The sequence below is a fragment of the Mus caroli genome, unplaced genomic scaffold (assembly GCF_978045245.1).
Source record: "Mus caroli unplaced genomic scaffold, Mus_caroli_1 scaffold_5, whole genome shotgun sequence".
Lineage (NCBI taxonomy): Eukaryota > Metazoa > Chordata > Mammalia > Rodentia > Muridae > Mus > Mus caroli.
The window spans coordinates 80,202,049-80,346,227 of NW_028227260.1; the positions used below are offsets into that span (position 1 = coordinate 80,202,049).

The 144,179-nt window shown below is 37.8% G+C and overlaps 1 protein-coding gene and 1 pseudogene across 1 annotated transcript; one reads left to right on the forward strand and one right to left on the reverse strand.

The window, feature by feature from the left end:
* The first annotated feature begins 22,532 nt into the window (after positions 1–22,532).
* On the forward strand, positions 22,533–73,531 carry LOC110286271 (SRSF protein kinase 1 pseudogene; annotated as a pseudogene).
* Positions 73,532–89,865: 16,334 nt separating this feature from the next.
* LOC110286270 (protein PPP4R3C1-like) lies at positions 89,866–92,358 on the reverse strand. Its single transcript, XM_021152715.2, has one exon. The coding sequence runs from the start codon at positions 92,281–92,283 to the stop codon at positions 89,866–89,868; it is 2,418 nt and encodes an 805-aa protein (XP_021008374.1). The 5' UTR covers positions 92,284–92,358.
* Between the last annotated feature and the right edge of the window lie 51,821 nt (positions 92,359–144,179).

Genomic DNA, 144,179 nt, shown 5'->3' on the forward strand with positions numbered 1-144,179 from the left:
TAGTTGATACAGACTCTAGTGGATGACCACACTCAACAGTATGCAGCCATCACCAATTGGACTGGATGGGTTTTAAAAGTAAAATGAAGACACAAATGTGAGACGCCTGACTCGCCAGCAAAAAAGACACCACAATAGGATCCTTCTGCACACGTTTATTGGGCTGCACATTGATTGTGTAGGCGAAAGACCTCGAGCCCTGAGCCTCTCACTCTTATATACTATCAGTTCCCATCCACTCACAGCAGGCCACATCACCTCACCAGGTACGCAGCTTCAGCTAATCAGGGCAGCAGGGGCATATCTCCACCAAAATGGCTTTGCCAGTAACCTGGTACACCTGCGCAGCTCTCACGATGTTTGTGGTTAATATGAGGAAGTCAGGTGCAAGTCATACGACTTAGCTGCAGTCCCTGGCGCCTTTGGGACTGCTGCCACATCTGCTCCCCACATCTCCCCCTTTTTTCTTTTTTGGCAGAGAGAATGTCTGTAGATAGCCCCCCACAGCCATGCCCCTTACCCGTCCTTGGGAGATAAACAGCATTGGTTTGATCCCTGTCTTAGGTTGGTGACATGCCCAGTGAGTCTTATCTGTCACTGACTACTTCTCTGTCATGCCAAGCCACACTTGGGGAGATTGTGTTTTGCTTGCGGCAGGTGCATCAAAAGGCCAGGATGTTGATTAATCTATGGCCAGATCGTAATTGCTTCAAGCAAGCCTCATGGGTGAAGGTAGAAGTCTGATCCCCAGTGTGCAAGCATAGGGGCCCTACACAAAACCATCCCTTGGGCTCATCACCCAGAGAGGTCTTGGCCAGCTCCCGTGTCTATTTCCCTGGGGGAAGGGAACTAGGTCACTGAACCTTCATGCAATCAGACATGCCTTCCACAGGATGCCAACAGCAAGCTATCCTCTGTGCAGTGCTTAGCCTCACAACCCATGGCATAATGCAGCATAATTTCTTTTAGAGTGGTAAACCAAATCTGAGGAGATTGTCCTGCCTCCACTGCAGCAAAAGCTTACGCTACCATGGTGAAAGTGCAGGCCTGCACACACTGCACCTAACACATGCGCCAAACACACAACACACACACTATTACAAGCATACATCCCAGGGCTCTCATCCCCACTTATCAGCCCTGAAGCAAGGGATAGAAGTTTGTAAACAAAGTAACTTGAAAAGGCAAAGGTACAAAGCAAGGCATCCTAGTCACAACAGCCAAATGATATAACGAATATCACTACTACAATTAACATTCTTATAAACAATAAACACAAAAGGAGATCACATACAAACAGGCATAGCTAGAAAAGAAACATTCCTTCCTCCAGCAAATTGAAATACAGAAGTTTCAAACACATTAGAACCATTCCAATAAAATTTGCATTATCCCTGGCCCCTCCCGCCACCATGCTTAGGGGGGAAAGATCAGTGCAACTACAATTCACCCCACATAACAACCATACATATAAGGGGCACTGCCCAAGGTGGAAGGGAATCAGGAACACTCCTACAAAAAGGAAAGAGGGGCCCATCTAGGTTCGGAGGGTATAGTGCCATTGCCCTTGGATATACTGGCAGGCCACACCCCTCGAATCCAGGTAGCATTAGTTTTAGTAGGTACAGCTGAACACAATCACTCATCTGTGAAATATTTTGAATCATCTGAAAACATAACAATCCCTTTAGCTAAAGCAGCATAGAAAAAAGGCAATTGTAGCGAAGCATTAGATGTAAAGAATTGAGGAAACACTTGAATGCGTCAATGACATGGGTTTCAGGAACACAGCCCCAATGTAGCTCTTCAGTTCTCACTAGCGGGAGCATTCACAGCCACAGGAACATCCACATCCTCACAGCTCTGCTTGCCTTGAATTGCTCTGGTCAGCCACTCTGGGACCTGCAGCTGTTGTCGATGATCCTGAGGAAACACAAACAGACCCTCTCTCCCAAACCAATTGAGAGCGCTCCTCTCTTACCTGATTCAGCGCCTCATTACCTCTCTGGAGTTCTGTGCCACATCTTTCTCTATCTTCTATGCAATTTCTCACTAACTTCCAGACTAGCAAAACCCCTTTTGGTAAAACCCTCTGTTCCTCTGCAAACCTCAATTCCCCATGGTGCTTGGTGCAACTTGTCCCAAAACCGTGAACCTTAACTTGTTCCAAAACCAAGAACCTTATCATTACTTTGTGCCTGCTTCCTGGCAACTTTATATTTGCCTCTAAAACAACAAAACAAAAACAAACACGAATTGACAGACATATGGACAATTTGGTGCACCAAAAAACAGATAATAGACAGGCAGGGAATAGAACTTGGTGTCTCAAAGGGACCCAGGTATCCTAACCAGAGCTAAGAATATCTGCATAGGAGCCAGAGAGGAAACAGGACGTCTCCCGTTTTCCTTCTGTCCCTAGGAGAGCTCTGAAATAGCTTATTTTCATTTTTCTCTTCTTATATTTCTTATTTTATTATATTTCTGCGCATGCCTTCTTTTTCATTTCTCTCTGTTTCTGCTATGCTTCCCTGGTGCTCCTGCAAAAGTTGCTACCCTTATCAAGGCAAGCGACAATTACCGGACCTACTGCGTAAGAAAGCATACCTCTCAGAGACTCACATTAATTTCTTTTTACTTACTGGTACCACTGTTCCCCAGCTGAAGAGTTCTGAATCCACGCAGTTGAATCCTTCTCAACAGTCTGTGTTGTGGGAACACTTCATTAACCGCTCCTTCCCCGTGATGCAGTTCTGAATCCTCCCTGTAACAGGGGGTCTTCGCTCATGTCTGAAGATGTTACTTCCCGGGTTTCGGCACCATTTGTGAGACACCTGACTCGCCAGCAAGAAAGACACCACAATAGGATCCTTCTGCACACGTTTATTGGGCTGCGCATTGACTGTGTAGGCGAAAGACCTCGAGCCCTGGGCCTCTCACTCTTATATACTCTCAGTTCCCATCCACTCACAGCAGGCCACATCACCTCACCAGGTACGCAGCTTCAGCTAATCAGGGCAGCAGGGGCATATCTCCACCAAAATGGCTTCGCCAGTAACCTGGTACACCTGCGCAGCTCTCACGATGTTTGTGGTTAATATGAGGAAGTCAGGTGCAAGTCATACGACTTAGCTGCAGTCCCTGGCGCCTTTGGGACTGCTGCCACACCCGCTCCCCACACACAAAGTTTTGTGAGTATGGAGCAGGGCATGTGGATTTGGGAGTATAAGGTGGGTGAGGGTAAATATGACCAAAGTATACTGTATGAAACTCTCAAAGAAATAATAAAAGTATGAAAAAAGAACTTCTTGGTTTAAGTATCTGCCTCTATCTCAGTCAGATGCTGGTAGAGACTCTCAGAGGACAGCCATGCTAGGCTTCTGTCTGCAAGCACAACTTGGAAATAGTAATAATAATCTTGGGGACCCCTGTGGAAGAGTTAGGGAAAGGATTGAAGCAGCTGAAAGAGATGGCAATCCAACAGGAAGAACAAATGTATAAACTAACATGAACACTCTGGGAGCTTCCAGATATGAAGACACCAACCAACAAGCATACATGGGTTGGTCCATGCATATGAAGCACAGGAATGCCTTGGTTGTCCTCAGTGGGAGATGATATGCTTAATCCTGTGGAAACTTGATGGTCCAAAGAAGGGGGATGCTGGGGTGGGTGAGATGGGAGGTGGTATGTGAGTACCCTCTCAGAAGCAATGTGGAAAGGGATGGGGTAAGGAACTCTGAGAAGGGGAACTGGAAGTGGGCAGCACTTGGATAATGTAATAATAATTTAAAAAATCTCAGATAGAATAAAAACGTTCTTGGTGATATTTGTAAAATGATTACGGTACATTACATCAAATACTTTCTATGTGCTATTTGGTATATTTATTGGATATTTTATTTATTTACATTTCAAATACTATCCTCTTTCCTAGTTTCCCCTCTGCAACCATCCTATCCCATCCCCTGCTGCTGCTTCAGTGAGGGTGCTCCCGTACCCATGCATGCACTCCTGCCTTACTACCCTAGCATTTCCCTAGACTGTGGAATTGAGCCTTCAAAGGACTAAGCGCATCTGTTCCCATTGATGCTAGATAAGTCCATCCCTCTGCTGCATATCTAGTTGGAGCCATGTGTCCCTCCATGAGTATTCATTGGTTGGTGGTTTAGCCCCTGTGAGCACTGGAGGTATTTGTATGGTTGATATTGTTATTCATACTATGGGGTTGCAATGCCCTTCAGGTTCTACAATCCTTCTTCTACTCTATTAGAGTCTTCATGCTCAGTTCGACAGTTGGCTGTAGCATACATATCTGTCTGTATTGGTCAGGCTCTAGCAAAGTCTCTCAGGAGATGGCTATATCAGGCTCCTGTCAGCAAGCACTTCTTGGCATCAGTAATAGTGTCTGGGTTTGGTGTCTGTATATGGGATGGATCCCTAAAAGGAACAATCTATGGATGTTTTTTTTTCTTGAGTCTCTGCTCTATCCAAAGAATCACTAAAACTAGGAGCTGGTTCCTTGAGAAAACCAACAAGATAGATAAACCCATAGCCAGACTAACCAGAGGGCAGTATTCAAATTAACAAAGTCAGGAATGAAAAGGAAGACATAACAACAGAAACTGAAGGAATTAAAAAAAATCATCAAATCCTACTACAAAGGCCTATATTCAACAAAACTTTTAAATCTGGATGAAATGGATAATTTTCTACACAGATACCAGGTAACAAAGTTAAATCAGCATCAGATAAATCATCCAAACAATCCCATGACCCCTATAGAAATAGAAGCAGTCATTAAAATTCTCCCAACCCCAAAAAGCCCAGGACCAGATGGTTTTAGTGCAGAATTCTATCAGACCTTCAAAAAGACCTAATACTAATACACTTCAAACTATTCCACAAAATAGAAAGGGAAGGAACACAACCTAATTGATTCTATGAAGCTACAGTTATGCTCATACGTAAACCACAAAAAGACCCTACAGTGAGAACTTCAGACCAATTTCCCTTATGAGTATCAATGCAAAAATAATCAATAAAATTCCCACAAATCAAATTCAAGAACAAATCAAATGATCATTCACCATCATCAAGTAGGCTTCATTCCAGTGATGAAAGGAATGTGGAAATCCATCAACATTATATATATATATATATATGTGTGTGTGTGTGTGTGTATGTGTGTATGTATTACATACATATTTTCATATACATGAATTTTATATATAATTGTATATATTATTTATATATGAATTATAGATTATATATTATTTATATATGAATTATACACACATGTATATATACATATTTATACATATCTTAATAATTACATTGTGTGGACTCTTCAATTATATAGAAAATGTTGATTGGACCACTTAGAGCTTAAAGAATTTATATAATCAGTGCCAAATATCTTTTGGTACAAGCCTTGCAGATGTTAGACTGAAATATTAAGATAGATTTCAACTTTCCAAATATGCTTCCCAAGTAGTAATAGTAGTATAAAATGAGATAAAAATAAAAATAAATAAATTTTAGTAGTATTTAACAAAATAAATGAAGAGGAAAAAGATTTTGTAACATGCCTGGGGAACATTAGAAAATATTTATTAATCAAGATTAAAAAAAATAGAAGCAGCCTTCCGGTCAGTGCCAGCACCTGGCCACCTTGGGCGCAAACTCAACATATGGTCCCACAGTCCCCAGAGGACTCTCCATGTCCGAGATGCTCTAGCACACCCAGGATATTAGGATCACTGGAGAGTGGAACTCAAAATCTGTTCCAAAATAATCATGAGGGCCATGTGCCAGCAGGAGAAAGGAAACAGAAAACCAGTGCAACCAGCAGCTCTGGTTCCTGCTGTTCAGCACTGGTCTACATTTGTTTCTAACACAGTGGACAGCCACACTATCCCCAGAGGAAGTATCACTTCCAGGTGCTGTAACAATCCCAGCATATTAGGATTCCAGGATCCCAGGATCCCAGAAGCTTGGTCACAACAGGATCTTAGGGTCTCAGAGGAAACTTGACTGCCAAGAACACTGACACACACAGAATCGATCCCAGAAGCTTGGTCACAACAGGATCTCAGGGTCTCAGAGGAAGCTTGACTGCCAAGAACACTGACACACACAGAATCTCAGGTTCACAGGACCCAGGAATCACAGGATCACAGAGAAAGCTGGAATCTGAGGAGTTCTGAATCAACCAGGATTAAAGGAATGACAGGATCCAATAAGATATATTGAGGACAGCAATCAATTGAGATAATCAGATGGCAGGACGCAAGTCTAAGAACAGAAGCAACAGAATCCAAGTTACTTGGCATTATCAAAACCAACACTCCCACCATAGCAATTCCTGGATACACCATCACACCAGAAAAGCAAGATATGGATCAAAAGTCACTTCTCATGATGATGATGGAGGACTATGAGAAGGATATAAATAACACCCTTAAAGAAATACAGGAGAACACAACCAATCAGGTGAAAGAATCGAACAAAACCATGCAGGATCTAAAAATTGAAGAAGAAACAATGAAGAAATCACAAAGGAAGATGACTCTGGAAATAGAAAACCTAGGAAAGAAGTCAGGAGCCATTGATGCAAGCATCAGCAAAAGAATGCAAAAGATGGAAAGAGAATCTCAGGTGCAGAAGGTTCCATAGCAAACATGGATACTGTAAGACCCCCTTTCAGAGAGAGCACACCCGAGAAAACACGAGAATCCTTCTTGTTGCAAACACACGAGGCAGTTTAATGGTGGAGCTCCGAGTCTAAATGTATCTCAGGCAGGAGACAGTGGATTCGACTCTGAGGTTCGAAAGCTAGCGGTTTTTATGGGTTAAAGGGCTTAGGGGTGGGGAATTAAGCATAGTGACACACTATTGGCTTATTCAAACACCAGCCAAAGAATATGTGCAGGTCAGAGTGTCAGAGTTCTCTGAGTTGTTGACTCAGTTCAGATAGCCCTATTATATCCTCACATTCCTCTTTATCTTTACGATCAAGCTGTTCCCAGGAATGTTTTAAAGACAGAGCATGCCTGGGTTTGTTTTTCTTTGTTCTCAGCCCCAGGCAGCCTCTCGGCTCACAAAAAACCAGCAATTTCTAAGTACTTTATATGACTTACAGGTCTTGAAATTTCATCTTTCTTTCATTCCCCTCTTCTTTTACTGAATAATTCTAATCTTAGAATTTCAGAAGTCTATATCTTTATGTGAGAACAGAAATAATGTTCTTTTTCTATCTTAACTAAAGTTTGGTATTGATGATGGAGTACCATAAGCTATAATGCATTTACTCTATCTTTAACATGGGCCGAAGGTTAAGAACAAAAACAGAATAAGAAGGGATAGTAAACAGGACTAGGCAGCGACCATTTTAGTGAGGCTTGAGGGTCTGGGCATGATGCAGAGTCACGTAGATCAGATCTCTGTCTGGAACTGGTGAGATGTCATTGGGGTACCCTGCTCGTTCACTGTAGCCAGTTGTGACCAGACTTCTTTCTGCACTACCTGCAAGCCTTTTAACTTAGCATAAAGATTATTGTTACAAGAACATGTAGGTTTAAACACATCACTTTAGACAGTTATGGGCATGGGAGCCCCATAAAGGATCTCAAAAAGAGTAAGACTGAATCAAGAGGGAGTATTTTCAGTCCTAAATAGGGAAAGGGGAAGGAGCACCAAGTCTGAACCAGATTCCATGGTTAATATTGTCAAGGTCACTTTTAGGTTTCTTGTCATCCTTTTTATCTGTTCTGAGCTCTGAGGTCTTTACACACAATATAATTTTTATTTGACCTTTAAATACTTGGCCACACCCTGACTTATCTGGGCAACAAAGGCAGGGCCATTATCTGACACTATTGCTTTTGGCACTCCGAACCTTGAAAAAATTTCTTCAGTAATCTTCTTGATGACTATCTGAGCAGTCTCATTTTTACAGGGAAAAGCTTCTATCCACCTTGAGAGTGCTCACAAAAACCAGAAGGTATTCACATACATATTTTTCTCAGTAAAGTCTATTTTCCAGTAGACACCAGGTCTGTCTTCCCAGTGTCTTTTCTCTGGATCTACTATAGTGTGGCAGACATTGACTCTTTGGCAGGGCACATACTTTTGCAGCACCTGTTCCACAAGGTGTTTTAAACCTGGTACATGGTACTTAGGCTTGGAAAATGTCTGAATGAGCTTGCTTACCTCTAAGTGAGTCCACTGATGCATCTGTTTGATCACAGCTTCTGCTTGTCTTTGTGGCAAGATTTTTCTTTCCCTGGAGGTATATCACAGTCTCTTTTTTTTGTTGAACTGGTGACTGGAATCTTTGGAAATAAAGGATAAGTACTCTGTTGTGTAGGCAAACTCGGGCTTCATTGCCAGGAGCACCAACAGGGCGATGGCTGTTTCTGCTCATCCTTTTCAATCTGTCATGTTGTTGTTACTTGCTATCACAGTATCTTCTGGTAACTAGGACAGTGGATGATGTTTACCTTGGCCAGGTCGTGGAGGGTCTCAGTAGAGCCAGCATTTCTTCTTTGTTCTTATTTTCTTTTTCTTCCCAGTATCAGTAGACTCCTCTGCTGATATATGGTCCCATAGATATGGGCTGTGCCAAAAGTGTACCTACTATCTGTGTAGATGTTGAGTCTTTTGAGCCGATGTGTCACTCTGGCAGGGCCTGTCTAGCTAACTAACACAGCTGCTCCAGTATGTTTTTGTTTTTTTTTTTTTCTCTTCTTCTAGATAGCTGTTCCAGTCTATGAACCAGGTAACATCTGCACCCTCTAGTAACTGGTCTATCAGATCTCTATGCCACCTATGTGTCTCAGTAAGAACCTGCTGAAAGTCTGGGTCTGGAAACAGGGTAGCTGAGTTCAGAGTTGTAGGGACAAAAGTGACTCTATCAGAGTTGAACTCAGGGTCTGATAATGAGTCATGTGAACACTAGTCAGCCCTGATCAGGGGCTGAACCACACTTTGTAGGGCATGTGGCACTGAGATCACCAGGTTCTGTCTCAAAGCCAATTTATCTGCATCCTGGACTGGTACAATTATAGCAGCCACAATATGCAGACAAGCAGGCCATCCTACAGCCACAAAGTCTAATATTTTACAAGTATGCCACAGGTCTTTTCCAGGGTCCCAATCTCTTAGTAAGGACCTCTGTCAATACCTTTGTTCTCAGTCACATCTAGGAGTCCCAAAGCTGGAGACAATATTAAGACATTCTTAATGGCATCCAAGGCCTGTTGTTCTTTATTTTTTCATACGAAAGACTGTTTGTCTCTTTAATTCAGCAAACCCTGGAATCTGAAAAAGCCTGCAGTGCCAAGAAACTTTTCTAACTTGTTTTTAACTGGTTGGTGAGGGAATATGAAACACAGTCTCTTTTCTAGCTGCTTTGACAGGTAGACCACCAGCCTCTTCCAAGGACTCGGCTTCTGCGTTAGCACCCCTTTTGCTATCCCTTCACTTTTAGCCATGAACAGGTGGAAGGGTTTGGTCATGAGGGGGGATCCTCTTCTTTTTGTTGGGGCAGTCTCTCACCCAATCCCCTTTTTCTTTACAGTAAACACATTGATCTTTAACTAAAAGCTTTCTGTAGGTGCCAGGTACTATCTAAGCTCTCTAGTTTTCTTGACTCTTGTGGTCAGTATTTCATATAAATTTTTATCTTATCTCTTATCTCTTTTTAATTCCCTGGCTTCCTGTTTCTTAGTGATAGCATTATCAGCATGTGCCATCTTCCCAGGTTCTAGTCTTTGTTATTTACCTCTCTTTGCTCATGTTTCCTAATTGTAATGGAGATCTCATGCAATGTTCTCTCTCTCTCTCTCTCTCTCTCTCTCTCTCTCTCTGTATATATATATATATATATATATATATATATATATATATATATATATATATATATATACATCTTTTTGTTCCTCCTCCTTGTCTTAGCTTTCTTTGGATATTATCAAATTATCATGCCCCCATCTTGTCACTCATCTTCTCTCATAGTTTACCTCTGCCCTGGTTTATCCTTCTGTCTCACAGCATATCTCTGATTCTGACTCTGGTCTCTGTCTTTGTATACCAACCCTTTCTTTTTGCTTGTCTCTTACTTAGTGGTTCCTACTCTAAATATTTCTCATTCAGAGTATATCTCTCATCTCAGACCTCTCTAATCTCTTTCATCTCTATTTTTACTTCTCCTCACTGTTAACCTCTCTATTTGCCACTGTCATCCATCTCTTCTGAGTCTGCTGAAGCTTTGCTCTCCTTTACAGTCTTAGCTTACTTCTTTCCAGACCTCTATACACATCTGTCTTCCTCATGCTCTCTTTCTTCCTTCGTTTCTCCTCCTTTGCACTTTCTTAAGGACTTACCCTCTCTTTCTTTTTTTTTCCATTTTTTATTAGGAATTTAGCTCATTTACATTTCCAATGCTATACCAAAAGTCCCCCCTACCCACCCCCACTCCCCTACCCACCCACTCCCCCTTTTTGGCCCTGGCGTTCCCCTGTACTGGGGCATATAAAGTTTGCAAGTTCAATGGGCCTCTCTTTCAAGTGATGGCCTATTAGGCCATCTTTTGATACATATGCAGCTAGAGACAAGAGCTCTGGGGTACTGGTTAGTTCATATTGTTGTTCCACCTATAGGGTTGCAGTTCCCTTTAGTTCCTTGGGTGCTTTCTCTAGCTCCTCCACTGGGGGCCCTGTGATCCATTCAATAGCTGACTGTGAGCATCCACTTCTGTGTTTGCTAGGCCCCGGCATAGTCTCACAAGAGACAGCTATATCTGGGTCCTTTCAGCAAAATCTTGCTAGTGTATGCAATGGTGTCAGCGTTTGGAAGCTGATCATGGGATGGATCTCTGGATATGGCAATCACTAGATGGTCCATCCTTTCGTCACACTTCCAAATTTTGTCTCTGTAACTCCTTCCATGGGTGTTTTGTTCCCTATTCTAAGAAGGGGCAAAATGTCCACACTTTGGTCTTTGTTCTCTTGAGTTTAATGCCTTTATCAAATTGGATCTTATATTTTGGGTATCCTAAGTTTCTGGGCTAATATCCACTTATCAGTGAGTACATATTGTGAGAGTTCCTTTGTGATTGTTACCCTGTCTTTCTTTTAACTTCTGTAACTTCCTCGTACCTTCGTCAGATTGTTGGGGCACTTTCTAACCCCACAAAGACAAGACCCCCATCAGAGCCTGGTGGTTAGACACGCAGGTGCTTCTTACCTTGGATAGGAGAAGCCCCAAGTGGGCAGATTCCTCACACGCTGGAGCTTTGAACAGACTCACTGCCAGCAGCTCAGGGTGGGGTCGCCTGAGAAGAGAAGACACATGGGGCAGGGAAGGGAGTGCAGCTCTCATAGCTGGCTGCACTGGGCCACTGATATCTCAAAGTGAAAGCACTATTTCTGTTAACAAGAGGCACTCTGGTCAAAGCCTGAAGACGGGCAAGTGGGATGTAGGGGAAAGGGGAACAAGAAGCAGCCAGGGAACTTGTGATGCTCCAGGCCAGCTACTCTCACAGTGTCCTCTTCTTCTGATCCATCTGTTCTGCAGAGGCAGGGCTTGGGGTCAGGGGTGGGGAAGGTCTGCTTACAGCATGGGCTCCTGGGAACGGGAGAAACTAGCAGGCCCCAAGGGGGGGGCAGACACTCGGGGAAGGGGGAAAGGCTGCAGAGGCAGCGACTGTAGTTGGACCCTCCCCAGCTGCAGCAGGCATCTTGGCACCGCAGGGGCCCCCATGGGCCTCGCCACTCTTTGTTTCTTTTCTTTTCACGCCAAGGGTTTTCGAGCCTTCGAGCCTTGGCTGGCACCTGCACTCGCCATCTTTTTTAGGCTGTGACTTCAGCGTCTCGCCAACCATTGGACACGAATCACTCATGGGGCACAGCTGGCCTCTGCCGCCATGGCGCCTGCAGAACCCAGAAGTTAACAGTAGGCGACCAGAAGGTTTGTGTGCAGTTTTGCACTGAGCCCCAGCCACACGCCACTGTGCCACTGCAGCTGCCACTGCCGCTGAAGTTGGAAGTCCCCAGTCTGGCCCTGTGGCTGAGTATTGGAGCTTCACCAGCACCACCAGGTCTGAGCGGTCCAGCAGCGCTGAGTTGTTTTTCTTAACAATCACTGACAAATTCTGTCCTAACATCAGTCCAAGTCCATAGTCAGAGTCAAAAGGTTGACACAGTCTGTCCCATGACCAAAAATACAAACAGAGCAAGACAGCAACAGAGAAAAACACACCAGTATATCTAAGCACACTTATTCACTCCCTTTCTGGCAGAAAAAAAAAAGCACCTTATTTTCCTCACTCTGCCAGATAACAGTCAGACATTTCTGAAAGGCCCTCACCCTGTGTACTTCCTCTAGGGTCACCCTTGAAACGTCTTCCAGGGTCACAGCCTGAGAGGCCTTAGGACATCACTCTCCTGCAGCCAGTAGGTCCTCACAGTCCACAATGTCAGCTGCCAGAATACAGAATACCAGAACTGGAAACCCAGGCGGGACTCGAACCCACCAGGATGGACTCAAACCCACAATCCCAGAACTGAAAAACCATGACACAAGGTAGGACTCGAACCCACAATCTCAGAACTGAAAAACTAAGACACAAATTCAGTGGCGCCACATTTAGACACTTAGACATCAGACAACATATAAGACTCACATAACGTACCTCCAAGGGGTATTCTTGGGTTTCTGGGTGCCTCCAAATACCGGAAGAGCCCCCAAGATGTAAGACCCTCTTTTGAGGACCCCCACTCTAGTCTCTGGAGTGAGACTGCACCCAAAGAAACACGAGAATCCTTCTTGCTGCAAACACACGAGGCAGTTTAATGGTGGAGCACCGAGTCTAAATGTATCTCATGCAAGAGACAATGGATTCGACTCCGAGGCTCAAAAGCTAGGGGTTTTTATGGGGTAAAGGGCTTAGGGGTGGGGAATTCAGCACAGTGACACACTATTGGCTTATTCATATATCAGCAAAAGAATATGTGCAGGTCAGGTGTCAGAGTTCTGTGAGTTGTTGACTCAGTTCAGATAGCCCTGTTATGTCCTCACATTCTTTTTTTATCTTTATGGTCAAGCTGTTTCCAGGAATGTTTTAATGACGGGGCATGCCTGGATTTGTTTTTCTTTGTTCTCAGCCCCAGGCAGCCTCTAGGCTCTCAAACAACCAGCAATTTCTGAGTACTTTATATGACTTACAGGTCTTGAAGTTTCATCTTTCTTTCAATACAACAATCAAAGAAAATGTGAAATGCAAAAGGATCCTAACCCAAAACATCCAGGAAATCCAGGACACAATGAGAAGACCAAATGTAAGGATAATAGGTATAAACAAGAAGGAAGATTCCCAACTTAAGGGGCCAGTAAATATCTTCAACAAAATTATAGAAGAAAACTTCCCCAACCTAAAGAAAGAGATGCCCATGAACATACAAGAAGCCTACAGAATTCCAAGTAGTTTGGACCAGAAAAGAAATTCCTCCCATCTCATAATAATCAAAAAAAAAAAAACAAATGCAGAAAACAAAGAATATTAAAAGCAGTAAGGGAAAAAGGTCAAGTAACTTATAAAAGCAGACCTATCATAATTACACCTGACTTACCCCCCCCCCCCAGAGACTATGAAAGCAAGAAGATCCTAGGCAGATATCATACAGACTCTAAGAGAGCACAAATGCCAGCCAAGGCTACTATACTCAGCAAAACTCTCAATTACCATAGAAGGAGAAACCAAGGTATTCCATGACAAATCCAAATTTAGACAATATCTTTCCACAAATCCATCCCTTCAAAGGATAATAAAGGAATAACTCCAGTGCAAAGAAGGAAACTAAGTGCGAGAAAAATCAAGAAAGTAATATTTCAACAAACCTAAAAATGATAGCCACATGTACAGAATTCCAACTATAACAACAACAACAACAACAACAACAAGAAAACAGGAAGCAACAACAACTTTTACTTAATATCTCATAATATCAATGAACTCAATTGCCCAATAAAAAGACATAGACTAATAGACTGGTTAAGTAAACAGGACCCAACTTTTTGCTGCATACAGGAAACCAACCTCAGGGGCAAAGACAGACATTACCTTAGAGTAAAAAAGATGTAAAAAAAAAAAAAAAATTCCAAGCAAGTGGTCCCAAGAAAAAACCTGGAGTAGCCATTTTAATACCAAATAAAATTGACTTTCAAACCAAAGTTCTCAAAAAAGATAAGAAGGGACACTTTTTACTTACCAAAGGTAAAATTTACCAAGATGAACTCTCAATTCAGCACATCTATGCTCCAAATGCATGGACATCCACATACATTAAAGAAATTTTGCTAAAACTCAAAGCACACTTTACACCTCACACAATAATAGTGAGAGACTTCAACACCCCATTCTCATCAGTGCACAGATCCTGGAAACAGAAACTAAACAGAGACACAGTGAAACTAACAGAAGTTATGAAACAAATAGATTTATCAGATACCTACAGAACATTTCATCTTAAAAGAAGAGGATATACCTTTTTCTCAGCACCTCATGGTACCTTCTCCAAAATTGACCATATAATTGGTCAGCAAACAAGCCTCAGCAAATATAAAAATATTAAAATAATCCCATTCCCGCTATCAGATCCCCATGTACTAAGATTAGTCTTCAATAACAGCATAAATCATAGAAAGACCACCTACACATGGAAGCTGAACAACACTTTACTCAATGATAACTTGATCAAGGAAGATATAAAAAAAGAAATGAAAGACTTTTTAAGGTTTACTAAAAATGAAGCCACAGCATACCCAAACTAACTGGACAAAATGAAGCAGTCCTGAGAGGAAAACTCATAGCTCTGAGTGCCTCCAAAAAGAAACTAGAGAGAGCATACACTAACAGCTTGACAGCACACCTAAAAGTTTGAGAATAAATGGAAGGAAATTCACCAAAGATGAGTAGAAACAGGAAATAATCAAACTCAGGACTGAAATCAACCAAGTGGAAACAAAAAGAACTATACAAAGAATCAACCAAACCAGGAGCTGGTTCTTTGAGACACTCAACATAATAGATAAACCCTTAGCCAGACTAACTAGAGGGCACAGGGACAGTATCCTCATTAATAAAATCAAAAATGAAAAGGGAGACATAAGAACAGAACATGAGGAAATGCAAAAAATCATCAGATCCTACTACAAAAGGCTATATTCAACAAAATTTAAAAACCTGCGTGAAATGGACAAATCCCTAGACAGATACCAGGTACTAATATTCAATCAGGATCAGATTAATGATCTAAACAGCCCCATATCCACTAAAGACATAGAAGCAGTCATTAATTGTCTCCCAACCAAAAAAAGCCCAGGACCAGATGGGTTTAATGCAGTTGTATCAGACCTTCAGAGAAGACCTAATTCCAATTCTCCTAAAACTATTCCAAAAATTGAAACAGAAGGTCCTTTGCCCAATTTTTTCTATGAAACCACAATTACTCTGATACCTAAACCACACAGAGATGCAACAAAGAAAAAGAAGTTCAGACCAATTTTCCTTATGAATATCGATGCAAAAATACTCAATAAAATCCTAGAAAACTGAATCCAAGAACACATCAAAACGATCATCCATCATGACCAAGTATGGTTCATCCAAGATATGTGGGGATGGTTTAATATATGGAAATCCATCAACATAATTTACTATATAGACAAACTCAATGACAAAACCCCCATGATCATCTCTTTAGATGCTTAGAAAGCATTTAATAAACTCCAACACCCATTCTTGATAAAAAGTCTTGAAAAGATCAGGAATTTAAGGCCCATACTTAAACATAATAAAAGCAATATGTAGTAAACAAGTAGTCAACATCAAACTCAATGGTGAGAATCTGGGAGCAATCCCACTAAAATCAGGGATTAGACAAGGCTACCCTTTCTCTCCCTACCTATAAAATATAGTACTTGAAGTCCTAGACAGAGCAATTACACAACAAAAGGTGATCAAACGAATACAAATTGGAAAGGAAGAAGTCAAAATATCACTATTGGTAGATGATATGATAGTATATATAAGTGACCCTCTAAATTCCACCAGAGAACTCCTAACACTGACAAACAACTTCAGTGCAGTAGCTGGATGTAAAATAAACTCAAACAAACCAGTGGCCTTTCTTTACAAAAGGGATAAACTGTCTGAGAAAGAAATTAGGGGAACACCCTTCAAAATAGTCACAAATAATATAAAATATGTTGCTATGACTCTAACTATGGAAGTGAAAGATTTGTATGATGAGAATTTCAAGTTTCTGAATAACTAAATCAAAGAAGATCTCAGAAGATGGAAATATCTCCCATGCTCATGGATTGGCAGGATTAATATAGTCAAAATGGCTATCTTGCAGAAAGAAATCTACAGATTCAATGCAATCCCCATCAAAATTCCAACTCAATTATTCTCAGAATTAGAAAAGGCCATTTGCAAAATGGACACAGAAATTGTGGTACATTTACACAATGGAGTACTACCCAGCTCTTAAAGACAATGAATTTATAAAATTCTTAGACAAATGCATGGATTTGGAGGATATCATCCTGAGTGAGGTAACCCAATTAAAAAAGAACACACATGATATGCACTCACTGATAACTGAATATTAGTCCAGAAACTTAGAATACCCATGACAAAATTTGCAAAACACCTGAAATGCAAGAAGAAGGAAGACCAAAGTGTGGATACATTTTTCCTTCTTAAAATGGGGAACAAAATACCCATGGAAGGAGTTAAAGAGAATACTTTCATTGTAGAGACTGAAGGAACAACCATCCAGAGACTGCCCCACTTGGGGATCTATCCTATAATCAACCACCAAACCTAGACACTATGGCAGATGCCAATAAGTGCCTGTTGACAGGAGCCTGATATAGCTGTCTCCTGAGTGCTCTGCCAGTGCCTGGTAAATACAGAAGTGGATACTCACAGTCATCCATTGGATGGAGCACAAGGTCCTCAATGAAGGAGCTAGAGAATATATACAAGGAACTGAAGGGGTCTGAATCCCCATAGGAGGAACATCAATATGAATTAACAAGTACCACCAGAGGTCCTTGGAAATAAACCACTAATCAAAGAACACATGTGGTGGAACTTGTGCTCTAGATGTATATGGGGCAGAGGATTGTCTAGTAGGTCATAAATGGGAGGAGAGGCCCTAGGTTCTGTGAAGGTTCTATGTTCCAGTATAGGGGAATGTCAGAACAGGAATGGGAGTGGGTGGGTGGGGAGTAGGTGGAGCAGGAAGGGGATTGGGTATTTTTGGAGGGGAAACTAGGAAAAGGGATAACATTTGAAATGTGAATAAAGAAAATATCTAATAAATAAATAAGAAAATATTAAAAGCAAATATTAGCATATTTGTTGACATTTCTATATATATATTTATGTATTTATTACTTTGTTTGTGTTTGTGTGTGTGTATGCATATATGTGTGTATGTTTGTGTGTGTGTGTGTGTGTGTGTGTGTGTGATGTAATGTGTGCTATAGCACTTGAGTCAGAGGACATTTTGGATTATGTTCTCTCTTCCCACCATTATATGGCTTTCAAATATTATACTCAGATTGTCAGGATTGTGTAGCAAACACCTTCACTGACTGAGTCATCTTGCCATCCCACTAGATTAAAATACATGAAAAACTGATAGAATCAGTTCTCCCTCCTAGTGTCACATTTATTCAGATTCAATGTTATTAATAGAAGTTTTCAGAGATTAGATTTTTAATAGGAACATATCAGAGATTTCTCAGTATTCACACTACTATAAAACAGCCTTAGCTTTATATAAATACTAGTGAAACTCTAAAAATATGGTTATTTGACTACAATACAATAGCTAATTCTCACATGATTAGCACAACAATAAGTTAAACATGGCCTCAAAATTTTATTACCAAATGAGGTTTTACTTTGTAATATTTGCCTGTAGTTTGTCAAAGTGTAATAGAAAAGCTAAAAACCAATGCTTTAAACAAAGAAAAATAATCCCAGCATCTTTTTGAAGGAAGTGAAATAGGTTTTCTGGGCAATTTATATTCAAAGGAAAAAAAATTCAATTAAGAGCATCCAAGGTAAGTAGGCTTTAACAACTCATGGTTTTAACCATGAACTGAGTCAGGAAGTTCATGACACTTTCTAAGTTTAGAGACAGACGGTAAAATGAGATTTCTATCTTGAAACCCAATGTTTCGGTTCATATATATGCAACAACGGAAGTTTCATTGTAGTTAATTTGATTGAATCATCAGAATTCTTTGATTGGTAAAGAAAGGAAAGAGTGCCTATTTTTATAGTACTGCAGTTTGAACGTAAGGGCTTGGTGCATGATTCAAAATCACTCTGCCATTTTCTTATATCCTTAGCCCAGAATACCTGTTCTTTCTTAGTCCATTTCTACCTGGGTTTGTTTATTATGCTTCTAAAAATAAAAAAATAAAAAAATAAAATAAAACATTGTATTAATGTGTGCAGCCCAGGATCTTCCCAGGAATCATTAAAAATATACATTTGTCTGACAGTTTTTACTTTGTTATTATTATCCATTTGTATAGATTCAATAAGTAAACACCCACTTTTATTAAGATATAACTGAGTATATTGTGGTCATATTCTTTTTTCTTTTTTTTTTCTTTTTTTATTAGATATTTTCTTTATTTATATTTTAAATGCCACCTACTCCCACTTCTTGGCCCTGGCGTTCCCCTGTACTTGGGCATATAAATTTTGCAAGACCAAGGGGTCTTTCTTCCCAATGATGGTCGACTAGGCCATCTTCTGCTACATATGCAGCTAGAGATATGAGCTCCGGGGGTACTGGACAGTTCATATTGTTGTTCCACCTAAAGGGCTGCAGATCCCTTCAGGTCCTTGGGTACTTTCTCTAGCACCTCGATTGAGGACCCTGTGTTCCATCCAATAGATGACTGTGAGCATCCACTTCTGTATTTGCCAGGCACTGGTATAGCTTCACATGAGAGAGCTGTATCAGGGTCCTTTCAGCAAAATCTTGCTGAAATATGCAATAGTGTCTGGGTTTGGTGGCTGATGGATGGATCCCCAGGTAGGGTAGTCTCTGGATGGTCCATGCTTTCATCTTAGCTCCAAACTTTGTCTCTGAAACTCCTTCCATAGGTATTTTGTTCCCTATTCTAAGGAGGAATGAAGGTCATATTCTTACCATATCATATTTTTAAATTATTCTGATTAAATCAGGTAGGCCAGTCTTACAAAGATTAAGCATTGCCTTTAGATGTGAATAAAGAATGTTCATGTCCTCCCAAAACCATTGGCTTAGTTTCCAACTTACAATGCCTGAGCATTACAATGTTTTTGTTTGTAATCTTGTTTTTTAAAGACAAAGAACAAAGCCAAAATAAAGAAACAACAAGAAAATCCACTTTAATATGTTACAGACTTTAAAATTTTTCATGGATCTTTTTCCACATTCAGAACAATTATATCTCTCTCTTTTGGCCCCTAAGTAATTATTTAGCTTATCTGCTTATATTTTCAGCATATGATATGTAAAAAATGATTATGACATTTTTGAGGATTCTTTTTTTTTTTTCAGTGACAGACATATTTACTTCTCTGATTTTGCTTTCCTGCTTGAGAGTTCCTGTACCTGAGTATCCATACTGTTTCTGAGCTCTTAAGATATGATTTGTGTGAGTATCTTTCACTGGAATTTGAGTCCATAAGAGGTCCAGGTATTTGGCTGCAGATATTTGGCCAGATCTTCCTTATTGGTCCATAATTGGCCTTCTTTCCAGCCTGTGTGAAGTTTCTGGTTAACATCAGAGCTTTGAAGAAGACTTTGACGTGAGGTCACTGGTCATTTCTTGGGGTGAATGTTCCATTACCCCATCATACATCACACAGATGACAGTGTCTTTTTTTTTTAACTAATTCATCATTCCTGGTACTCCCCTTCAACCACCATCAGTCTTCCTATTATGACAAAGAAGACCTGCCATAACACTGTCTTCAGTCTCTACTACCTTCAGTTACTGCTGAGCCTCCCGTACTATCTGAAACTTATTAGAATTTTCCAGATCCACCATGGACAGTTCACATTTCCCATCTGAATTACGTTCTAGCCTCAGTCTCAGCTTCTTGGTTTTCTTGGTTTTCTTACCATTTCTACAAAAGGCCAAGTCTATCAGCAGTCTCTCTTTGCAAACAGTATTTATATGTTTGTATGGGGAAGATGTTCATGTAAGGTCTCATTGACATTTTTCATAACCCAATTTCAAGTGTGTCCTTTCAAGACTTTTCACCAAAGAGAATTCTTGGAGTACTCCTGAGAAAAAATCCTGAGCAAGTTAGGCAATCACAGAAGCTTCTGGGCAGTAAGTGGTGTGTGAGGGACAACACCTTGTCATAATTATTTCTTATAGCCAGTGGGAAGTCCTTTTCACTCAGAATACCTCATTGGAACAAAAGCAGATGAATGTGATTTCAAAGACAGTTTCTTCCCCTTGGCTAGCCACTATACTTTTGTCATCCAATCTCACTATTTAGAAGGGGAGAAAATGTGTTGTGTGTAACACAGACTTCCCACAGCTCAACAGCAACTTCTACTTCTTCTTCTTCTTCTTCTTCTTCTTCTTCTTCTTCTTCTTCTTCTTCTTCTTCTTCTTCTTCTTCTTCTTCTTCTTCTTCTTCTTCTTCTACTTCTTCTTCTTCTTCTTCTTCTTCTTCTTCTTCTTCTTCTTCTTCTTCTTCTTCTTCTTCTTCTTCTTCTTCTTCTTCTTCTTCTTCTTCTCCTCCTCCTCCTCCTCCTCCTCCTCCTTCTTCTTCTTGAAGGTCAGATTAGAAACACTGCTGCTAAAGATTTTTTACATAAATATGTTTTAAATTTTATGTATATAAGTATTTGCCTGTATGTATGCATGTGTTTATGTATATATGTATGTACAATACATGCAAGCCTGGTGGTCACAGAGATCAGAAGAGGATAATGGGTTCCCTTGTACTTGGAATTACAGATAGTTCTGAGCTACCATTTGAATGCAGGAACCTAAATCAGCTCTTCTGAATGAACAGAAGTGTTTTTAATTGCTAAGACATCCCGCTAACCTTTGCACTAGACATTTTTGGCTCTGGCCATTTCCTGAGCTTGACACCCATGAGTGCCTAATGATATAAGTTTATTTTCCTTGTATACAGTGTAATTAGATATTATGTTTGTGGCGGTCAAATAAACAACTTTCTGATATAACAACATCTAAGAATACATATTTATTGTCATGTATATTTGTTGACTAATGCTTGAAATTCCTTTACTTTCTTTTTTTTCCCCTGATCACACCAATCACTACAACAATTAATATTCCTTCTTATTTACTTTTTAGGTTTGTTTTTGAGATATGCTTTCCCCTGCTCTCTCTCTTGAACTGGGTGGTCTGGATCTCTCTACCTTGAACATGCTAGCATTTAATTCACAGAGATCCCCTGTGTCTGCCTCCTGAGTGTTTTGAGGATTACTATAGATATTTTCCTTATTTTTAGGTAAACACATAAATTTAGAGAGTGATATCATTCTAAAACCACCATATAATTTCTGTCTTGTGTCACAGCCTATTTTTTTTTAATTACAGAAGAATATATTTTGACAAATGATTTGATCTCCCTATAACTGCTGTACAATTTTTTTAGCCCTGAGAATTAATGGCTGACATTTTACTGACTACTATTAATTTATTTTTCTTTGTTGTTTTATGAAGTAATAAATGTTGAACTTTGACATTGTGTATTTTAAAAATGGTACAGCAAATTTACAAAATTAACCCCCTGTGTAATGTTTATATATAACTAGAAGCATATTTTCTTTTTCAGAAGTATATTTTCTAAGTTATAAAAATGACAATTATATAAATTTGATTTTCAGAGAATATGGAAATTTGTATAGAGAAGAAAATATCCAGAAACAAAATTTTTACTTTTATAATGTTTTTGTATTTACTAATTTAATTATATGATTAAATATATACTATAGGATATTTTATCATCAGAAAATTATAAGTTTAAAAATATCTTACTTTATAAATGACTTATGCATTAATAATTTCATTTTAAGCTAGGATAAATTTGTTTCCATGAAAAACACCTTTCAGTAAGTATTTTTATAAAAAGAGAAGCATAGACAAAAATGTTTGCACCAACAGGAATTCTACAAAAGCATAAAAACAAAATCTATAATGTATGTATGTCTGTATGCATGTATATATGTATATGCAAAAGACCTGTAAGGTTTAAAAGAATGCCCGAATACAATATTTTGAGATGAGGAACCTCTGACGATGCCATTGAATTTGTTACCTGTTGGTGTTCTATGGCTGGGCATAGGACCTACCCTTAAGAGTAATTTCTCTCCAGTGAGACTCCCATGGAGAAAACTTTTTTTTTTTCAGTTGCAAGTGGTTGTCATTTGGATATAGCTTCTGGGTTAGAGATGAAGGTAAGTGTTCACTTCTTTCAGCTGTACGTGAAGGCCCATGCTAAGCCTGTGCATGCTGCTTCATTCCCTGCAAGTGAAGCCACATTGGCTTGAGAGTGCTTTGTTTGGAAGGTCTTCTTTCCTTGGAATTTTCCACCATTCTGGCTCTCACCATTCTTTCTGTCTCCCACACACTTTCTGGATCCACTTCCACAGGGTGGCCTAATGTGTGAGTGGAGGGATTTTATGGAGACACTCCACTTTAGAATGTTCCAAGGATTCCTACTGTCTGTATATCATCTAGCTGTAGGTCTTTGTTTTTGTTTCTGCTATATGAAAAGGCTTCTCTCATGATGGCTGAACAAGACAGTCAATCTGTATTTCTTGTGCCTTATCTTTGTCTCATTTCTTTTTGATTCTTTGTTTTGTTCTATTTTTCTTGGGTTTTGTTTCATTTCATTTCATTTTATTATTAACCTTTAGATGCCTGTTTGCTGTATTTTTCTTCTTTTTTTCCATTAATTTACTTGATTCACTTTATATCCCAGTCAATGACCCCCAACCCTATTCCTCCCTCATACATTTTCTCTCCAATCACCCTTTAGTTTCTCCTCTGACAGGGTAGAGTCTCTTGCCCACACCCCCAGTATCCCCACCCTGTCACATCAAGTCTCTGAAGGACTAGGTACATGCTATCCCACTGATGCAAGAAAAGTCATCCTAGCCAGGGAAATTGATTCTATATACAAACAACAGTTTAGGGACATCCCCACTCCAGTTCTTGGGGACCTACATGAAGATTGAGCTGCACATCTGCTACATATGTGCAGGGGGCCAAGGTCCAATCCATGTATTCTCTTTGGTTGGTGGTCCAGTCTCTGAGAGAACCCAAGGGTGGAGGTTAGTTGACTCTGATAGTCTTCCTGTGGAGTTTCTAGAGACTAAGAGAATGGGTACTGCCAACCAATAAACTACCCAACTTGAGACCCATTCTATCGGCAAGCACCAATATCTGACACTATTAATGTTTACAGGAAAGAAACTGTCTTAGGGTTTTTCAGCTGTGAAAGATACCATGACCAAGGCAACTCTTATAAGGACAGTATTTACTTGGAGCTGGCTTACAGATGCAGAGGTTCAATCCATTAAAATCAAGGCAGGAAAATGGAAACATCCAGGCAACATGGTGCAGAAGTTTCTGAGAATTCTACATCTTCATTTAAAGGCTAATAGCAGAATACTCACTTCCGGACACCTAGGAGTAGAGCCTTAAAGCCCACAACCACAGTGACACAACTACTCCTACTGGGTCACACCTTCTAATTGTGTCACTCCCTGGGCAAAGCATATACAAATCATCATAGGAACCTAACATAATTGTCCTGAGAGGCTCCACCTAACAGCTGACTGAAATAGGTGCGGATAGCTACAGCCAAATATTGGACAGAGCTTGGGGACTCTTATGAAAGGGTTGGGTGCAAGGGTTGGCTTATTTACTTTCTAACAACAAAAAAAAAAAGGTTGTGAATCTTGGTAGGAAGTGAGGTAGAGAGGAAATGAAGAGTCAGGGATGAGAAAACATACTTAGAATATATTTTATGAAAAAAATCTATTCTCAATAAAATACAAATAAAAAACTTGTTTGAATATTAGAGATTTTATTATATCGGGTGTTTTCAATATTCAGATATCCACTTTATAGAATTTGAAAAGAATTGATAATATACTACAAATGTTATACTTTCTTCAATTTAACTACTTTGAATAACTCTTGTGAAATGTTTCAGTAAATTAATTTATTTCAGAATCTAATACATTTTCAAAATTTTTCTTCATTAATCTTTTTATAATACCTGCCTTGTGATTAAAGAGTTTTGAAGACCAGTGTGGATCTTTTATCTAAGAGCAGTCTCGGTAATTCAACTGTAAATGACTTTTTTGCTATCAAGAAATTTAATAACAAATGCCAAAATTTCTTTCATTTTATTACATAATTACAAACAACTAAATAATTTTTTCTCTATTGCCTTGTCTTTGTGAATTAAATCATATTTATATCCCAACATAGCAGTTTGGAAATCTCTAAGGATATGAAAAATTCTGCCTTGTAAAATATAATATAATTTGTACATATAACATTTCTGATGTGGCCATATAATGTAGCAAGATATCTTTCATTCAAATAGCATATATGTTTGACATATCTTTATATTTCAGCCTAAATATGCTTCAGTATTTTGTTGTAAACTATAATTGTTGTTTTCAGATCCACCACAAGTAAGCATAAATGTAAGTACAACTTTCAATAAAACTACATACAGAGAAACTTCCCTTGATAAATTATCATACTTTGCAAAAAGAACTTGCAATATGTGATATAAAATGTACTGATTTCTGTGAACTTGCAGAAATAATAGGAATATTTGGTAATAGGCACATATCTTTAATATGAAGTAATCACAGTACATGGTAATTTATTTTCTTGCACAAGGTAGAAGTCATTTAATAATGGGGACATATTGTGAGAGAACCATACCAATATTTAATAATTCTTCCCTAACTAATGCCAACATCTGTGAGCTAAGTGTTACAGAAATAGAGCCATGATCCACTATATACTTTGAAATATTACACAGTAGATATAAACTTTTTCTAAGGTTTTGAACCAGTATGGTTTTATAAAGTCTTTTTAGAAAGGAGGAATATAGAAAAAAAAAAAAAGAACAAAAAGTGGTTGTAGCTACTTTTATAATTGGTTTTATCTACTTTTATTTTAACGAAACAAAGTATCATAAAAACTTTTGCGTTATTTGTCAAGAGACATTGTAAATTGAAAGACTTACAGAACAAAGTGACATAGATATTATAATCTTGAATTTTTATCATAATCTACTTTAGAACTGTCCCTTGAATTAACTTTAATAGTGTACTTCAAAGGGTATACTCTTGTGAGTCCTAAATGCCAAATGATTATTTTATAATTATACATCTCTTAAGTTATCAAGAAAGAATAAGTTATGGAATTTTTCTCATTATGTTAATTTTGTTCAATTTATTTTCATTAAATTTCTCAACTTTCTAGTGATAGTTAAATACAAGAATGCAATTAATTTAGTATTTTCCAAGATGTATTCTACATTGTTTAGCATAGGTGGTTCTAATTATAATTAAATTGGACATATTAGATTAAGTAAGCTTATCACTGGATCACTGATGTCCTTAACTTTTTATGTATGTAGTTATGATTTCATACAGGGGTAGTTTGTCACAATTTAATGATGAAAATTTTGTACTGTGGAGCACATATGGCCAGTCTGGTGACCATTTTTCTAAATATTGTTTCTTTTTATTATTATATCACAAGTTAATAAGTTGAAAACATTTTGATCATATTAGCACCTTTTCTTTATACACTGCCTACATTTTCCATTCCTATAATAATATTTTTTTTAATCATGAGGATTTTACAATTCTTAAATTTGAAACTGCAAAGTTCAACTAATCTTTTTATTCTGAGGCTTATATACAATTTTACATTGAGTTAAAAATACAATCTTATCCACAATTATCATCATCAAAACAACTGTGTTCTTGATAAATGATCACCCACAGACACTTTTGTGATAACTCTATGTAAAATTTTAGTTAAGGACACCATCAGCAGATATAAAAGACAACACATTCGTTTCCTTGCTGTAAAGTCTGAATCTATGATATAACTGTACATGTTTGTTGTTTAGTGTTTGTAATCCTTGGAAACAGATTCATGTAGCCATGACTGGCCGCAAACTCGCTAAGTAAACAAAGGATACTTTGAACTCCTTGTTCTCTGTTTCTACTGACCAAATGCTAGAATTACTGGTCTTTCAGTTTTAGTACTAGAGAATGAATCGAAGGCCTTAAACATGATGAAATAAACTTTTTTTGATGATATATTTATGCAACCCACAATATCGTCTTCTTAAATTCTGTCATAAACCATCTCAGTGCCACTATATTAACATGAAAAAAAAATACTCTGCTTTGAAATGTATTTTAGTGAGTAATAGAAGCCATACGTACTGAATCAGACTCCTTGCCGACTTCATCTCTGAAATGAGCAGGTACAACACTTAATGGAATATTACATTTGGCCTGGAGTAATTCTGATTGCTCCTAAGCTGGAAAAAGTGAGCCTTGAGCCAGAGAGATCTCTTCTATAGTGCAAGGGTCTCAGCAGGAAGCTGATCAACTCACATACCTGAAAGCCTTTATCATCTCATTAGTTTCCAATTGTCGGCTCATATGAGTTCTCACACATCATTTAACTAAATCCTCAGCTGGTCTTTGTCAGCTCTCATCAGGAGATATGCTTCCCAGTGATATCAAATCAATTTAATATCACAATGTAAGGAAAGTTGTAAGCCTGCTTGCCAGCATCTAGGAACCACTTTGTAATAACTGAAATTCAGCATTTTCAAAACCTATGTTTTAAAACTACTGCCAGGTGAAGGACCATAATGGACTTAGGAAGACCAATTAATTAGGATTCTGTTTCACCTGTCAAAGTTGTTTAGCAATATCCAAGTTAACAGCAGCATGCTGCTTCCAGGGGTGTTGCTCAATTTCTGAACATTTTGTTGGCATTTTAAAAGAGTTTAAAGCACCTGGCAGCAACCATGGCATCCCATTAAATTATCTATGGATGTTAGAAAAATATGGGTGTCCATGTTTTACCTTGAGAGCTGCTGATTTAATTGATCTGGGATAAGCCCTAGTCATGGATATTGTTTGAAGAAATTGCCCTCTGGATTATAGTGTGAATCCAGGGTTGAAAAGCTCTGCTTAGAACAGGACCAGTTCCTTGAGTTTTCTGTTACATAATTTTCTCTTAGTTTAATTAACAAGGTGCTCCATAAAATAAAAAAGAAATTTAATTAAAGGCTTTATTATTAATATGCATTCTGCACAGCCTCTAGAAATATCTACATTTTAATGCTGTCCTTTTTTTCTTAGAAATAATGTGGAATATAGTTGTGATAATGTCACAAGTAACAAGTACATTAAACAACTAGCAATTATTTATTGAACATCTACCAAGATAAATTCTATGGAAAATTGAAGATATCTAAAAGATATCCTTGACTTTGAGGCAAACATTTTTTGTGGAGGCAAATTTATTTGAAATAATAACCCAGATTACAAAATAAAACAATGCATTAGAAATCAAAATATATATCCATATTTATCAATCTTTTTGCCCCCCCAAACTGGTGAAATTCTCTTGTGTCTTGGGAAGAAGAGAGTCATCAAATGTCTGAAATATGAGGGGATCGATTTGAACTATTACAGGGCATGGAAAGGGATATAAAGTTATGAAAACTGGACTTAAGACTCAAAGCAGAATATTTGGGAAATAGTGACAGACCAAAGTTTCTTTGATACATAACTGAACCCCAGTCTTAGTTGTTCTTCTTTCTGGATTCATAGGTTGTAATAGTTCAATCCTTTCATATTATGTTTGCATATGTGACTTATCAGCAGTAGGTATAATGACAATGCTTTTAGGTATTTTACATTTCTGCTTGCCTTTTGTGGTGACTGTGGAAGATGTGCCGGCTAGCCTGTTGAAGAACAGAAAATATAGGATCAAAGCATATTTGGAGTATTAGTACAAGTTTATTAGTACAATTTTCATATGCATGAATAAACTCATCCAAGGTGAATAGAGTTATCTAGCCATACTCTTGTTCAATGTATACACATGAACAATAAATACACTAAACAATAGATAATATTCCCATAAGTGGAGTGGAGTAGTACTACAACTAAAAGTACACATTTATAGATATCTTAATTACTCCAAGTTTGAAAATATGAAAATTAGTCAGAATAAGATTACACTTTTAATTGCTCTCTGCACTATTACCTATATCACAAATTATTTTAGGATTGTGTCTGGATATTCAGGAGTGTTGGTAGACACATTCTCCTTCAGATGCAATCAGCCAGAGAACTACCTAAACCCTAAAAGACACAGCCTTATTTTTAGAAACAATTTAAATTTACCTCATCACATAGGAAATTCAGAGAGGAGAGAAGGAATTTGGCTTTTTTACTTTAGGAGTTGTACTTGGAGGGAAAGAAAGTAATAATCGCTTCTAAATTTAATTTGCTCTTGCCTGATCCAAGCGTTTTCAAACCATGCCCAATTGCTCTTAATAACAGCTGAAATACCAGTTTTATTGGAGTGTTGATACTCTCAAGAATAGAATTACCCACACAACCAGTACATTTTTGCTAAAATTCAAAGGCATTGTGATATTGAGTGAGCCTTTTAGAATTAACAAGGAGCAAAGTATCAACAAAGAATTAAAGAACTGTGAGAAAAACCACAAATATACTTAATTCTCTCCTAGGGTTCTCCCAGAGTTTTCACTAACTTACTTCTACCTAATAGCAGTGTAATCTCAGTGCATGCAGCACAGGCTCTTCATACTGCCACAACCAAGAAGTGAGACTGAAGATTAACTTTAACTGTAACTACACATCAATTGCTGGTCCGAGAATGACCTATTTTTTATTTTATAAATTTTTTATTAGATATTACCTTCATTTGTATTTCAAATACGATACCCTTTCCTAATTTCCTCTCCAAAAGTCCCCTGTACCCTAGCCACACCCTGCTCCCCAACCTACCCACTCCCATTTCCTGGCCCTGGCATTCTCCTGTACTAGAAGCATATAATCTTTGCAAAACCAAGGGCCTCTCCTCCTACTGATGGATGACTAGGCCACCCTCTGCTACATATGCAACTAGAGACACAAACTCTGGGAGATACAGGTGTGTTCATATTGTTGTTGCTCCTATAGGGTTGCAGACCCTTTATTTCCTTGGGTTGTAACTCTAGCTCCTTCATTGGGGGCCCTGTGTTCCAAGAAATAGATAACTGTGAGCATCTACTTCTGTATTTGCCAGTCACTGGAATAGCCTCACAGAAGACTACTCTATCAGGGTACTGTCAGCAAAATCTTCTTGGCATATGCAATAGTGTCTGGGTTTGGTGGTTGTTTATGGGATGGATCCCTGGGTGGGGCATCCTCTGCATGGTCATTCGTTCCATCTCAGCTCAGAACTTTGTCTCTGTAACTCCTTCCATGGGTATTTTGTTCCCCATTCTAAGAAGGACCGAAGTATCCACACTTTGGTCTTCCTTCTTTTTGAGTTTTATGTGTTTTGCAAATTATATCTTCGGTACTCTAAATTTCTAGGCTAATATCCATTATCAGTGAGTACAATTCATGTGTGTTCTTTTGTGATTGGGTTACCTCACTCAGGATGATATTCTCCAGATCCATCCATTTGTCTAAGAATTTCATAAATTCATCATTTCTAATTGCTGAGTACTACTCCATTGTGTAAATGTACCATATTTTCTTTATCCATTACTCTGTTGAGGGGCATCTTGGTTCTTTTCAGGCTCTGGCTATTATAAATAAAGCTGCTATGAACATAGTGGATCATGTGTCCTTATTAAAAGTTGGAAAATCTTCTGTGTATAAGCCCAGGAGAGGTATTGTTGGATCCTCCAGTAGTAATATGTCCAATTTTCTGAGGAACCACAAGACTGACTTCCAGAGTGGGTGTACCATTTTGCAATCCCACCAACAATGGAGGAGTGTTCTTCTTTCTCCACATCCTTGCCAGCATCTGCTGTCACCTGAATTTTTGATATTAGCTATTCTGACTGGTGTGAGGTGGAATCTCAGGGTCGTTTTGATTTGCATGTCCCTGATGATTAAGGATGTTGAACATTTTTCAGGTGCTTCTCAAACATTCGGTATTTCTCAGTTGAGAATTCTTTGTTTAACTCTGTACCCCATTTTTAAATAGAGTTATTTGATTTTCTGGAGTCCAGCTTCTTGAGTTCTTTGTATATATTGGATAATAGTCCCCTATCAGATTTAGGATTGGTAAAGCTCCTTTCCCAATCTGTTGATGGCTCTTTGTCTTATTGACAGTGTCTTTTACCTAACAGAAGCTTTGCAATTTTATGAGGTCCCATTTGTTGATTCTCAATCTTACAGCACAGGCCATTGATGTTCTCTTCAGGAATCTTTTGCCTGTGCCCATATCTTCGAGGCTTTTCCCCACTTTCTTTTCCTCTATAATTTTCAGTGTCTTTTCTTTTATGTGGAGTTCCTTGATCCACTTAAACTTGAGCTTTGTACAAGGAGATAAGAATGGATCAATTAGCATTCTTCTACATGATAACCTCCAGTTGAGCCAGCACCATTTTTTGAAAATGCTGTATTTTTTCCACTGTATGGTCTTAGCTCCTTTTTTACAGAACAAGTGACCTTAGATGTGTGGATTCATTTCTGGGTCTTTTATTCTATTCCATTGATCTACCTGTCTGTAGAAGTACCAATACCATGAAGTTTTTACCACAATTGCTCTGTAGTACAGCTTGAGGTCAAATATGGTGTGTCTGTCAGAGGTTCTTTTGTTGTTGAGAATAGTTTTTGCTATCCTAGGTTCTTTTGTTATTCCAGATGAATTTGCAAATGGCTCTTTCTAATTCAGTGAAGAATAGAGGTGGAATTTTGATGGGGATTGCATTTAATCTGTAGATTGCTTTTGACAAAATAGCCATTTTGACTATATTAATCTTGCAAATCCATGAGCATGAGAGGTCTTTCCATCCTCTGAGATCTTCTTCAATTTCTTTCTTTAGAGACTTGAAGTTCTTGTCATACAGATATTTCACTTCCTTAGTTAGAGTCACATCAAAGTATTTTATATTATTTGTGACTATTGTAAATGGTGTTGCTTTCCTAATTTCTTTCTCAGCCTGTTTATCCCTTGTGTAGAGAAAGGCCAGATTTTTTTGAGTTAATTTTATATCCAGCTACTGCACAGAAGCTCTTTATCAGCTTTAAGAGTTCTCTGGTTGAATTTTTAGTGTCACTTATATGTACTATCATATCATCTGCAAATAGTGATATTTTGACTTCTTCCTTTCCAATGTTAATACCATTGATCTCCTTTTGTTGTCTAATTGCTGTGGCTAGGACTTCAAGTACTATACTGAATAGGTAGGGAGAAACTATGCAGCCTTGTCTAGTCCCTGATTTTAGTGGGATTTTTTCAAGTGTCTCTCCATTACTTTGATATTGGCTACTGGTTTGCACTATATTGCTTTTATTATGTTTAGGTATGGGCCTTGAATTCCTGCTCTTTCTAAGACTTTTTATCATGAATGTATGTTGGATTTTGTCAAATGCTATCTCAGCATCTAACAAGATGGTCAAGTGTTTTTCGTCTTTGAGTTTATTTATATAGTGGATTACGTTGATGGATTTCCATATACTGTATATTCCATCCTTGGGATGAAGCCTACTTGATCATGGTGGACGATCATTTTGATATGTTCTTGGATTCAGGTTGCAAGAATTTTATTCAGTAGTTTTTGCATCAATATTCATAAGGGAAATTGATCTAAAGGTCTCATTCTTTGTTGGGTCTTTCTGTGGTTTATGTATCAGAGTAATTATGGCTTCATAGAATGAATTGGGTAGAGGACCTTCTGTTTCTAATTTGTGGAATAGTTTGAGGTGAATTGAAATTAGGTCTTCTTTGTAGGTCTGATAGAACTCTGCACTAAACCCATCTGGTTCTGGGATCTTTTTGGTTGGGAGATTATTAATGACTGCTTATATTTCTTTAGGGGATATGGGACTGTTTAGATCATCAATTTGATCCTCATTTAACATTGGTACCTGGCATCTGTCTAGGAATTTGTCCATTTCATAAAGGTTATTCAGTTTTGTTGAGTATAGCCTTTTGTAGTAGGATCTGATGATGTTTTAGTTTTCTCAGGTCCTGTTGTTATGTCTCCCTTTTCCTTTTTGATTTTGTTAATTGGGATAATGTCCCTGTGCCCTTTAGATGTTCTTGCTAAGAGTTCATCTATCTTGTTGATTTTCTCAAAAAAACAGCTCCTTGTTTAGTTGATTCTTTGTATAGTTCTTTTTGTTTCTACTTGGTTGAGTTCAGCCCTGAGTTTGATTATTATCCTGTCATCTACACCTCTTTGGTGAATTTCCTGCCTTTTTTTCTCGAACTTTTAGGTGTGCTGTCAAGCTTCTCTCTAGTTTCTTTTTGGAGGCACTTAGATCTATGAGTTTTCCTTTTAGGACTGATTTCATTGTGTCCCATAAGTTTCCATATGCTGTGGCTTCATTTTCATTAAACTCTAAAAAGTCTTTAATTTCTTTCTTTATTTTTTCCTTGACCTAGTTATCATCGAGTAGAGTGACCTATTTTATCACACAGTTTGTTTGGAAACTAGTTTTTATGTACTGTTTTGGAATTTAGTTTCCAGTAATATTTGCCATGATTGTTTCATTAGATTTAAATTTTCAACTTTTAGATCATTGAATTGGAATTTCCTCTTCATGAACACTCTCTTGCTCATTACTCTCTCTCTCTCTCTCTCTCTCTCTCTCTCTCTCTCACACACACACACACACACACACACTTTTTCTTCTTCAAAATTATAAGGTAATTTGTTACAATTAATATTTATTTTAAAATTCTGAAATTTGGTGCTGGAGAGATTGTTTAGCAGGTTAAGAGCACTGATTGATCTGCCAGAGGTACTTACTTCAATTCCCAGCAGCTAACATAGTAGCTTATAATTATCTGTAATGGTATCTGATGCTCTCTTCTGGTGTGTCTGAAAACAGTGGCAGTGTACTCATATAAATAAAAAGTGTAGGGATCCTTTAATTCTACACTGTGTGCCTTCCTTTCATACAGCTTGTTTACATTACAAATAGAAGGTGATGTGAGAACATTAGCTCAAATTATCAGGACAAATATTGAAGGTACAAGAAGATATACCTCTGGAAAAAGAATTCTTTTAGTTGACTATAAAGTGAATAAGTGTTTAAACTTTAATTTACCAATGAAACGTGCAGCATAAATAAAACTTCCAGTTATTAAATGATCAGGTGAAGTGCATAGACATGGAGTCTTAGTAATTACAAAACAATAAGAGAATTAGGTTTATTATTTTACTAGCTTTGTTGTTATTATTGTTATTAGTATTATTATTAACATGTTGCAAGGAAAATTATAAAAATAACAAAATATTGTAAAGGGAACAATGGAATTGAGCAAAGGTTCTAAATGACCCTTATTTTTGTCAAGAAAAATAGTATTAGTGAATGAATGTCCATAGTTTCTGATCAGTTTATTGAAAGTGTTCATTTAAATTCCAGGCCTTATACTATGATATTTTATATTATTCTGATTTTCTAAAAAGGGCAGTGCAGTGCATGGAAGCTGTATATAAGGTATAGGGAAACTAAAATCATTCATTTTGTACAGTAATTATGCCTAACACAAGAGCCCTACCAGGGTATTCCCTTTGCAGCAGAAGGGTCATTTTATCTTAAGGTCATATCTACCTACATTTACCCATTCCCTGATGTTAGTTAGCATCAATAACCCATGCTGGGATTAATACAGAGTACCTTCCTAAAATAACCTTCTATTTCAAGGTTGGATAGTTTTCAAAACCACCTTCAATATCAATCTTATGTAATGATGAAAACACAAGGTTAGAAATTTGGGATTTAATATGAGTCTATGAGATTCTTCTTCGTAATAACATGGGACAGTAATGATTCAAAGTAATGGGAAGATCTATAGCATATTATTGATTACTGCAAACTATAGATGAAAGACAAAACTCACAAATTAAAAAATCTTTATGAACAAATAACACTGAACTAAATTTAACTGCTGGAGCATAAGATCATGTGTGACTATGCACTGATTTACAAGTTTGACACAGTTATAGAAATAATTTACTAGCCTCATATAATTAGTAAATGTTTATCCTGAGAAAGGTATATTTGCAATTATTCTTCATAGAAAAATATTTGCCATATAATGTGTGCTAGGATAGTACATAGCAATGTTAGAGGTAAATATGCTTGGGATCAAATCCTGAAAAGATCTTGGAAAAGATAATTATCCAGGTAATTATAATACACTTGTAATGTATTATAATGTCATGCTTCCTATAGGATTTATGTGAGTTTCAGTGATATTACCTACATGAATCATACAGCAGGCAATTGGTACACATATAGGTTGTTTTCTTTTAATCTCTTCAGAAACACTTTTCGAAGTATTTGAAAGAGTAGCATGTATATAAGTATTTAAGATTTATAAAATTTAGATTTTAAGACCTTTTTGAAACTTTAAAGTAACCTGTGATTTGAATTTTTCATACAATATGAAAGTGAGAAAGTGAGAGAAATGCCATCATCATTTTAAAAATTGCTTATAAATAACATATATAATAAGGGTATGAAAAATGATTAATTCAAAAGTGAAAATGTATAACATATGCTAAATGTTCATATCACATTTTAAGTATAACAAATTCATTACATATTATGTATTATATAATGTGTTATAATTTTATATTATTAAATATACTTAATATATATAGTTATATATAACACCTTACATTATATTATACAGTGTATAAATGTAATTATACTATTTAAAAACATATTATTTAATAGGTTACTACTTGTTTATTGCATATTCTATATGGTTTTAACATAAATTTTACTTGTTAAATATTTATATCTGTATATTTAGAGATTTGTGGATACATATTGAAAATTTTTCACTTGTTATAATAATTTTCTTGTTTTCCCCAACTAATGGAGCATCCTTTATTGAGAAAGAGAGTATGCTAATATATTTCAAAGACTTCTGTTACAGTAGTAGTGTCTATGTTTTAGGAAAAATAAAATAGTTTAAATATTTTAAAGGTAATAAATGAAAAATCAGAGTACAGTTTGAAAATATAGCTTTATTGCAACTGTGAGGAAACATTTAATATTATATTTGTAAGCAAAAAGTTTTCTTTCATATAGTATTTTTTGCTTCTACCATGTTAAATGTGTCTGTTATTCTAATTATTATATATGACAATAAAGAGCAGTGAAATCTATTTTGTCTATTAATCAAAACTTATCTTTGTATTGTGAAGAATTCCTTTGATTATATATTAGAAATTATAATGCAAATTTTTAAATATTTTTATTAGGTGTTTTCCTCATTTACATTTCCAATGCTATCCCAAAAGTCCCCCATACCCTCCCCCCCCCACTCCCGTACCACCCAATCCCACTTTTTGGCCCTGGCCTTCCCCTGTACTGGGGCATATAAAGTTTGCAAGTCCAATGGGCCTCTCTTTCCAGTGATGGCCAATTAGGCCATCTTTTGATACATATGCAGCTAGAGTCAAGAGCTCCGGGGTACTGGTTAGTTCATAATGTTGTTCCACCTATAGGGTTGCAGATCCCTTTAGCTCCTTGGGTACTTTCTCTAGCACCTCCATTGGGGGCCCTGTGATCCATCCAATAGCTGACTGTGAGCATCCACTTCTGTGTTTGCTAGGACCCGGCATAGTCTCATAAGAGACAGCTATATCTGGGTCCTTTCAGCAAAATCTTGCTAGTGTATGCAATGAAAGCTGGTTATGGGATGGATCCCTAGATATGGCAGTCTCTAGATGATCCATTCTTTCATCACAGCTCCAAATAATGCCTCTGTAACTCCTTCCATGGGTGTTTTGGTCCCAATTCTAAGAAGGGGCAGTGTCCACACTATGGTCTTCATTCTTCTTGAGTTTCATGCCTTTAGCAAATTGTATCTTATATCTTGGGTATCCTAACTTTCTGGGCTAATATCCACTTATCAGTGAGTACATATTGTGTGAGTTCCTTTGTGATTGGGATACCTCATTCAGGATGATGCCCTCCAGGTCTATCCATTTGCCTAAGAATTTCATAAATTCACTCTTTTTAATAGCTGAGTAGTACTACATCTTGGTTCTTTCCAGTTTCTGGCTATTATAAATAAGGCTACTATGAACATAGTGGAGCATGTGTCCTTCTTAGTGGTTGGGATATCTTCTGGATATATGCCCAGGAGAGGTAATGCGGGATCCTCTGGTAGTACTATGTCGAATTTTCTGAGGAACTGCCAGACTGGTTTCCAGAGAGGTTGTACAAGCTTGTTCCAACTGGTAAGAAGGATATAGTTCCACTATGTTCATAGCAGCCTTATTTATAATAGCCAGAAGCTGGAAAGGACCCATATGCCCCTCAACCGAGGAATGGACACAAAAAATGTGGCACATTTACAAAATAGAGTACTCCTCATCTATTAAAAAGGAATGAATTTATGAAATTCCTAGGCAAATGGTTGTACCTGGAGGGCATCATCCTGAGTGAGATAACACAATTACAAAAGAACTCAAATGATATATGCTCACTGATAAGTGGATATTTGCCCAGAAACTTAGTATACCCGAGATATAAGATACAATTTTCAAAACATATGAAACTGAAGAAAACTGAAGACCAAAGTGTGGACACTTTGTCCCTTCATAGAATTGGGAACAATCTTCCATGGAAGGAGTTATAGAGACAAAGTTGGAGCTGAGACAAAAGGATGGACCATCTAGAGACTGCCATATCCAGGGATCCATGCAATTATCAGCCTCCAAACGATGACACCATTGCATAAACTAGCAATATTTTGCTGAAAGGACCCTGATATAGCTGTTTCTTGTGAGACTAGGCCAGGGCCTAGCAAACACATAAGTATCCATTCCTGGGTATCCATTCCATATACACATCAGATCCAGACACTATTGTGGATGTCAACAAGTGCTTGATGACAGGATCCTGATATAGCTGTCTCTTAAGAGGCTCTACCAGTGCCTGATAAATACAAAGGTGGATGCTCTCAGTCAACCACTGGACTGAGCACAGGGTCCCCAATGGAGGAACTATAGAAGGGATCCAAGGATCTGAAGGGGTTTGCAGCCCCATAGGAGGAACAACAATATGAACTAACCTGTACCCCCAGAACTCCCAGGGGTTAAACCATCAACCAAAGAGTACACATGGGGGAGACTCATGGCTCCAGATGCATATTTAGCAGAGGATGGCCTTGCCAGTCATCAATGGAAGGAGAGGCCCTTGGTCCTGTGAAGGCTCTATGCCCCAGTGTAGGGGAATTCCAGGGCCAGGAAGCAGGGGTGGTTGGGTTGGTAAGCAGGGGATTTGGAGAGGGGGTTTTTGGAGGGGAAACCAGGAAAGGGGATAACATTTGCAATGTAAATAAAAATATCTAATAAAAAAGAAATATTATTTTCTCATAAATATGCCCTGATTATGTTTTTTCCTTCCCTGTACTACCAGTTCTACTATATGTCCCCTCATATCCTGATACATTCCTTTCTTCATCTCATTAGAAAAGACAGGTTTCTAAAAGATAAAAATAGAACACAAGACAACAAATTACAGTAAAATATAGCAAGATAAATTCAAAACTATTATATTGAAGTTGGACAGGACAAATCAATAGAAGGGAAAGACCCTACCGGAAGGCACAATAACCATAGAATCAGTGGTTTACATACTGAAAACTATATTATTATGTGCAGAGTACCTGGTGAAGATTAAAGCTTGGTGCTTTAATCTCTGTGAGTTTACATATGCCTTGTTTATTTGATTCTGAGGGCTGTGTTCTCTTAGTATCCTCCATCCCCTCTGACTCCTATACTGTTAACTGCCTCCTTTTCTTCAAAGTTCCCTGAGCTCAAAGGGGAGCACTTTCATGGAGACATCCATTTTTTACTTTCTCTCTCTCTCTCTCTCTCTCTCTCTCTCTCTCTCTCTCTCTCTCTCTCTCTCTCTCTCTCTCTCTCTCTCTTCCTCTCTCTCCCTCTTCCTCTCTCTTCCCCTCCCTCTCCCTCCTCCTCCCTCTCTCCCCCCTCTTGCTCTCTTTCTCTACCAAATTTCTGGCTGTCAGTCTCTATATGTGTTCCTATCTACTCCCAGGGGAAGCCTCTGATGATGACTAAATAAGGAGCTGACTTCATAATTTTCATTACTACAAATTTTCTTTGTTTTTAAGAAAAGTAGTATTTGGTTTTATCCTAGATCTTTGGGTGCTAGTTCTTGGTAACCTAAAGCTGTGTCTATTATGGGTTCAATCTTGTGGAGTGGAATGTAAGTCAAACCAGGCATTGGTTGGTTATACTCGCATGCTTCTTGCTACCATTGACATAGCAGAACATAGCGTACATAAAAATATTTGTGGCTGTGTTGGAATTGGTGTTTCTTATTTTACTAGTCTGTAGAGCACCTTCCTGCACATGAACCCCCCCCAAACACACACAAACACACACATATCCCAGTCCAAGTACTTGGTAGACAAGATATGGCAAGTTGATATTCCATTCCTTTCCTTATTCATAAGGAATTGCCTTCACATATTTTAGAAAGTTTTCACTGAACTAGGTTTCCATATCACCCTCCAAGTGCCCATCAATTCTAGCTGTCTGCGCTCATAGTCTGTCCCTCAAATCCATCTCTCCTCCTTGCAACTTGATTCTCCCATTCCACTACCCCAGCCTACTCCAAACAAAAATTCTATTCTATTTTCCTTCTTAGGTTAATCTATATGTCTGCCCTAGTCCTTTCTTCTATACTTTAGCTCTATGGGCCTTTGGGTTAGAGTTTGGCTATCATTTATTTAATGGTTAGTATCTACATATAGTGAATAAATAGCATTTATCTTTCTGGGTCTGCATTCCATCACTCAAAATGATATTTTACTTCCATCCATTTGCCTAAGAATTTTATAATGTTATTTTTTTATACAACTGAGTAATGTTTCATCACATAAATGTGCTACATTTTCTTTATCCATTCTTCTGTTGGGGGACATCTATTTTAGTATGAATAGAGCAGCAACAAACATGTTTGAGCAATTGCCCTTGTGATACAATAAAGTACCACAAGGTACTTCATTCTTGGGTGTATGCCCCAAAATATTATTGCTGGATGTTGAGGTAGATTGGTTCACATCTTCCTAAGGAACCACCATATTGTTTTCCATAAAGGCTGTAAATGTCTGTGCTACTAACAGCAATAGATGAGTATTGTCCTTACTCTGTATCCTTCTCAGCATGTCATTTGTGTTTTTATCTTAACCATTCTGACAGGTATAAGATAGAAACTCAGAGTTGATTTGATTTGCATTTCCCTGATAGCTAAGGAGATTGAACATTTCTGTAAATGGTTCTCCTGGCATTTTTGAAACTTCTATTAAGAATTCTGTGTTTATATCTCTAGCCTCCCTCCCCCATTTCCCATTTGTCTCAATTTCTTTTCTTTTTTTCACTGATCTATTCTGTCATATATTATATCTTGGCCCCAATTTTCCTCCCTCCATCTAAGCCCTACCTACCTCCTCCTTCCATCCACCTCCTCCCTACCCCTGTATTCTTCCTCCTGTTTTCCTTCAGTAAAGCACAAGTCACCCAGGGATATCGAGCAAACATGATATATCAAGTTGTTATACAATTATACCATCCCATCAAATAAAGACTGGGGAAGTCAATCCAGTAGGAGGACAAGGGTCCTAAAAGCAGGCAAAAGCATCAGAAACATCTCTGTTCCCTCTGTTAGGAGTCTCAAAGAACGCCAAGCTACACAACAATAAAGTTTGCAGAAAGCCTAGGTTAGACCCATGTAGGCTTTATGGTTTTTAAATCACTTTCATTTGGCCTCTATAAGTCCAGGTTTCTTGATTATGTGTTTTTTTCTTGTGGTGTCCTTGATCCCTCTGGAAGCTTCAATCACCTCCACTTCCACTCTTCAGTAGGATTTCCCAAATCTGCCAAATATTTGGCTGTGGGGCTCTGTAGCTGCTTCCTTCAGTTGCTGGATGAAACCTCTCTGATGATAAATGCGTTATACTCAAATCTATGAGTATAGCAGAATTATGTAATCATCATACCATTGACATTTTTTGCCAGTTATATTTAATTCTATAGTAGGTCTTTGGACCATCTTGCTCAGTAAGATTACTTATGAGGTTTTTTTTTTTTATGTTTTTGTTTTATTTTGTTTTCTTTGCTTTATTTGATATCTTGTTTCTGGAGTTCTTTATATATTTTGGATATTATTCCTTTATCATATGTTGAGTTGGAAAAAATATCCCATTCTATAGACTGTCAATTTGCCCAAATGAAGGTGTATGTTGCCATATAGAAGCTTCTTAGTTTCATGATTTCCCATTTATGTCTTAGTGTCTGTACTAATTCTGTTCAGTTCAGACAGTCTTCTCCTATGCCAATGAGTTGAAGGTTATATTTAATTTTTATTTCTATTGAGTTTAGTGTATCTGGCTTTATGTTGAGGTCTTTAATCCAACTGTATCTGAGTTTTGTGCACTGATAAAAGTATGGATCTATTTGCAGTTTTCTACATGGAAAATTTTAGTTTATTCAGGATAATTTGTTGAAGATTCTATTCCCTTTCCAGTATATATTTTTGTTTATTTATAAAAAAAATCATGAATCCATAGTCATGTGGATCTGTATATTGGTCTTCAATTGAATTGTAATGATCCGGATGTCTATTACTATGCCAATACTATGATGTTTTCATTACTATAGCTCTGTAGTATGACTTGGAATCAAGGATGGTGTTTGATACCTCCAGCAATTCTTTTATTGTGTAGGATTGCTTAGCTAAACTGATTTTCCTTTTCCTTTTCCTTTTCCTTTTCCTTTTCCTTTTCCTTTTCCTTTTCCTTTTCCTTTTCCTTTTCCTTTTCCTTTTCCTTTTCCTTTTCCTTTTCCTTTTCCTTTTCCTTTTCCTTTTCCTTTTCTTCCTCCCTCCCTCCCTCCCTCCCTCCTCTCTCTCTCTCTCTCTCTCTCTCTCTCTCTCTCTCTCTCTCTTTCTTTCTTTCTTTCTTTCTTTATTTATTTATTTCCATATGAATCTGGGAATAGTCTTTTCAAGATTTATGTCTTAGAATTTTGATGGGGATTTCTCCATAGCTGTAAATCTGTAAATTCCTCTAAATAGTGAGGCCATTTATTATCATCATCATCATTATTATTATTATTATTATTATTATTATGCTATTTTTAACAAATCCTTGAGCATGGGAGATGTTTTTACCTTCTGATATATATATATATATATATATATATATATATATATATATAATTTCTACTTCAATAAAAAAGTTTTTATTCTATAAGTGTTTCACTTGTGTGTCTGGAGTTACCCCAAGATATTTTATATTATTTGAAGCTATTTTGATAAGCATTATTTCCTTGATTTCTTCTCAGTCCATGTGTCACTTGTATATAGGAGAGTAACTGATTTTTCTGAGTTTATCTCCTGCTACTTTGATGAAAGTGTTTATCAGCTGTAGGACTTCCCTGGTGACATTTTTAGTGTCACTTATGTATACTATCATATTGGCATATAAAGATGCTTTCACTTATTCCTTTCCAATTTATACCCTCTTGATCATCTTTGGTTGTCTTATTACTCTACCTAAGACTTCAAGTAATATATTGAACAGATATAGAAAAATTGAACAACTTTGTTTTGTTTTTTACTTTAATTTAAGTCATTAAAGTTGAATATGGGTATGGGCTTATTGAAAACTGCCTTTATTATGTTAAGGTATGTCAACAGCCTCCTTAATGTCTTCAGGTCTATGTTGTTTATTTGTTTTAAGATAGTATTTAACTCCATATTTCCTGGAAGTGACTATGTAGGCCAGGCTGGCCTCAAACTCAGAGATCCACCTATCTTTGTCTCCCGAGTGCTGGCATTAAAGGTATGTGCCACCACTACCTTGCTTTCTCGTGGAATTTTACTATGAATTGGATAGAATTTTTTAAAAGTCCTTTTGTGCATCAAATGAGATTATTATGTGATTGTCTTTCAGTTTGTTTATATGGTGGAATACTTTTATTGGCATTGTATAATGGACCATCCCTGCTTATTTGAGCTGAAGCCTAATTGGTCATAGTGGATGAAATTTTGATGTGTTCTTGTATTCAGTTTGTAATTACTTCACTGATTAGTTTTCCATCTACATTTATAATGAAAATTGGTCTCTAATTCTCCTTTGTTGAGTATTGGTTATAACTTCAATTTTTCAAATCCTATTTTTAATGATGGTTCTTAAACACTTTAAATTTCCTTGTAGCCTACCACCCAACAGAGGTACTGAAAAGGAAAGAATGTGTATGTGTGGGGGGGGTAGGGGTGGGGGAAGTGGCCCTGTTTAGAAAGATTGTTTGGAAAAATTCTCCCTGTCTGAGGTGTCTAGAAATTGGCAATTCAGTTCACAGGTTAGCTGCAAAAGACAGCTAGACCCACACTCAAATCTTCACTGTCCAGTCCGGTATAGTTGGGATAGCACAGGAACACCAAGAAAAGTTCTTGTTTGTGCCTCTCTCAGTGAAGCAAAAATCATTGAAGATGTGAGAGCAACAAGCATTGTAAAGCTAGCTCTATAAGGAAGACAAGCTCAGCCTCTGTCACTGTCCATTGATTCCTTTTTAAACACCCTCCAAACATCATTTGTCCTCCACGAATATAGCCTCAGCACTTGTCTTGTCTCAGTATGTGCATCTGTCTCAGCTGACATCACACTGCCAATCAGCCTGAGTCCAGAAAAGTGACAAAGTGCTTGCTTTAGCAGAACATATTTTCATCTGTATCTGCTTCAGATGATTCATAAGTCTTCCTTAGCCTTTGTTTTGTGTCCACTTCAGGGAAACACTCATTCACGTATTTGCCCCAGCGAGACACCATCTAACACAACTGACTTTCCAAAGAAAGTTTCCACTTTAGTTGGCACTAAATATTCTCTGAAAGTCCAGTAGAATTCTAAAGACATATGTCCCTGGGTTTTTTTTTAGTTGTGAGACATTTAACGACTGCATCTATTTCAATATCATAGATCAGGGCAGTGGTGTTGGAAAATGCTTCATCTGTATAATCAGGGACTCTAGGGTATTTGTGGAAGAACCTTATAATGTCAAGTGAGGAGTGAAGACTGATAATTGTCAGGGTAATAAATTCTTCCTAGGGTTGTTGGTGGGGGAGTTGTCTTTATGGGGCCACATTAGGAATAGTGGAACTAGCCAACTGTAGCTATCTTCATGTTTGAGGTTTCTTGGGGTGAGTCTCCAAAGACTCTTATTTTGTAATCCTAGCCATTTTGGCCCACATTAACTTGCTTGGAATCTGGCCAAGATCTTCATACTAATAGATAGCTGACTGTGGAGCACTTCCATTGTTCATGTTCTTGTCTTGTTGAAGAGTCAAGGTTCCTGGGTTCACATTTTGGTTCTATTATGAATTCCTTTTCTGGAGTGGTTTGTATAGAACCTATAAAATGACACCTGATTGTGAATACAACAGTGTATGACAGATATCATAATGACTATTTTTCTAATGAACAGACTCAGTCTAAGAGCAGTGGCCAGTAAATTCTAAAATTGTATTGTAATCTAGACATATTAGTAAATCCTGTGCATTGTTCTTGGTAGATAAAGTACATATTATAGATGTAATTAAAAATATATAGCTGATGAAGTTACTAATATGGATAGTGATCAATATCAAAAATAAAATTTTCCCACTAACTTAGCATGGTAGATAGTAAATATGTGTTACCATTTCACAATGAACAAGTCCAATAAAACTAATGTAGTCATATAAAATTATAGAAAATGATTACTGCAGCCACTCTATGCATCAATAAACAAGGTTCAGACAGATAAGTTAGTAGTCTGCAGTCTTGTTAGTAGCAAAAAGATGGAGAAGAACTTGAGTAGAGATCTTATGATTTTTACAGTAAAGGCATTTTAGGGAGTTCACATGTCTCTTAGACTACATGCTGACAAATACCTGAATGAATGTATTTAAAATAGGAACATGGATATCCATCAATATTTTAGATTTAAAAGTCTCTTTATGGAAGGTTTTCTTTGTGTCAAGGACCAGGTCTATTTACCACATCCTCAGGACACACTGATCAACTGAGCTCTCACAATGGGTGGATGAGGCTGTATCATCTCATATCCTTCTTGTGAAACACTCAAGAGTCTGACTGAAGCTTTTTTCTGTACTTAGGAGGTGCTAGTCTTGTATGAAGCATAATGGGGAAATGGCCTAAATTGGACACTGTGGAAATATGTTTCTTGTGGACCCACAGGGATCACTTAAATTCTCATGACAAGATATTCACCAGTGCAGATACAATATAAAGAGGGAGACCATTCAAGGGTCGCTAAAGCAGAGTGATTGTACTCAACTTAGTTATAAAGTATAGATTAATTACTTTCCTTAAAAACAGCATTGAAATCTAAGGTGAACACACAGTATTACCTGAGACAGCAGGAGGAAATGGAAGCCCATATTTGGATGCATTTTTGTAGAATAACATCATTTCCCTCTAGGAAAGAAGCGCTTATAACTAACAGGGTTTTGGGTGACAGATAGATAGTGTGACCAACTTAGGCCAGTTTGGCAATTTTCCAGACACAGCACCCAAGTACCACATTCTAGGCAACCTCTCAGAACAACGTAGGCTAAGATAGTTGGTCTGATATTTTACTTCTACTATAAAACTTATCAAATATAGGTATCTTGATTGCTAGGCAAACAATCTATCCACTGTGGTGCATCCCCAACCCATAATTTGGCAATTATCACTCCCATTTTCTTGATGGGGAGACAGGCAGAGAAGGGCTAATTATATAAAGACTAGCAACAACTAGGAAGTGAAGAAATAAATTTGAAATCTAGCTATCACTGATTTGAAGGCCCTTTAACAAAATTACCATCAAACTACTTGAAATGTGAGAACTGCAGATGTAACACAGAGCCAGCTCCTTTTCTTGGGATGCCTATATCTGCTCCACAGAGCCTCCATCATAGTTCTGCTTTTCAGGATTTTTTTATTTTTCTTCTTACCCCTGGGACCCTTTGATTTTCTGATGCTGAGAATGTTGTACATTCTGGATCAGGGACCCAGTGAAGGATACCACAAGGATAACAAAGGAATTGTGATCTCCAACCAGTTCTGCATCAGAATATATGGCCTGGCTCATGATAGTACTGAGAAAAACAAGGAGCGTCATGCATGCTGGGCTTTCTTAAAGAGGGTGGAAACCTGTCAAAGACAAGAGTATTCATTTCAGTTTTATCTGACCCAACAGTCCATGCCAGGAGGCAGGAGATACATACTGAGAGTGTCCCCTGTCCTGAGGATACCATTCCCTCCATCTTCTTTCTTTCACTTTTTCTCTCTTTTTCTATTTCTTATATTCTCTTGGTAAAGCTTGCCTCTGTAACTATTTTCCAATTTTTTTTCCCCAAAGATCTAAAATTTTTAGTTTTCTTTATTGATTATATTTTCCCTTTGGGGGCTTAAACATTTTTATTCATTTCATCCCACTGTTTCTGTTTTCCTGAGTTTCTTTAAGGAATTTATTAATTTGTTCCCAATGTTTTTGTTGTGCATTTTCCAGAATTTCTTAAATGGATTTATTTATTTTCTCCCACTTTCTGTGCTTTCCTAGATTCCTTTAAGTGAATATAATTATTTTTTTTCAATTAGGTATTTTCCTCATTTACATTTCCAATGCTATCCCAAAAGTCCCCAATACCATCCCCCACCCACTAACCAACCAACCCACTCTCACTTCTTGGTCCTGGTATTCCCCTGTACTGAGGCATATAAAGTTTGCAAAACCAATGGGACTCTCTTTCCAATGATGGATGACTAGGCCATCTTCTGATACATATGCAGCTAGAGACAAGAGCTCCTGGGGGTACTGGTTAGTTCATGTTTTGGTTCAACCTATAGGGTTGCAGATCCCTTTAGCTCCTTGGGTAATTTCTAGCTCCTCCATTGGGGGCCCTGTGATCCATCCAATAGCTGACTGTGAGCATCCACTTCTGTGTTTGTGAGGCCCTGATATAGTCTTATAAGATACAACTATATCAGGGTCCTTTCAGCAAAATCTCATTAGTGTATGCAATGGTGTCAGCATTTGGAGGCTGATTATGGGATGGATCGCCTGATATGGCAGTCTATAGATGGTACATACTTTTGTATCAGCTCCAAACTTTGTCTCTGTAACTCCTTCCCAGGGTGTTTTGTTCCCAATTCTAAGAACGGGCAAAGTGTCCACACTATGGTCTTCCTTCTTCTTGAATTTTATGTGTTTAGCAAATTGTATCTTATATCTTGGGTATTCGCGGGTTATGGGTTAATATCCACTTATCAGTGAGTACATATCATTGGAGTTCTTCTGTGACTGGGTTACCTCACTCAGGATGATGCCCTCCAGGTCCATGCATTTACCTAGGAATTTCATAAAATCATTTTATTAATAGCTGAGGAGTACTCCATTGTATAAATGTACCACATTTTTTGTATCCATTCCTCTGTTGAGGGACATCTGGGTTCTTTCCAGCTTCTGGCTATTATAAATAAGGCTGCTATGAACATAGTGGAGCATGTGTCTTTCTTACCGGTTGGAATATCTTCTGGATATATGCCCAGGAGAGGTATTGCTGGATCCTCCTGTAGAACTCTGTCCAATTTTCGGAGGAACTGCAAGACTGATTTCCAGAATGGTTGTACAAGCTTGCAATCCCACCAACAATGGAGGAGGGTACCTCTTTCTCCACATACTCGACAGCATCTGCTGTCACCTGAATTTTTGAACTTAGCATTTCTGACTGGTGTGAGATAGAATTTCAGGGTTGCTTTGATTTGCATTTCCCTGATGATTAAGAATGCGGAACATTTTTTCAGGTGGTTCTCAGCCATTCCATATCCCTCACGTGAGAATTCTTTTTTTTAATTAGGTATTTTCCTTATTTACATTTCCAATGATATCCAAAAAGTCCCCATATACTCCCTCCACCACTCCCCTACCCACCCACTCCCACTTTTTGGCCCTGGTGTTCCCCTGTACTGGGGCATATAAAGTTTGCAAGTCCAATGGGCCTCTCTTTCCAGTAATGGCCAACTAGGCCATCTTTTGATACATATGCAGCTAGAGTCAAGAGCTCTGGGGTACTGGTTAGTTCATAATGTTGTTCCACCGATAGGGTTGCAGATCCCTTTAGCTCCTTGGGTACTTTCTCTAACTCCTCCATTGGGGACACTGTGATCCATCCAATAGCTGACTGTGAGCATCCACTTCTGTGTTTGATAGGCCCCTGCATTGTCTCACAAGAGACAGCTATATCTGGGTCCTTTCAGCAAAATCTTGCTAGTGTATGCAATGGTGTCAGTGTTTGGAGGCTGATTATGGGATGGATCCTCGGATATGGCAGTCTCTAGATGGTCTATCCTTTTGTCACATTTCCAAACTTTATCTCTGTAACTTTTTCCATGGGTGTTTTGTTCCCAATTCTAAGAAGGGGCACAGTGTCCACACTTTGGTCTTCATTCTTCTTGAGTTTCATGTGTTTAACAAATTGTATCTTATATCTTGGGTATCCTAAGTTTTGGGGCTAATATCCACTTATCAGTAAGTACATATTGTGTGAGTTCCTTTGTGATTGTGTTACCTCACTCAGGATGATGCCCTCCAGGTCTATCAATTTGCCTAGTAATTTCATAAATTCATTCCATTTAATAGCTGAGTAGTACTCCATTGTGTAAATGTACCACATTTTCTTTATCCATTCCTCTGTTGAGGGGCATCTGGGTTCTTTCCAGCTTCTGGCTATTATAAATAAGGCTGCTATGAACATGAGAATTCTTTGTTTACCTCTGAGCCCCAGTTTTTTAATGGGGTTATTGGTTTTTCTGGAGTCCACCTTCTTGAGTTTTTATATATATTGGATATTAGTCCCCTTTCTGATTTAGGATAGGCAAAGATTCTTTCCCAATCTGTTTGTGGCCCTTTTGTCTTATTGTCGGTGTCTTTTGCCTTACAGAAGCTTTACAGTTTTATGAGGTCCCATTTGTCTATTCTCAATCTTACAGCACAGGCCATTGTGGATCTATTCAGGAATTTCCCCCTGTACCCATATCTTTGAGGCTTTTCCCCACTTTCTCCTCTATAAGTTTCAGTGTCTCTGGTTTTATGTGGAGTTCCCTGATCAACTTAGATTTGACCTTAGTACAAGGAGATAGGAATTGATCAATTTGCATTCTTCTACATGATAGCCAACAGTTGTGCCAGCACCATTTGTTGAAAATGCTGTCTTGTTTCCACTGGATGGTTTTAGCTCCCTTGTCAAAGATTAAGTGACCATAGGTGTGTGGGTTCATTTCTGGGTCTTCAATTCTATTCCATTGGTCTACTTGTCTGTCGCTATACCAGTACCATGCAGTTTTTATTACAGTTGCTCAGTAGTACACCTTTAGGTCCGGCATGGTGATTCCACCAAAGGTTCTTTTATCCTTGAGAAGATTTTTTCTATGCTAGATTTTTTGTTATTCCAGATGAATTTGCAGATTGCTCTTTCTAATTCGTTGAAGAATTGAGTTGGAATTTAGATGGGGATTGCATTGAATCTGTAGATTACTTTTGGCAAGGTAGCCATTTTTACTATATTGATCCTGCCAATCCATGAGAATGGGAGATCTTTCCGTCTTCTGAATTTTCTTTAATTTCTTTCTTCAGAGACTAGAAGTACTTATCATACAGATCTTTCACTTCCTTAGTTAGCATCACACAAGGTATTTTATATAATTTGTGACTATTGAGAAGGGTGTTGTTTCCCTAATTTCTTTCTCAACCTGTTTATTCTTTGTGTAGAGAAAGGACATTGACTTGTTTGAGTTAATTTTATATCCAGCTACTTCATTGAAGCTGTTTATCAGGGTTAGGAGATCTCTGGGGAAATTTTTAGAGTCACTTATATATACTCTCATATCATCTGAAAAAAGTGATATTTTGACTTCTTCCTTTCCAATTTGTATCCCCTTGATCTCTGTTTGTTGTGGAGTTGTTCTGGCTAGGACATCAAGTATAATGTTCAATATGTAAAGAGAAAGTGGGCAGCCTTGTCTAGTCCCTGATTTAATGGGATTGCTTCTAGCTTCTCGCCATTTACTATGATGTTGTCTACCGTTTTGCTGTAGATTGTTTTTATCATGTTCACGTATCGGCCTTGAATTCCTGATCTTTCCAAGACTTTTTATCATGAATGGATGTTGGATTTTGTCAAATGCTTTCTCCATTTCTAAGGAGATGATCATGTGTTTTTTTGTCTTTGAGTTTGTTTATATAATGGATGACGTTGATGGATTTCTGTATATTAAACCATCCCTGCATCCCTGGGATGAAAAGTACTTGTTCAGGATGGATGATTGTTTTATTGTGTTCTTGGATTCAGAAAGCGAGAATTTTATTGAGTATTTTTGCATCGATATTCATAAGGGAAATGGATCTGAAGTTCTCTATCTCTGTGGTTTACATATCAGAGTACTTGTGGCTTCATAGAATGAGTTGGTTATAGTCCCTTGTACTTCTATTTTGTGGAATAGTTTGTGCAGAACTGGAATTTGATCTTCTTTGAAAGTCTGATCGAACTCTGCACTAAACCCTTTTTTTGGTTGGGAGACTATTAATGACTGCTTCTATTTCTTTAGGTGATATGGAACTGTTTAGATCGTTTACTTGATCCTGATTTAACATTGGTACCTGGTATCTGTCTAGAAATTTGTCCATTTTTGTCCAGGTTTTCCATTTTTGTTGAGTATAGCCTTTTCTAGAAGGATCTGATGGTGTTTAGGATTTCTTTAGGACCTGTTGTTATGTCTCCCTTTTCATTTCTGATTTTGTTAATTAGGATGCCGTCCCTGTGTCCTCTAGTGAGTCTGGCTAAGGGTTTATCTGTCTTGATTGTTTTCTCAAAGAACCAGCTCCTCATTTGGTTGATTCTTTGAATAAATCTTGTTTCCACTTGGTTGATTTTGCCCCTGAGTTTGATTATTTCCTGCTGTCTACTCCTCTTGGGTGAATTTGCTTCCTTTTTTTCTAGAGCTTTTAGGTGTGTTGTCAAGCTGCTAGTGGGTGCTCTCTCTAGTTTCTTTTTGGAGGCACTCATAGCTATGAATTTCCCTCTTAGAAATGCTTTCATTGTATCCCATAAGTTTGGGTATGTTGTGGCTTCATTTTCATTAATCTCTAAAAATTCTTTAATTTCTTTCTTTATTCCTTCCTTGAGCAAGGTATCATTGAGAAGAGTGTTGTTCAGTTTCCATGTGAATGTTTGCTCTCCATTATTTATGTTGTTATTGAAGATCAGCCTTAGTCCATGGTGATCTGATAGGATGCATGGCAATTTCAATATTTTTTATATCTGTTGAGGCCTGTTTTGTGACAAATCATATGGTCAATTTTAGAGAAGGTACCATGTGGTGCTGAGAAGAAGGTATATCCTTTTGTTCTAGAATAAAATGTTCTGTATATATCTGTTAAGTCCATTTGTTTCATAACTTCTGTTAGTTTCACTGTGTCCCTGTTTAGTTTCTATTTCCATTATCTGTCCATTGATGAAAGTGGTGTGTTTAAGTCTCTCACTATTATTGTGTGAGGTGCAATGTGTGCTTTTAGCTTTACTAAAGTTTCTTTAATGAATGTAGCTGCCCTTGCATTTGGAGCATAGATATTCAGAATTGAGTATTCCTCTTGGAGGATTTTACCTTTGATGAGTATGAAGTGTCCCTCCTTGTCTTTTTAGATAACTTAGGGTTGGAAGTCGATTTTAATCAATACTAGAATGGATACTCCAGCTTGTTTCTTCAGACCATTTGCTTTGAAATGTGTTTTCCAGCCTTGCACTCTGCGGTAGTATTTGTCTTTTTCCCTGAGATGGGTTTCCTGTAAGCAGCAAAATGTTGGGTCCTGTTTGTGTAGCCAGTCTCTTAGTCTATGTCTTTTTCTTGGGGAACTGAGTCCATTGATATTGAGAGATAGTAAGGAAAAGTAATTGTTGCTTCCTATTATTTTTGTTGTTAGAGTTGGCATTCTGTTCTTTTGGCTATCTTCTTTTAGGTTTGTTGAAGGATGGCATTCTTGCTTTTTCTAGGGTGTGGTTTCCGTCCTTATATTGTTTTTTTTTTGTTGTTGTTGTTGTTGTTTTGTTTTGTTTTTGTTATTTTTTTTGTTTTCTTTTCTGTTATTATCCTTTCAAGTGCTGGATTCATGGTAAGATAATGCATGAATTTGGTTTTGTCATGGAATACTTTGTTTTTTCCATCTATGGAAATTGGGAGTTTGGCTGGGTATAGTAGCCTGGGATGGCATTTGTGTTCTCTTAGTGTCTGTATATCATCTGTCCAGGCTCTTCTGGCTTTCATAGTCTCTGGTGAAAAGTCTGGTGTAATTCTGATAGGCCTGCCTCTATGTGTTACTTGACCTTTTTTTTCTTACTGCTTTTAATATTCTATCTTTATTTAGTGCATTTTTGTTCAGAATATTATGTCGGGAAAAATTTCTTTTCTGATCCAGTCTATTTGGAGTTCTGTACCTTTTTGTATGCTCATGGGCATCTCTTTCTTTAGGTTTGGGAAGTTTTCTTCTATTATTTTGTTGAAAATGTTTGCTGGCCCTTTAAGTTGAAAATTTTCATTCTCATCTACTCCTATTATCAGTAAGTTTGGTCTTCTCCTTGTGTTCTGGATTTCCTGGATGTTTTGATTTAGGATCTTTTTGCATTTTCCATTTTCTTTGACTGTTGTGCTGATTTTCTCTATGGAATCTTCTGCACCTGAGATTCTCTCTTCCATCTCTTGTATTCTGTTGCTGATGCTTGTATCTATGGTTCCAGATTTCTTTCCTAGGGTTTCTATCTCCATTGTTGCCTCACTTTGGGTTTTCTTTATTGTGTCTACATCCCTTTTTATGTCTTGGATGGTATTATTCAATTCAATCACCTGTTTGGTTGTGTTTTCCTGCAATTCTTTAAGGAATTTTTGTGCTTCCTTTTTAAGTTCTTCTACCTTTTTAGCAGTGTTCTTCTGTATTTCTTTAAGTGAGTTATTAAAGTCCTTCTTGATGTCCTCTACCATCATCATGAGATATGCTTTTAAATCCGGGTCTAGTTTTTAGGGTGTGTTGGGGTGCCCAGGACTGGGCGGGTTGGGAGTGCTGCGTTCTGTTGATGGAGAGTGGTCTTGGTTTCTGTTAGTAAGATTCTCATGTTTGCCTTTCGCCATCTGTTAATCTCTGGAGTTAGTTGTTATAGTTGTCTCCGGTTAGAGCTTGTTCCTCTGGTGATTATGTTAGCCTCTATCAGCAGACCTGGGAGACTAGCTCTCTCCTGACTTTCAGTGGTCAGAGTACTCTCTGCTGGCAAGCTCTCCTCTTGCAGGGAAGGTGCCCAGATATCTGGCGTTCAAGCCTTCCTCCTGGCAGAAGTTATGTTCCACTCACCAGAGGTCCTAAGATCCTGTGAAGAGTCCTCTGGGGACCTTGGGGGGTGTCCGCAGACTCCGTGCCCAAGGTGCCCCATTGCTGGTGCTGACTGGAAGGGACTTGTGACCCTGGTCATGCCGGGTTTTCTGCTTTCCTAATTAATACTGTCTGAGGTCCAGCGCATTTGGATTGGAGCAGAAGTCGTGTTCCACTCACCAGAGGTCCTTAAATCCCTTGGAGAGTCCTCTGGTGATCTTGGGGGTTTCTGCAGACTCCATGCCCAAGGTGCTCCAGTACTGGAGCCGACTGGAAGGGAGTGAATATAATTCTTAAGGACCTCTACAATATTTAAACAGGTTGTTTTTAGGTGTGTGAATGTGTGTACATATATCCTATGTGTACATGTGCACACACATGCATGCACACCTCAACCAGGTTGGAATGTTCAGAGTCTGTTGTGGTAGGGTTGTTGGGCTCAGTGGAGACATATTGTTCTGGCCATTATTGTTTGTGTATTTAAGTTGAAATCTATGCACCAGTGATTGGGAAGATTATAGCTCTAGGTGTTTATATCTGGTTAGGTTTTTGTTGTGAGAGGGTAAATTTTCCCCTTGTTTTCTGTTTCCTCTCTGGGAGTTAAGAGAGTGTGATGGCTGTGTATTGCCTGATAGGGTATTTTCTAGGGAATCATGTGGATCTGATAGTTGTGGCTACTGGGGGCTCAAGGTAAATGTGTTTCTAGGTATTGAGAGCTGACCCTTAGGAATGGGGAAAGTCTAGGATTCTGATGAAGATTAAAAGAGATATAGTGTTCCATCAGGATCTAATTATTTATTCTCCTTGGTATAAGGGTAGGTGGTGAAGGGAGGTCACCCAAAGGGCCTGCTATAGAGTTCTGAAAGAGACTGAAGGACTGTACTTGGAGAAATAAAAGGAGAGGGGCATATCTAATGTCAGCCTACTCTGCTCCCTTCTCAGAAATGTCCTGTAGGTGGAGTTGGGGCTTAGGATAAAGTAACAAGTGGCAGGATGGAGGTTAGGAGGAGCAGGTGTCTTGGTGTTGGTCTGGTGATACATATCCAAAAGCTAAATTCTGAACCCCAAGATTTCGTTGCCCCCAGAGGAGTAAATTTTCATGTTCCCCGGACTTTGTTGTGTAGAATTTTTTCCCAAATTTAAGGCTATTGGTCAAACGCTAGTGGCTGCAGTCAATTACTGGGAAGAATACAGGTAGGTGAAACTTCATTTACTGGACTGGCAATCAGAGAGACACAGAGAGAGAGAGAGAGAGAGAGAGAGAGAGAGAGAGAGAGAGAGAGAGAGAGAGAGAGAGAGAGAGAGAAAGAAGAGGAGAGGAGAGGAGAGGAGAAGAGAGGAGAGGAGAGGAGAGGAGAGGAGAGGAGAGGAGAGGAGAGGAGAGGAGAGGAGAGGAGAGGAGAGGAGAGGAGAGGAGAGAAAATGAGAAAGAAGACAGAAAGATGAGGAGGTCTCCATTACACAGGATTTACCAAGAGGATGCTTAGAGAAGTGTTTCCTGCCCCTGAGGATAGTCTGATGGAGCAGAAATAACCCTGGTGTGACTCAAACAGCAAGTAATTTGGGAAACACAGCTAGGAATTAGCCAGTCTAGTGTAGAAAGGTAGTTTAGAGGTAACTGCCCAGTAGTTGTACTTAGTTGATTAAACTCTGACTCCATTATTAGGGGCCTGGCTGGGTCATAATAAAAAACAATAGAGTTATTAAATATTATACAACAACACAGGGGTCAGAGGAAGCTAGAGTAGATGTTCTATTACAGAGTTAGTGTGGTGGTGGGGTCTGGAGGAACAAAGGAAGAGATAACTCTTATGATGTCTGAATTGAGATCCAAACACTCTCAAAGACAGAAGTGGTGAAAAGCAAACAAGTTCATTACAACCAAGCCAACTTGCTCTTTATGGGTGTAGAAGGAAGTAGCCCTCAGCTGCACTGGGGAAAATCTTTTATAGGTCCTTCATGACCTTTCTGAGCAAGGACAGCTCAATACAAAAGCAAAACTTTTGGCTGTTAGCATTTAGCACAAAAACATTGCCAAAATTTCTTAATGTCATTGTAGTTGGTCAGTTTCAGAAAGCTCTTTTTCTAAAGACAAAAGCACCATGTCTCAGTTGATGTTGACCTAGCTCTAAGAAGATATTTGTGGCCTGTTGATTTGAAAATCAGTTTGAATAATGAGAAGATAAATATCACTTTACCTAAGAAAATCAAATATCAAAATTACAGAAAAAAAGTAAAAGGAAGAATGGAGGCCCTGTTATCTTTAGAAAAAGAAGTAAATTTTTGAACCCATATTAAAGATCAATGATGAAGACAGCCTACCTGCTTTCCTTGCAGGAGTAGCTTGTTTGCTAGGAAATAGTGCTGCATGGAGTTGGTAGCTGAGATAGAACAATGAATGAAGGGAAGAGAATAATGAGGGAAAGATCTGTAGATTCCACAGAAGGTGAGGAAAGAGGGACAGGAATATTTAGTTTGCAGAGCTGCAGTGAGACTGGCAGATTTTGTATGGAGGAACAGAGAAAGAGGTGAATATCTGAAGTCAGCCTACCTGCTTCTCTGGGCTATGTTTCATGTTTAACAACATATGTTTATCCTAAAAACTATGGGACATTACCACTGGAAACTGGAAAGGATCTTTTATATCTAGTATTAAATTAGACATGTTACAAGTACAAACCAAATTTACATATTTAAAGCAGTAGTCACATTTTAAATGCACATCTCTTTTAATCCAGCAATTATAATTCAAATAATTTATTCTGAAACTATATCTACACAAATACAAAAGGACATGTGGGATCTGCTGTGATGTTCAGTACACTCAGTTTTAATTTAAAACTAAGATATAAGTATTAAAATATTCAACTATTAAGAAATGAGCCATGTAATTATTTTATAAAACAAGTTCTTTGCCTCTTATAAATTATGAAGGGCACCTACTGTATGTTTCATAAGGAGAGATATCTAGTAAAAATGTTGAAAATAATATTCACCTGACAGTATTTTATATCATGTTTATTGATGGCGCAAATAAATTACCTATTTAAATGTATGCATTTAGCTACTTAATTTTGCATCCATAGAAACTAAATAATTTTCAAAATGTATCAGCTTATATAATTTTCTGTTTACTGTGCAGTGAGTAACATGCTTTAAGTCTTAAATTTTTAGACAAGATTGAGAATTTGGTTCTTCTTTGGATATTAATCTATTATCACAAATCTACAACAACTGCTTTTTAGCCCATTTTTTTGGGGGGGGTCTCTAACTCTGTATATTGTCCAGTTGTGCATCTCTCTATTTGGTCTTTTTTATTAGATATTTTCTTCATTTATATTTCAAATACTACCCCAAAGCCCCCTATACCCTCCCACTGCCCTATTCCCAACCCACCCACTCACTCTTCCTGGCCCTGGCATTCCCCTGTATTGCGGCATAGACCAAGGGTCACTCCTCCCAGTGATGGCCAACTAGGCCATCTGGTGCTACATATGCCACTAGAGACACAGCTGTGGGGGGTACTGGTTAGTTTGTATTTTTGTTCCTCCTTTAGGATTGCAGACCCTTTAGCTCCTAGGGTACTTTCTCCAGCTCTTTCATTAGGGGCCCTATGTTCCATTAAATAGATGACTGTGAGCATCGACTTCTGTCTTTACCAGGCACTGGCATAGCCTCATAAAAGACAGCTATATCAGGGTCCTGTCAGCAAAATCTTGCTGGCATATGCAATAGTGTCTGGGTTTGGTGATTGAAAATGGGATGGATCCCCAGGTGAGTCAGTCTCTAGATGATAATTCCTTCAGTCTGTACTCCACACTTTGTCTCTGTAAGTCCTTCCATGGGTGTTTTATTCACCCCTTCTAAGATGGATAGAAGTATCCACACTTTGGTCTTCCTTCTTCCTGAGTTTCATGTGTTCTGCAAATTTTATCTTGGGTATTCTAAGTGTCGGGGCTAATATCCACTTATCAGTGAGTGCATATCATGTGTGTTCTTTTGTGATTGGGTTACCTCACTCAGGATGATATCATCCAGATCCTTTCATTTGTGTAAGAATTTCATAAATTCATTGTTTTTAATTGCTGAGAAGTACTCCATTGTGTAACTGTACCACGTTTTCTATATACATTCCTCTGTGCAAGGACATCTGTGTTCTTTCCAGCTTCTGGCTATTATAAATAAAGCTGCTATGAACATAGTGGAGCATGTCTCCTTATTACAAGTTAGAGCATCTTCTTGGTATATGCCCGGGAGAATTATTGCTGGATCTTCCAGTAGTACCATCCCCAATTTTCTGAGGAATCGCCAGACAGATTTCCAGAGTGGTTGTATCAGTTTGCAATCCCACCAACAATGGAGTGTTCCTCTTTCTCCCCATCTTTGCCAGCATCTGCTGTCACCTGAATTTTTGATTTTAGCCATTCTGACTGGTGTGAGGTGGAATCTCAGGGTTGTTTTGATTTGCATATCCCTGATGATTAATGATGTTTAACAATTTTTCAGGTGCTTATCATTCATTCAGTATTCCTCAGTTGAGAAACCTTTGTTTAGTTCTGTACCCCATTTTTAATAGGGTTATTTGATTTTTTGGAGTCCAACTTCTTGATATATATATATATATATATATATATATATATATATATATATATGATATTAATCCCCTATCTGATTTAGGATTGGTAAATATACTTTCCCAATCTGTTGGTGGCATTTTTGTCTTTTTGTCAGTGTGTTTTGCCATACAGAACCTTTGCAATTTTATGAGGTCCCATTTGTTGATTCTCGATCTTATAGCACAAGCCATTGCTGTTCTGTTCAGGAATTTTTCTCCTGTGCCCATATCTTTGAGACTTTCCCCCACTTTCTCCTCTATAAGTTTCAGTGTCTCTGGTGTTATGTGGAGTTCCTTGATCCACTTAGACTTGAACTTTATACAAGGAGATAAGAATGGATCAATTCATGTTAATGATAACCTCCAGTTGTGCCAGCACCATTTGTTGAAAATGCTGTCTTTTTTCCACTGGATTGTTTTAGCTCCCTTGTCAAAGATCAAGTGACCATAGGTATATGCATTCATTTCTGGGTCTTCAGTTCTATTCCATTGATCTACCTGTCTGTCGCTGTACTAGTACCATGCAGTTTTTATCACAATTGCTCTGTACTACAACTTGAGTTCAGTTTAAGCCCATTTTTTAATTTTTATGCTATTCTTTTACAAAAATAGAATAGAACAGCAGACATGTGGGGACTATAAGGAAGGATGCATGAAGTATACAAAACAAAATAATAAGGTGAAAGCATGAGATAATAGTATGTTTGAGTGCCACAGCTTCCCAAGTAAATAACACTAGCACTAGGATACCTACCTCTGTACTGTTTGGCATTAAATCTGTGAATATGAAAGGTAGTATGTAGGGAAATTTTTGGTGATTATAATGGAAAAGAAGAAGAGGAAGAAGAAAACTCATTCCCAAATGTAATTCTGAGTAATCGAATGAGAATCAAAGGGGATTTCTTTATTTTTTTTTCTTACTTTTTATATTTGACGAGCAGTCTGACATTGACCTTACGATTAACTGAGGTGGACTTTGAACTTCTGATCTTTCTCCTTTCACCTCTAGAGGGCTGAAATAAATGCCATTAGATATCATACTCATCTTATGTGATTCTAGGGTACAAAACATTGACTTTGTTCATGCTAAAAAAGCATTGTAACAATGCAGTCATATCCCCAGGATAAATTTATTCTAAAGCATATTTAAAGCCAATGAGTTCTATACATATTTATTTAATCTTAAATATATTTTTAGGTATAATTAAAGTCAATGAGTTTCATACATATTTGTTTAAGGGTTTGTTTTATATAAAATATATTAAACAGTTTTTCTGGTATATGTAGAATATGTATAATAATAGAAAAAAAACTATTTAACATATCTTCCTATACCACATAGTGCTGCCTGTAATTTAAAACAAAGACAAAAACAAAACAAAACAAAAAAACCTTGTTTGTTCCTTTTCAAGAGATCTACCCAAGCTCACTCAATCTCTTCCTGCTATTTCTACCAAACTGCCAACAACCACCCCTGTCTTACTGACCTCTACACTATGCAGCTCCCTGCCTGCTAACTAACACTTTTCCAAATCCCAGCTATGCTCTGAAAACAGCAATCAATTTGTTGTTGCCTGGCCTTTTCCCAAGACTGTCACTCATCCTCTGGATGACTTTGCAAAGCCACCCAGCAACTGCCTCTCCTGAGATAGCATGGAGCTATAGCTCACATCCCATCAACCATACACCCTTTCAGCTGGCTCAGTCAATGACTACCATGCAACTATGCCCTGTCTCTTGGACATATGATCCTTGGGAATGGAAAACACCAAACAGTCTTAATATTTGAAATCAACCAGATGACATAAACACTGAACATGAAATCTAGTGTCCAAAATTCATCAGCTATCCTATGTTGAAATTTTTCTGGCAGAGGAGGACACCACCAGGTCTTATGTTCCTGCCACCTGCCACCTGGCCAAAAAGACCTTTTTTTTTTTTTTTTCTCTATGGTGTCCTCCTCTTATTATCTGGGACCTGGAAAACCCACCTCCATATCTTTGCCCAATGATTAGCTTCTGCTGTCGTTATTTAGCCAATCAAACAATTAGGAAAACTCCCCGTACAACATAGGTTGATAAATAGGCAACTATAAGCATATTCCTTATTTTTTTTAATAATAAAAGAATTCAACATTTATTGCACATTTACTATATATATATATGCATACACACATATATGTTATAAGTTGCTTTTATAAAACATTTCTACAAGTATCATCTCATTTCATTCCTACAATACCATGAAGGGGATTCTAGTAGCAGCTTTCAAAGGCATGAATTTATGAAAGTCAATTCTGGGGGTGAAGACATGGCTCAGTGATTAAGAGCATATACTACGGAGTTTGGCTCCCAGCACCCACCTAAGGTGACTTAGAACTGCCTGCAACTCCAGCTCCAGGCAATACTGATGCCACAGGCCTCATGTGCACATACTCACACACAGATATACATAGTTTTAAAAAGTATATCTAAAAAAAAACAGTTCTCTATATCCATGAGTTTCATATTTGTGAATTCAACCATTTATGGGTGGAAATATTTTTACAGTTACATTCACTGAATGAATACTGATTTTCTTTTTTTGTTGTTGTTTTTTTGTTTTTTTGTTTTTTTTGGTTTTTTTTTTTGAGTGGATGGTCACCCACATCTTTATTTTTTTTTTGATTTTTAATATTTTTATTACATATTTTCCTCAATTACATTTCCAATGCTATCCCAAAAGTCCCCCATAGCGCCCCCCACTTTCCTACCCACACATTCCCATTCTTTTGGCCCTGGCATTCCCCTATATTGGGGCATATAAAGTTTGCAAGTCCAATGGGCCTCTCTTTCCATTGATGGCCGACTAGGCCATCTTTCGATACATATGCAGCTAGAGACAAGAGCTCCGGGGTTCTGGTTAGTACATCATGTTGTTGCAACAATAGGGTTGCAGATCCCTTTAGCTCCTTGGGTACTTTCTCTAGCTTCTCCATTGGGAGCCCTGTGATACATCCAATAGCTGACTGTGAACATCCACTCCTGTGTTTGCTAGGCCCCGGCATCGTCTAACAAGAGACAGCTATATTTGGGTCCTTTCAGCAAAATCTTGCTAGTGTATGCAATGGTGTCAGCGTTTAGAAGCTGATTATGGGACGGATCCCTGGATACAGCAGTCTCTAAATGGTCCATCCTTTCATCACAGCTATGAACTTTGTCTCTGTAACTCCTTCCCTGGGTGTTTTGTTCCCAATTCTAAGAAGGTGCACAGTGTCCACACTTTGGTCTTCATTCTTCTTGAGTTTCATGCGTTTATCAAATTGTATCTTATATCTTGGGTATCCTAAGTTTTGGGCTAATATCCACTTATCAATGAATACATATTGTGTGAGTTCTTTTGTGATTGTGTTACTTCACTCAAGATGATGCCCTCCAGGTCCATCCATTTGGCTAGGAATTTCATAAATTCATTCTTTTTAATAGCTGAGTAGTACTCCATTGTGTAAATGTACCATAATTTCTGTATTCATTCCTCTGTTGAGGGACATCTGGGTTCTTTCCAGCTTCTGGCTATTATAAATAGGGCTGCTATGAACATAGTGGAGCATGTGTCCTTTTTACCGGTTGGGACATCTTCTGGATATATGCCCAGGAGAGGTATTGCTGGATCCTCCGGTAGTACTATGTCCAATTTTCTGAGGAACCGCCAGACTGATTTCCAGAGTGGTTGTACAAGCTTGCAATCCCAGCAACAATGGAGGAGTGTTCCTCTTTCTCCACATCCTCGCCAGCATCTGCTGTCACCTGAATTTTTGATCTTAGCCATTCTGACTGGTATGAGGTGGAATCTCAGGGTTGTTTTGATTTGCATTTCCCTGATGATTAAGGATGTTGAACATTTTTTCAGGTGTTTCTCTGCCATTCGGTATTCCTCAGGTGAGAATTCTTTGTTCAGTTCTGAGCCCCATTTTTTAATGGGGTTATTTGACTTTCTGGAGTCCACCTTCTTGAGTTCTTTATATATATTGGATATTAGTCCCTTATCTGATTTAGGATAGGTGAAGATCCTTTCCCAATCTGTTGGTGGTTTTTTTGTCTTATTGATGGTGTCTTTAGCCTTGCAGAAGCTTTGTAGTTTCATGAGGTCCCACTTGTCAATTCTCGATCTTACAGCACAAGCCATTACTGTTCTATTCAGGAATTTTTCCCCTGTGCCCATATCTTCAAGGCTTTTCCCCACTTTCTCCTCTATAAGTTTCAGTGTCTCTGGTTTTATGTGAAGTTCCTTGATCCACTTAGACTTGACCTTAGTACAAGGAGATAGGAATGGATCTATTCGCATTCTTCTACATGTTAACAACCAGTTGTGCCAGCACCATTTGTTGAAAATGCTGTCTTTCTTCCACTGGATGTTTTTAGCTCCCTTGTCGAAGATCAAGTGACCGTAGGTGTGTGGGTTCATTTCTGGGTCTTCAATTCTATTCAATTGGTCTATTTGTCTGTCACTATACCAGTACCATGCAGTTTTTATCACAATTGCTCTGTAGTAGAGCTTTAGGTCCGGCATGGTGATTCCACCAGAGGTTCTTTTATCCTTGAGAAGAGTTTTTGCTATCCTAGGTTTTTTGTTATTCCAGATGAATTTGCAGATTGCACTTTCTAATTCGTTGAAGAATTGATTTGGAATTTTGATGGGGATTGCATTGAATCTGTAGATTGCTTTTGGCAAGATAGCCCTTTTTACAATGTTGATCCTGCCAATCCATGAGCATGGGAGATCTTCCCATCTTCTGAGATCTTCTATAATTTCTTTCTTCAGAGACTTGAAATTTTTATTATACAGATCTTTCACTTCCTTAGTTAGAGTCACGCCAAGATATTTTATATTATTTGTGACTATTGAGAAGGGTGTTGTTTCCCTAATTTCTTTCTCAGCCTGTTTATTCTTTGTGTAGAGAAAGGCCATTGATTTGTTTGAGTTAATTTTATATCCAGCTACTTCACCGAAGCTGTTTATCAGGCTTAGGTGTTCTCTGGTGGAATTTTTAGGGTCACTTATATATGCTATCATATCATCTGCAAAAAGTGATATTTTGACTTCATCTTTTCCAAATTGTATCCCTTTGATCTCCTTTTGTTGTCGAATTGCTCTGGCTAGGACTTCAAGTACAATTTTGAATAGGTATGGAGAAAGTGGACAGCCTTGTCTATTCCCTGATTTTAGAGGGATTGCTTCAAGCTTCTCACCATTTACTTTGATGTTGGCTACTGGTTTGCTGTAGATTGCTTTTATCATGTTTAGGTATGGGCCTTGAATTCCTGATCTTTCCAAGACTTTTATCATGAATGGGTGTTGGATCTTGTCAAATGCTTTTTCCGCATCTAACGAGATGACCATGTGGTTTTTGTCTTTGAGTTTGTTTATATACTGGATTACAATGATGGATTTCCGTATATTGAACCATCCCTGCATCCCTGGGATGAAACCTACTTGGTCAGGATGGATGATTGTTTTGATGTGTTCTTGGATTCGGTTAGCAAGAACTTTATTGAGGATTTTTGCATCAATATTCATAAGGGATATTGGTCTGAAGTTTTCTATCTTTGTTGGGTCTTTTTGTGGTTTAGGTATCAGAGTAATTGTGGCTTCATAGAATGAGTTGGGTAGAGTACCTTCTGTTTCTATTTTGTAGAATAGTTTGTGAAGAACTGGGATTAGATCTTCTTTGAAGGTCTGATAGAACTCTGCACTAAACCCATCTGGTCCTGGGCTTTTTTTAGTTGGGAGACTATTAATGACTGCTTCTATTTCTTTGGGGGATATAGGGCTGTTTAGATCATTAACCTGATCTTGATTCAACTTTGGTACCTGGTATCTATCTAGGAACTTCTCCATTTCATCCACGTTCTCCAGTTTTGTTGAGTATAGCCTTTGGTAGAAGGATCTGATGGTGTTTTGGATGTCTTCAGGATCTGTTGTTATGTCTCCTTTTTCATTTCTGATTTTGTTAATTAGGATGCTTTCCCTGTGCCCTCTAGTGAGTCTGGCTAAGGGTTTATCTATCTTGCTGATTTTCTCAAAGAACCAGCTCCTTGATTGGTTGATTCTTTGAATAGTTTTTCTTGTTTCCACTTGGTTGATTTCGCCCCTGAGTTTGATTATTTCCTGCTGTCTACTCCTCTTGGGTGAATTTGCTTCCTTTTGTTCTAGTGCTTTTAGGTGTGTTGTCAACCTGCTAATGTGTGCTCTCTCTAGTTTCCTTTTGGAGGCACTCAGAGCTATGAGTTTTCCTCTTAGAAATGCTTTCATTGCCTCCCATAAGTTTGGGTATGTTGTGGCTTCATTTTCATTGAACTCTAAAAAGTCCTTAATTTATTTCTTTATTTCTTCCTTGACCAAGGTATCATTGAGAAGAGTGTTGTTCAGTTTCCACGTGAAGGTTGGCTTTCTATTATTTATTTTGTTATTGAAGATCAGCCTTAGTCCATGGTGATCTGATAGGATGCATGGGACAATTTCAATATTTTTGTATCTATTGAGGCCTGTTTTGTGACCAATTATGTGGTCAATTTTGGAGAAGGTACCATGAGGTGCTGAGAAGAAGGTATATCCTTTTGTTTTAGGATAGAATGTTCTGTAGATATCTGCCAGATCCATTTGATTCATAATTTCTCTTAGTTTCTCTGTGTCCCTGTTTAGTTTCTGTTTCCATGATCTGTCCATTGGTGAAAGTTGTGTGTTGAAGTCTCCCACTATTATTGTATGAGGTGCAATGTGTGTTTTGAGATTTACTAAAGTTTCTTTAATGAATGTGGCTGCCTTTGTATTTGGAGCATAGATATTCAGGATTGATAGTTCCTCTTGGAGGATTTTACCTTTGATGTGTATGAAGTGTCCCTCCGTGTCTTTTTTAATGACTTTGGGTTGGAAGTCAATCTTATCAGATATTAGAATGGCTACTCCAGCTTGTTTCTTCATGCCATTTGCTTGGAAAATTGTTTTCCAGCCTTTCATTCTGAGGTAGTGTCTATCCTTTTCTCTGAGATGAGTTTCCTGTAAGCAGTAAAATGTTGGGTCTTGTTTGTGTAGTCAGTTTGTTAGTCTATGTCTTTTTATCGGGGAGTTGAGTCCATTGATATTAAGAGATATTAAGAAAAAGTAATTGTTGTTTCCTGTTATTTTTGTTGTTAAAGTTGGCATTTTGTTCTTGTGGCTGTCTTCTTTTAGGTTTGTTGAGGGATTACCTTCTTGTTGTTTCTAGGGCGTGGTTCCTGTCCTTGTATTGTTTTTTTTCTGTTATTATCCTTTGAAGGGCTGGATTCGTGGAGAGATAATGTGTGAATTTGGTTTTGTCGTGGAATACTTTGGTTTCTCCATCTATGTTAATTGAGAGTTTGGCTGGGTATAGTAGCCTGGGCTGGAATTTGTGTTCTTTTAGTGTCTGTATTACATCCGTCCAGGATCTTCTGGCTTTCATAGTCTCTGGTGAAAAATCTGGTGTAATTCTGATAGGCTTGCCTTTATATGTTACTTGGCCTTTTTCTCTTACTGCTTTTAGTATTCTATCTTTATTTAGAGCATTTGTTGTTCTGATTATTATGTGTCGGGAGGTATTTCTTTTCTGGTCCAGTCTATTTGGAGTTTTGTAGGCTTCTTGTATGTTCATGGGCATCTCTTTCTTTAGATTTGGGAAGTTTTCTTCTATAATTTTGTTGAAGATGTTTGCTGGTCCTTTGAGTTGAAAATCTTCATTCTCATCCACTCCTATTATCCGTAGGTTTGGTCTTCTCATTGTGTCCTGTATTTCTTGGATGTTTTGAGTTAGGATCTTTTTGCATTTTACATTTTCCTTGATTGTTGTGCTGATGTTCTCTATGGAATCTTCTGCATCTGAGATTCTCTCTTCCATCTCTTGTATTCTGTTGCTGATGCTCGTATCTATGGTTCCAGTTTTCTTTCCTAGGGTTTCTATCTCCAGTGTTGCCTCATTTTGGGTTTTCTTTATTGTGTCTACTTCCCTTTTTAGGTCTAGTATGGTTTTGTTCATTTCCATCATCTGTTTGGATGTGTTTTCCTGTTTTTCTGTAAGGACTTCTACCTGTTTGATTATGTTATCCTGTTTTTCTTTAAGGATTTGTAACTCTTTAGCAGTGTTCTCCTGCAATTCTTTAAGGGATTTTTGTGCTTCCTCTTTAGTGTCTTCTGCCTGTTTAGCAGTGTTCTCCTGTATTTCTTTAAGTGTGTTATTAAAGTCCTTCTTGAAGTCCTCTACCATCATCAGGAGATATGCTTTTAGATCCTTGTCTAGCTATCCTTGTCTAGCTTTTCCGGTGTGTTGGGGTGCCCTGGACTGGGCGAAGTGGGGGTGCTGGGTTCTGATGATGGTGAGTGGTCTTGGTTTCTGTTAGTAAGATTATTACGTTTACCTTTAGCCATCTGGTAATCTCTGGGGTAAGTTGTTATCGTTGTCACTGTTTAAAGATTGGAGCAGAAGCTGTGTTCCACTCACCAGCAGTCTCTAAATCCTGCGGCGGGGGTCGTGGGTAGCTGGCGGGTGTCAGGCAACCCTGCGCTCCAGCTACCCTGGCGCTGATCCTGCCGGATGAGGCCTGTGGCCCTACTCAGGCCAGTTTCTGCTTCCCTAACTAATGCAGTCTCAGGTCCCGTGCGCAATTGGATTGGAGCAGAAGCTGTGCTCCACTCACCAGAAGTCTTAAGATCCTGTGGCGGGTGTTGTGGGTAGCTGGCGAGTGTCAGCCGACCCTGTGCCCCAGCTGCCCTGGTGCTTTTCTGACCGGGAGAGGCTTGTGGCCCTATGTATGCCGGATTTCTCTCTCCCCAACCAGAGCAGTCTCAGGTCCCGCGTGATTGGACTGGAGCAGAAGCTGTGTTCCACTCACCAGCAGTCCCAAAATCCTGCGGCCGGGGTCGTGGGTAGCTGGCGGGTGTCAGGCAACCCTGCGCTCCAGCTACCCCGGCGCTGATCCAGCTGGATGAGGCCTGTGGCCCTACTCAGGCCGGTTTCTGCTTCCCTAACTAATGCATTCTCAGGTCCCGCGCGCAATTGGATTGGAGCAGAAGCTCGCATATTCCTTATAATATAACTAACAGTTACATTTTCCTTGAAGAACTAGTGTATTTGCTTTGTTTGTTTCTGTTTCTTTGGAAAATAGCTTCCTTCAAATCATCTGAAGCATTAAATTTCTGATTATCACACATTCTGCACAGTACCATGGAAGTCCCGTTTCAGATCTTGTCCTTGGCTGACTTATAGGAACTGTAATTGAGTTTCTTAGGAAATTCTGCCTCTGCCAGTTGGATCAGTTTGCTTATGCTAACTGTGATTTCTGCAGAACCAGTGTATGATCATAATAGTTTGGAGTTCCCTGAGTGATCATAATAGTTTGGAGTCTTTTTTTTTAATTAGGTATTTTCCTCATTTACATTTCCAATGCTATCCCAAAATTCCCCCATAACCCCCCCACTCCCGTACCCACCCACACCCACTTCTTAGTCCTGGTGTTTCCCTGTACTGAGGCATATAAAGTTTGCAAGACTAATGGGCCTCTCTTTCCAATGATGGCTGACTAGGCCATCTTCTGATACATATGCAAATAGAGACATGAGCTCTGGGGATACAAGACTTAATTAACACATCAGTCATACATACACTATTCATATATGGGAGACTGTCACCAAAAAAAAACAAAAAAACAAAAACAAAAACAAAAAACCTGAATGCCAATGCAATGTCACTCCACTAGAAGAGGTACACTATATATAATTTCTCATGGACTGTAACTATTAAACATTTTCTTTTGCTGATTATATTGTAATCTTGTTCCTTGCTTTAATAAACTATAATTGTGGAAACTTCTTCAGTACTAAAATAAATCATAGAGTATGAGGGTAATCTTGGGATGATTGACTAAGTACATCAAAAGTAAATAACTGTACCTATTAATAAATAATAAATCAACTACTGCAAAGGAATTTCAAAGATATGAATATTCCCTCAAAGTTGCTTTACCAGAAAAGGGGGTTAACATAAAATAATACAACTCAATTAAAATATATGTAAATGTAAGGCAAAAACAAAATCATAGCAAATGATTATTGAAATTATATTAATTCAATAATTTCTGAAATGTTATCTTAGCTCTCTAAATAAGTCAATTAGTCTTGTATTAAACAAAATAATTAGATTGAGAAATTCATGATTCAGGCAAATCAATGAGAATTATTCATGTACAGTCAAGGTAGTTAAGATATTGAATCAAATTTGGATGAGAATAATGATTTTAAAATATATAAATTTGTATAGCTGTCTCTTGTGAGACGATGCTGGGGCCTAGCAAACACAGGAGTGGATGTTCACAGTCAGCTATTGGATGTATCACAGGGCTCCCAATGGAGAAGCTAGAGTAAGTACCCAAGGAGCTAAAGGGATCTGCAACCCTATTGTTGGAACAACATGATGTACTAACTAGAACCCCGGAGCTCTTGTCTCTAGCTGCATATGTATTGAAAGATGGCCTAGTCAGCCATCAATGGAAAGAGAGGCCCATTGGACTTGCAAACTTTATATGCCCCAATATAGGGGAATGCCAGGGCCAAAAGAATGGGAATGGGTGGATAGGGAAGTGGGGGGGCGCTATGGGGGACTTTTGGGATAGCATTGGAAACGTAATTGAGGAAAATATGTAATAAAAATATTAAAAAAAAAAAAAAGAACCAGGGGAATGCCAGGACCAAGAAGTGGGAGTGGGTGGGTAGGGGAGTGGGAGGGGGGTCTGGGGGACTTTGGGGATAGCATTTGAAATGTAAATGAAGAAAATACCTAATTAAAAAAAATAAATTGGAAAAATAAAAAAATAAAAAATAAAAAAATAAATAAATAAATAAAATATATAAATTTGTACACAAAATAATTTCTATATACTTTTTTTTAATTTGGGAGTTCAAGATAGATTCTCACTATATAGAATACATATTTTATTTGACTGATATTTTTAATTATTTATTTACATTTCAAACTTTGCCCTTCTTCCAGGTCTCCCCTCCACAAACCCCTCAGTCCAATGGTTGACTGTGAGTATCTGCATCTCTTTTAGGTGCTAGCAGAACCTCTTGGAAAACAGCATACCAAGTTCCTGTCTGCAAGCAATCTTGGCCTCAGCAATAATGGAGGGGTTTGGTGTCTGCACATGGGATGGATCCCAAAGTGGGGAAGTCTCTAGATGGCCATTCCTACAGTCTATGCTCCATTTTTTATTTGTCCTTGCATTTCCTTTAGACAGGGGCAATTCTGGGTTAAAATAGTCAGATGCCAATATTTGCACCTGACCAATGGACAGAAGCAGCTGAACCCTGTTATTGAATTAGTGAAAATCTGAAAGAAGCTGAGGAGAAGGGTGACCCTGTAGGAGGACCAGCAGCCTCAATTAATCTAGAACTACAAAGAAATCTCAAACACTGGTCACCAACCAGGTGGTATTTACCTGCTGATATGAGGCCCCCAACACACATACAGCAGAGGAATGCCAGGTCTGTGTTCATTCGGAGATGATGCACCTAATCCTCAAGAGACTGGAGGCCCCATGGAGTTTAGAGGTCAGGTGGTGTGGGGGTGAGGACATCCATGTGGAGACAAGGGATGGGAAGCAGATATGGGATGTGGAACAGTCAGAAGGTGGACAGAGGAGGAGAATAAAATTTGGAGTATAAATAAATGAATGAATGAATGAATAAATAAATAAATAAATAAATAAAATTTAAAATTTTGTCATGTATGTGTGGCCCCACCCCTCCACTGGGGGCCAATGTCTATCTACTAGTGGTGATCTCTTCACGTTCTATCTCCCAGCTGTTGGATATTTCAGCTAATATCATCCTCATTGCCTCTGGGGAGCTATTCACATCCCTGGCTTTGGGAATTTAAAGTGGTTTCCCCATCCTTTCCCCACCCATCACTGCTATTTATTTCTATTAATTCTCTTCTGGACTTCTCTCCTGTCTCTTTCTATAACTGGTACAGACCCCCCCCCCCATTTTGCCCATTCCCTCCCCTCTTCTTCTCTCTGTTTCCCTTGATTATTTTGTTCCCACTTCTACGTAGGTTTGAAGAGTTAACACTTTGACCTTCTTTCATGTTAAGCTTCATATGTCCTGTGAGTTGTATCATGGTTATTCTGGACTTTTGGGCTAATATTCATTTATCAGATGGTGCTTTTGGGTCTGGGCTACCTCACTCAGGATATTTTCTTTCTTTCTCTTTCTACCTTTCTTTCTTTAATTCTTTCTTTCTTTCTTTCTTTCTTTCTTTCTTTCTTTCTTTCTTTCTTTCTTTCTTCCTTCCTTCCTTCCTTCCTTCCTTCCTTCCTTCCTTCCTTTTTTATTAGATATTTTCTTAATTTACATTTCAAATGCTATTCCAAAAGTCCCCTATACCTACCCATTGTCCTGCTCCCCTAACCACTCACTCCCACTTCTTGGCCCTGAATGTCCCTTGTACTGGGGCATAAAAAGTTTTCTAGGCCTATATTGGGGAACCTGTGTTCCATCCTAAAGATGACTGTAAGCATCCACTTCTGTCTTTGCCAGGCACTGGCAAAGCCTCACAGGAGACAGCAATATCAAGGTCCCTTCAGCATAATCTTGCTGGCATATGTAATAGTGTCTGCATTTTGTGGCTGATTATGGGATGGACCCCTGGATGGGGCAGTTTCTGGATGGTCCATCCTTTTGTCTTAGCTCCACACTTTGTCTCTGCAACTCCTTCCATAGATATTTTATTCCATATTCTAAGGAGGAATGAAGTGATACTCACAGTCATCTATTGGATGGAACACAGGGCCCCAATGGAGGAGCTAGAGAGTACCCAGGGAGCTGAATAGGTCTGCAACCCTATAGGTGGAACAACAATATGAATTAACCAGTACCTACAGAGATCATGTCTCTAGCTGCATATGTAGCAGAAGATGGCTTAGTCGGCCATCATTAGGAAGAGAGGCCCCTTGGTCTTGCAAACTTTATATGCCCCGGTACAGGGGAACTCCAGGTCTAAGAAGTAGGAGTGTGTGGGTAGGGCAGCAGGGCAGGAGTGGGTATAGTAGAACTTTGGGATAGCATTTGCAATGTAGAGGTGTAAATGATTAAGGATACGACTATTTCATTGTGAGACTTATGAGAAATTATGGCTGTTGCAAACTTTCACAAATTTTCCTTATAACTTACACATTTTAAATGAATAAAAGCACTTTGTATGTTTAAAATATTTTTAAAGGCTCAAATTTGTAGTTTAGGAATAGTCATCTGCCATAATAAATGGAAAAGCTTTTGCAATCATATTATAAATTATTCATGTATAAAGTTGAGGAATAATCCAAATACTCATCAAAATGGAATTATTTATCAATGTACCATAATCACTAAGTGTCAAAATCTAAGCCTCACACATTATTGGTCATTATCTCCCTGAGATTCATACACTTGTTATTTCAAGCACACTATTTGACTTCTGCTTATTTGATATTAAATGATAGAATATAAATAGAGTTATTAAATGTAATCTTTTGTTTAAAAGGAGGAAAGACTTAATACAAGTGACAATTAATTCTTACCCGGGTTCAAACCTTATAAAACAAGGACTGTAAAAATGTCATAGCATATCATAGTGCTGAAAGCCATGACCTACAGATGTGTTTTCTTAGAGTATTATCTTTTCTCTACTTTTTATGGTGGCACCTATCACTGCCCTCTAGAAGGATCTTTTGTGCTTGTTTATATATGTATTCTTTATTTACATTTCAAATGTTATCCCCTTTCCTAGTTTCCCCTCAGAAAATCCCTTAGCACCTCCCTCCCCAAAGCTCCACAACTCACCCACTCCCACTTCCTGGCCCTGGCATTCCTCTATACTGGGGCATAGAATCTTTACAGGACCAAGGGCCTCTCTCACATTGATGACCAACTAGGCTATCCTCTGCTATATATGCAGCTAGAGACATGAAAAACAATATGAACTGACCAGTACTCCAAGAATTCTCTGGTACTAAACCACCAATCAAAGAAATCTTTTGTGCTTGTTATCATCTATGCAATATTTGAAGCTTATCAGCTAAAGTTTTCCACCTATATTTTTCATGGCATAGGTTCAAATGCCTAGAGTTGCTTTATAGGTTACACATTCATATTTTTTTAGTACTGGCTTAAATAGAGTTGGTGTATGTTTTTGTGAGTGTTTTTGTTATGACATGTTTCCAATCTTATATTACTCAATTAGAGGGTTATGTTCTAAGAGATACAACTTCAAGTGATGTTGATTTTGTCATTATGTAAACAATATAGTGTCTTTATATGAACTAATATGACTGTACTGTCATTACACAATGCAATATTATGGTATCCCTGTAACACATGTAGTTGATAGTTAAGTAAAATATGTTTATGCAGTGCAGGACTAAACTCTACTTTTTCCCAATTTGTTTCAGGCTTACTTTATATACAGAAAAATAATTATGCTTTTAAGATTCTGATCATTAATTTCCATGCCCTTATCTTGTAATCAAGGACCAAAATGTGGGTCTACAAGAACAGCATGAGCTGTTAAGCACTGAGCCAATTCTCCAGCCTCAACTTATTCATTTTTAAAACTTTTTATTAGATATTTTCTTTATTTACATTTCTAATGTTATCCCCTTTTCTTGTTTCCTCTCCAAAAACTCCCATCATAACGTAAATGTTCAAGGATTTTATTCCAAGTCACCCAAGGATTAGTTCCATAAGATAACATTATTCCACCTTTGAGTTTACTATTAAAACTGTTGCTTCTGAGAAGAGAACATGAATATTTTTAAAATGTAAACATTGCAAGCTATGGATAATTTGGAATAAATGCTCCTACCTCAATGAATTTTGATATCTGTTATCTATCTTTACAAATATAGCACCAGGCAGAATTACTGGAGAAGTGAATGCAGGAAATTGAGGACAGGGAGAAAGAGCCTGGCCCTGGGCAAAAAAAGATCTAACAAGCAAGAAGAATCAGAGTCCTGTTGAATGACCCTTGACAGAGAACCCACCCAATAAAATGACCCAAGAGAAAATTGAAGAGGCAAATTCCATTGGCCAGGACCAGACACTCAAGGAGCATGGTGGAGAGGGTGGTGCGCCAGAGATTAATTGTAATGGAGTGACTGGAGTCTTTAATTACCCTGAGAACATTAATAATGAGACACTGAGTCTTAAAGAGGATCTACATAATGCTAATGACTGTGATGTACACATTTTGAAGCAGGAAACTAGTTTCCTAAACTCTTCAAATGGAGACAGCAGTCTGTCTCAGGACAAGGACTTGCACACCCACAGCCTCTGAGGTGTCTGAGACCATGGGGTGCCAGTCCTCTGTAGAGCCGTCACTCACTGGACAGGACATCACCCACCTCCAGGAGAGCATTCAGGGAAGTACACCTTCTGGGGATGAGCAGGAGCACAATGGAGCACTGGACAGCAAAGGAAAATCTCTGCTGGACATTTTCTTATTAATCCCCTTGAGCCAAAAAATACAGAGAAGCTCAAAGTGAAGATTGCTGACTTTGGGAGTGCCTGCTAGGTGCACAAGCATTTCACTGAAGATATCCAAACAAGGCAGTATTGGTCTTTGAAAGTCCTAATAGGATCTGGCTACAACACCCCTGCTGATATCTGGAGCACAGCATGCAAGGCCTTTTAGGCACAGGGGACTATTTGTTTGAGCCTCATTCAGGGGAGGATTTACACATGAGATGAAGACCACATCGCCCTGATCATAGAACTTCTAGGGAAGGTGCCTCCTAAGCTCATTGTGGCAGGAAAATACTCCAAAGAATTTTTCACCAAAAAAGTGACTTGAAACACATCACCAAGTTGAAGCCTTGCAGTCTTCTGGAGGTTCTGGTGGAGAAATATGAGTGGCCTCAGGAGGCTGCCGGCTCCACAGATTTCCTACTGCCCATGTTGGAGCTTATGTCTGAGAAGAGAGCCACTGCTACTGAGTGTCCCGGCATCCTTGGCTAAATCCCTAAGCCAGTCCTGCCACTGCTGCAGAGCTCATTAGATGGACCCTCCCTCCAGCCCACCCCTCAAACTTCCCTCTCCTTTTTCAGGACAAAGCTCTTTCTTTCAAGGGTTTCTATTTTTTTTTTTTAATCCAACATGTTCATTTGGGTTTGCTTCCTTGATCCTGTGGAAATCCCTACAGCCATTGGGCATCCTAGGTAAATTTGGCCTTCGTTGGGCTCTGCCAAAGACTAAAACTGTGAACAGCCTCACCACCTGCCCTGCCATCTCATTAGGTTGTCAGTACCCTTTTTAAGAAGAGCTGTGAAGATCTGTGAGCCCATCTCACTGACTGTGAGAGTCACATTTTCTTGTGCACTGTGGCCAGCACAAGATTGAGGAGGGGAGGGGTGTGGATTCTGTGAACAGCAGAGACATTAAGTACGCTGTATCCAGACTGCATCATCTTCCTGGATTTTAAATAATAATAATAATAATAATAATAATAATAATAATAATATAACATTAAAGTTTAAAACATAATTTTCTATTAAATTTATTTTCTATTCTGTTAAATGAGTTATCACATAATGTTATTTGCTTAAAATCTTGGTTTTCTCTACATTATCTAAAATAAAACTATTTTACAAATTCGTTTGTAGCCAAGAACAATATATTCTTATTTGTAGCAATCTAGTCCCACCAGATTATATCTTCTTCAAACAAAAATATACTTAACCATAATGTTACCTTTGTTATTCATTAGGCCTCTGTTTAAAGTTTGGGTGATATTTTTGTACCCTGTGAGAAGTGTCTCTATCTATATTTTCCTGCCTAAGTCAACTTCTAATTTGTTAGAATAAAAATGACTATAGCCTATAGAATAATTAAGATGGGACATCTGGATGAGAGAGAAACTTGGGAAACAAGAAAGTTGCAGTGGAAGTCAGGAGTATGACAGTGAGCAGAGGTAACGAACAGCCAACTAGCAGAACTTAAATTAGTATAAATGGAATAATTGAGTTATGTTCTTATGGAAAACAGGCCTAGCATAAGGCTATAAGCTAGTAAGTAAATATAAGTCTCTGTGTCATTATTTAGAAGCTGAAATTGGTATAGAAAAGGACCATATGGTTGCAGTGTTATTTTTCTTACCCATCATTCCAGTCCATTTTAACATTCACCTTTCAAAGTTGTCTCAATTGTATTACTTTCTGAGTATAAGGCTTCCTTGGATAACTTTGATAGTAATAAGAAATTCTTTCTTCTTTTTATGCATTCCTGAAATACCTTTCACAATATTTTAATGATATATTTCTTGAAAGTATTTCTACTTTCACTATGGTTTCTCTCTACCAGTCTCTTATTATGATTTAATTACTGTTGTAGATACATGTTGAAGTAAAAACTCTAAGTAATTTAGTGATTGGAGTTCTTTTCTCTTGGAGGGATTAATGTAATTATTATAAGACTAAATTATTGTAAAGTGATTGTTGCATCTCATCTCATATATGTATATATATATATATATATATATATATATATATATATATAATAAACCAAATATCCCCAACTCTTGGGTTACAGCAACAGAAATAACATAAATCAGTAGTGTAACTTTGTTGTGAGCCTTCTAAAATACTAAACAGAAAGGTCTCTTTTAATCATTCCAATTTAAAAAGCTTTTATTTATATATTGTATGTTTGTGATTATGTCATTTGTGTCATTTCACCTATGTGGAGTTCAGAGGGCAGCTTCAGGGAACATTTTTCTATTTGCAATGTTTGGACTTCAGGGATAGAACTCAGGTCTTTGGGCTTGGCAGCATCACGAGTCAGGTTTCTATTTCATTTTTGTGGATCCCAGGGATTGAACTCAGGTTCTTGGGTTTTGCATCAAGTACCTTTTCTCACTGTATGAAATGTAGTGGGACTCAATAATAATTTTTAGTTTCTTAGTTCTGTGTATTTTCATGGTATATGTCAATCTTAAATATATGTTAAGTCTACAGCCATTATATAATAACCCCATTAATTGTTCTCGTTGATACCCTGTAGTTCTGAATATTCACCACTTTTTAAATAGCCATACCAAAAAATTTGGAGTAAGTTTAGCTGACCCATTATTTCTCTAACTCATTCAATCACTCATGTTAGAATTATTTCCTGTCTGATGAACAGTGAGTGTCCTTGAGTGTGACCCATGGTACTACTTCTTGATGAGAAGTCATAAAGTACTTCCATCATTTAACATCATTTAATGATACATATTATTATTATGGAGATGTTTGCTGTTAATTTGACATTGAAAGCATTACTTTTATAAATTTGTAATATTGATTTCCTTTATGCTATAATTTTTGTCATAAAAATCAAATGTAATGACTAATAGAAGAGGAAGAAAAATATTGAAAATTTTTCATCATTTAGGGCTCAATTAAATTTTGCTAACATGAAAATTCTATTTTGCAATACCAGCTCCCATATGGTTTATAATTCAGTCTAATTATGATATTTTGTTTTACAATTAATCCCTTTGTCTTCAAAAATGTCTGTTAGTTGATCCCACATGGTCATTTTTATAAAGAAATAATTTGATAAAATACTAACTTTTTATACTCTTCCTTTTGAAATATCTAAGGGAGAAAAGAATACTAAGTAGAAACTGAGAATCTAACATGACCAGAAAAAGAGCATGACATAGCCATAGATCAATAATATTATATTGTCATTTTAATACCATAAGGATTGGGAATGAATTATTTATAATCCTCAAACAGTCCCTTATCTGTAGGTTTTGTAGTTTATACTCTTTTGATTCACTGTCTGAGGAGGTATGATAGCAAGTGAGATCCTTTGATTAACAGCTACACATACTTGTCATAGATAACCTGTGAACTTCCTATGACTTTTAGCCACATCTCAAAAGACCAAATCTTGTAAGCATATTTCATTTCCATCCTCTTGCTCAGAAATCTAAATTGAGAAGAAAATATTATCCTTGGTCAGATATATTCATATATATGGCATTAGCTTTTCTTCCTGACTTTTAATGCATAGCTACACAAAATGGAGAAATCTTTGAAACCAGCATCTCTATTTCTGAAAAAGATGGATTAAAAGTATAGTTGATAATATAAGTTTTATGTTAAACATTAATAGGACATGCCTTTTGTGTAAAAACATATTTGTAAAGGAAAAAAGTTTCTCTTTGATAATGTTCACTTTGAAATATACCTAAATCTCAATCAATAATGTTTGATGTACATTTACTAGGCACAGGTAATGCTAATAATACCATTTGATCAAAATCATAGGCACAGATATAAAAATAATGTAACAACTAGGTATGGTTATAAATATTTTTCCCATAAATATCTACCACAAACTTAAAATGCTGGTAGAACAGATCATGCTTATATTTCACTAAAGTTCCCTGGTTACACTGACATTTTCCAGGCACTATCTTCACTTCCCCCAAATTAGACACTATTATTAATAACTGTTATTTTTAAGTTATATAGTTGTTTGTGATTTTTATGTGTGGTTTAAACAAATTGACTGCCCTTATCTCAACTCTTCCCAGGTTTACCACATTTCCATAACCACCCATTATAACTTGTTAGTTTTACACTGTCATAGGCAACCTATGCTGCCTAAATAGTCTTAGATATGAGCCATTCAATAGGACCATGTTCAGTTTAACTAGTTTGCACTCTTAGAGAACTTTAACACTACCTCTTACAATAAATTATAATTCGTAATAATTTCTCAGGTAGAGTTCCATTGTGTACACAATTTCCCTTTCCACTCTGGAATTTGTTCTGGCTTGGGCTTATATGGCTCTTTTTCATGCTGTCACAATCACTATGAGTTCATATATGTTATTGCTGGGTTTTGTTCAGAACACAGATTCTTTGTAATGGTCCATCATCTCTGACTGCTACCCATTTTTATATAATGATCCCTGAAGCTTTCCAGGAGAATGATATCTATGTCATATTTATGTATATATTTCCATTTATGGTGGAATATTCTGCAGCCCCTTATTTTCATAGATTGGCCAGTTTTGGGTCTTTGTACTGATCACCATCCATTACAAACAGAGGTGTCTCTAGTAAGAGTTGAGAGACACTTTAATATGTGGATATAATGATAACTCCAATTCATTATTTTAATAAAATAAAAATCATGGGATTTTACTAAATTTAAACAATTATCAGGTTTGGGGATTTAGCATATTGGTGCATGGCTTACCCAGAACATAAAAGAAAACAAATATGAATATAATGTATGGCTAGTTATAATGGTTCCCCTAAATATATTCATACAAAAATAATTTAATGTTCATATAACTTACAAACAAAACATCCTTCCCAGTAAGAATAATGGAAACAGCAGCAATGGCTTATGCCTTTGGAAATTGATACAATTAGATTAGGTACATGGGGACTTTACTGCATAATGCAGCTTCAAAAGGTACATTCTGTGGGTACTCCCAAAGGAAATTTTTACATATTTAGAAATATTGCACTTTTGTATATTTTGATAAGCCTTCTCATGAGAATTTTTTAGGCTGAAAGTTGAACATAGTAACAAAAAATTAGAAATTTAAGAACACAATTTGTTTAATACTGGAAGAAAGTAACTATCCAATCAGTCTCTCTTTAATATCACTCATGAGAATTTTAACATTTCTCTTATCTACCCAAAATCCAATTATTGTGAAGTTGTTACAATTATTAATTAACAAATTTAATTTGTAAAGGAAAACTAAAGCAAGGTATGAAAATTACCTAGTCTGAGTTACTATATTTTCAAATAAGTATTTCAATTATGTTATACATAGCATATGTATGTATATATTTGTGATTTATTATCACCTAAAGAAAGATTGCTTGTGATTGATTGCTTACTTTGTATCAGATAGTGCTAAACTTTAGAAATTTAAAGTAATTAAAATCACCCTTTGTTTGTTCCATCATTAGATTCATAATTGGAATAAAAATAACCATTCACCTACCTATTATATTTTAAAGTAACATATCAAGCTGTGTAACATTCAATTTTTTAAATATATGCATTATCTATCTATCTATCTATCTATCTATCTATCTATCTATCTATCTATCTAATTTCATATTAAATTTAAGACCATAAGACCTATGTGTTAGTAGTTTTGTGTGGGGCATTGGGCTATGCACAGACAGACTGGTCTCCAGTTGAGCTGAGATTTGAACCTCAGGAATGGTGATAATTCACCTTCATGACATGGTAGGTGTTCCCTTATGCTCCTGGAACTCTGGCTCTTGCCTAAGTTACAGCCCCTCACAGCCCCCACAAAAGAGTCTCCACCTAGCAGCTAAGTCAGAGATATGTAGACACACATAGCTTAATAGTGGTTGGAGTTTAGGGACTCTTATGGAAGAAGAGGATGAAGGATTTCAGGCACAGAGGGAGATAGAATCTCCATAGGAAGACCAACAAAGTCACATAACCTATAGCTTAGGGACTATCAGAGACTGAAACACCAGCCAAAGAATATACATAAACTGGACCTAGGTCTCTCCACATGTATGTGGCAGATCTGCATCTTGGTCTTCATGTGAGTCCTCAACAACTAGAGCAGGTGCTATCTCAAAAGCTGTTACCTATATGTGGGATATGTTATTCTGCCTGGAATGCCTTGTCTAGCCTCAGTGGGAGAGGATGAACTTAAATTTACAGACTTGATGTCTGAGGAGGGGCCCCACAAACTCATAGGGGAAGAGGTGGGCAAATAGGGACTAGGATTGTGGAAGGGATGACTGGAAGGGGCAGTGAGTGAGATGTAAAGCAAAAGCAATCAATCAATCAACAAACAAATAAACAAATGTAGGTAAAAAAAAGCAGTACTCCACCAAATTGGAAAATACAAAAGAATTGGAAAAATTTCTCTATGGATGTTACCACCAATGTTAAACAAGGCCCAATAAACAGCTTAAATAAACCTATAATCCCTAAGGAATTAGAAAGCAGTCTTTAAGAGCCTACCAAACAAACCAACAAACAAACCAAAACCAAAAGCAAAGAATATAATATCTAGATTCAGTGCAGAATTCTACCAGATTTTCAAAGAACTAATATCAATACTCCTCAAATTATTCTATAAAACAGAAACAGATGGAACATTTCCAAACACATTTTTATGTTCCCAGTCAGCCTGTTATGCAAGAAACAAAAAGATTCAACAAAGAAAGAGAATTATAGCTGCCTCTTGTGAGACGATGCCGGGGCCTAGCAAACACAGGAGTGGATGTTCACAGTCAGCTATTGGATGTATCACAGGGCTCCCAATGGAGAAGCTAGAGAAAGTACCCAAGGAGCTAAAGGGATCTGCAACCCTATTGTTGGAACAACATGATGTACTAACCAGAACCCCGGAGCTCTTGTCTCTAGCTGCATATGTATCGAAAGATGACCTAGTCAGCCATCAATGGAAAGAGAGGCCCATTGGACTTGCAAACTTTATATGCCCCAATATAGGGGAATGCCAGGGCCAAAAGAATGGGAATGGGTGGGTAGGGAAGTGGGGGGCGCTATGGGGGACTTTTGGGATAGCATTGTAAAATGTCAAGAGCTCCGGGGTACTGGTTAGTTCATAATGTTGTTCCACCTACAGGGTTGCAGATCCCTTTAGCTCCTGGTGTACTTTCTCTAGCTCCTCAATTGGAAGCCCTGTGATCCATCCAATAGCTGACTGGGAGCATCCACTTCTGTGTTTGCTAGGCCCCAGCATAGTCTCACTTGAGACAGCTATATCTGGGTCCTTTCAGCAAAATCTTGCTAGTGTATGCAATGGTGTCAGCCTTTGGAAGCTGATTATGGGGTGGATCCCTGGATATGGCAGTCTCTAGGTGGTCCATACTTTCGTGACAGCTCCAAACTTTGTCTCTGTAACTCCTTCCATGGGTGTTTTGTTCCCAATTCTAAGAAGGGGCACAGTGTCCACACTTTGGTCTTCATTCTTCTTGATTTCCATGCGTTTAGCAAATTGTATCTTCTATCTTGGGTATCCTAAGTTTTGGGCTAATATCCACTTATCAGTGAGTACATATTGTGTGAGTTCCTTTGTGATTGTGTTACCTCACTCAGGCTGATGCCCTCCAGGTCCATCCATTTGCCTAGGAATTTCATAAATTCATTCTTTTTAATAGCTGAGTAGTACTCCATTGTGTAAATGTACCACATTTTCTGTATCCATTCCTCTGTTGAGGGTCATCTGGGTTCTTTCTAGCGTCTGGCTATTATAAATAAGGCTTCTATGAACATAGTGGTGCATGTGTCCTTCTAACCGGTTGGGATATCATCTGGATGTATGCCCAGGAGAGGTATTTATGAAGTTCCATTTGTCGATTCTTGACCTTAGAGCATAAATCCATTGGTGTTCTGTTCAGGAACGTTTCCCCTGTGCCTGTGTTCAAGACTTTTCCCCCAATTACTCTTCTATTAGATTCAGCTTAGCTATTTTTTTTTTCCCATGGAGGTCGTTGATCCACTTGGACTTGAGCTGTATACAGGGAGATAAGAATGGATTAATTTGCATTCTTCTACATGGTGACCACCAGTTGAAACAGCACCATTGTTGAAAATGCTATCTTTTTTCTACTGGATGGTTTTAGCTACTTTGTCAAAGACCAGGTGGCCATAGGTGTGTGGATTCATTTCTTGGTCTTCAATTCTCTTCCATCGATCTACCTGTCTGTGGCTGTACCAGTACCATGAAGTTTTTATCACAATTGCTCTATAGTACAGCTTGAGTTCAGGCATCGTGAGTCCCCCAGAGGTTCTTTTATTTTTGAGAATAGTCTTTGCTATGCTAGGATTTTTGTTATTTCAGATGAATTTGCCCTTTCTAACTTGGTGAAGAATTGAGTTGGAATTTTGATTGGGATTGCATTGAATCTGTAGATTGCTTTTGGCAAGATAGCTACTTTTACTATATTAATCCTGCCAATCCATGAGCATCGGAGATCTTCCAATCTTCTGAGATCTTCTTTGATTTCTTTCTTCAGAGACTTGAAGTTTTATCATACAGATCTTTTACTTCCTTAGTTAGAGTCACACCAAGGTATATTATATATTATTTGAGACTATTGTAATCGGTGTTATTTTCCTAATTTCTTTCTCAGACTGTTTATCCCTGGGGTAAAGTAAGGCTACTGACTTTTTTCAGTTAATTTTATGTCTGCACTACTTTGCTGAAGTTGTGTATCAGCTGTAGGATTTCTCTGGTTGAATTTTTGGGGTCACTTATGTATACTATCCTATCATCTGCATGTAGTGATATTTTGATTTCTCCCTCTAAAATTTATATCCCTTTCTCCTCCTTTTGTTGTCTAATTGCTCTAGCGATAATTTCAAGTACTATATTGAATAGATAGGAAGAGAGAGGGCAGCCATTTCTAGTCCCTGATTTTAGTGGGATTGCTTCAACTTTCTCTCCATTTAGTTTGATGCTGACTACTGGTTTTCTGTATACTGCTATTACTATATTTAGATATGGGCCTTGAATGCCTGATGTTGAATTTTGTAAAATTCTTTTTCAGAACCTAATGAAATGATCATTTTTTTCTTTGAATTTGTTTATGTAGTGGCTTACAATGCTGGATTTCTATATATTGAACCATCCCTGGGAATGAAGCCTTACTGATTATGGTAAATAATCATTTTAATTATTCTTGGATTCAGTTGGAAAAATTCTGTTTATCTTTGCATTGATATTAATAAGGGAAATTGGTCTTAAGTTCTTTTTCTTTGTTGGGTCTTTGTGAGGCTTTGGAATTTATGTAATTGTGGCTTCAAAGAACGAATATGTTAGTATTCCTCTTGTTTCTATTTTGTGGAATATTTTGAAGAGTATTGGTATTAGATCTTCTTTGAATGTCTGATAGAATTCTTTACTAAATCCATCTTGTTCTTGGATTTTTTTTTTCTTTTTGGTTGGGAGACTTTGATAACTGATTCTATTTCCTTTGTGTTTTCAGGACTGTTAAGATGGTTTATCTCTTTCTGATTTAACCTTGGTACCTATTATCAGTCTAGAAAATTTTTCATTTCATCTAGATTTTCCAGGTGTGAAAAGGGAACATTCCTCCATTGCTAGTGGGATTGCAAGATGGTACAACCACTCTGGAAATCAGCCTGTCAGTTCCTCAGAAAATTGGACATAGTACTACCTGAGGACCCACTATACCACTCCTGGTTATATAACCAGAAGATGTTCCAACATGTAATAAGAAAATATGCTCTACTATGTTGATAGCAGCCATATTTGTAATATCCAAAATCTTGAAACAACCCAGATATCCCTCAACAAAAAATGAATGCAGAAAATATGGTACATTTATACAGTGGATTACTTTTCAGCAATTAAAAACAATGACTTCATGAAACTCTCAGGCAAATGGATGGAACTTGAGAATATCATACAGAGACTCAGTCACAAAGGAACAAACATGGTATGTGCTCACAAATAAGTGGATATTAGCTCAAAATTTCAGAATACCCAGTATTCAATTGACATATTATATAAAGCCTAAGAATAAGAAAGACTAAAATGTGGATGCTTCAGTGCTTTTTAGAAGAGTGAACAAAAAATACTCACAGGAAGAAATATGTAGACAGTGTGTAGCAGAGACTAAAGGAAAGGCCATCCAGAGTCTGCCCCACTCAAGGATCCTTCACATATACAGCCACCAAATTTAGACACTATAGTGGATGCCAAGAAGTGCATGCTGACAGAAGCCTAATATGGATGTCCCTGAGAGGCTCTGCCAGAGCCTGACAAATACAGATAAAGAAAATGTGGTACATCTACAAGATGGAGTATTCTTCAGCTATGAAATAATATGATGAAGCTTGCAGAAAAATTGATGGAACTATGAAAGAAAACCTGAATGTTGATAAAACCAATAACTGCCATAAATAAAACTAAAATATACAATGAAAAGATTTCTGATGATACTGTCACATACTCAGAGATTGGTGCCTAGCCCAATTTTTGTCAGAGAAGCATCATCCAACAGACAATTATTAGGCAAAATCCATGGAACTTGGAAGGGGAGTTTAGGAGCTGGGGCTTAAAGAGAACACCAGGAGAACACAGACCACTAAAGTGACTAAACTGGGAGGCTCACAGAGACTGAATCAACAATTATGGATCCTGTATAGGTCTGATCTAGGTTATCTGCATATATGTTATGGTTGGTGTTTTGTGGCACACAAAACAGAGGAAGTATGTAGAGGAGGTAACTCTGACTCTTTTAAATAAAATATTTTATTGATTATCTGGAAATTTACCTTAATATAACCCAATCACATTAACTTCTGAGTCCTCCCATATCTACTTCAAAGCATATGATCTCCCCAATACCTAAGAAGAAGAAAAAATGAAGAGAAAAGAAAAATAATTCCAAGTTAAATTTGCTTTGTTTATATACTTAGTGGAACATGCTCTAACTTCCAGTGTCTAGCCCCTTATAGAAAACTGAGTTCTTTCCTACTCCCAGCCCTGCCTCCAAGAGAAATCCATGCACTGTAAAGAGCTACATGTTAGCATTCTTATTCTATTTTTAAGAGTCCATTTTAATAGGTATCTGTCTAGATTTTTCTTTTGGGGGTTACAATGTGGAAGAGAGGTCGACACAGAAGCCTTCCATATTTCTCAACTGTGAGTCCACAGTCACTGATATCATTGCAGAAGAAGCTTTTTTGCCCGTCATAGTCAGTGGCATCATGGATCATAGACTTCCACATAGGTTCTGGTGACATCACTGTCCATGGACATCAACAAGTCTTCAGGTGGTACCACAGAAAATGGACATGCCCATAGTCTTTGGTGGTACCATGGGACATGGACATCACCACCACCCTTGGCCTCAGGAAGCAGGCCAGGCCATATACATCAACATGGCTTCTGGTGGCAGCTTGCCCCTCTGACCACAACATGTCTTCAGTTGGTAGCATAGATGATAGCAATCCATATTGCCTTCAGTCATAACATGGTCCAAAAACATCTACAGGGCCTCCAGCTACAAGAGGACCAAGGACTCTAATATGGACCTCAGTTGAAGAAAGGATGATGGGACATCAACATGGCCTCAGGTGTCATCACAAGCCACCTCTGTGACAAGCATGATAGTGTCCTTGGTATGTTTTTTGCCTGGGTCTGTGTTGATATGTGTGGCCAATGTAATCATGGTGGGGGGGGGCAGGGGAATTTCAGTTGTCTGTGCTAACACCTAAATAGATCTTGATATCTGTGGACCATGGATGATCCATAGCTCATGGATGTTTGCATGTCCTTAGTCTGTGCTTCCTCTAGAGGTCATGTTGACTTCCATTCATACATATCTACACAGAAGGCTAGGTAGACATCTTTGACTCTTTTGTCTGTGTTTGGGATAATTTACTTCCTATTGGGTTGCTTTATCCAACCTTGATATGAGGATGTAGGCCTTGTTTTGATGTAACTTGTTATGTCATGTTCAATTGACATCCCTGGAAGAGTTGTTCTCTTTTTGAGTGGAAGAGGAGGAGTGGATTTAGAACAGAGGGGAGATGGGAAAGGGTGTTGCAAGGAGTGGCGCTAAGGGACACTATGGTCAGTATTTCAATTATGTAAAGTGCTGGGGGCCAGCCCCAGTGGAGGTCTTCTTTCCTGTTGGTTCTTCCTGAGGCAGCAGAGATGGAAAGTTGGCTTAGGGTAAGACTTTGTATTACAAGATATTTAGGGTTGCTGTATAATAATAAAAAGTTTACTTATCTAAGTTACCTTGCTACTGTAGCTGACCTGCCTTCTGTGATACTCTGAGACCAGAAACTGCAGTTTCTTGCACTTAGCTCCTCTTCTTAAAACAACAGGAGATAAAGTATAGGATTAATTGATAGAGCCTTTTCCCTTTTGTCCAGATGCCTTGTGTTTGTCAGGCTGTGGAGGGTGGGGTGGGGTTGGAGCAATAAACTTCTATTGAACCAGAAAAAGAGCACAATACTTTTAGAAGGAAAAACTTTTACATAGGCAAATATGCATAAACTCACATAAATTGATATAAAGATTCACACACACTCATTTATACATTTTCATTTAGATAAGTTGGGTCTGACTTACATGTATTCTCACAATAAAATATGTATACACACACACACACACAAACACACACACACTTATATATTCATATGAAGGAAAAGATCAAGCACCAGTACTGAAAGAACTCACTCATTCTGGATAAAAAATGACCTCCAGTCTTTATTGCATAGAGAAAGAAAAATCTTCTACACTTTTAATGCTAAATAAATTAACCCCAAGTTTGTAAGAAAAAAAAGTCTTTGTCCTTTTAAGAAAGGACCTGTTCAATCGTATAGGAAGGAGAAGACAACATGTTCCTTCTGCCCCCTGCAGCTTCTTCTTTCTTTTCCTCCATCCCTCTGCATTCTGCACATTGCTCTCTTTGTGTTTTATGTTACCTATTGTTTCTAAGTTATTTGACTCTGTTTTCTCCTTCTAATCTTGCTCTCCTCTCTGCTCTGACTTCACAGTAATGCTCTTAGTCTTAATGCCTTTTCTCCCAATGCTATGCCTATACTTCTAAGTTATTCTTGAGTTAAGTTCTGTCTAAAAAGTGTTCTGTCTAAAAACATCTCCTCAGCTTAGTTTCCTCTCAGCTCAGTTCTTCTCAGCTCAGTTTTGACTCTTCTCTTTGTCCTCAGCACTTGAACATCTTCCGAAGTACATGATCACATGTTAAAAAGTTCATTATAAGTTCTCACCTACAATCAAATAATAAATTGGATGAGAAATTTACAACAGAATGTTTACATGCATATCCACTAGGTGTAATTATTTGACTAATCATCTATCACCTCTCACAGCTCCTCAGGTTTACAGAAAGTTAAAATTCATAGCTAAGTTTTTTTTGTGAGGTTTTATATAGATATACCCAGGCAATGTTTTATCTTCTATCCTAGCACCTATACTAAATCACTAGTTCCCTTTTTATGACTGTTGGTTAACTGTTTTACAACCTCTTGGAATGTGATCTGAGGAGGAGAAAGTCTGGATACTAAGAAACAATTAACTGGTGACACATGGGAGACTAATGGAGCTCTCAACACAGTTTTGACTATGAGAAAAAGATATAAGCCGGGCGTGGTGGCGCACGCCTTTAATCCCAGCACTCGGGAGGCAGAGGCAGGCGGATTTCTGAGTTCGAGGCCAGCCTGGTCTACAAAGTGAGTTCCAGGACAGCCAGGGCTACACAGAGAAACCCTGTCTCGAAAAACCAAAAAAAAAAAAAAAAAAAAAAAAAAGAGAAAAAGAAAAAAGATATAATAGAAGTCCTATTATAAAAGAGCTTAATAATCACTGATACAATTTTAGGAATTCTTATAGGATCATCATTAAGACTTAAGAAGTCATCTATTTGTCTATATAGCATCATTACAAGAGAGTAAATCTGCATAGATCTGCAGAAATCTGTTCAAAGAGGGTGGGACAATACTTAGTGATTGTTATATATGTTTAATCATAACAGAAAAAGTATAATAATAGTAGGAATCTCTCCTAAATGAATTATTTTAGGGCCTTACTTGTAAGAGCAGATCTGTGGTACAATTATCTGAAGCATACCATCTCAGGAAGATCACTTGCTAATTATTAGCTTGTCCTTTTGTGGCTTCTGACAGTAAATAATAATAATAATAATAATAATAAAAACAGTAAATAGTAAGGTGCTAGTAAGAGTCGTTCTCAGACAAGCAAGGCTACATAGAAGACTTTTACACCAGACAGGCTACCTGCAAGAATCAGAATCCTCTTACCCTAAATATATGAAACCACCTCCTTTGTACAAATTCAAATTTAAGTCAAAATATGATTTTATTTTATTATATTTTAAGCTTTTAAAAATGGTATTATAGTTGCTATTCCTAATGTTCAATTTGTCAAATTTTGTAAGTAGGTATGAAACACACTAGAGGTTATTTGTAATAAATAATGTATTCATTTCATGCAACTATTATACCTTGCATCCACAGTGTGGGTTTTTCTCAATATAAAATGTTTGAAAATAAAAAAAAAAAAAGTAAGAATCAGAATCCAGAAACCAGCTTATCTGTTGTGTTGCCTAAATGCTATGCAATGTGCCCTGGGTTTTCAGGGTTTGTGGTCTGTTACTCTTATTGGGATAGGCTTTGGTCATGAAGCTTTCTTTGTGTCATTTCTGCTTACCCATATTTCTGTAAATAACCCCAATACAACTCATTAGTTCACTAAGCTGGACTTTGGTGATATCTGTACTTTACTTTGTTGTAGGTTCCATATCCGGGGTGAATAAGCATATATATTTCGTCTCCCCAGGAAAAGTTTTGTCACACAATAACATTGTGACATAGCAATAGGCCTATGGGAGAGAGGGGTAGTATCTTGTGGTTTACATGAAAACTGTACCTACATCATTGGTCCAAGTGTTTGAACATTTGGCCCATAACTGCTGGCATTGTTTGGGGAGGGTATGGAAACTTCAGAAAATAAGCTTTGCTAAAGAAAAAAAAAAACATCACTGAAGGTTAGCCTTGAGGGTATATAGATGCTCCTTACTTCCAATTCTCTCTCTCTCTCTCTCTCTCTCTCTCTCTCTCTCTCTCTCTCTCTCTCTCTCTCTCTCTCTCTCTCTCCTTCTCTACTTCTTGCATATAAACAAAATATGACTATGAGCTTTTTACTCATCCATCAGTATGCCAGGCCTTCCATGCTATTTCATGGGCTCATCCTTCTAGAACCTTAAGCCAAAATCAATCATTCTGTGAGTTTTTATATGTATATGTGTATGCATATTCATATATGAATATGTATATGTTTATGATGTATATATGTATGTATGTATGTGTGTTGTTAGTATGTATATCTGTGAAGTGCCAAGATTTGCAGGAGAACACTGCCAGTTTGGGAATGCAGGAAAAAGATGACAACGTGGCTCTTAGAACTGGACTTATACCTGCAGTCTTATGAGTTCCTATCTGCTGAACCATCTCTCTAACCTCCATATACTGACTTTTGTCATGCTTTCCATAAAATTTTACTAATATGCTTTCTTTTAAGGTATGAGACATAACATTTAAGAGACTGAGTCTCAGAAGAGGCTCTGTCCTTACAATTTTGAGCAAGGTTAAAATCATTAAATACTATGTAGTGTTTTACAATTAGACTAAATACATTTTGTATTTCTTTACGAGATAGTAGATGGTTATGACTAAATAGTTATTTGCTTGGGTGTTAAGTAGACAAAGGGTTAATTAGTATAGTTAATACTTAACAGAATTTACACGTTGGAGACAAACTTCTGCTGAGATAATTGAGATTTGAAGACCCATCTTGAATATATATAACACTATACCACTAGCTGGTGTTCTATACTAAATAAGAAGAGAAATGGAATTGAGCCTCAGATATCATCTAGGTGCTCATTTATTGTAGGTAAAATGTGACAGAATGCTTTAGATTCCTCCCAGAACTGGAGGACAGTCTACTCCCCACCAGGATGAAATGTGTTCTTTCACTCTATAAGACAAACTCAAATTTTTCTGTGAAGTTGTTTCTGTAAGTTTGTTTTCAGCAAATATATATATTATCTATTATAAACTGTATATTTGAAGCACCCTGTTTAATCCACTGAAGATCCTACAGAAACCACACTAGAAATAGTACTATATTGATACTGATAGTTGATATTTCTTATCTAAAAAGAAATACATTAACAACAGCACTTTTAGGATCTAGCTTAGCACTTTATTCACAAAAATTGTACTGAATTGCACTGAATGTTGTTTCCTTATTGTCATTCATAATGTTGAAGTTATGTTAAATCTTCACAGAAATGTTGAAAAGTCTCACTTTATTTTTACTTTAATATGACTTTGTCTTCCATACAAACAAAAGATACTTTAAACAAACTTAAGTTTATGAAAAAATGCCATTCCTAGACACTTGTTTTGAAAGTAGGCTTTGCAATAATCTCTTTGTTGTTGCTTCTAATACAAATACTTTAGCAAAAAAAAAAAAATTACTTTATCAAACTCTTTCCTCCTTCCAAATAATGTTTAAGTTGTTCTTGATATGAAGTTATGACTTAGTTACTCTTTATTTTATAATATACATTATATTATGGAAGGTTTGTTATATAAAATTGAGGCCTCTTATTCATTATTTTGTTCCATATTCTATATCCAAAACTCCATAGGAGAAAGAATTTTTAATTAGATTTTTCAATTTGTGATATTTATAGAATTTAATTTGAACGAGGAGATAAGGGCCTCATATGATTTATAAACTAAGGTTAGGTCGTTTTGGAGGGGGTTCTTCACCTTCATTTTCATTTTCATCATTATCATAAGGATCAGCGTCATCATCACCATCAGTATCATATGGGTAATCCACTAAAGCTACAAGGCTGTTACAGTGAACTGTACTCATTCCATTATCAGAATTATCACCTTGAGATGGAGAACATTTAGAGGCTTCACATGATTTTCTTTTAGGACATTCTAGTTCATTTTCTCTTTCACTTGTCTCTTTAATTTTCATAAATATATCATAATTATTTGGAAATTCACTTCCTATTTGTATAATAGCTCCTCTGCCTCCTCCTCCTCCTCTTCCTCCTTCTCTTCCATCTTTTTCCTTTTCTTCTTCTGTGATTCCTTTACAACATATATCTTCCTTGACATTTACCTCCATAATTTTGATATGTCTACAACATATTTTCTGGTATATTATATTATCTAAATTCTTTTGTATTACACTTTCTCTCTTCTTCTCTTCTTCATATTTAGTCTTCAACCCTTTAAACGTCTGGACATACTCAATTGATTCAAAAGCAATAAAAAATTTTTCCACAATGTTTACAATGAGAGTCTTGATGTTTTCTTGTCTTATAAATTCAAATAGCTCAATAATAGCTGAATTTAACATATTGTACCGAGTTCCATTGCTCATAAACACATTTACAACTGGTTCAAATAGGTTGTTCTTAATTATGTAAAGATTATACATTTCATCATTAAGGCCAATCATCTTTCTCATAAATCGGAGAGCACACAAAATCAGAAAAGTATGCTTTGAATTCATCAGCACCAGGATTCTGCTGAGCAAGTTGTTGCTCAAAATATATTTTTTAATGTACGTTGAATGGCATTGTACACAAAATGTGAGTATTTCTAAAATTACTTCAAGCAGTTGTGCATTTTGATAATCATCAGGGCAGATGCTAGCCCTATTATCATCAATGTCATTTTCTACTGTCGTGGACAAAATTGGTGCTGTAAGGTTACTAATGCAATGTGTATAGAAGAAATTCAGAAATCCTTTTCTTTCATATTCATTACTTGTGACAGGCATATTTTCTGGATCAAGAAGAGCATGAAGAACTACTGGTAAAATGATGCCTTGTGAAAATTCAGGGTCAGAATCACAGATCATTTTTTTGATCATTATATTAATGAGAAGGTCATCATTATCTTCACTGTCCTGAGCTTCCTCCATTGAATATGCTTGAACTACGTGAGGATTGTATTCTGCTAGAAAAGCAAATATATCTAGAGCAGTTATTTGTATTTGGTTATCATGCATGTGTACTATGACTTTCAGAGCATTCATGATTCCTAGCTTTATCAGTGTTTTTATTAATGCATTTTTTTCTTGAGACTCTAATATCTTAGCAAATGCACAGAGTTCCTTAAAGAATAATAACAATTCATGCCTTCTCTCATCACATACAGTGTTATCTTTTAACTGAGCAAAAATTTCAAGCAAAAAAATTTTATCTTCCTGTATCATGGTAATTATTTCAATTTTATTGAAAAAAATCATAGTGGTAAGATCAGAAAGAAGATTTGTGTCAACTATGGATGGGGTGGGCAACACAATATCATAGACATATTGCATTCTGTAGGTCTGTTGTATTTTTTGCCTAAGTTGGGATTGTGTTATTGGGATAATGTCCTTGAATTTCACATTTTGAGTCAAGAATTCTCTATGCCTCTTTGGCGGATCCGAACCAGGGTCATATTCAAGGCATCCTACCACATCCATGAAAAATTCATCAGAACACATGATCTTAAACAAGCGTGTATCATTTAGAAACAGGATTCCTTTAATGATGCCATTCAAATATTGTAAGCCTTCAATGTTCAGCTTTTTTTCACAAGTTTTGAATAGTTGCAGCAATTTTTTAATGTAATCTTCATTTTCTAAGACCAGCACCAGCCTTTCCTTAAGGCTTGGCATTTCACTGACAAGCTTAAACAAATTTGTAATGTTTTCAACTGTAGAGACTTTAGAATTTGGTATCTCAACCTGATTCCACTGCAGGAGCAAATTGTCAAAGCCCTCCAGATCATCAGTAATTTCTTTTGTCAGTTCTACATTTGGATCTTTCCCTTGAACTTTGCAGATATCTTCCCAGATCTGTTGACAGCCATTTGCTTCCTGGAAATGTATAGCCCAGCCATGGTTCTTACCTTCAGACAAAATGATTATATCCCCTTCTTGTTTCTTATAGGGTACATTAGGATATATCTTACACTCCATAATCAGTGAGTCATCTGATTCTGAATGAACAAGCAGGCACATGCCTTGGAGCCCCTCGATGTATTTGGTTGAAATTTGTCCTGTGCCTAGGTCTTTCCACTGTTTGTCTTCTACCATAACATAGACTTTTACTCTATGAAGTTTGTTGTCCATGTTGTTCTCTGACTTGCTTTCCTAGGCCACTTCTGTGCATAGACCTTGTTTTTTTTGTTTTTTGTTTTTTGTTTTTTTGTTTGTTTGTTTGTTTTTTTGTATTCTGGCCAAAGGTTACTATCCCTTATTACCTTGTCCAGGAACGTTGCCACAGTTGCAATTCTGAAAAATCATAAGAGAGCAGATCACTGGGGGTTAAATGAGTGACAAAGTCTAAGAGAGGACCCAAAGTCACTAGTGGAGAAGGCCCTGATACTTCCCAATCCTGACTGGACTATCACCAACAAACCTCTTTCAGGAGCACTTGAGTCTCTTAGCCTGCCTTTGTTCTGACAGAATCTTGTGATTCCCCCAAGAGTCTTCCAAAAAAGAATGTTCTTATGTAACAGAGACTGTTAAAGGGACCTGCCTCCCCTACCTTAAAAATGGAAGTCTAAAGCCGGGAGGTGGTGACGCACACCTTTAATCATAGCACTTGGGAGGCAGAGGCAGGTGGATTTCTGAGTTCGAGGCCAGTCTGGTCTACAGAGTGAGTTCCAGGACATCTAGGGCTATACACAGAAGCCCTGTCTCAAAAAAAAAAAAAAACAACAACAACAACAAAAAAAAAAAAACAAAAACAAAAAACAAAATTGAAGTCTAGAAAATACTATATATCCTTTCTGTAATAGATTTTGTTTCTCAGAAGTATTTTCACTCATGAGAAGTATGGTTCTCAGGCTTTTAGCAAAAAGGAAATTTCATTAACAATGGTTTAGATTAGTCCCTTTGTCAATGAAAGGCTGGAGCAAACAAGAGAAAAATACATCATCTATACATAGTATGCCTTCCCCAGAACCAAAGAAATAAAATTGGGTTTCTCTACAAGGCATACTTCTGTACATCTTGTACTCTGTATCACATGCCTATATACTCAGGGACAATATTTTTATGAAATGGAAAATGTTAGGTCCAGCATTCCATTCTGTTCACCATGAAATTCTAGCGGTGGGTAAAACAATTCCTCAAATGGTTTCATTGGCCTAATCATGAACTTTGGTATTTAAAAGAACTGGGTCATAGAGGATGTGAGTGAAATTTTGCTAAGATACTTTGAATTACGGCCCTATGGTGCCTTGAATATGCTAGAGCCATTTCTGTGTGGCATCTTGGCCATCAGAAGTCCAATACCCAACTCAAGCACACTTAACCACAGGCCACTCTGGCTAGACTACCAGAGAGGAAATGGAAACAGCCATCAAAAATCCAAATTTCAAAAAACAAACAGCAACCTAACAGAAACAAAAAACCAAAACAAAACTCAGAAGTTGGCACCTAGAATAATAATCACAACAAACCCAGATGCCTATAGACCAGTATAAGAAAATACTCTATAACACTCAGGGTATATTGTCAGTAGTAGAACCTAGCTATCATAGTCGAGCAAACCCTGAATATCCCAGCACGGCTGAAGAACAAAAATGTATAATTCAAACTGACTCTATGAATGTGGTAGTGGTCTTTAGAGAATAAATGACAAAGTCACTGAAAGAGATCAAGTAAAACACAATCATTTGAATTGGAGGAAATGAATAAAGTGCTCAAAGAAAACCATGAAAACGTAAACAGTTGGAGGATATAAAAAAAAAATCTCTTAAATGAATCCAAGAAGCACAGGAAACAATTGAAGGAAATGAATAAAATAATTCAAGAACTGAAAGGGAAAATTGAAGCAATAAAGAAAAAACACAAACAGGGGATTGTGGAAATTAAAAAAAAAAAATCTCTGAAAATAAACAGAACTTACAGATGCAACTATGACCGACAGAGGACAGGAGACAGAAGAGAGAACTTTTGCGAGTGAAGATACAATAGAAGAGATAGACATTTCAAAGAAAATGTTAAATTTAAAAAAAAAAAACTGACACAAATCATCCAAGAAAACTGGGATAATATGAAAAGGAGAAGCCTAAGAATTATAGGAATAATGGAAGGAGAAGATGCCCAAGTTCAAGGCCCAGAAAATATTTTTGATGATGTCATAGAAGAAAATTTTCCTAATCTAATGAAGGACATTCCTATAAAGCCACAAGAAGATTACAGAACATCAAATAAATTGGACCAGAAAAGAAAGTACCTTCATCACATAATAAGCAAAACACTAAGCTCAGAGATAAGGAAAGAATAATAAAAGATACACATAAAAACCACAACTAACATACAATGGGAGACCCATTGGAATTATACGAGACTCCTTAAGAGAGAATCTAAAAGCTATAAGGATAAGGAGAAATGTATTGTAGACTCTAAGAGACTACAGATATATATGAGACTATTATACTCAGTAAAAATTTAATCACAATATATTGAAAAAACAAGATAGTTCCTTTAAAAAAATCAAATTTAAACAACAATTATCTACAAACCCAGTCCTATAAAAGGTACAAGAAAAATCCAACCCAAGAAGGTTAACTACGCTTAAGAAATCTAAGGCCATAAATAATCTCACACTAGCAAAACCAAAGAAAACGAAACAAGATCACACACACACGCACACACACACACACACACACACACAAAACACATGCACATGCATGCATTCATACACCCAGAAGTCTCTCCCAAATGACAACAAATAATAAAAAATGCACAATAATTATTCATTGATATCTGTGAATATCAATGGACTCAGTTCTCCAATAAAAAGACATGGATTAAAAAAAATATTGCAAAACCCAGAATCCATCATTCTGTTGCATATAAGATATATACCTCTTTTTTTAAAGATATATACCTCAACATCAAAGATAGACATTACATTAGAGAAGAGGGATGGAAAAAAAGATTTTCCATTCAAATGGACCTAAGAAACACATTGGTGTAGCCATTCTAATATCTAACAAAATAGACTTAAAATCAAAGTTAATCAAATGAGATGAAAAAGGCATTTTACACTTATCATAAGAGAAATCTACCAAGCTGATATATCAAGTTTTAACTATGCCCAAAATATAAGGTCACCCAGATTTGAAGAAAAACAGTAACAACAACAAACAAACAAAAAAAAAAATCAAAAAACCAAAAAACCCCACAAAACTATAGCATAAATCATGTATTGTGAACCACACATTCTCAGCAGTAACCTTCAGTATTCTATTTTCATGCAGCCAAAAAATAAACAGACAAATATTAGAAGTAACTGAAATTATAAACCAGACTTAACTAATATTTCACCCAAACACAAAAGAACACACCTTCTTTTCAGCAAGTTATAGAGCATTTCTGAAAGTTTTCCATATTCTCATTCACAAAGTAGTCTCAACATATACAAGAAATTGAAATAATCTCCTGCCCTATCAGACCTCCAAAGTTTAAAGTTGGATTAAAAAAAAAAAAACAAAAAACTATAGAAACGTCAGATAGTCTATAAACCCATGGAAAGTAAGCAATAATCTACCGAATGACAACTGTCAAAAGGCAGAAATAAAGTATTGAAAGACTTCCTAGAATTCAAAGAAAAATGATTGTAAAATATATCCAAACATTTGGTACACAATGAAAACACTGCTAAAATTTCATTGTGTTTCATAAATTTGGGTATGTTGTGCCTTCATTTTTACTGAATATTAGAGAGTCTTTAATTTCTTTATTTCTTCCCTGACCAAATTATCAAAGGGTTTTCTGTTGTTTTTGCTGTTATTAAATTCTAGTCTTTGTCTGTGGTGATCAGATAGAATGCATGAGATTATTTCAATCTTCTTGTATCTATTGAGGCTTGTTTTGTGACCAATTATACAATCAATTTTGAAAAAGGTACCTTGAGGTGCTGAGAAGAAGGTATATTCTTTTGTTTTAGGGTGAAATGTTCTTTATATATCTCTGAAGTTCATTTGGTTCATAACCTATACTAAGTGAGGATGCTTCAATCCTACTAGGGAGGGAGAAGAAACCAGAGGGCAGAGGGAGGGAGGTGAGTGGGAGAATAGAGAGGGATTGGAAAATGAGAACCTAATCATGTATTGGGGAGGTGGAACAGGAGAGAAGCCCTCAGGGCCATCAGAAAGAACATAAATATGCAACCTTGGGGAGGTGTGGGATGTAAGGGGACCCTCTAGAATATACCAGATACCTGATATGTGAAAGACTCTCAGGACTCAAATGGAAGGACTTTAGATGAAATGCCCAACAGTAGGAAGAGGGAACTTGTAAAATCTATCTCCAGTATAAGGACAGGGCATCAATTTGGGGAGAATGTGGTTGACATCCCACAGTAAAAAACACTGACCCAGAATTGTTCCTGTCTAAAAGAACAGGGAAAAAAATAAGAGATTAGACTAAGGGAAAGGAGGTCCAGAGACAGGCACAACTTGGGATCCATCTTAAAGGAAGGCTCCAAGTCTGACATTATTACTGATGTTCTGGTGTGCTTACAGACAGGAGCCTAGCATGGCTGTCTTCTAAGAGGCCAAACAAGCAGCTAACTAAGACTGAAGCAGACACGTACACCCAATGAATAGACAGAAGCTGGGGACCTCTGTGGTTGAATTAGGGAAAGGCTGGAAGCAGCTGAGGAGCAGAGTGACCAGCAGTCTCAACTAACCCAAACCAGTGAGATCTCTCAGTTACTGAGCCAACAACCAAGCAGCATAAACTAGCTGTTCCAAGGTATGTGACACATACACAGCAGAGGACTGACTTGTCTGCTGTCAATGAGAGAAAATGCACCTAACTATTGAGAGACTTGAGGCCCCAGGGTGTGGGGAGGTGTAGCAGGGACTGGGGTAGGGGTGGGGATATCCTCTTAGAGACAGGGTGGGAGAAATTATGGGATGTGGAACTGTGCAAGGATAACCTGACTGCACTGTTAAAAAAAAAATAAATGTATAAAAAAGGAAGAAAAAGTACACCTGAATGCTCTAGAATCAAAAGAAGCAAATGTGACAAAGAGGAGAAAAATTCATGAAATGCTCTAACTCAGTGCTGAAACAAATCGAAGAAGATCTCAGAAGATGGAAAGATCTCCCATGCTCGCTCATAGATTGGCAGGATTAATATAGTAAAAATGGCTATCTGGCCAAAAGCAATCTAAAGATTAAATGCAATCCCCATCAAAATTCCTACTCAATTCTTCACCAAGTTAGTAAGGGCAATTTGCAAATTCATTTAGAATGACAAAAGACCTAGAATGGCAATAAATATTCTCAAAAATAAAAGAAACTCTGGACAAGTCCCTTCTAGTTGGCGCCAACACCAGGTCACCTGGGCGTACACCCCCAAGGTCCCCTAGAGGACTCTCCAAACGAACTTATGACCACCTGTGAGTGGAACACAACTTCCATTCCAATCCAATCACGCAGGATCTGAGACAGCATTAGGGAAGCAGGAAACCTGGCCTGACCAGGTCACAAGTCCCTTCCAGTCAGCACCAGCACCTGGTCACCTGGGCACAGAGTGGGCAGACACTCCCAAGGTCCCTACAGGACAGCTTCTGAGACAGACCGCTTTTTGGGCTCCAGACATCCGGGCACCTTCCCTGGCAGAGGACAGGTTCCACCCTGCCTTACAGGGCTTTGCCAGAGCACCTGGGGGAGCCATCTTGGTTCCCTAATCCCTCTGAGATTAGTCTATGCAGGTGAGAGTGTGGACTACAGAAGCTAACAGCTTCTGTGACAGGACCTGTTTCAGGCCTTCATCTTCTGCCAGGTGGCAGTTCCTAACTCGAGATATCTGTGCACCCACCCTCTAAGAGGAGAGCTTGCCTGCAGAGAGTGTTCTAACCACTGAAACTCAGAGGAGAGAGCTAATCTCCCATGTCTGCTGATAGAGGCTAACAGAATCACAACAGGAACAATCTCTAACCAGAGACAACTATAACAACTAACTCCAAAGATTACCAGATGGTGAAAGGCAAATGTAAGAATCTTACTAACAGAAACCAAGAACACTCACCATCATCAGAACTCAGCACTCCCACCTCGCCCAGTCCTGGGCACCCAAACAAACCCGAAAAGCTAGACCCAGATTTAAAAGCATATCTCATGATGATGGTAGAGGACATCAAGAAGGACTTTAATAACTCACTTAAAGAACTATAGGAGAACACTGCTAAAGAGTTACAAGTCCTTAAAGAAAAACAGGAAAACACAACCAAACAGGTAGAATTCCTTAAGGAAAAACAGGAAAACACATGCAAACATGTGATGGAAATGAACACAATAAGACTAGACCTAAAAAGGGAAGTAGAAACAATGAAGAAAACCCAAAGTGAGGCAACACTGGAGATAGAAAACCTAGGAAAGAAATCTGGAACGATAGATGCAAGCATCAGCAACAGAATACATGAGATGGAAGAGAGAATCTCAGTTGCAAAATATTCCATAAAGAACATTGACACAACAATCAAAGAAAATGCAAAATGCAAAAAGATCCTAACTCAAAACATCCAGGATATACAGGGCACAATGAGAAGACCAAACCTATGGATAATAGGAGTAGATGAGAATGAAGATTTTCAACATAAAAGGCCAGCAAATATCTTTAACAAAATTATAGAAGAAAACTTCCCAAACCTAAAGAATGAGATGCCCATGAGCATACAAAAAGCCTACAAAACTCCAAATAGACTGGACCAGAAAAGAAATTCCTCCTGACACATAATAATCATAACAACAAATGCACTAAATAAAGATAGAATATTAAAAGCAGTATAGGAAAAAGGTCAAGTAACATATAAAGGCAGGCCTATCAGAATTACACCACACTTTTTAACAGAGACTATGAAATCCAGAAGATCCTGGACAGATGTTATACAGACACTAAGAGAACACAAATGCCAGCCCAGGCTACTATACCCAGCCAAACTTTCAATTACCATAGATGGAGAAACCAAAGTATTTCACAACAAAACCAAATTCACACATTATCTTTCCATGAATCCAGCCCTTCAAAGGATAATAACAAAAAACAACAACAACAAAACAAAACAAAACAAAACAAAAAACAAATACAAGGACAGAAATCATGTCCTAGAAAAAGCAAGAAAGTTTTCTTTCAACAAACCTAAAAGAAGACAGCCACAAGAACAGAATGCCAACTCTAACAACAAAAATAATAGGAAGGAACAATTACTTTTCCTTAATATCTCTCAATATCAATATACTCAATTCGCCAATAAAAAGACATAGACTAACAGAGTGGCTAAATAAACAGGACCCAACATTTTGCTGCTTGCAGGAAACCCATCTCAGGGAAAAGACAGACAATACCTCAGAATGAAAGGCTGCAAAACAATTTTCCAAGCAGGTGGTCTTAAGAAAGAAGCTGGAATAGCCATTCTAATATCTAATAAAATCGACTTCCAACTCAAAGTTATCAAAATAGACAAGGAGGGACACTTCATACTCATCAAAGGTAAAATCTTCCAAGAGGAACTGTCAATTTTGAATATCTATGCTCCAAATGCAAGGGCAGCAACATTCATCAAAGACCTTAGGAAAGCTCAAAGCACATATTGCACCTCACACAATAAAAGTGGGAGACTTCAACAAACCACTTTCATCAATGGACAAATCGTAGAAACAGAAACTAATCAGGGACACAGTGAAACTAACAGAAGTTATGAAACCAATGGATTTAACAGATATCTACAAAACATTTTATCCTAAAACAAAAAGATTTATCTTCTTCTCAGCACCTCATGGTATCTTCTCCAAAATTGAACATATAATTGGTCAAAAAAAAAAAAAAAAGCCTCAACAGATACAAAATAATTGGAATTGTTCCATGCATCCTATAATATCACGATGGACTCAGGCTGATCTTCAATAACAACATAAAGAATAGAAAGCCAACATTCACGTGGAACGTGAACAACACTCTTCTCAATGACACCTTAGTCAAAGAAGGATTAAAGAAAGAAATTAAAGACTTTTTTGAGCTTAATTAAAATGAAGCCACAGCATACCCAAACTTATGAGACATAATGAAAGCATTTTTAAGAGGAGAAATCATAGCTCTGAGTGCCTCCAAAAAGAAACTAGAGAGAGCACACACTAACAGCTTGACAGCACACCTAAAAGCTCTAGAACAAAAGGAGGCAAATTCACCCAAGAGGAGTAGGCAAAGAACCTCTGGGGGAATTACCATACCAGACCTAAATCTGTACTACAGAGCAATTGTGATAAAAACTGCATGGTACTCTTATAGTGACAGACAAGTAGACCAATGGAATAGAATTGAAGATCCAGAAATGAACCCACACACCTATGGTCACTTGATCTTCGACAAGGGAGCTAAAACCATCCAGTGGAAGAAAGACAGCATTTTCAACAAATGTTGCTGGCACAACTGGTGTTTATCATGTAGAAGAATGAGAATTTATCCATTCCTATCTCTTTGTACTAAGGTCAAATCTAAGTGGATCAAGGAACTCCACATAAAACCAGAGATAGTGAAACTTATAGAATAGAAAGTGGGGAAAAGCCTCGAAGATATGGGCACAGGGGAAAAATTCCTGAATAGAACAGCAATGGCTTGTGCTGTAAGATCAAGAATTGACAAATGGGACCTCATAAAACTGCAAAGCTTCTGTAACACAAAAGACACAGTCAATAAGACAAAAAGGCCACCAACAAATTGTGAAAGGATCTTTACCTATCCTAAATCAGATAGGGGACTAATATCCAATATATATATATAAAGAACTCAAGAAGGTGGACTCCAGAAAATCAAATAACCCCATTAAAAATGGGGCTCAGAGCTAAACAAAGAATTCTCACCTGAGGAATACCCAATGGCTGAGAAGCACCTGAAGAAATGTTCAGCATCATTAATCATCAGAGAAATGCAAATCAAAGCAACCCTGAGATTCCACCTCACAACAATCAGAATGGCTAAGATCAATAACTCAGGTGACAGCGGATGCTGGTGAGGATGTGAAGAAAGAGAAATATTCCTCCATTGCTGGTGGGATTGCAAGCTTGTACAACCACTCTGGAAATCAGTCTGGCGGTTCCTCAGAAAATTGGACATAGTTCTACAGGAGGATCCAGCAATACCTCTCCTGGGCATATATCCAGAAGATGTTCCAACTGGTAAGAAGGACACATGCTCCACTATGTTCATAGCAGACTTATTTATAATAGCCAGAAGCTGGAAAGATTCTAGATGTCCCTCAACAGAGGAATGGATACAGAGAATGTTGTACATTTACAGAATGGAGTACTACTCAGCTATTAAAAACAATCAACTTATGAAATTCCTAGGCAAATACATGGACCTGGAGGGCATCATCCTGAATGAGGTAACCCAATCACAAAAGAACTCACATGATATTTACTCACTCATAAGTGGATAATAGCCCAGAAACTTAGAATACCCAAGATACAACATACAATCTACAAAACACATGAAACTCAAGATGTTCAAAGACCAAAGTGTGGACACTTTGCCCTTCTTAGAATTGGGAACAAAACACCCATGGAAGGAGTTACAGAGACAAAGTTTTGAGCTGAGATGAAAGGATGGACTATCTAGAGACTGCCATACCTGGGGATCTATCCCATAATCAGCCTCCAAATGTTGACACCATTCTATACTCTAGCAAGATTTTGCTGAAAGGACCCAGATACAGCTGTCTCTTGTGAGGCTATACAGGGGCCTAGCAAACACAGAAGTGGATGCTCACAGTCAGCTATTGGATGTATCACAGGGTCCCCAATGGAGGAGCTAAAGAAAGTACCTAATGCGCTAAAGGAGTCTGCAACCCTATAGGTGGAACAACAATATGAACTAACCAGTATCCCCACCCCCCAGAGCTCGTGTTTCTAGCTGCATATGCATCAGATGATAGCCTAGTAGGCCATCATTGGAAAGAGGCCCATCAATTTTGCAAACTTTATATGCCTCAGTACAGGGGAACTCCAGGGCCAAGAAGTGGGAGTGGGTGGGTAGGGAGTGGGTGGGGGAGGGTATAGGGGACTTTTGGGATAGCACTGGAAATGTAAGTGAAGAAAATACCTAATTAAAAAAAATAGAACCTCTGGTGGAATCACCATGCCTGACCTCAAGCTGTACTACAGAGCAATTGTGATAAAACTTTATGGTACTGGTTCAACAACAGACAGGTAGACTAATGGAATAGAAATGAATAACCAGAAATGAACCCACATAACTATGGACACTTGGTCTTTGACAAGGGAGCTAAAACCATCCAGTGGAAACAAGACAGCATTTTCAACAAATGGTGCTGGCACAACTGGTGGTGGTTATCATGTAGAAGAATGTGAATTTATCCATTCTTATCTCCTTGTACAAAGCCCAAGTCTAAATGGATCAAGAAACTCCACATAAAACCAGACACTCTGAAATTTATAGAGGAGAAAGTGGGGAAAAGCCTTGAAAATTTGGGCACAGGGGACAAATCCCTGAACATATCAACAATTGCTTGTGTTTTAACAATGAGAATTGACCTTATAAAATTGTAAAGCTTCTATAAGGTGAAAGAAACTGTTAATAAGATAATGTCTTTGGAAAACAAACTAGCCTTACTAAGTGCAATTGAAAATACCTATTTTTTGTTTTCCTATAAATGTGTCTCTCAGTCATATAACCCAGAAAAACATGCTTACATAATAACGATGTATAAATTTAAAAAATCCTAGCAGCATTGTTTCTAGGGAAAAAATGAAACCACTTAAATGTGTTTCAATATCATAATTGAAGTAGTAAATTAATGGAAATATAAAACATTGTGCAATGATGTTCAGATGTTGATAAATTAATGTTAAAATGGTCAGGGTAAATAAAAAATAAATGCATTTTGGGATCACAGATGTTTTGTCAAATGACTTAGTTTTCTTTTTGCCAGAAATTGGTGCTATCCATTGCAAACAATTGAATGCAGATAAACCAGAATTATAAAAACAAGCAATTTTGATAAAAGTCAGCAATATTCAATGAAGAATAATTTAAAATGTTATATATATATATATATATATATATATATATATCCTGTAATTTGACATTTAATTATTTCCAAATGGAAGAGGAATAAGTTTTAAAAATGTATAATAGGGTTTTTAAAAGTCGTTTCAACTGTGACTAGTCTAAGAATTTATCAAGAAATAGGTGCAATAAAAAATACAAGTTGTAAAGTTCTCTGCAAAAAAAAAAAAGAAAAAGAAAAAGAAAAAAGAAAAAGAAAAAAAGAAAGCCCAAAACTGAGCAAAAGAGGAATGCTGAACATGAAGAGGCAATTGAAGGGTAATATCGGAAGAGAGTAATTATTAGATAGTATTTATAAAAATATTTTTAGAGGAGCTGAAGGGGTTTGCAACCCCTTAGGAGGAACAAAAAATATCAACCAACCAGTACCCCTAGAGCTCCCAGGGACTAAACCACCAACCAAAGAGCACACATGGAGCCACCCATGGCTCCAGCTGCATGTATAACAGAAGATGGACTCAATGGGAGGAGAGGCCCTTGGTCTTGTGAAGGCTTAATGCCCCAGTGTAGGGGAGTGCCAGGATGGGTGAAGTGGGAGTGGGTGAGTGGGTAGTTGGGTGAGGGAATACCCACAAAGAAGTAGGGGGAAGGGGATGGGGTAGAGTTTTTTTTTTTTTGGAGGGGAAACCATGAAAGGGGATGACATATGAAATGTAAATAAAGTAACAAAATATTTGAAAAGTATTAATCAAGTAAAATATCTTAAAAGATAAAAGAGTACATTATTAGTAGGATAGTCCTGCCATTACAGGTAGGAGTGTTTCATTGTGTTTTCAAAACAACACGGATCAATTTGTATGAGCTTATAAAATTAACATCAACTAAATACATTTGCAAGGTTGGGAAGAGGAGAGTTGGGTACACTTTGATCTATTTACAAATTAGAAAATAATTTCCAGTTACATTTTACTCTTTGGAAAATTAACTAATCAATCAATATACAATGAGGACACAAAATTGTATACAAATACATTATATAACTAAATAAAAAAGTGTCTCGAGACAGAGAGTCTCTCCTTGGCTGCCTTCAAATCAAGATGTAGAACTCTCAGCTCCTTCTCCAGCATCATATCTGCCTGGACACTGCCATGCTTCCTATCATGATGATAATGGACCAACTGTCTGAATCTGTAAGCCAGCCCCAATTAAACCTTGTCCCTTAGAAGAGTTGACTTGGTCATCGTGTCTCTTCATAGTCACAAAACTCTAACTAAGACAGAATTTGGTACAAGGGATTAGGGTAGTACTGTAATAGGCTTGACCATGATTTTGTCTAGAGGAATGTGTATTTTGGGACTTTCGAAAGTAGTAGAGTTCTTTAAGTGGGGTTTAATGAACCATCCTAGAAGGAATATAAAAGACAGTGATGCTGACTTGAACTATGCAACCCTTGCTCTAGAGGTTTCAGAGAAGTGGAATTTTAACATATTCCCTGGAGATTATTCTTAGGATGTTTTGGTGAAGCTTGTGGAAGCCTTTTGCCCTTATCTGAAGAGTCTGCCTGAGGCTAAGGTGAAAGGTTCAGATTAATTTAATTGCATTGTCAATGAAGTCTAAATGAAGCCCAGCATAGACTTTGTCCTCTCAAGTACACTCATAAAGATCATTTTGATCAAGTGTAGCAAGCTTGGAAAGGAAAAATACAGATTCCAGGAAGTGGAATGTAGCTAGATCCTGTCTTGAAGGATATTAAGTGGAATTAAGGAAGTGGTGACCTCAGGCAAGATCTCACTGAGATAAGCTTTATGGTTTGTATTTGTGTTAGGCGTTATTATTACCTGGTTATTGTTTTCATTTGGAAATTTTAATATGGAATGAACTGCAATCCAGAAATGGAGGGCACATGTGTGATCCAGATCTTGAGGCTGAAGACACAGGTTTTAGATCTGGATATTGACATGGGATGACACTAGCTTTTGGTCTGGATCTTGAGGCATAGTGGCCATTAAAAGCTTAGGTCTAGCCATGGTGGTACACATGCCTTTAATCCCAGGAAATAGATACAGGCAGATCTCTGAGTTCAGGGTCAAACTGGTAAACCCTGTTCCTACAGTTTCAAGTAGAGAAAAGCTTATGTACAGGCATGATAGACCATGCCTTCAATCCAGCACTCAGCAACATTCTGGAGACAGGCATGCAGATCTCAAAGTTCATCCAGAGTTCAAAGTCAGTCTATAGAGCAAGTTCCAGGATAACCAAGCATGATGGTTTGTATATGCTTGGCCCAGGGAGTGGCACTATTAGAAGGTGTGGCCCTGTTGGAGTAGGTGTGTCATTGTGGGTGTGAGCTTTAAGACCCTCATCATAGTTGCCTGGCAGCCAGTATTCTGCTAGCAACCTTAAGGTGAAGAGTAGAACTCTCAGCTCCTCCTGCACCATGCCTGCCTGGATGCTGCCACGTTCCTGTCTTGAGGATAATGGACTGAACCTCTGAACTTGTAAGCCATGCCCAATTAAATGTTGTCCTTATAAGTTACCTTGGTTATGGTGTCTGTTCACAGCAGTAAAACCCTAAGACACAAAACTTAGTCAGAGAATGAATTCACTGAAAACAGAAAGCTGGTGATCATTTAATAGAACAAGGTAGGCATGTTCCAGCCCTAGCAAGCAGCAGAACTCAACAGCTTCAGTTACGTGGCGCTAGCTTTAGAGACAAAACTAGGAGTTATTAGCTGGAACTAAGAAATTAGTGAGGATTAAGAATAGACCAGCATCATTAAGGTGAAATTTTCTGGCAAGTGTTTTCTGAGAGCACAAAGGAGCTGTGTTCCAGAGATAGACATTATGCTGGTAGCTGGACTTGGTATTATGTTAAGAGTCAACTAGGTCATACTAGTTTTAAAGGTGTGATGAGATTATGGAGAGCAACTGAGGCTTGGTACTATGAGAGGCTAACAAAGGAAATTGGTGAGGGTATAGACTCAGTTGCAGTAAATGGCTCTGAACAGAAGGGGTTATGCACAGAAGTGAGACTTAGGATCATGAAGAGAGCCTATGAGAGGCTATTGGTGAAGCCTACTTGCAACAAAAGACCCCAGCATATTGGAGACCCCAGCACCATGGGATGGCCACCAAGAACAGCAGCAGCAATGGAGTAGAGTCAACCAGAGCCTAGAGTGCTACAGAGGGCAAAAGCTAGAGAAGTGACCCAAGCCCTTTAGAGGAGCCCAGAAGATCATGTGTGGATACCAGACTTTGGAACAAGAAACTGTGAGGCTGAAGTTGCTTTGGATATCCCAAGATATTAGAGATGCCAGAGTTGTGGGATGCCTGCTGAGGAAAGCTGCTAACAAGGAGTGAACCAGCCCAAAAGAATGAAGTTTGTTACAGTTAATAAGAATGAAAGTAGTTGGAAATCTGAAGAGTGCTTGCTTTGACACTGGAATGGAGACATGGAATTTGGAGTTTGCCCAGCTGGCTTTTGGTCTTGCATTGGTCCAGTATTTCCTCACTGTGACATTTTGGAATGGTAATTTATATCCTGTGCCATGATATGTTGAAAGTATGTGATCTGCTTTTTGATTTTGATATTATAGGAGATTTCAATTGGGTGATTACATGAGTCTCAGAAGAGACTTTGAACTTTGGACTTTTAAACATTCTTGAGAGAGTGGTAGACTATAGGACTTTTGAAGTTGTACTAATGTATTTTGTAATATGCTATGGTTTCATATGGCCCTATAGGCTCATATATTTGAACAAGCCTATGGGGACCAGAGAGCAGAATGTGGTGGTTTGAATATGCTTGGTCCATAGGAAGAGAAGGTTATTGCAGGTGTGACCTTGCTAGAGGAAGTGTGTCACTGTGGAGGCAGGGCTTTGGGGTAATATATGCTCAAGCTCTGCTTAGTGTGAGACAGTCTGTCTCCCCTGGCTTCCTTCAGTCAAGAGGTAGAATGTTTTAGCTCCTTCTCCAGCGTCCTGTCTATTTGGACAGAGCCATGCTTCCTATCATGGTGATAATGGACCAAACCTTGAAAGCTGTAAGCCAGCCCCAATGAAATGTTGTCGCTTATAAGTTGCCTTGGTTATGGTGTCTCTTCACAGCAATAAAACCCTTACTAAGACAGGAGAATAACAGACTCTGCAAAGTTATTTATTGAGCTCACAGCATACATGCTGTGGCACACATATGCCCCCTACACACACAAAAAAATTAATAATAAAAAACGAAATTACAAATGATTAGGAAAAATATGGAAGATAATGTCATTGGCATAGAAATCTGATGTGGCTTATTAAATACTGAGTAATTGGATTTAGGAGGGTCACTCAGGTGAAGTGCTGGCTGCACAGGCATGAGGACCTAAGTTCAGAATCTCAGAACAGGATGTGCCGTAACTCCAGTGCTGAGGGAGACCTGGGTGAGAGTGCAGAGACAGGCTGATCCTTGAAGCTCCGTGGCCAGACAGCCTATCTGACTTGGTCATCTTATTTTTTAAAATAATGTTGTATTTATTTAGTTTATGTATATGAGTGTTTTGTTTTCGTATGTGTCTGTGCACCACATGTTTGCCCGGTATCCTCAGAGATTAGAAGAGAGCATTGGATTTCCTATATATGAAACTGCTATAGATTCTTGTGAACTATATATAAATGTTGGAAACTGAATCTGCGTCCTCTGCAAGAGCAACAAATACTCTTAACCATGAAAAAAAAAGTGTCTCACAGCATCAAAACAGCTTCTCAATCATTCATGATGATGTTTATGTGAGAAACTAACAATCAAAAATTCAGATGTATTTGATACTGAAAGGAAATAAAACTTGAGACCTGTGATTCATGTAATGTATGTCAAATAGCCCAAAGAGTTGTTTGTGACCTTTGAAACCTGGGGCTGAGAACATAGGAGAACAGACCAGGACATGCCCGGGCAGGCCCATCGCCTCTCTATCTCCCACCCCTCTGACCTCAGGCTGCTGATGTTTAAATGGACCAATCATGTGAAACCGTGCCAATTCCTCCCCCAGCCCCACTCCTTTTCTATAAAAACCCCTAGCTTCCAAGCCTCGTGGTCGAATCCACTGTCTCCTGTGTGAGATACGTTTCGACCCGGAGCTCCACCATTAAAATACCTCGTGTTGTTACATCAAGGCTTTGTGTTCTATTCGTGATTCTTGGGTGCACGCCGAATCGGGAGTTGAGTGGGGGTTTCCCCACTAAGTTCTTTCAATACTTTCTACTAGGAAATATAGATCTGTAGAGAATCCCAAAATCTTCCTCAATATTCACATTTGATTTTTTTCTTAAAACTGATGATGAAATTTGGATAGCATCCTGAAAGCATTCAGAGTTGAACTTCTTACCTGGTGATAACATCTTGTGAGATTTGCCTTCATAAGTTTATCAAGGTCATTGTCTTTGGATTTAATTAGTCATAGAAGAGTTAGCTCTCTCATGTTCTATTATCATATTATCTTTCGGTATCACACCTCCCTCCATGTTATGATGCAGCAAGAAGGCCCTTCTCAAGTACAATACATTGATCGTGGATATCAAGATTGCAGAACCATTAGCCAAACTTACATTGTTAATAACTTGCCCAAACTATTTGTAATGTTATAGAAGAAATAAATTCTGAGACAATCAAGCAATGGCTGTTAGATCACTTGGTTGTACTTCTGTTCATGCTTTTGAGACACAACTGAAGTTGCCTTTTCATAACTGTGACTGACAGATGACATTATTTTCTATACTGCCTCAATTTTCATCTTGAATCCAAATGAAATGAATGATCCTATAGTAATAAGATTAGGCTAATTTTGTAACTTGATATTGGTTGCATCAAATTGCATAACAGATTTGAACATAATCTATGGTCTTTATCTTATGTGAGTTATAGAGTTATAGTAAGTCAATATCTTCATCTTTTGATAAAACACTGAAAATACAAGATAAAGTTGAATAAAACCACTTGTTATCTAATTTCAAGAGTGAGGAGTGGAAATATTTATATGGGAAGACAGAGAAAGGAAGTAAAGAAGTTAATACAGTGTAAGCAGTTTCAAAATAATTGTGTCTATCCTGTGCCTAGTTGACTTACCCTACACAATTCAATGAAATTTGAATAATCAAATTGACTAAAAACATCCTTGAAGAGCTGGGAGTGGTGGCATACTCCTTTAATCCCAGCACTTGATATGCAGAGGCAAGCAGATTTCTGAGTTTAAGCCAGCCTGGTTTACAGACTGAGTCCCAGGACAGCCAAGGCTACAAAGAGAAACCCTGCCTCAAAAAACAAACAAACAAACAAAAAAGAAGATCATTGAAGATGTTGAAGAAATGGAGTAGCCTTTGCATATCTGTACTATATCATCATTTCCCAATTCTCCACACTGGGAATGGGAATGGAAATAGGAATGGTAATGGGGATGGGGATGGGGATGGGGGTGGGGGTGGGGGTGGAGGTGAGGGTGGAGTGGGGATGGGGATGGGGATGAGAGAGGGAGGGAGAGAGAGAAGGAAGGAGGGAGGGAGAGGAGAGGGGAGAGTTGGGAATGACAATGTCTCAGGGAAGACATGATAAAATTTCACCTTTATATTTATTTATTTATTTATTTATTTATTACTTTAAAAATTACATTTAAGGTGTTTGTGTGTGTGTGTGAGAGAGAGAGAGAGAGAGAGAGTGAGTGTGTTTGTGAGTGTGTATGTATGTGAGAGAGAGAGAGAAAGACAGACAGAGAGAGAGACAGAGAGACCGAGAGAGAGAGAGAGAGAGGGAGAGACAGAGAAAGACAGAGAGATTAGATGGTAAGCCATGGTATGTTTGTGGAGGTCTGATGAAAACTTGTAAAGAATAAGCTAGGGCCTTCTATGTGGGTACTGGCATGTTTGAACTTCACTGTCAGGTTTGGTGGCATATTCCTTTATATCATGAGCTATTTTATCAACCCCCTTTCTATGAAAATATTTACTAGCATTAATTGTACCTAGTAATGGGCTTCATAGCAGCATTTTTATTCAAGTATGTTAGGAACTTTGGTCATATTTGTTCTCTAGTTACCCTCTCCTCCTCTCTTTCTATTTCAATATGACCATTTCTTTATTTATTGAGACAAATGTTCTCTAACGTTATTGATCAATTCCTATTAAAGAAGATAAGACTTTTTGTTACCAAAGACTCTTATTTACCAAATAAGTCTAATAGAAAGTCAAAGAGATAACCTGAAAACAGATCCAGCATTTTGCTCATATGTACCTGACACAATAAAAAATTCCCGATGTTAAAATATGAATAGTACAGAATACAACATATGGAGTAATTTCAATTCAAATCCATAATACCTATACTTTTATGACAAAATTACTATTATTATTTCACCAAGAAAATCTATGCATAGCTGCTGGTAACTTTCCATTGGCAGAAGCCATATGACTACATATAGTAATATGTTGAAATATTTAATATCATAAATTTAAAACATATTCACTATTTTAATATAATTTGTGAAATGTTACATATACAAAAAAGTAAATTATATTTATCTGACCCCAATCCAGAAAAAAAAAAAAAAAAACATATAGAGAGATATTTACCCTGAGAACTGTAAGCATCAAAATACAGATTTTCCATTAAAAGAGAGAGAGAGAGAGAGAGAGACAGACAGACAGACAGACAGACAGGGACACAGACAGAGACAGAGACAGAGGCAGAGAGGCAAATTAGCATTTATCAAACTCCCTAAATCAGATACAATTTTAGAAAACATAATGCTAATGTGTTCTATGATCATTTATGGGAAGACGAGAACACTGATTATCATATTTGGCTTTAATTAGTCTAAAACCATTCAAGAGATTAAGAGGTGGATAAGACTCCAGCTGCTGCCCAGTCTTTTTATACAGGAACTCTAACTCTTAGCAGTTTTTTTTTTTCTCTGTCTCACATAGCTTCTTTCAATGCTGTCTACTGTAGGATCTAGAGTCTTCATACATCTGCTAATCTTAAGCCTTTAATGCTATTCCAAGGAAACAAAATGTTGCCCCTTTTCACTATTCTCACTGGTTTCATAATTCCATTGCATTCAACAAAGTAGTGGTTTCAGTGTAAAACTGGATATAAATATCTGTTGAGTATATTGTAGAAAACAGCACATGTAAATATGCTTAATGAAGTTTAATGTTTATAGCTATGATACTTTATAGACTTTTTTGTCACCTTCTTTTTTTTTAATTTTTAATATTTTTTATTACATATTTTCCTCAATTACATTTCCAATGCTATCCCAAAAGTCCCCCATAGCGCCCCCCACTTCCCTACCCACCTATTCCCATTCTTTTGGCCCTGGCATTCCCCTATATTGGGGCATATAAAGTTTGCAAGTCCAATGGGCCTCTCTTTCTAGTGATGGCCGAATAGGCCATCTTTCGATACATATGCAGCTAGAGACAAGAGCTCCGGGGTACTGGTTAGTTCATAATGTTGTTCCAACTATAGGGTTGCAGATCCCTTTAGCTCCTTGGGTACTTTCTCTAGCTTCTCGATTGGGAGCCCTGTGATACATCCAATAGCTGACTGTGAGCATCCACTCCTGTGTTTGCTAAGCCCCTGCATAGTCTCACAAGAGACAGCTATCTTTGGGTCCTTTCAGCAAAATCTTGCTAGTGTATGCAATGGTGTCCGCGTTTAGAAGCTGATTATGGGATGGATCCCTGGATACGGCAGTCTCTAGATGGTCCATACTTTCATCACAGCTCCAAGCTTTGTCTCTGTAACTCCTTCCATGGGTGTTTTGTTCCCAATTCTAAGAAGGGGCACAGTGTCCACATTTTGGTCTTCATTCTTCTTGAGTTTCATGCGTTTAGCAAATTGTATCTTATATCTTGGATATCCTAAGTTTTGGGCTAATATCCACTTATCAGTGAATACACATTGTGTGAGTTCCTTTGTGATTGTGTTACCTCACTCAAGATGATGCCCTCCAGGTCCATCCATTTGGCTAGGAATTTCATAAATTCATTCTTTTTAATAGCTGAGTAGTACTCCATTGTGTAGATGTACCATAATTTCTGTATCCATTCCTCTGTTGAGGGTCATCTGGGTTCTTTCAATATGTTCAATGCTGCATAAACTCAAGTTAGGAGAAGCTAATCACTCACTACAAGTTGCACAAATAATAAAATTATTAAACAAACATTTAAGCACAAAATATTTAGACTGAAAAAAATCAGCAATTTTCTATTATAACAGTTGCTATACAAATGTGCTCCTTAGATCTGTATCATCAACACAATTTTGAAATTCTTCAAAAACAAATTTATGAACTTTAGAACAGACCTACTGACTAAGTGCCAGAAATGAGCAGCAAAATTTGCCTTAATAACCTCTATAGATTATTTTAGTGCATTTTGAAGTTTGAAATTATATTTTTATACTATGCTTGTATTTTTTAATATTTCTTATTTTCATTAAGATACAATGAAATCATTTTCCTCATTACCTTTCCTCCTTCTAATTCCTATTTCTTCTCCCCCAACTACCTCCCATGTTTAGCCCCTTTGCAAATTTGTGACCTTTTTCTTTTACTATTATTGTTACATACATATTTTTGTAAACAGCTAAATAATAAATACCAATAGCTTCTTTCCATGTAGAATTGCCTCTGTGTATATAATTTCATGGGTGATCACTTGATGTTGGATAAACAATTAGAAGGATCATTCCCAAAGGACTAATTTTTCCACTTTTAGTGGTCATTAGTTTCCTATACTTCTTTGTCTAAGTGTCCATTTCACATAATATACCCCTACACATTAACATGCTTACTAGTGTTTGTCATTGTTTAGTTTTTTTTTGGTTTTTTTTGTTGTTTTTTGTTTGTTTTTTTTTTTTTTTTTTCGGCAGCAATACTGTTGAATTATACTGGTTGTAGTTTCTCTTTCTCAGTGATACCTAGGAAACAAAATCTAATAGCGAACTTTCTGATCTTCTGGATTTTACAACATTTCTGCTTATTCATGCAAAATGGTCTCTGAGCCTTAAGTGCATACATTGTACTATAAGTAGCCCGACCTTCTTCAGCAGGAAATGCAAAATATCAGTTGATACCTGCATTTAATTAGTTGGGGTTTAATGTGAAGCTCTCCATCTGCTACGAAGAGATGCTTTGATGAAAGCCCAGAGATACATTTATCTGTGTGTACAATGATGTACAATGATATGTATTCAGAGTTCAATTAAAAAGTGATGATCTGGTAAGGTGAACATATGGGGTACTTGTCTAAGATAAAATATTTCACTAGTCATGGGCACTTGACTAAGTTTCTATTACTAAGCAAAATGTCACTTCTGTTGAGTGGGCCTCTTGTTCAGTTAACAGCTGTTGGTTATCTCCAAGATATGAGCACTACTATTGTACCTTTGGCAATTTCTTATCACAACGGTAATTCTTGTGGTTTGTAAGAGTCACTGCTGGGTAGGACTATTGCTTAGTTCTATCTCTTAGTAGCATGTATAGTAACTTATGGTTTGAATGTCATACATCAGAAGCAAGGCCTTTGGTTCAGAACAAGTTTGAATATTAAAGCATTACATTTATCAGCTGTATGCTTTTGTCAGCAGTAGAGATGTATCTTTAACCTCTGATAGGAAACCAGAAGCAATAGCAGTAGTTTATACTGACTTGAAAATATCTTGAATTACCCTGATCAACAACTGGAAAAGGAGATGTGTCATGCCTGGTACTGGGGGTTTTTTAGCTTATGGATCTCGTAAGAAGCATTGTCAGCCTAAGTGGTATAACATCATTTAAGACATATATTAAATTTCGGTAAATTAAATAATATTGTTCCTAGGGAATTTTGAAAGCATCCTTAGTGTTATTTGTCCCTCCTTTCCCCCTTTTCTTCTGTATCAGCCTTTGTTTTAGAGTTTCTACTGCTGTGCGAAAGCACCATGATGAAAAAAACCTTGAGCACAAAAGGATTTTTGTTTAGCTTACACCTCTATTTCACAGTCTATCACTGAAGAAAATCAGAGCAGTAAGTAAAGAGAGGAACTTGGAAGAAGGAACTGAAGCAGAATCCATGGAGAAACAGTGCTAGGTTATTGGCTCCCATGGGTTTTTCAGTGTAGACAATATTTTTCTTTACCCTATAACCATCTGTCCAGGGATATCACTAGTCAAAATGGTCTGGTAACATGCATATTAATCATTAATTAGTAAAATGTTCCACAAGAGTACCTACAAGCCAATCTTTTGGAGGTATTTTCTCAATTGAGCTTCTGTTCCCAAATAATTCTATCTTATGTCAAGTTGGCAAACTGTCAACCAGGACAATTGACCAATTGTCAACTTGACACACAAATACATCCTTATTCACCTCTAACCTTTCCATTCCTTTTCTTTCCCAAGATATCATATTAATATCACAGAACAAATAAAGTATTACTTTAAACTCTTGACAGTTTAAATTTTCATTGTCTTTAAGCATGTCCAAGACCTCTCTCAAATTTCAGAGCTTTTCTAAATATTCAAAGTCTCTCTAAAATTTCCTAATCTCTAACCAGTACCCCGGAGCTCTTGACTCTAGCTGCATATGTATCAAAAGATGGCCTAGTCGGCCATCACTGGAAAGAGAGGCCCATTGGACATGCAAACTTTATATGCCCCAGTACAGGGGAGTGCCAGGGCCAAAAAAAAAAAAAATGGGAATGGGTGGGTAGGGAAGTGGGGGGGAGGGTATGGGGGACTTTTGGGATAGCATTGGAAATGTAATTGAGGAAAAGATGTAATAAAAAAAATTTCCTAATCTCTCTAAAATTCTAAAATCCTTTGACTGTTGTTTCCTACAAAAATGTTACACACTACTTGTTGCAAAAGGTAAGAGATAGGCCAAAGTAGCAATCAAATAACAAACAAAGAAACAAAACAAGCAAACAAAAACAAAGTCCAGTAGTGCAAAATATCTTGGCCTCAGACATTTTCGTTTATTCTCAAATTTCTGGGCTGTAAAGGAACTAGGTAGTTCTACTATCTTGCTCTATCTTCCACAGTGGAAGTCAAACTATTTCCATCCTACACCTGCTGTTGTACGTAGATATTACACCACGGTACTGTCCTCTCCCAAATACTGAGGTTTCTGCTATAACTGGGCTGCATATGCATCAATAGTTTCTCTTTGTCTCTCTTTAGTTACTCGAAACCTGCCACATGGGGCCAAGGCTCAGCTTCTCTGCATGATCACTTCAACCCTGGGATTCTACTGTAACTTAAACGGCATTCTCATCAATAGCTTCTTCTGGCATTCTGCAGTTCTAAGTCTTAGTTTGCTCTCAATGACTGATCCATGCCTGCAAACAAGTGTCACATGGAAGACCAAGTTTGTAAGACCCTAAGATCCTTACATCCAGGTTGTCCCACTCACAGAAACACAGAGACAGAGATGGATGCAATAAGCAAGAAGTTTATTGATCCAACATGCAGGGGCCATCCTACAATTAGGGCAGAGGTGACCCCGAATCTCCTAAGCACACACCTTTTATACAGTTTAAGGGTAGGCCTTGATAACAACATGAGTTGGTTTAAGCCCATTATTGGCCTGAGCTGACCTTTTTTTCATTTTTTTTCAATTTTTTATTAGATATTTTTTCATTTACATTTCAAATGCTATCTCGAAAGTCCCCTATACCCTCCTACCTGCCCTGCTCCCCTACCTACCCACTCCCACTTCTTGGCCCTGGCATTCCCATGTAATGGGGCATATAAAGTTTGCAAGACCAAGGGGCCTCTCTTCCCAATGATGGCCTACTAGGCCATCTTCTGCTACATATTCTACTAGAGACACGAGCTCTGGGGGTAATGGTTAGTTCATATTGTTGTTCCACCTATAGGGTTGCAGATCCCTTTATCTCCTTGGTTACTTTCTCTAGCTCCTCCATTACGGGCCCTGTGTTCCAGCTTATAGAAGACTGGGAGCATCCACTTCTGTATTTGCCAGGCACTGGCCTAGCCTCACAAGAAACAGCTATGTCAGGGTCCTTTCAGCAAAATCTTACTGGCATATGCAATAGGGCCTGCGTTTGGTGGCTGATTATGGGATGGATCCCCAGATGGGTTAGTCTCTGGATGGTCCTTTCTTTTGTCTTAGCTCCAGACTTTGTCTCTGTAACCCTGTCCATGGGTATTTTGTTCCCTATTCTCAGGAGGAATGAAGTATCCATGCTTTGGCCTTCCTTTTTCTTGATTTTCTTGTGTTTTGCAAATTGTAACTTGGTTACTCTAAGTTTCTGGGCTAATGTCCACTTATCAGTGAGTGCATATAAAGTGACTTCTTTTGTGATTTGGTTACCTCACTCAGGGTGATATCCTCCAGATACATCCATTTGCCCAAGAATTTCATAAATTCATTGTTTTTAATAGTTGAGTAGTACTCCATTGTGTAAATGTACCACATTTTCTGTATCCATTCCTCTTTGAGGGACATCTGGATTCTTTCAAGCTTCTGGCTACTATAAATAAGGCTGCTATGAACATAGTGGGACATGTGTCCTTCTTACCAGTTGGAATATCTTCTGGTTATATTCCCAGAAGAGGTATTGCTGGATCTTCTGGTAGTACTATGTACAATTTTCTGAGGAACTGCCAGACTGATTTCCTTTTCATTCCCCGCTTTAGAAATGGTAATTAGCCTCTCCCTTCTGGAGAGGCAAGAGTTTCATGATTTTTCCTAAGCAGCATTGATGGCCCCAGGTGAGGTGAGGTCTTAGTCACCAGAAGAGGGAACAGAAATGTTCTTGGCCATTATCTGCACCTACCTTGCAGTTGGGGATTTCTTTTCTTTTTTCTTTATTAGATATTTTCTTCATTTACATTTCAAATGCAATCCCGAAAGTCCCCTATACCCTGCTCCCCAACCCACCCACTCCTGCTTCCTGGCCCTGGCATTCCCCAGTACTGGGGCATATTATCTTCACAAGACCAAGGGTCTCTCCTTCCATTGATGACAGACTAGGCCATCTTCTGCTACATATGCAACTAGAGACATAGTTCTGTGGGGTACTGGTTAGTTCATAATGTTGATCCTCCTATAGGTTTACAGACCCCTTTAGAACCTTGAGTACTTTCTCTAGCTCCTTCTTTAAGGGCCCTGTGTTCCATCCAATAGATGACTGTGAGTATCTACCTAAGATACAATTTGCAAAACTCATGAAACTCTAAAAGAAGGAAGACCAAAGTGTGGATACTTTGTTCCTTCTTAGAATGGGGAACAAAATACCCATGGAAGGAGTTACAACCTTTGGAGCTGAGACAGAAGAAAGGACCATCCAGAGGATGCCCCCCCCCCCCGCACCCCGGGGAATCCATCCCATATAAAAGCACCAAATGCAGACACTATTGCATATGCCAGCAAGATTTTACTGACAAGACCCTGATATAGCTAACTCTTGTGAGGCTATGCTGCCGCCTGGAAAACACAGAATGTGGATGTGGTTGGGGCTTTCCTGTAAAGCTTATTTTGCCGGGTCATTACAGAAAGGGAGTGTTTGTTACAAGCTTCTATCAGAAGGTCTTCAGCATGCTATTCTAGCATAGTCTTTCAGTGGTCATCTTATGTTCTCTAAGATCACACCTTCCCACAAGTTCAGCTACAAGCAAAAGGTACAGCATTGGCCATATATGAACCATAGTTTCTATATGCTGACCATGAGGAAACATTTCTCTAAAGATGTTGTCACAATTATGCTGATCCCTTCTTAATTGCTGACTCTTTAGCCCCAGGAAACTAATATTTATTATTTCAGCAAGAAAAGGTTTCACTTTAGTTATTTATATCTCCTATTAACCATAATGAATTATTCTTCAGCCTCTGCTGATGAGAACCACAGATTCTTAATGCAAAATATTTGAATTATCCCCAAGAGGATATTTAGGGATTCTAATATTTCGTTCTGAATTGTCACAAGTCAGGTCCCTATCATCTCCATTATTTTGAGTATTATTTTCTAAGTTCCCTAAACAAGTCATTAAACTCAAAACTATGTATTAATTTTCTAACCCAAAGTCTGAAACCTCTTTAATGATTCTACCAAATCACCAGGGTAAGTTTTGTCACAGAAATATTGCATGAAACTATTATCAGCCTCTCTCTCTCTCTCTCTCTCTCTCTCTCTCTCTCTCTCTCTCTCTCTCTCTCTCTCTCTCTCTCTCTGTGGTGATATATATATATATATATATATATATATATATATATATATATATATATTCCACAATTTATTTTCCCCAATCCACCCTCTGACTGTTCCACATCCTATACCTGCTCCCCACCCATCTACCTCCACATGTATGTCCCCACCCCCACCCCACCTGACCTCTAAACTCTCTGGGACCTCCAGTCTCTTGAGCATTAGATGCATCATCTCTGAATGAACACAGACCCAGCAGTCCTCTACTGTGTGTGTGTGTGTGTGTGTGTGTGTGTGTGTGTGTGTGTGTGTTGGGGGCCTCAGATCAGCTGGTGTATTCCACCGTTTGGTGGTCCAATGTTTAAGAGATCTCAGGGCTACAAATTAATAGAGACTGCTGGTCCTCCTACATGATCAGCCTTCTACTCAGCTTTTTTCAGCCTTCTCTAATTCAACAACAGGGGTCAGCTGCTTCTGTCCGTTGGTTGGGTGCAAATATCTGCATCTGATTCTTTTCATCTCTTGTTGGGTCTTTCAGAGGACAGTCATGACAGGTTCCATTTGTGAGTGCTCCATAGCCTCAGTAATAGTGTCAGGCCTTTGGACCTCCCCTTGAGCCGGATCCCACTTTAGGTCTGTTGCTGGACCTTCTTTTCCTCAGGCTCCTTTCCATTTCCATCAATGTAATTCTTTCAGAAATGAACAATTATGGATCAGAGTTGTGACTGTAGGATGGCAAACCTATCCCTTACTTGTCCTCTCTTCCTGTTGGAGGTAGGGTCTATAAGTTACATCTAAGGGCTCTCACTTTGAGTCCTGAGAGTATCTCATGTCCCAGGTCTCTGGTGCTTTCTGGAGGATCCTTGAACCTGATATCTCCTGAGGTTTCCTTTTTCTATTCTTTTTGCTGGCCCTCAGGGATTCAGTCCTTTTCCCTCACCCAATATCAGATCAGGTTCCCCTCTCCCCACTATCCCCCCAACAGACTTTCCTTCCCAGTTCCCTCCATCCCTACTTGTGATAGCTTTCTCATCTCTCCCAAGTGGGACTGAGGAGTTCTGACTTGGGCCTTTCTGCTTTCTGACCTTTTTGAGTTCTGTGAATTTTATCTTGGGAATTCTTTACTTTTTTTTTTTTTTTTTTTTTGGTTTGGCTAATATCTACTTACTAGTTAGTACATACCACGCGTGTCCTTTTGATTCTGAGTTGCTTCACTCAGGATGATATTTTCTAGTTCCATTCATTTGCCTGCAAAACTCCAGGATGTCCTCATTCTTAATAGCTGGGTAGTTTTCCATTGTATAAATGAATCATATTTTCTCTATCCATTCTTCTGTCTTGGGACATCTGGGTTGTTTTCAACTCCTGGTTATCACAAATAAGACTGCTAAGAACATAGTGGAACAGGTGACCTTGTGGCATGGTGAGACATTTTTTAGGTATATTCCCAAGAGTGGTATAGCTGGGTCTTCAGGTAGATCTATTTCCAGTTATCTGAGGAACCTCCAGATTGATTTCCAGAGTGATTTACCAGTTTGCAAACACACCAGCAATGGAGCAATATTTCTCTTTCTCCACATCCTTGCAAACATATGTTGTCACCTGAGGATTTGATCTTAGCCATTCAGATTTGTATATGTTAGAATCTCAGGGTCATTTTGATTTGCATTTCTCTGATCACTAAGGAGTTTGAACATTTCTTTACGTGCTTCAGCCATTTGAGATTCCTCAGTTGTTAATTCTCGGTTAAGTTCTGTACCCCATTTTTTGATTGGACTGTTTGGGTGTTTTTTGTTTGTTTGTTTGTTATTTGTTTTTGTTGTTGTTTTTGTTTGTTTGTTTTTGGTTTTATTTTTAGTGATTACCTTATTGAGTTCTTTATATATTTTGATATACTTTGGAAATAGTTCTTGAACGGATGTGGGCTTAGTGAAGATTTTTTTCCCAATCTGTATGTTGCCAATTTGTATTATTGAATATGTCCTTTACCTTACCGACATTTTCCAGTTGCATGAGTCCCCATTTATGAATTCTTGATCTTAGAGCATGAGCCATTTAAGTTCTGTATAGGAAATTTCCTCCTGTTTCTTTGAGTTCAAGGCTCTTTCCTTCTTTCTCTTCTATTATATTGAATGTATCTGGTTTTATGTTGAGGTCCTTCATCTCCTTGGACTTGAGCTTTATACAAGGTGAAAAATATGGGTCTATTTTCATTCTTCTACATATAGACAGCCAGTTAGATCAGCACCATTTATTGAAGATGCTTTCTTTTTTCCATTAATTATTTTTGGGGTCTTTTTCAAAGATGAAGTGATCATAGGTGTGTGGTTTTATTTCTGGGTCTTCAATTCTATTCCATTGATCAAAATGTCTATCTCTGCATCAATACCCTGCAGTTTTAATCACTATTTCTCTGTAGTAAAACTTGAGGTGAGAGATGATGATTCCTCCAGCTGTGCTTTTATTATTAAGAACTGTTTTCATTCTTCTGGGTTTTTTGCCTTTCCAGATGAATTTGAGAATTGCTTGTTCTATGTCTTTGAAGAATTGTGTTGGGATTATGATGGTGATTTCATTGAATCTATAGATTGCTTTTGGTAGGATGGTCATTTTTACTACGCTATTTCTGCCAATCCATGAGCATGGGTGATCTCTCCATTTTCTGAGTTCTTTGATTTCTTTCTTGAGAGACTTGAAGTTATTGTAATACAGGTCTTTTACTTGTGCGGTTAGAGTTACCTCAAGATATTTTATGTTATCTGCGGCTATTTTAAAGACAATTCTTTCCCTAGTTTCTTTCTCAGCTTGTTTATCCTTTGTATAAAGGAAGGCTACTGATTTATTTGAGTTAATTTTATGTCTGGCTACTTTGCTGAAGTTGCTTATCAGCTGGAGATGTTCTCTGGTGGAATTTTTGGGGTCATTAATGTATACTATCATATCATCTGCAAATAGTGATACCTTAATTTTTTCTTTCCAATTTGTATGCCCTTGATCTCTTTTGGTTGTCTTATTGTTCTAGCTAACACTTCAAGTACTATATTGAATAGATATGAGGAGAATGGGCATCCTTTTCTTGTCCTTGATTTCCATGGGATTGCTTCAACTATGTCTGCATTTAATTTTATAATACTGTTAGCTTGCTGTAAATTGCTTTTATTATGTTTAGGTATGGGCCTTGAATTCCTGATCTCTCCAATACTTTTAACATGAAGGGGTATTGTATTTTATCAAATGATTTTTTCTGCATATAAGGAGATGATCATGTGATTTTTTTCCCTTTTGTTTGTTTATATAGTGGATTGTGTTAATTTTCATATATTAAGCCAATCTTGCATCCCTGGGATGAAGCCTACTTGATCATAGTGAATTATGATTTTGATTTGTTCTTGGATTTGGTTTGGAAGAATTTTATTGAGTATGTTTGCATCGATATTCATAAGCAAGATTGGCCTGAAGTTCTCATTTTTGGTTGGGTTCTTGTGTGGTTTAGGTATGAGAGTAATTGTGGCTTCATAGAATGAGTTAGATAGTGTTTCTTCTCTTTATACTTTATTGAATAGTTTAAGGAAAATTGATATAAGGTCTTCTTTGAAGATCTGATAGAATTCTGCACTAAATCCATCTGGCCCTGGGCTTTTTTTTTTTTTTTTTTTTTTTTTTTTTTTTTTTTTTGGTTGGAAGGTTTTTAATGACTTTTTACATCTCTAATTCCAGACCTCTTTGCTAGGGTTTCCATTTCTGGGTTTGCCTTCATTTGTGTTTTCTGTATAGTTTCTACTTTCACTTTTAGGTCTTGGATAGCTTTATTCAATTCCTTTACCTGTTTATCTGTGTTTTTCTGTATTTTTTCAATGAGTTATTGATATCCTTCTTAAAGGACTCTATAATCTTCATGAGATAGGATTTTAGGACAGATTCCTGTTTTCCAGGTATGGTGATTTATTCAGGGCTTGCTGTGTTGGGAGAACTGGGTTCAGATGATTCCCACATATTTTGGCTTCTGTTGCTTATGGTCTTGATTTTGCCTTTTGTCATCTGGATATGCCTGGTGTTCACTGGTCTGGGTGACGTCCGGAGTATGTCTTTTTTTGTCCCTGGGTTGCTTCAGGTCTCCAGGTAGGCCTGCAGCCCTGGATCTATCAGACTACCTATAGGGCCTTCCTACTGGGGTCTATTCACAGGGGGCAGAGATGCTGTGGATCTGTTGCCCTAGGTGCAGTATATCTCCCAGGAGGTCTTCAGACTGTTGGGTCTTCAGTGGAGCAGTCAAGCTGTTTTCCAACTGTCCTGAGTGCAGCTGATCCTCAACTGCTCTGAGTATAGAGGGTCCTCAACTGCTCAACAGCTCTGAGTTCATTGGGTCCAACTGCTATGAGTGCAGAGGGTCCTCAACTGCTCTCAGTGCAGCAGATCCTCTAGGATAGATGGTGATATGGTGTCTTCATGGGAGAAGACTAACTAAGAGTCTGCCCCAGCAGCAAGGACTGGACAGAAGGGGAGGAAAGGGACGGAAGAGGAGTTGTATTCAGGCGGATGATGGTTTTGGTGGGTGATGGGTCCCAAGTCTACCAGGCTGCCAGTAGCAGCTTTGGAGATAGGGGGTTGCAGGGGGAAGGGCTTCTTACCAACTGCTCTGAGTGCAGAGGGTCCTCTAACATGGATCAGGATATGGTGTCTTCACAGGAGTAGACCAATTAGGAGTTTGCCCCAGCAGCAAGGACCAGGTAGAAAGCAAAACTGGTATCAATTTCTATCTTAGTAAAAGTTCTAGTGCAGCAATATTATAAGACTGAAAGCAACTTGAGGAAGAAAATTTAAGGATAGTCTCTGGTGCATTGTGTAAAAGCATAACCTGTCAATAAAGAGCTGAATGGACAATAGCAAAGCAGGAGAAACTAGGAAGGACTTCCAGGAAAAGAAAGGAACTTTGGGACAGAATCTCCACTGAGACATGGAGGAAAATGAACATATGAAACTGAGAAGAGTTACCTACCCATGTGGTAGAACTTAGATTAGTATAAACAGGTTAATATAAGAAATAGTTGAGAAGCAAGCCTGAAGGCAATAAGGATTGTAAATAAAAATAACCCCCTTGTCTTTTTTTTTTTTGAGAGTTTTAAAGCACTTTTTATCTCTATTTACGTTTTTTGTTTATTCAGACACATCTATGTGGCTTTTCCTCTCCTACTTCAACACTGAATGGCTAAACTTTGCTAGTTGTGATGCCTTTGAGGTTTCATGGATTCATATATTTTCCTTTCTATAGTTCTTTTTGTTTCTATTTGGTTTGATTTTTCCTGCCATCTACTCCTCTTGAGTGTATTTGCTTCTTTTTATTCTATACCTCTCGAGTGTGCTGTCAAGCTAGTGTAAGCCCACTTTAGTTTCATTTTGAAGGCATTTAGAGCTATGAGTTTTCCTCCTACTACTGCTTTCATTTTGTCCCATAAGTTTTTGTATGATCTTCCTTCATTTTTCATCCAATTCTAAAAAGCTTTTAATTTCTTTCTTTATTTCTTCCTTGACCAAGTTATCACTGAGTAGAGTGTTGTTCAGCTTCAATATGTATGTATGCTTTTAGTTGTTTTATTTGCTATTTAAGACCAGCCTTAAACTGTGGTGTTCTGATAGGATGCATGGAAATATTTCGGTCTTCTTTTATCTGTTGAGGCCTATTTTGTGACCAGTTATATGGTCAGTTTTGGAGAAGGTATGGTCAGGTGCTGAGCAGAAGATATATATTGCTTTTGGATGTAATGTTCTATAAATATCTGTTAGATCCATTTGGTTCATAACTTCTGTTTGTTTCACTCTGTCTCTGTTAATCTCTGTTTTCATGATCTATCCATTGATGAGAGTGGGGTGTTGAAGTCTCCCACTATTATTGTGTGGGGTATAATGTGTGCATTGAGCTTTAATAAAGTTTCTTTTATGAATGTGGGTGCACATGCATTTGGAGCATAGATGTTCATAATTGAGAATTCATCTTGGTAGTTTTTTTTTTTTTCTTTTGGAAAACTTTTGGTTGAGAGTTGAATTTATTTGATATTAGAATGGCTACTCCAGCTTGATTCTGGGGACCATTTGCTTGGAAAATTGTTTTCCAACCTTTTACTCTGAGAGAAAGTCTGCCTTTGTCACTGAGATGTGTTTCCTGTATGCAGCAAAATGCTGGGTCCTGTTTACGTATCCAGTCTGTTGGTCTATGTTTTTTCTGTGGAACTGAGCCCATTGATGTTAAGAGATATTAAGAAAAAGTGCTATTTCTGGTTATTTTTGTTGTTGGAGGTAGAATTAATTTCTGTGGATATCTTCGTTTGGATTTGTTGAAAGTTTACTTTCTTGCTTTTTTATGGTGTAGTTTCCATCCTTGTGTTGGTGTTTTCCATCTCTTATCTGTTGAAGGGCTGAATTTATGGGAAGATATTGTGTAAATTTTGTTTTGTCATGAAATATCTTGCTTTCTCCGTATAAGGTAATTGAGAGTATTGCTGAGCATAGTAGCCTGAGATGGCATTTGTGTTCTCTTATGGTCTGTATGAGATCTGCCTAGGATCATCTGGGTTTCATAGTCTCTGGTGAGAAGTCTGGAGTAATTTTGATAGGTCTTCCTTTATATGCTGCTCTTTGTCCCTTACTGCTTTTGATATTCTTTCTTTGTTTAGTACATTTGGTGTTTTGATTATTATGTGACTGGAGCAATTTCTTTTCTAGTCCAATCTATTTGGAATTCTGTAGGCTTCTTAAATGTTCATGGGCATCTCTTTTAGATTAGGGAAGTTTTCTTCTATAATTTTTTGAAGATATTTACTGGCCCTTTGAGTTGGGGATTTTCACACTCTACTATACTTATTATCCTTAGGTTTGGTCTTCCCATTGTATCCTGGATTTCCTGTGGACCTAGTCATGTTAGAGTGCCTGGAAGTGGAGCTTTTTCTGTGTGTTGTGTGACTAGCTGCAGATTTAGCACCCAAGGTCTGCTTAGAGCACCTTTGATCTTATTATCCTAGGCATGTCAGAGAACCTTGGAGTAGATCTTTCTCTTGATATTGTGGAACTGGCTGCAGAGTTTGTGCCCAAGGTCTGCTCAGGGCACTTGTCCAGACCAGAAGAAACCTATACCACTGGTTGGGTGGAGTTTCTAGGTGCCTGGGTCCTGCTGGTCCCAGTTACTTCCAGTGTTGGGGCAGATGTTGTGTCCTCCTCACCTCTGATCCTATGATCCTTGGCATGTTAGAGTGCCTAGGAATGGATATTTCCCTGGGTGCTGTGGGACTGGCTTTATTTTTAGTCTTCATGATGCCATTCATTCAAATTCTGTTGAAGGTCATTGAGAATATTTATAATATTTTGAAGTGTCATTCTTGTGCTTCAGCTAAAATGCTTTTCTCAGGGCCTATTACATTGTGGTTGCTGTCTTCTGAATGGAATGTGTTTTCTTGGTTATTTGTGTTTGAAAGTTTTATTTTCCCATGGTAGTATCTCAACATCTGGGGTTTTGGTTTTTAAACTGTTTGTTTATGTATATATCTAGTCTTACTTTGGTTAAATGTGTGTTCCATTTTTTTAATTGTTATTACCTGACTCTTGTTCCTAGCTAAGTCTGGTGGATATGAGGATCCTTATAGATTGTCACTATGGAATTCAGTAGCATGTCATTAAAGATTAGTGAAGAAATAGAACAAAAAGGTGATGGGAGTACTTTAAGTATCAATGTAATGGAGGTTGGCTGGGAGGAGGGGTACAAACTCATAGGTAGCAGCTGTTCTAGGAAGGGTCTGAAAAGAACAGAGAGAATAAGAGGAGGGAGGTCATACTTAGATTTTCTTGGTCCCGGTCAACTGTGGTGGCTGTGGGTTCCTATTAGGAAGCTGTTATTCAAGTCATTTGGTAATCACAAAGGAATGGATATGGAGTAGAAGAAAAATCTGTAATGTTTGACAGAGATATATGAAGAAAAACAAGGCTTCACACCAAGGATTTAATGAGTGGATATGAATTAAGAAAATGGGCTCAGGGGTTGAGGGAAGGAAGTAGCAGGTTTAAATATAAGCTGGAGAGACCAAAATAGATGAAAGGAAAGAGAATACAGGTAGGCTACCAGGGTCACAATCAAATATTATGGAATATCTTTCTTTAAATACTTTGTACAATTAGAAATTACAGGTGAGTGGATAAAGAAAATGCCACACATTTAAACAATATAATATTACTCCACTCTTTAAAACACTATGCAGCTCACAAGTAAATAGGTAGAACTGGGAAAAATCATCCTGAGTGAAGTAACTTAGACCCAAAAAGACAAGTATGATATGCATTTTTTCACTTGTGAATGTTATCTATAAGTCTTCCATAAGAAGGCTACAGTCTATACAACCAGATAGGTTAGATACAGAGTAAGGAACTGGGAACAGGAAGGGTTTCTCTAGGAAGAAACATTTATTTATATCTATTTGATAGGAGTCATTTTATTTGTTTACATTTCAAATGATATCCCCTTCCCAGTTACCTCTTCACAACTCCCCATCCATTACCCAATGTCCCCATTCCCTTGGCTTCCAGGAGAGTGCTCCTCCACCCACCCACTCACTCTTACCTCACTACTCTAGCATCCCCTTATGCTGGGGCAGGAAACCTCTGCAAGACCAAGGGCTTCTCCTCTCTTTGATGTCATATAAGGATATGCTCTCCTACATATGTATCTGGAGCCATGGATTCTTCCATGTATACTTTTTTGTGGGTGGTTTAATCTCTGCGAGCTCTCAGTCGTTCAATTAGTTAATATTGTTCTTAATATGGTGTTGTAATACCCTTCAACTCCTTCTGTTCTTCCCCTAGATCTTCCATTGGGATCCTAGTCATCAGTGTAATGGTTGGCTGTGAGTAGATGTATCAGTATTGGTCAGTGCTGGTAGAATCTTTCAGGAAACAGACATAACAGGCTCCTGTCAACAAGCACTTCTTGTCATCAGCAATAGTGTCAGGGTTTAATATTTGCAGATGGGAAGGACACCTAGGTGGAGCAATCTCTGGATGGCCTTTCCTTCAGCCTATGTTCCATTTTTTTTGTCCATATCTTTCCATGGGAATTAAACCTTTATGGATTAAAATTTTTGAGATATTCTCTCTCCCCTTTGTTAAATATGTTGGCTAAAGTCATCCCTCTTGGATATTGGGACACTCTTGCTTAACTGTCACTTGGAACATTAAAGTGGCTACCCCCAGTTCCCCATCCCCCTTTAAATTTCTTGACCCTCTGTACATCTCTCCTATCTCCTCCCACACCTGATCCTACCCCCTTTTCCCTTCCTCCTTCTCTCTCCCTCCCAAGATCCTCCCTCCCTCTACCTCCCATGATTCTTTTATTCCCTTTTCTAAATAGGACTGAAGCATCCACACTTTGGTCTTCCTTCTTAAGCTCCATATGGCTTGTGGGTTGTACCATAGTTATTCTGAGGTATAGGGCTAATATCCACGTATCAGTGAGTACATACCATGTGTATTATTTTGGTTCCAGGTTACATTGATCAGGATAATATTTTCTAGTTCCATCCATTGCCCTGAAAATTTCATGAAGTCATAGTTTTTAATCGCTGAGTAGTATTCCATTGGATAAATATACTAGATTTTCTGTATCCATTCTCCTGAAAAATGTATATTGGTTCCAGCTTCTGGCTATTAAAAATAAGTCTGCTATGTATATGATGGAGCTTGTGATCTTGTTATATGTTGGACCATCTTTTGGGTGTATACCCAGTAGTTGTATAGCTGGAACTTCAGGTAGAACTATTTCCAATTTTCTGTGGAACTTCCAGATTGACTTTCAGAGTGGTTGCACCAGTTTGGATTCCCACGAGCAATGGAGGAGTTTTCTTCTTTCTCAATATCCTCACCAACATATTCTGTCACCTGCATTTGTGATCTTAGCCAATAATGATTAGAGTGAGATGGAAGCCGAGGGTCATTTTAATTTACATTTCCCTGATGACTACGAATGTTAAATGTTTCTGTAAGTGCTTTTAAGCTATTCAAGATTCCTCAGTTGAGCATTCTTTGTTGAGCTCTGTATGTCATATTTTCATAGGGTTATTTTCTTTTCTGCAGTCTATCTTCTTAAGCCCTTTGTGTGTTTTGGATATTATCCCTCTACTGAATGTACAGTTGGTAAGGATCTTCTCCTAATCTGTCAGTTACCATTTTTATCTCCTGACAGTTTTCTTTGCCTTACAGAAGCTTTTCAGTTTCATGAGGTCACATGTGTCACTTGTTTTTAAAGCATAAACCATTGATGATCTGTTCAGAAATGTTCCCTTGTGAAGATGTATTCAAGGCCCTTTTCTACTTTCTCTTCTATGGGATTTAGTATATCTTATACCGAGGTCTTTGATAAACTTGGATTTTAGCTTTGAACAATAATATAAGAATAGATCAGTTTGTACCAAATAGTAAGAATGGATCAATTTGCACTTTTATACATGTTAACTACCAGTTGAACCAGCACCATTTTTTTTTTTTTTGAAAATGTTGTCTTTTTTCCACTGGATGGTTTTAGCTAATTTGTCAAAGTTCAAGTGACCTTAGGTGTGTGGGTTCATTCCTAGGTCTTCATTTCTATTCCATTGGTCTACCTGCCTGTCATTGTACAAGTACCATGTAGTTTTTATCACTATTGCTCTGTAGTACAGCTTGAGGTCAGGGATGGTGATTACCCCAGAAGTTCTTTTATTGTTGGCCATTGTTTTCACTATTTTGGATTTTTAAATATTCCAGATGAATTTGACAATTGCTTTTTCCATGTCTTTCGAGAATTTTGTTGGTATTTTATGGGAATTTCATTGAATTTGTAAACTGCTTTTTGCAAGATGGCCAATTTTACTATATTAGTCCTATGAATCCATGAACATGGGAGAACCTTCTAACTTCTGAGACCTTCTTCAATTTCTTTTTCAAATACTTGAAGTTCTTGACATACATATCTTTCATGTGCTTAGTTATAGTCACCCCAAGATATTTTATATTACTGTGACTATGGTGAAAGGTGTTGTTTCCCTAATTTCTTTCTCCAATTGTTTATCATTTGAATAGAGGAAGACCTTTGATTTATTTGAGTTATTTTTATATCCATCCACTTTGCTAAAGTTGTTTATCAGATTTACTAGTAGATTAAGGACCTCCACGTAAAAAAAAGATACTCTGAAACTAATAGAAAAGAAAGTATGGAAGAACCTCGAACACATAGGCACAGGGGAAAAATTCCTGAGCAGAACACCAATTGTTTATGCTCTAATGTCAAGAATTAACAAATGCCACCTCATAAAATTGCAAAGCTTCTGTGAGGCAAAGGACACTGTCAATAGGACAAAAGAGCAATGAACAGTTTGCAAGAAGATCAATACCAACACTACATTTGATAAAGAGCTAATATCCAATATATACAAAGAACAAAAGAAGTTAGATTCCAGAGAACAAAATAACCCTATTTAAAAAATAGGGTACAGGGCTAAAGGAAGAATTCTCACCTGAGGAATATTGAGTGGCCAAGAAGCACCTAAAGAAGTGTTCAACATCATTAGTCATCAGGGAAATGCAAATTAAAACAACCCTGAGATTCCACCTCACAAAAGTCAGAATGGCTAAGATCAAAAACTCAGGTGGCAGCAGATGCTGGCAAGAATGTAGAAAAAGAAGAACACTCCTCCATTGCTTGTGCTATTGCAAGCTGGTACAAACACTCTGGAAATCAGTATGGGCATTCCTCAGAGAATTCAATATAGTACCACCTGAGGACCCAGCTATACCACTTCTGATCATATGCCACAAAGATGCTCCAACATGTAATAAGGACACATGCTCACTATGCTCATAGCAGTCTTATTTATAATAACCAGAATCTTGAAAGAATGTAGATTTCCTTCAACAGAGGAATGGCTACATGAAAGTTAGTACATTTACACAATGGAATACTACTCAGCTATTAAAAAAGATGAATTCATGAAGATTTTTGCAAATGGATGGAACTAGAAAACATCATCCTGAGTGAGGGAACCCAGTCACAAAAGAACACACATAGTATGCACTCACTGATAAGTGCATATTAGCTCAGAAGTTCTGAATACCCAGGATACAATTTACAGACTACAAAGCTCAAGAAGAAGAAAGACCACAATGTGGATGCTTCAGTCATTCTTCGAAGGGGGATCAAAATAACCATGGGAGAATATACAGAGTCAAAGTTTGGAGCAGAAACTGAAGGTCAGGCTATCTAGTGACTGTCCGACCTGAGGATCCATCCCTTACACAGTTACCAAATCCAGATTCTATTGTGGATGCCAACAAGTTCTTGATGACAGGAGCCTGGTATAACTGTCTCCTGAGAGGCTTTTCCGGTGCCTGATAAATACAGAAGTAGATGCTCATAACCATCCACTGGACTGAGCACAGGGTCCCCAATGGTGAAGCTAGAGAAAGGACCCAAGGAGATGAAGGGGTTTGTAGCCCCACAGGAGGAGCAACAATATGAACCAACCAGTACCCCCAGAATATCCAGGGACTAAATCACCAAGCAAAAAGTAAAAAATGGTGAGACTCAAAACTCCAGATTCATATGTAGCAGAGGACGGCCTTGTAGGACATCAGTGAGAGGGGAGGCTCTTAGTCCTATAAAGACTCGATGCCCCAGTTCAGGGGAATGCCAGGACAGGAAGCAGCAGTGGGTGGGTTAGTGATCAGGGGTTGGGGTGGGGTTGGGATAGGGAGATATTTATGGGTAAATGAAGAAAGGGGATAAAATGTGAAATGTAAATAAACAAAATATCTAATAAATATAAAGAAAAATAAAAAGAAAAAATATTAAATATTGAATATTTTTGGAACACTGTCCAAGAATGAAGACATTATGCAGAGATTTTGAGCTTGTGAGAAAAGTCCATGAATCCAAGATTAGAATCTGGTGACCTGAGTTTCTTCAAAACACAATTGTTCTTGGAATGTTTTTGTGCTCCACTAGGTGTAGTAGGTAGGACTGACTTCACTTCAGATTATTCATTAGTACTGAACTTTGTTTCTATGCCCCTAAAGGAAAACTTGTTTCTGCTATGTAGCCCCTTATCCACCACATGTTCATTGCCTGTATTATTGTACATTTTATTCATATGATTTTTCTGCAACATCAGAAAATAAATTGTCTGATGATATGAATAAAATTGGCTCTTGGATAAGTCTTTAATACATATCATTTATCTGTTCCATTCCTCCAGTTCCCACTGCCTCTAGAATGGTGATAGAGTATGAGGTCTATTTTACCTATAGCAACTCTAATCCAAAAAAATATTGCAATGCTTCAGACAACTATGTTAATGCCAGCAAATATGAACCAACATAATAGATTTAAAAGTGTTTATTTCTCAAACTTAGAATTTTGATAGGGCATTGACTTTGTTTAGAATAAACACTGATGTAATAAGTAAGTATGTTGATGAGTTGGAAACTAATATAGCCTGACATGATTTTCTTTAAAAAGTCAGCAAGTGGCTTACAGCTAGCTAATTCCTATAACAAAATCTTCTCCTGTGTCCTCACTTTTATTTTAATAATTTAAATGAATGATTATTCTAACATTTCAATATAGTTTCCCATTAAGAGAAGTAGAAAGTATTTCTGTTTTAGTTTTTCAGAGCAATTAAACAAAAAATACCACAAACTTGGTGGTTTTAAGATCAGAAATTTATTCTCATGCTGATTTGTAAGACAGAGATCAAGGTGTAGGAAGGGTTGGTTTTATCCCAAAACTTCTCTTCTGAACATTATGAAAACTGTCTCTTTGACATATTAAACTACTGACTCTGATCATACAAGTTTGTATAAAAGCACACTAAAAAGTGTCTGGTATAATTCTATTTTATTGAAAGTAATCTTTTGTTTAAAAGTCAACTTTAAGTTATTTTCAACCAATTTCTTACTTGGCATTTCTTTCATGATTGTGAATATGTGGGAACAGAATCTATTTTTCTAAAATGCATCTAAATGATATTTTTCCAGATGCAGATTTTGAAAAGCATTTAAACATAGTTTCATAGTGTACTTTCCTAGATGACAACCTTTTTTTTTGATAGAGGAATAATTTTTTGAGAAGTGATAGTTTTTCAAAGAGTATAGGATGGGTGTAGGAGAGAGAGAGAGAGAGAGAGAGAGAGAGAGAGAGAGAGACTTTTAAACATGTTTTCCTCTTTGCTTAACTGCTTTTCAGCATCTTTCCCTTTTCACCTTTGTATACTTCTTCAATTTGTCACAACTACCAATATAATTTTCCAACTTTTTGCTAGATTTTTCAAATGCAATAATTTATTTTCATTACAATCTACTTATGACTCACAGTTATACATTGTAGTCTGCTAGACTCAAGTACTATCTTATTTTCATAATGTCTTACTTACCTCAGTCATTTTTCCTGTCTTTCTTTTTGTTAAGAGAATATTATTTTATTGTGGATAATACTAAATACATTTTTTTTACTTTAATCTATAACATTGGAAATATACATACAAAGGGTTTATTTTAGGTGTTCAATAACTGAAAATTAAGCAAAAATCTCACAAACAAACAACAAAAATAGCAGCCAAGCATGGTGGTATGTACCAATAATTGCAACACCAAGAGGGTCATTCAAAAGGATTGCCAAGAGTTCATGACAAGCTTAAACTACATAGACATTTACAGGTCAGTCAGAATACATAATTGAAAAATCTCTCAAAATTACATAATGTGTATGTTCATAAATTTTCCAGAATACAGATTGTTAAAAGCATTTTAATACAAGTTCATAGTGAACTCTTTTTAAATGCCATTGTTTTCTTTGATCAGGAGTAGTAAGGTTCTCTCTCTCTCTCTCCCTCTCTCTCAGCAGCCCTCACAGTCGCTGTTACAAGATGGTGCTGACATCCGTTGCTTTCCATTACCTGAGCCCTGCCTCTCTCGTGGCGTTAACTGACTGATAGTGAGCAGCCAATCCGGGTGGTTCACGTTTCCAACCGTTTTTCGCAGCCTATAAAAGGGAAGGGTTTTCTGCTCTCTGAGTCTACTCTCCTGAAGCTGATCATCTATCTCTCGAGATGTATTAAAGCTTTACTGCAGAAGGATCCGAGTGGCCCGCGTGCGTTTTCGCTGGCAAGATGGTAGTGTGGGTCTCTCTCTCTCTCTCTCTCTCTCTTCTATTACCACCAGAGTTTGATTGCAGAAATCATACTAGTAGCAGAAGAGTTTCATATTTATATGTTTTAAAATTTTATAATTTAGCTTAAATCCCAAAAGTCTGAAGGCTTACCCAGAGTTCTATTGCACCCAGGGCAACAGACCCCACACTCTTAAGGTCTCCCAGAAAAACATCTATAAACAGGGAAGCATCTTAACTGCTCCTTTGAACACCCAACAGTCTGAAGGCATCCCACATGTTCTGCTACATACAGGGAAACCAATCATCAGCTTGTCTACTCCTCTGAAGACTGCATACTCTGAAAATCTCCCAGGATATCTGCTGTATTCAGGGTAACAGATTTGCAGCTTGTCTGACTCCTTGAAGACACTATAGCCTGAAGGCCTCAAAGGAGTTCTTCTATAACCTGGGCCACAGGCATCCCAGGTGACCTTCAGAAGCCAAGGGACACATGAGGTAGAATTGAGGCACAGACACCCAGAATAGATAACACCAGCAGTATCCAGATGACAAGATGCAAGTGTAAGACCAGAATCAGCAGTAGACAATATAGTTTGGCATCATCAGAATGTAGTTTTCCCACCACAGCACGCCTTGGGTAAACCAACACACATGAAAATCAGGAATCTGATCTAAAATCCTATATTATGAATATAATAGAGTCTTTAAGGGGGATATAAATAACTCACTGAAAGAATACAGGTAAACACAGGCAAACAGGTAGAAGCCTTTAAAGAGGAAACAAATCCCTTAAGAAGTACAGAAAAACACAATCAAACAGATGAAAGAATTGGGGAAAAAAGCAGTCCAAGACCTGAAAGAGGAAGTAGAAACCATAAATAAAACACAAATGGAGGCTTCTCAAGGTTATCCTTGAAATGGATAACCTAGAGAAGTGGTCAAGAATTACAAATGTAAGCATCACCAACAGAATAGAAGAGACAGAAGAGAGAGTCTCAGGTCTAGAAGATACCTTAGAAGATATTGACACAACTGTAAAAAATTTTCAAAACATAAAATGTTCCTAACTCAAAACATCCAGGCTGTTCAGGGCCCAATGGGGGAAAAAACAGATATAAGAATAACAAGAATAGAAGAAAGCTAATATTAAGAGCTCAAAAGAGCTGAAAATATCTTCAACAAAATCACAAAAGAAAACTTCACAAACCTAAAGAAAAAGATGGCAATAAATGTAAAAGAAGCCTATAGAAAATAAATAGATTGGACCAGAAAAGAATATCATCTTGTCACATAAGCAAAACACTAAACGCAAAGAACAACAACAACTAAAAAATAATATTAAAAGTTATAAGGGATAGGCCAAGTAACACATAAAGGCAAAACATATATTGATAGTGGGAGACTTAAACACTCTACTCTCACTAAAAGACAGGTCATTGAAACAGAAACTAAACAGAGACACAGTGAAACCAGAAGAGGTTATGAAGCAATTACAACATACTTCTCAACAGAGACACTAAACCCAGAAGAGCCTGGATAGTGTAATATCAGACTCAAAGAACATAAACATCAGCCCAGGCTACTATACCTAGAAAAAATTTCAAAAAACATAGATGGAGAAACCAAAATATTCCAGGACAAAACCAAATTTAAGCAATATCTATCTAGCAATCTAGCCCTATAGAGGATTCTAAAATGAAAACTCCAACACTAAGACAGTAAGTACACCAAAGTGAAAACAAGATATTAACCATCTCACAACAAAGATAAAAGGAGCAATTCACATGCACATAATGATGCCTACAACAATAAATATAGTAGGAAGTAACAATCATCTGTCTTTTGTATCTCTCAATAAAAATAAACTCAATTTCTAAATAAAAATATATGTTAACAGACTGGATATAGAAACAGGATCCAGTATTTTTTTAATTCAACAAATACACCTCAATAACAAAGACATGCACTACCTCAGAGTAAAGGCTAGAAAAATTATTCCAAGCAAATGGTCCCAAGAATCAAGCTGGAGTAGCCATTCTAACATCAAATAAAAATAGACTTTCAATCAAAACTTATCAAGCAAGATTGAAAAGTACATTTCCTATTCATCAAAGGAAATATCCACCAAGTGAAATCCTCAATTCTGAACATATATGCCCAAAATGCATGGGCACCCACATTCATAAAAGTTACTTTACTAAAGCTCAAAACACATATTGATAGTAGGAGTCTTAAACACCCTACTATCACTAAAGGACAGGTCATTGAAACAGAAACGAAACAGAGACACAGTGAAACCAGAAGAGGTTATGAAGCAAATTGATTTAACAGATATCTACAGAATATTTCACTCTAAAAGAAAAAAGTATACCTTCTTTTCAACACGTCATGGTACCTTCTCCAAAAATTTACCATATATTCAGTCACAAAAAAAGTCTCAACCAATACAAGAAAATTGAAATAATTTCATGCATCCTTTCAGATTACCATCGACTAAGGCTAGACTTCAATAACAGCAAAAACAACAACAACAAAAAAAAAACAGATACCCATGGAAACTGAGCAACACTCCATTCAATGTTAACTTGGTTAGTGAAGAAATAAAGAAAGAAATTAAATTAATCCTGGCATACAATGAAAATGATGACAAGACATATCCAAACTTTAGGACACATTGAAAACTGTGCTAAAAGGAAAAATTAGAGCAGTAGGTGCCCCACTAAAGAAATTGAAGAGAATCTATATGGACAACTTAACAGCACACCTGAGAGCACTAGAACAAAAAGAAGCAAATACACCCAAGAGGAGTAGAAGGCAGGAAATAATAAAACCCAGGACTAAAATCAACCAAATAGAAACAAAGTGAATCAGCAAATCTAAAAGCTGGTTCTTCGACAAAATTAACAAGACAGATAAGGCTGTAGCCAAACTAACTAATGGGCTCAGAGACATTATCCAGATTAACAAAATCAGAAATGAAAAGGGAGACATAACAACAGAAACTGAGGAAATTCAAAAACTATTGAAACCTCCTACAAAGGCCAGTACTCAACAAAACTGGAAAATCTAGAAGAACTGGATGATTTTTCTAGACTGATATCATGTACCAAAGTTAAATCCAGAACAGGTAAGCTATCTAAACAGGCCCATATGACCTAAGGAAATAAAAGTAATTGTTTAAAATCTCCCTACCAAAAACAGCACAGGGCCAGATGGCTTTAGTGCAGAAATATATCAGACCTGCAATGAATAGCTGATACCAACACTCCTCAAAGTATTCCATAAAATAGTAATGGAAAGAGCACTACCTAATTCATTCTATGAAGCTACAATTACTCTGATACCTAAAACATACAAGGGTCCAATAAACAAGTGGAACTTCAGACAAATTTTTCTTATTAATATCTATGCAAAAATACTCAATAAAATTTTAGCAAGACAAATCCACGAATACATTAAAACAATCATTCACCATGATCAAATAGGCTTCATCCCAGGGATGTGAGTTTGGGTTCAATATATGAAAATCCATTAATGTAATCCACTATGTAAATGCTCTCAAATAAAACAATCACATGGACATCTCATTAGATGCTGAGAAAGCATTTGAAAAATACAACACCCTTTCATGTCAAAATTATTGGAGAGATCAAGAATTGAAGGTCCATGGCAAAATATAATAAAAACAATATAAAGCAAAACAATTGTCAATATCAAATTAAATGGAGAAATACTTGAAGCAATCTCACTAAAATCAGGAAAAAGACAAGAATGTCCAGTCTTCTATATCTATTCAATATAGTACTCCTGTATAGTACTCAAAGTTCTAACTAGAGCAATAAAAGAACAAAAAGAGATCAAGGGGATACAAATTTCCAAAGTAGTCAAGATATCACTAGTTGCAGATGATATGATAGTATATATAAGGAAAATCAAAAATTCTACCAAAGAACGTGTACAGCTGATAAAAAAAAAAAGTGTCAGCAAAGTGGCTGGATATCAAATTAACTCAAATAAATCAGTAGCCTTCATTTATACAAATGGTGAACATGCTGAAAAAGAAATTAGTGAAATTACACACTTCATAATACTCACAAATAATATAAAATATCTTGGGGCAACTCTAACCACAGAAGTAAAGGATCTATATGACAAAAATTTTAAATCTCTCAAGAAATAAATTTAAGAAATCCTCATAAAATGGAGAGATCTCCCATGCTCATGGATTGGTAGGATTAACATAGTAAAAATGGCCATCCTACCAAAAGCAACCTACAGATTCAATGCAATACCCATGAAAATACCAATACAATCCTTCAAAACATCGGAAGAACAATTCTCAATTTCATAGGGAAAACTTTAAAAAGCCCGAATAACAACAACAACAAAAACAAAAAATTAACAATAAAAGACTGAAGGAATCATCATCCCTGACTTCATCCCTAAAGCACAATAGTAATAAAAACTGAATGGTATTGGGCCAGAGACAGACAGGTTGGTCAATGGAATATAATTGAAGACCCAGAATAAACCCACACACTTGATATTTGACAAAGAAGCCAAAAATATATAATGGAAAAAAGAATCTTCAATAAGTGGTTCTGGTCTAACTCGCAGTTGATATATAGACAAGTGAAAATATATCCATATTTGTTATCTCAAATTAAACCAGATAAACTGAGCCTTGAACTCTGGATACAAAGGATTTGGTTCATTTACACAATGAAATACCACTCAGCTATTAGAACAAAGCTCAACATGAGTTTTGCAGACAGTGGATGGAACTAGAAAATATCATGCTGGGTGAGGTAGCTTAGACCCCAAAAGACATGCATAGTACATAGTGTATACTCACTAATAAGTGGATAGTAGAAAAAAAATACAGAATATCCAGGATAAAATCCATAGAACTCAAGAAAGCTAACAAGCTGAAGAAGCCAAGTGAGAATGCCCCAATCCCAATTGGAACAAAGAAGAAAGAAATCACCAATGCTAGAGGGAGAGAGGGAACTGGGTAGAAGAGGGGACAGGGAGGGGGAAAGGGGAACATGACAAAGGATTGGGGGAAGGGAAAGGCCCTGAGGGCCAGAAGAAAGAGTGGAAACAGGCAACTTTGGGAGCTAGAAGGTGGGGTGACCCTTTAGAATATATCAGACATCTGGGAGGTGAGAAGCACTTAGGACTCAAAGTGAAATAAAATGTCTAACAGGAGGAAGAGGGAACTTCAAGAGTCCAACTCCAGTAGAAAGACAGCAAACAAGTGGAGGGATGTAGTTGCACTCCTACAGTCAAAAACCCTGATTTAGAATTGTTCTTGGCTAAAACAACTGCAGGGAAGAAATTGAAGAGGAGAATGAGTGAAAGGAGTTTAAGAGACCAGCTCAAAATGTAGTTGAGCTCAAGGAGAGATTCCAGTGCCTGACACTATTATGGATGGTATGGTGTTCTTACAGGCAGGAACCCAACAAGACTGCCCTCTGAGGGGCCCAACAAGCAGCTGAAAGAGTCTGATGCAGATACTTACATCTAACCAATGGACGGGAGCCAGGAAGCCCTGTGGTTGAACTATGTAAAAGGTGGAAGAAGCTGAAGAGATGGACAACTCCATAGGAAGGCCAGCAGTCTCAACTGACTAGAACCCCTGAGATCTCTTAAAAACTGAGCCACTAATAAGGTAACCTACACGAGCTGATATGAGACGCTGGTACATATATAGAAGAGAACTGTCTGGTCTAGTCTTAGTGAGAGAAAATGCACCTCACCCTTGAGAGACTAGACATCCCAGGAAGTGGGTATGTCTGTTGAGGTGGTAGGAGCATCCTCTTGGAGACAAGTGAGGAGGAATGGTATTAGGAAGAGTCAGAGGGAAGAGTAACTCAGATTCTAAGATCATATATAAACAAATGGAATCTCAAAAAGTTGAAAAGCTTCTGAAAGGAAAGGAGACTGTCAACAAGACAAAAGGGCTACCTACAGAGTGGGAAGAGATTTTTATCAATCCTATATCCAATGGAAAGCTAACACACAATATATACAAAAAACTCAGGATGTTAGGCCTCAGAGAACTAAATAACTCCATTAAATATCAGGTACAGAGCTAAAAAAAGAGTTCTCAACTGGGGAATATTGAATGGCCAAGAAGCACCTAAAGAAATGTTCAACATCCTTAGTGATCAGAGAAATGCAAATCAAAACATCCCTGAGATTCCACCTCACACTAGTCACAATGGCTAAAATTAAAGACTCAGGTGATAGCATATGCTGGCAAGGATGTTGAGAAAGAGGTACACTCATCCATAACTGGTGGGATTGAAAGCTGGTTCAACCACTGTACTGGCTTGTTTTGTGTCAACTTGACATAGCTAGAGTTATCACAGAGAAAGGAGCTTCAGTTGAGAAAATACCTCCATGAGATCCAACTGTAAGGCATTTTCTCAATTAGAGATCAAGGGGGAAAGGCCCCTTGTTGGTGGGACCATCTCTGGGCTGGTAGTCTTGGTTCTATAAGAGAGCAGGCTAAGTAACCCAGTAAAGAACATCCCTCCATGGCTTCTGCATCAGCTCCTGCTTTCTGACCTGCTGGAGTTCCAGTCCTTACTTCCTTTGGTGATGAACAGCAGTATGGAAGTGTAAGCCGAATAAACACTTTCCTCCCCAACTTGCTTCTTAGTCATGATGTTTGTGTAGGAATAGAAACCCTGACTAAGACAACCACCTTGGGAATCAGTCCGGAGGTTCCTTATTGCAAGCTGGTACAACCACTCTGGAAGTCAGTTTGATGGTTTCCCACAAAATTGGACATAGTACTATCTGAGGATCCAGCTATATGAGTCCTGAGCATATACCCAAAAGATGCTCCATCATATAACAAGGACACATGTTCACTATGTTTATAGCAACCTTGTTTATATCAGCCAGAAGTTTGAAAAAAAAAAAAAACTCAGATGTCCCTTAACAAATGAATGGATACAGAAAATGTGGTACACGTACACAATGTAGTACTACTCAGCTATAAAAATTATAATATTTCCTTAGAGGTTGTATCAGAATCTTACCAATACAAATGTGGACGTTCACAGCCAACCACTGGACTAAGCCTGGGAATTCCAATGGAGAAATTTGGGAAGGACTGAAGGAATTGAAGGGTTTGCAACCCCATAAGAAAAACAACAGTACCAACTAACTAGATTCCCCAGAGCTCCCAGGAACTGAACCACCAATCAAAGAGTACACATGGAGGATGCATGGATCCAGCTGCATATGTAGCAGAGGATGGTCATATCTGTCATCAATGGGAGGGAGGCCCTTGGTTTTTTGAAGGCTTGATGTCCCAACATAGGGTAATGCCAGGGAAGGGAGGTAGGAGTAGGTGGGTGAGTGGGGGAGCATCCTCATAGAAGCAAGGGGGAGAGGAAGGATGGAATAGGAGGTTTGCAGAGGGGAAAAGGGAAGGAGATAACATTTGAAATCAAAATAAATCAAATAACAAATAAAAATTTAAAAAAAATAAAAACAATGACTTCATGAAATTCACAGGCAAATAGATTGAACGACAAAATATTATCCTGATTAAAGTAACCCAGTAACAAAAAGAACACACATTGTATGTACTCACTGTTAAGTGGATATTAGGCAGAAAGCTAGGAATACCCATGGTACAACTCATATACCACATGAATCTTAAGAAGTAAGATCAAACTCTGAATGATTCAGGCCTCCTTAGAAGGGGGAATAAAATAATCAAGGGAGATAAGAGGAGGGAGGTACATGGTAGTGTGAAGGAGGGGCAGGGAAAAGGGGTCAGGATCAGGAGTGGGAGGAGACTAAGGAGAAACAGAGGGTCAGGAAATTGAAAAACAGCATGTAGTAGTGGGAGATGGGGAACTAGGGGTAGCCACTAGAAAGTCCCAGATGTCAGGGAAGCAAGAGGTTATCAGGACCCAAGAGGGATGACATTAGCTGAAATACTCAACAAAATTAGAGAGAACATGTAGAGACCATATCCAGAGGTTTGTAATGGTCTCCAGTTTAGGGATGGAGACCCATTTATCTATCTCAAAAATATTAATCAACAATTGATCCTGTAAAAAGGAAATGCAGGGATTAAGAGTAGAGCAGAGACTGAAGTAAAGGCCATCCCCACCTTGGGATCTATCCCATCTGCAGACATCAAACCCAGACACTATTGTTCATACCAAGAAGTACTTACTGACAGGGGCCTGATACAGGTGTCTCCTGAGAGGTTCTGCCAGTACAGATGCAGAGCTCACAGCCACCCATTTGACTGAGCAAGGGGACTCTAATTAAGGAGTTAAGAGAAGGATTGAAGGAGCTCAAAGGGTTTGCAATCCCATAGGAAGAAAAACAATATCAACCAAGCAGACCCCCCAGACCTCCCATTTACTAAACCACCAACTAAGAGTACTTAAATGGTGGTATAAATGGCCCCAGATGCATATGTAGCAGAGGATTGCCTTATCTGGCATCAGTGGGAGGGGAGGCCCTTGGTCATCTGAAGGCTACTTGCCCCAATGTAGAATATTGGGTATTACCCCTCTGTCAGATGTAGAGTTGGTAAAGATCTTTTCCCAATCTGTTGTTTGCTGTTTTGTTCTTTTGATAGTGTCCTTTGCCTTACAGAAGCTTTGCAATTTTATGAGGTCCCATTTGTCCATTCTTGGTCTTAGAGCATAAGCTATTGGTGTTCTGTTCAGGAACTTTTCCTCTGTGCCCATTTGCTTGAGGTTTTCTACACTTTCTCCTCTATAAGATTTAGTGTCTCTGGTTTTATGTGGAGTTCATTGATCCACTAGGACTTGAGCTTTGTACAAGAAGATAAGAATGGATCAATTCGCATTCTTCTACATGCTAACTGCCAGTTGAACTAGCAACATTTCTTGAAAATGCTGTCTTTTTTCCACTGGATAGTTTAGTTCCTTTGTCAAAGATTAAGTGACCATAGATGGGTGGGTTTATTTCTGGGTCTTCAGTTCTATTCCACTGATCTACCTTCCTGTCACTGTACCAGTACCATGCAGGCTTTTATCAAGATTGCTCTGTAGTATAGCTTGAGGTCAGGCACGGTGATTCCACCAGAGGTTCTTTTATTGTTGAGAATAGTTTTGCTATCCTCATTTTTTTTGCTATTCCAGATGAATTTGCAAATTGATTTCTCATTCTATGAAGAATTAATTTGGATTTTGATGGGGATTGCATTGAATCAGTCGATTGCTTTTGGCTAGGTGGCAAGTTTTACTATATTAATCCTACCAATCCATGAGCATGGGAGTTCTTTCTATCTTCTGGGATCTTTCATTTCTTTTTACAGAGAATTGAAGTTCTTATCATACAGATCTCTCACTTGCTTAGTTAGAGTCACACCAAGGTATTTTATATCATTTGTGACTATCGTGAAGGGTGTTGTTTCCCTAATTACTTTCAACCTGCTTATCATTTGAGTAGAGAAAGTCCACTGATTGTTTCAGTTAATTTTATATCCAGCCACTATGCTAAAGATGTTTATCAGGTTTAGAAGTTCGCTGATAGAATTTTGAGATCACTTAAGTATACTATCACATCATCTGTAAATAGTGATATTTTGACTTCTTCCTTTACAATTTGTATTACTTTGACCTCCTTTTTTGTCTAATTGTTCTGACTAGGATTTTGAGTACTATATTGTACAGGTAGGAAGAGAGTGGATAGACTTGTCTAGTCCCTGAATTTAGTGGGATTGTTTCAAGTTTCTCTCCATTTAGTTTGATGTTGGCTACTCATTTACTGTATATTACTTTTACTATGCTTAGGTATGGGGATTGAATTCCTGACATTTCCAAGGCTTTTATCACAAAAGTGTGTTGAATTCTGTCAGTTGCTTTCTAGGCATATAATGAAATGATCGTGGGTTTTTTTTCCCTTTGAATTTGTTTTTACAGTGGATTATGTTGATGAATTCTTATATATTGAACCATCCTTGCATCCCTGGAATGAAGCCTATTTGATCATGGTGGATAATTGTTTTGATGTGTTCTTGAATTCAGTTTGGGAGAATTTTATTGAGTCTTTTTGCATCAATATTCCTAAGAGAAATTGGTCTGAAGTTCTCTCATTTGGTTGAGTCTTTGTATGGTTTAGGTATCAGAATAATTTTTGCTTCATAGAATAAATTGTTTAGTGTTATTTCTGATTCTACTTTGTGGAATAATTTGAAGAGTACTGGTATTAGATCTTCTTTGAAGGTCTGATAGAACTCTCCACTAAACTCATGTGGCCCTGTGATTTTTTTTTTGTTTTGTTTTTGATTAGGAAACTATTAATGACTTCTAATATTTCTTTAGGGCTTATGGAATTGTTTAGATGGTTTGTCTGATCATTATTTAACTTTGGCACCTTGTATCTGGCTAGAAAATTGTACATTTCATCTACATTTTCCAGTTTTTTTTTTTTTTTTTTTTTTTTAGTATAAGCTTTTCTAGTAGTATCTAAAGATTTTTTTGGATTTCTTCAGTTTGCATTGTTATGTCTCCCTTTCCATTTCTGATTTTGCTAATTTGAATACTGTCTCTGTGTTCTCTGGTTATGCTGGCTAAGGGTTTATCTATCTTATTGATTTTC

Bases quoted from the DNA above. Each gene is read 5' to 3' on its own strand.
- LOC110286270 (XM_021152715.2), bottom strand. From the start codon at position 92,283: ATGGACAACAAACTTCATAGAGTAAAAGTCTATGTTATGGTAGAAGAC.